Source organism: Homarus americanus, unplaced genomic scaffold, assembly GCF_018991925.1.
Source record: "Homarus americanus isolate GMGI-L3 unplaced genomic scaffold, GMGI_Hamer_2.0 scaffold45562, whole genome shotgun sequence".
In the NCBI taxonomy this organism is placed as follows: Eukaryota; Metazoa; Arthropoda; class Malacostraca; order Decapoda; family Nephropidae; genus Homarus; species Homarus americanus.
In genome coordinates, this window is record NW_024744839.1 from 1410590 (window position 1) to 1554768 (window position 144179).

The 144179-nt window shown below is 37.6% G+C and overlaps 8 protein-coding genes across 16 annotated transcripts in view; 2 read left to right on the plus strand and 6 right to left on the minus strand.

Moving 5' to 3' along the window:
- Positions 1-3534, plus strand: part of LOC121878139 (pigment-dispersing hormone 1 peptides-like) — a 27235-nt gene extending 23701 nt beyond the window's left edge. For 2 of the 3 annotated variants that reach the window (XM_042384153.1, XM_042384155.1), the window contains exons 2-4: positions 2543-2636; positions 3030-3211; positions 3445-3534. In XM_042384153.1, the coding sequence (XP_042240087.1) occupies positions 2543-2636; positions 3030-3176 (241 nt within the window). In that variant the 3' untranslated portion in view covers positions 3177-3211; positions 3445-3534. Of the gene's footprint in view, positions 1-1430; positions 1462-2542; positions 2637-3029; positions 3212-3444 lie in introns of those variants that run through there. The other variant, XM_042384154.1, reaches the window with a different exon arrangement.
- A 4903-nt stretch (positions 3535-8437) lies between these two features.
- LOC121878175 (pigment-dispersing hormone 1 peptides-like) lies at positions 8438-11381 on the minus strand. Its single transcript, XM_042384217.1, has 4 exons — positions 11283-11381; positions 9860-9953; positions 9009-9195; positions 8438-8609 (listed from the first exon to the last, which is right to left on the minus strand). The coding sequence occupies exons 2-3, from the start codon at positions 9950-9952 to the stop codon at positions 9049-9051; spliced, it is 240 nt and encodes a 79-aa protein (XP_042240151.1). The 5' UTR covers position 9953; positions 11283-11381; the 3' UTR covers positions 8438-8609; positions 9009-9048.
- An 8627-nt stretch (positions 11382-20008) lies between these two features.
- Positions 20009-44311, minus strand: LOC121878075 (EIN3-binding F-box protein 1-like). 4 transcript variants are annotated; one of them, XM_042384061.1, is made up of 9 exons: positions 44207-44311; positions 38932-39046; positions 36775-37401; positions 34663-34787; positions 30574-30668; positions 27693-27869; positions 25821-25978; positions 24040-24194; positions 20009-21244 (listed from the first exon to the last, which is right to left on the minus strand). In XM_042384061.1, exons 2-8 carry the CDS (start codon positions 39007-39009, stop codon positions 24042-24044), a joined length of 1413 nt encoding a protein of 470 aa, XP_042239995.1. In that variant the 5' UTR covers positions 39010-39046; positions 44207-44311; the 3' UTR covers positions 20009-21244; positions 24040-24041. The 4 variants fall into 4 exon arrangements, with proteins under 4 accessions (XP_042239995.1, XP_042239993.1, XP_042239994.1 ...); XM_042384059.1 differs by lacking the exon at positions 20009-21244 and adding an exon at positions 21768-23369; XM_042384060.1 differs by lacking the exon at positions 20009-21244 and adding an exon at positions 21768-23369 and having other exon boundaries at positions 44245-44292.
- Positions 44312-45931: 1620 nt separating this feature from the next.
- On the minus strand, positions 45932-59113 carry LOC121878066. Of its 3 annotated transcripts, none has more exons than XM_042384047.1 (8): positions 59007-59113; positions 57172-57330; positions 54057-56677; positions 53621-53778; positions 49402-49549; positions 49046-49234; positions 48606-48666; positions 45932-47077 (listed from the first exon to the last, which is right to left on the minus strand). In XM_042384047.1, exons 3-7 carry the CDS (start codon positions 56573-56575, stop codon positions 48636-48638), a joined length of 3045 nt encoding a protein of 1014 aa, XP_042239981.1. In that variant the 5' UTR covers positions 56576-56677; positions 57172-57330; positions 59007-59113; the 3' UTR covers positions 45932-47077; positions 48606-48635. The 3 variants fall into 3 exon arrangements, with proteins under 3 accessions (XP_042239981.1, XP_042239979.1, XP_042239982.1); XM_042384045.1 differs by lacking the exon at positions 59007-59113 and adding an exon at positions 58753-58996; XM_042384048.1 differs by lacking the exons at positions 45932-47077; positions 48606-48666; positions 59007-59113 and adding an exon at positions 58753-58999 and having other exon boundaries at positions 49134-49234; positions 49397-49549.
- On the plus strand, positions 59040-66397 carry LOC121878068 (chitobiosyldiphosphodolichol beta-mannosyltransferase-like). The gene is made up of 3 exons (XM_042384050.1): positions 59040-59143; positions 62138-62246; positions 64177-66397. Exon 3 carries the CDS (start codon positions 64190-64192, stop codon positions 65558-65560), a length of 1371 nt encoding a protein of 456 aa, XP_042239984.1. The 5' UTR covers positions 59040-59143; positions 62138-62246; positions 64177-64189; the 3' UTR covers positions 65561-66397.
- A 2655-nt stretch (positions 66398-69052) lies between these two features.
- Positions 69053-94539, minus strand: LOC121878067 (mitotic spindle assembly checkpoint protein MAD1-like). Its single transcript, XM_042384049.1, has 15 exons — positions 94402-94539; positions 92280-92375; positions 91947-92119; positions 90272-90439; positions 89390-89455; positions 84839-84979; positions 83660-83790; positions 83060-83183; positions 80800-80945; positions 79401-79545; positions 77618-77815; positions 77067-77236; positions 73616-73794; positions 72806-72996; positions 69053-69539 (listed from the first exon to the last, which is right to left on the minus strand). The coding sequence occupies exons 1-15, from the start codon at positions 94523-94525 to the stop codon at positions 69255-69257; spliced, it is 2337 nt and encodes a 778-aa protein (XP_042239983.1). The 5' UTR covers positions 94526-94539; the 3' UTR covers positions 69053-69254.
- Positions 94540-97556: 3017 nt separating this feature from the next.
- On the minus strand, positions 97557-130910 carry LOC121878065 (contactin-like). Of its 2 annotated transcripts, XM_042384043.1 has the most exons (26): positions 130756-130910; positions 127753-127960; positions 126379-126611; positions 125337-125593; positions 123694-123836; positions 121381-121558; positions 121052-121252; positions 120229-120331; positions 119251-119432; positions 118921-119096; positions 117516-117627; positions 117200-117343; positions 116379-116513; positions 114467-114648; positions 111688-111729; positions 111467-111550; positions 109796-109934; positions 108266-108420; positions 106091-106222; positions 104895-104984; positions 104241-104426; positions 103865-104050; positions 103519-103687; positions 102715-102848; positions 100043-100226; positions 97557-98948 (listed from the first exon to the last, which is right to left on the minus strand). In XM_042384043.1, the coding sequence occupies exons 2-26, from the start codon at positions 127954-127956 to the stop codon at positions 98815-98817; spliced, it is 3885 nt and encodes a 1294-aa protein (XP_042239977.1). In that variant the 5' UTR covers positions 127957-127960; positions 130756-130910; the 3' UTR covers positions 97557-98814. The 2 variants fall into 2 exon arrangements, with proteins under 2 accessions (XP_042239977.1, XP_042239978.1); XM_042384044.1 differs by lacking the exon at positions 111688-111729.
- A 5152-nt stretch (positions 130911-136062) lies between these two features.
- LOC121878086 overlaps positions 136063-144179 on the minus strand; it is a 19492-nt gene continuing 11375 nt past the window's right edge. Inside the window, exon 3 of the mRNA XM_042384078.1 lies at positions 136063-140219. Coding sequence (XP_042240012.1) covers positions 138552-140219 — 1668 coding nt within the window. The 3' untranslated portion in view covers positions 136063-138551. The remainder of the gene's footprint in view (positions 140220-144179) is intronic.

Here is a 144179-nt window from a genome sequence, read left to right on the forward strand (position 1 = left end):
ACTTTGATATGAACTTTATATGTCCAGTGTTAGTATAGGAGGAAATCAGAATCAGTACCCTGAGGAAGCCAATGATGCCTTTTAGTCACATTGCATTAACACCCTTCCCATGCACTTGTGTCCTGGGCAAATAGGACTTGAACCCATAACACAGTGGTGAGAGATACGCACGCTACCGATGTATCACCAACCCTTGCCAGGGTGACGTAGCCTCAGTGGTCCAGCTGCCCGTCATAGGGATCGAATAGCCAACTGGCTGCTGGGTGTTATTAATTAGGTAAGTACCTGCCCGGCCACCTGGCACTATGAATAATTGCGGAATAACGATAACTAGCGTTTTCAACTTCTGACTTTTATCTTTTTTTTTTACGGGGCTTAGCCCACTCGGGCACAGGTCACTGACCCACATCAGGGCCTGGTGGGCGAAAATGTAATAATAATAATAATAATAATAATAATAATAATAATAATAATAATAATAATAATAATAATAATAATAATAATAATAATAATAATAATAATAAAGAACCATAAATAAATACAAAAATTAAAAAAGATCAAAATTGAGAAACAATATATGTATGTTGTGTTGTTAATAGTAAGTGAAACAATTGAGACCCTGCAATTGTGTGTAAATGAGGCAGAAAGTCAGATCAGCAACCTGGGACTTGGTCACAATTTTTGTGATGCCATATAGCAGCAGGGTCTACCATAGACAACACATTATGCTTCCAATATCTTCCCAGGCGGTAGTACCTCCCTGTTTGGTAGCTGCCTAATACCTACTACCTAATAGAGTCGAATAACTTTACATACTGTATAATCTAACCATCCTAACCTAAACTAACAATATACAGTAGGTAATTAGAAAATGTTGCAAATAATAGTCACGGCTCGCTCGTGGAGGTCCAGTACTGTACAGTTCTTGGTACACGGTCTAGTGAAAGATGGATAGTGACGTGTACACAAAAACCAAGATGCAAGAAGTATGAAAACTTTGTGTTTTTCTGTGTATAAGTTTTATGTGTATTTGTGTATATAACTGTACAGGTGTCACGATAGATAGGGATAATCGTCCAATTACTCCTTAACACCTCTGTTTATTTAAGACCTAAATTAGATAAAGTTAGGGTAGGTTAGATTAAGTTAGGCATTTTAGTTATGATTCTCAAAAGGTCTTAATGATGGTAACTACAGTACGTATATGTATTAATTATTTCTATCGCCTGGAATTTATTCGAACGTATCTTGCTGGTTAATTAACTGCTTAAAAAACCAATTGTATAGATAATTGTGGTACAAATGAATGGGAATGATATGGTTGAGTGGGTGTCCATTGGGGTGTGGGGGGATGAGTGCGCTTAAGGGGTGCGCAGAAGGCGAGTCCCCACACATAAATATGGTGGCCCCCAACTGTTGGATACCATCAGGTCTCCATCACTCCACCACTCACACCCTCAAGTATGTCACTTATAGAAAAATATTAGTTAATTTTATTTGTTTAGGAAAATTTGGGGCATGAATAAGGGGTTTCGGTGTTTTAAAGACACTTGTTACTCGTAAAAAAAAGTTCGCTTATGCAATTTTGGGGGGATCAATAATGTGTAAATCATCCGTTAAATCATAGACAAATCTAATTATTTTAAAAGACACGGTAAAACTTTGCATACATATTAACAAGTTCACAACAGAGCTGCTAATGTTAATTTTAAATTAACTTAATATAGAGCTCTTGCTGTGACACACTCCCTCATACTATTTTAATCAGTTTATAATTTATCATAACAATTATGCAAATTTCTCAATGCCATTACAATGACGGGTTAGTAAAGTGTGTTGAAAGAGGCACTACGCATGTTGTTGTGACATAACCCTAGTCAGCACTAGTGGGTCTTGAACACAGTCACATGAGTTGCAAGAGGCGGACGAGTAGATTTTTGCGTCAGTATTTATAACCAACTATTATACTGTACAGTAGATGTATTAGATTAGGTAATGATTTAAGAGTTACTGAAGGTGACACTTTGATGGTTATCACTTACCAATCACAGTCAGTCGGAATACATTTTAAAGCAAACTTTTGCAATCATTTGTACTGTATTAATAATTTGTCGTTGCATTCCCTTCTATCCCAGATTAGGTCACAAACTTTTAACACTTTTTTTACGGGGAATAGCCCACCCGGGCACAAGTCATCGACCCACAACCCGAGGGGGCGAAAAAATAAGATTAAAAATAAATTAAAGATATTAACGAATAAATTTATAACAGGCGGGAAAACGCACATGTAGCCAGAAATACTCTTCGAAATTTAATCTGAACATACAGCTTGACACCCATCACCACTATGGACAGTTATTGTATATACCTTGTTACGTCAGCGGTACAACGACGGGATAATGTAATATTACTTATAACATGAAGAATTATATACCTTACTTAATTGTTGGTAGCTGCTGCCTGCTGTATAGATCTACTCCTGTACTAAGTTAACATCACATCAGAAGCGAGGGAAAGTTAGTGAACCATGATCGTGTTACAGAATGCGTACCGCCGTGGCTGTAGCGATACTGGTGCTCGTGGCTATGACCGCCGTCCTCATTCAGGCACAGGAACTCAAGTATCCTGAGCGTGAGGTAAGTCCTACTACTCTGTGTGATAAGATGTTCCCACTGTCCACCATCCTTTCCTATCCTGCCATGTTTGTCTTTCCTCCTGCTGCCCCATTCACCTCTCCCTCCTCTCCAAATCCCTCCCCTTCCCCTCCTTCCCTATCTCCCTCTCCACCTCCCCTTCCCTTTCAGCTTTTTTGTTAATTCCATCTCATGGTGCATTATGACTAAGATTGGTAGAATTCTAGGAGCAGTGGTAAGAGAATACATCAAGTTATGGTTGAGTTTAAGTGGAATTCCAACACCATTTCAGTCTTAATTTAATCAGTAAGATGTGTTCTTAAACTTCCAGGTACGAGGACAATAATAGCATCAGCATGTTTAAGAGAACAAGTCCTGACTGTTTATTTTGGGCAGGTGGTGGCTGACATGGCTGCTCAGATCCTGCGCGTGGCGCTAGGTCCCTGGGGCTCTGTAGCCGCTGTACCCCGCAAACGCAACTCCGAACTGATCAACTCCCTCCTTGGCATCCCTAAAGTGATGAACGACGCCGGTAGAAGATAAATGACCCCCCCTCATTCCTCTTCCAAATCATATATGTGAGGATATAAGATCAATTTATCTCGAGGTTTAATAATTTTAATATTTGTTTTGATTTCTTGAGTTAGTTGGGCAAGGGTTGTGTATATTCCACCTTCTGTTAATATTGCTAGTTTATTGTACATTTTCCTTGTCACTATAAACATTGCATTTTGTCACTTCCGCCTACAGGAAAAGACCCGAATATTTTGTCCTCAATAGCGTATGTGAAGTTTCTTGGTCTCTCCAACAGAACGAGATCAGCGGGTGTGTACAGCCTTTCAATCTCACGCTGAGGACAGAACATCAAAAACTTTCTTTGAAATAAATGTTTGCAGCACAACATCTTTCTCACTCATACCTTTCTTGTTTTATCAATTCAAAGTCGAACAATGAATATATATATATATATATATATATATATATATATATATATATATATATATATATATATATATACATCATGTAAGGTGCTCCATTATTTCCCTTTTTCGTGTGATTTTATCAATGTGTATATGTATATATATATATATATATATATATATATATATATATATCAGCATATACACTACCTACAAACGCAATTAATGAAAAAAATGAAGGTATATTGTGGAACAAACTCGCAATAAGTAACCGTGTGAAATTAATTCCTAGAAACATCTACAGGTATATGCAATAACTATATCATCAACATTTAAACTTACCTATTATGTATTTATGAAAACACTTCTTAATACAACGCCATAATATATAACAATGGATCGAACAGAAATGCACAACAAAATAAAATAAAAATAGACCAAGATCCTGAGATAGCTCCTCGGCAGTAAACACTGACTGGCGACTTTATTGACAACGTCCAATGTCAATTATGAAGAAAAGAAGTTAATGAATAACGAATAATTTGTCTCACGAAGAGTTTATCAATATCGGACAAATAACTACATAACCTTACGGCTCTACTGTGTTGAGACATATGGTTCATCTGTGAACACTTTTATCAACAAATCAACAAGATTACACAATCAACTCTACCGTTAAACTACTCGTCGACACTTCGCAATTATTACCAAAGTTCTCAAGTCTAGACCAACATCCCCCGTATATATATATATATATATTTCAATTCAATTGTTTATTCCTTGACAGAGGAAGCGGGATCCTAGTGCTGTCACTAGGTACCCCTGTACAATAACACCAGAAGCATCTGGCAAGTGTGACAAGTATATACAGTATAAATATTATGAAGGGGTTTACTAAAGCCTAAGGACTATATATATATATATATATATATATATATATATATATATATATATATATATATATATATATATATATATATATATATATATATATATATATATAATAAAGAAGTCTGTCTGTTTATTTGTCTGTGTGTCCGCACGAGAATTTCGGAAACTACTTTACCGATCTGTAGTGATGATGGATGGTGTTATATATTACCTTTTTCTGTCTTTGGGGAAAACGTGAAACACAAGCTCTGTGTGATGTGTTGTACCGTGTGACGACGCCTACTCATGGTTAAATGTCCATGTAAACAGACGACCCGCGCTTTGCACTCTAACGCTACGCTTACGCGGTTTTCGCCTTGCTTTCCCGTCTTTATTATTAGAATCTTTGATTATAAGTCTCCTAACGCTATAGCCAATAAGAAACTCCCTCCCCGAACATGCTCTGTAGACGCTTAAGAAACCAAGACGGAGGTAAGGAGCACTGCGTGATGGGTGGTCAAGCCTTCTCTGTGAGACGTAAACAACAAATGGCGACACTTGTGGCTGACCAAATCTAATAATATTGAAAATTAATATCTTGGTTATCCTTAATTTCCGGAGGGAATATCACAGAATAGGGTCTTAGAATTGTCTAGACATTACGAAAAACATATTAATAACAGAGAAAGACCGGTGCATGATTGAAATGTCGCCGACAATTATCTTAAAATTAGACGTCTTATTCGAATATAATAGATTTGGGGTAGGAAAATTGTGTGAACTAATGCAAAAACGAATTTAATTTCATTTCTACCGCTAATCACACCTAACCTAACCTAATCTAGCCTAGGTAAAATTATCGTTTCGGTTATCCAACGAGTTTTAGGATTCTAAGTTTTGGAATAAGTAGTGCTTACCTTAATTAAACTCAGAAGACTCAGAGTTGGGGTCATCCACGGGTCGTACTGGCCACTGTTTGTAAGCTTTATTGCTACAGGGCTGGTTACAATTCGTGCAAGTAACCTCAGTTGGCGAAACACCATGTTCGTGGAGAAATATCAACGCCTCACCGTCCTTACCGTAATATTCAACGTAAAAACTTGCGGTGGCTTGGAAGTAATCAACATCACTGCCATTACACAAGGGAGACATCTTGAAAATAAATTCAAATTCAAAGAAGTCGCGGTGAGGGCCCTATACCGAGCTGTGATTGGTTGATCCAAAACCATACCTCCAATTAACGTGTGATTCATCTAAGGAACAACTGCGCATGTGTCAGGCTCTAGCGCATGCAGCAAACTAACCAACACACAGGAGCAGTGCTGCCAAACCCGCGGTTTATCCGCCCAATTGGGCTACTTTTAAACTGCTTGCCGCGGGCAATAAAATGGTGCCGCTACTTGCCTAAAATTGGGCTACTTTTGACAATGTAGTCTTATGAATGAATAATGATTTTTTTAGGATTGGTAATAAGGGAAAGCACATAACTCTGCTCATTTTTCTCTTCATGTATTGCCTTACAGTCATAGAGTAATTTAAAATTTTGAATGAAATAAGATCTATAGTAATTTCCTTTCCCACTTTCTCACTGGAGGGCTTAGTATAGCGGCTGGTGAGACAGATAGGTACCAGGCAGAGCCGCAGTTGTCGGTCAGGCAACAACAAATAATCTTCTCATTTATCAATAGTAAATTCATAGCGCAAGAATATGAAATACAGTAATATTAATTAAGCATTCATTTACGGCCTATTGAATCATGTTCATTACTGCATTTGTCAATTGTCTCGTAGAATCGTTTGACACACACACACACACACACACACACACATCAGTCCATCTGTGCATTTATTATTTGCATTATCTCCATCCTGCAGGTAAACCTGGTAGACAGGGGGAAGCAGTTCATAAGGATCCTGTCGAATTCTGGGCGACTTGGCGACAACACAGACGCCGGTGGGGAGAAAGAGTCGAGACTCTTTCTAAATTTATTCTTAAAATTTTGTGCTTACCCATTAGCAATGCTGACGTCGAACGAGTCAGCCAGGTAAACTTGATCAAAACCGACCTACGCAACAGAATGGGGCAAGAACTTTTATAGGCAATATTATACATAAGAAATACCGTGTTATGGAGATGAAGGCAAAAAATGGAGGTGTCCTAACTTTCATCCTAGTGACTGTGGTGAAGGCAAGTACAGGACAGTTCATTTTATGATCATTGTTAGGCACTTTGTGTACAATGCATCAGTTTGTGTATTTCCCCAGGTGTTATAAAATGCTTAAGAGTGGACATGTTTCCATTCTTCTTTTTGTCATTAAGTGACTATTTAGTGCTTAAGTGTCCAATAAAAAAATATTTACTAATTTCAACAAACTAGTAAAAAAGAAGCAATTTTGTGTCATTTTATGCGGTGTTTTCATCCGGCAAACTGATAAACAAAAATTAATTTCCTTCAATAATTTTATAAGCAAAAAAGTTTTCACTATCATTTGGGAAGAGAATTCAGTGCTCAATGTTTATATTACGCCCTATTTTAATAAATCGTGTCACTAATCCACAGAATTAAATTTATATTCCTAATAGTGAGGATAATATTATGTATTAATTGTTATAGGAGTGTGAAACGGCAAGCTATGCTGTAAGTCTTGTAAGTCATAATAAATGGGCTAGATTTAAGGTCTTTGCCGTACCTTTTGGGGGCTATCCGCAGTTTGGTAACAATTACTTTTCTACTTTTTGCCGCCGCTGCTGCCGGTATTGCTCTTGCTCTCTGTAGTTTACACTAGACGGTTAATTTGTAAACTTTGTTCTAGTTTCTCTTAAGTGATAAGTCTTGAGCACCAGCACCAATTGTTCAGTGTGTAAACTACTGAAACTTGGTGAGCGTGCTTAGGACCTAAGAGAATGGTTTGCACAAATACAGCAACATTAAGGTATATTTATTCACCGTGGCGTATGGTAAACTATTCATATTTAAGCCTATAATTAAGAAATATTACCGTACCGAACAAACACTTCATCTATCTTAGTATGTTGCTGTTTCGTTAGAACAACTGATGGTTCAGTCCTCTCGGTGCTATTACTAAGTTTATCGATAGGAATATATGGTAGTACAGTACATTAAATAACAACAGATTGGAGTAGAGTGAAGTATATGTCAGTGTTTGTTTTCCATTATATACAGTATGTCCAAAATTTGTATGAAGAGGTAGGGTGCATACTGACCTGCATCTGTCCTTCGTACCGTACGTCTTTCCTTTCCAACCAATAATTTCACTATGATTGCAAAAGTTATCCTACGTATGGCAATGGACTCATGTAGGAGTCTTCATATTAATATTAAGATACCTAATAAGATTTTCAAGCTGTTTTTTGCACCAGTGTGGAGTTAGAAATTTCACAAACATCTCATTCTCAAGACAAGTTTCAAAAGGTAAGTAATAAATCAGTACGCATCTATTTGAGTACTTTACTAGTCCAGCCTTACTTAAAATTAACATCAAACTAAAGTTAATACAGTTGGTGTTTTAGAAAGAGCTCCTGTTTGATGGTATAAACAGTTGCACACATCTGGTGATTTTTAGTATTTCTACTATACTTAACCTTTGGTTGTTAACTTTAATTCTGTTGGTGATTCAGTAATTCTTGTTTTTACTTAATAGTTATCTCTATTTTAGCTCGCTCGTCATTTTCAGACACTTTCTCTTCAGTACTTACCGCAAACAAAATACTAATACATAAACAAGCTTCATCTGCTTGTCCGGAAAATATCGTATTAAGATTCCTTCTTCCGTTACACAGATTATTCATATATTCACTATAATAGTTAAACAGTAAAATATACGAATTACGTTCAGATAGACGTTCTAGCATAGAGATCTATTAATCGTATATGATAATGGTACTCGAAGGGTAAGACTAATTTTATGTCTGTCCAGTTTACTCAATGGTGGGTGTTGGTGTTTTAATATACGTATAAATATACTGTATATATACATAATCAAACAAAAGCGTTCCTACTCTATATGGTCTTTAATATAAGCACAAGTGTTACAGGAGTGAGGTGCTGGAGTAATAAGACACACGCTTGGTGCTGTTACATTGTCTCAAAAGTTAGATATTGATGGTCCGCCCTTAGGGTAAGATGGTGAAAGGCTCTACACATATACACCCGCTGGTCTCGTCCTGTGGGGAAAAGACCGATATAGTTTACAATTCTGTTGGCTTTACACAGACAAAAAACAAAGAAATACACACGTACAGTACATCCAAACAAACATCCACCCACTGACAACGTACATACATCCACACTCACATACAACATATACAGTAACATGGAGCCTTCAACACCATGCTTAATAAGCCCCTTCACAATTTTAATCCTCAATTTCATCATTTCAGAGCAAAACAGGGAAAACCTGAAGAGTCGCCCTCCAGCTTATTTCATCTGAATATTAACCACCCTATCGCAATCTGGGTTGGATGGGTAAGGGTAGGTTAGGTTAATGTTCAGGTGAAATAAGCTTGGGGATGGCAAATCTTAAGGGGATCCCAAAAGATAACTTTGACCTACGACATAACTACCTTAGAGTTAGCAGAGGAAGGGGGAAGAGGAGGAAGTCGCTTATCTCCTACCGGCGTCGTTCATCACCTTGGGCAGTCCCAGGATGGAGTTGATGAGCTCAGAGTTGCGCTTGTGGGGTCCTGCGGCCATGGGTCCCCATGGTCCCTGAATCACACGCAGGATCTGCGCTGCCAGCTCTGCCACGACCTGTCCTCGTCAATAAAGTCCCATGTTATAGATGACCCCTTAAACTACATTAATATCACCATCTGATCAGGTAAAGTTTGTGTGTGTGTGTGATGAAAGTATTAATTGCAATAATCCAGCAATGAAAAGCTGACTGGAATATCAATCAAACAGGTTTTATTTGAATTCACACATTCGATCACCTTCTGTTGACATAGAGACTAATTAGCTCATTCTGTTAGAGTATGAAGAGACTAACGAATAAATTCGAACTTCTTGTGAGCCTAACTGCTACTGTCGTCATAATTGATTTTGAGCTGTCACCATTGTTTAAGTTTTTTTTTTACGGGGAAGCATCACATTATTTTGTTAACTATCTCACGACGGAGACTCGGGAGTTGAATAAAAAGGACAAGACTTGTTACCCACTCGAATACTGTATATCCACTACCACCTTCAAGCTCTGACAGCTAAAGGAGCTTAGAAATGATAGCTTATTTATTAAGGTACTGTGAACGTCTTAATAGGGAAGTACTGCACTCCTTTACCTCCAATTTCTGTTTACCTATTACATTACAGTTAGGATTTATTACATTGCCTGACTTATTAGAAGCTTGTAAGAATCTACAGGTTTAGTCGTGTGTGTGTGTCAGTGGGACCCACACAACAGACCGGTAGGACTCACCTCACGCTCAGGATACTTGAGTTCCTGCGCCTGGGTGAGGACGGTGGTCATCACCACCAACATCAACATCGCTACGGCCACGGTATTACGCATTCTGAAACAAACATCCGTCAATAACTATATCTCCTCAATAACTTTATGTTGGTGTTCTTCTAAAACAATTACATCAAAATACTTAATAAACAGTGTTATACTGTAACCACCACCTTAAAATTTAATGTTGGTAATATTAGAATACATTACTGTGATAATGCAACAAACTTCTATAAGCTCGCGTTTTGAGTTAGTAAATACATTAGTTATCAAGTACACATTACACCTGTATATTAAATTAGGTTGTCTTCAATGGAGTTTAATGCACTGCTGACTTCAATGTTTTTTATCATTCACTGTTTAACAAATTTAAGGCAACATGTTACTTCAATGTTTTAAAGTTTGCTTCATTATCTTAATGAATTAAAGCTTGCTTCAATAGCTAAGGTCGATAAGTGCAGATTATTAAGTCATCTTTTACTCACAATTTTAAGTGAAAACAAATGCGAAAATATGGTAGAGGTATTCAAAATTTAAACGTGGAAAAAAGTAAAATAACTTGCGTCTGATTTAAAAAAATATATACAGCATATTCTTATCTTTCACAATCTTAATATTCATTCTATAGTGTGACGGTCTAACTAAAACAGAGCTTTCTTTACCTTTACTTTTATTTACTTATGATGATTATCTTATTTAACTTGGAAATATAGACCGATATTTTCTCACAGGGGCTAACATTAATTCTAAATTTCGTGCAATGTTATAAACTTTGTCAACCTTAAAGACTTGAGATTATTGCAGTGGACAGCAATAATTGTAACGTCACCTTGTAAATTTATACTTGTACTTAAGAATGCTTCCTAAAATTGTTAAAACATTCAGAGTTTACATTCTGGTAAAGTACGTTAGATTATTGAGAAACTTAGGCAAAATTAAGTTTTAGGAATAATTGCAGTAACCTAATAATGTATGATTAGCCGAAAAAGAATTAATAAAAAATATATGTCCAACGAATAAACCGACTTAGTGTACGTGCTTAAGAACCTTACTTATGGAAGTACAGTATAGAAATACATAGCAACAATAATAAACATATTTTTTTTATGTTTTTATGAAAGATGTCGGCCAGGTTTTCTATAATACTTCTTCGCTGATGCTCAGGCTGTTTGTTAGAAAATAACTTATTCCCTCTAGAAAGTATAGAGCTACTCTCTCAGTGCCTCACTTAACAAAATTTGTAGTTACGATGAAAGGAATATTACAAACTTCTGCTCAGTAAAGTACCTACAAGGAGCTAACTCCAGCCTAGCACCTTCTTGGTAGGTGTGTTAAGATATTAATCCAAGCCTACACGATGAATAACCAGTAGCTTCAGTCCAGCACTTACTTGCTTGAGGGTGATGTTTGAGATAGACGGCAGAAGAGGCCTGATGGTGGACGAGGCTGCCAGTCCGTCGCCTTTTATACTGCTTCTCAGCTCTTCTGCGTCGGCCCCCCATTTCCGCGCACTACCCCCCGCCTACCACACAGCCTCCCCACCTGCTATCCTTTTTATTTCTTCTGCCCAGCCAGTTCCTTTATGTTTTATACTTTTACTTTGCATTCTTTGTCCTGTTTTACCTCGTTTTTTGTTTTCCAATCTGTTCGTCCTTCATTTTTAATCCTTTCAATATACCATCGTCATCATCATTCTGTGCCTTCTTATCATTCTCTCACATTTCTGCCACCCTAACCTGTTTCTCCACCTTTCCACCTATCCATCATCCTGCTTCTTTCCAGTTTTCCACATGTCATCCTGCTTCTCTCTCCACCTTTCCGCCTATCATCCAGCTTCTTTCGACTTATCACCTTGCTTCTCTCCACTTAACACCTATCCTTCTTGTCTCCAACTTTCCACCTATCTTTCATCCATCTCATCTTCTTCCTTCACCTATTTGCCAACTCTCGTTCTTCAACTTTCCACCTATTGTCCTGTCTCTGTTGTCTCCCCCTCCCCTCTCATATAGCAGCGTGACGTAACACCCGATCTTTCTTTGTTATAGGTCGGTAGCAACCTTGACACTGACTCACTGAGGACTTGTTTTATGTATTGACAATCCCGACGATGAGATTTAAAACCTTGAATACGATGCAAGAGTACGATGATTTAACCCCTTGAGTCCAATGCAGCATCTCAAGTATGATGATTTAACCCCTTGAGTACTGTGCAACACTAAGTACTGTAGGTTGATTTAACCTCTTGAGAACGATGATTTTACATCATAAGTACAGTGATTTATCCCCTTGAATTTGAAGATTTAACCCACCTTGAGTACGATGATTTGATGCCTCAAGAGGTTGTCATCATACTCAAGGGATTAAATCATCTTACTTGAGGGGTGGTCATCGTACTTAGTTTGGTGTTCGGTATCTTAGGCACGGCATCATACACCACTGAGTAAGTGAGTTTGCTGTTACATAAATTTAATCTCATATTTTTTTGACTAATAATGACGCGAAATTATAACGATGTCACAATGTAAAAGGAGCATTATACTTGATCATATAAAATGGTTCTGATGGGTGTGTGGGAACAACCCAGTCTTGTGTGGCAGCAAGCCAGTCTTGTTTGTGGGAACAAGCTAGTCTGGTGTGTGGGAACAAGCCAGTCTGGTGTGTGGGAACAAGCTAGTCTGATGTGTGGGAACAAGCCAGTCTGGTGTGTGGAAACAAGACAGTCTAGTGAGTGGGACGGTAGGGGAGCCAGTTCATTGCATTAGTAGGAGGAAGGGAAGCAGACATGGAGTGCATCATTTTAGTATCATTTGGGAACCCATTTCCTTAATACCCTTTTTCATAACAATATGGGATTACCTGACAATTATCCCCTTCCCCAGTTAATTTTGAGGTGATAAAATCTTCAGGTGATTCACAACATGATACTGAAAATGTTGGCTGGAGGAATAATCATGGTGGAGGTCCTAAGTACGTAAGCTGTATCAGTTCACACAATAATCCACATGTATCAGAAAATCTAGAGACATTAAAGTAATGTGATAATGCTGACGTGAAGTGTTAATTTATACGATAAACATTATTGAGAGTTTGAGCACTGTTTATTTGGATAGATTCACAAGAAGGTGAATGTCAACATGGAAATCACTCATACGAAATTACAGTACAGTATTTGTTTTGAATTACCTTTCCCTCCCTGAATACAAAATCAACCAACAATATAATTCTCATTAATTCCACTTCTAAAGGAAAACCCTAACTGAGCGCTAACTCGTTACCAAGCACCAATTGTTGTTTAAAAGTTTACCCATCTAAACTAATTGGTCAGGTACGTAAACAACCCGCATACACTAGTGACAAAAGTTTCTTTATATATATTCATATATTTTTTTTTATGGGGATTAGCCCACTCGAGCACAGGTCACTGACCCACATCGGGACCTGGGGGCCAAAATTTAATAATAATCATAATAATAATAATAATAATGATAATAATAATAAAATTTATAATACAAAATACAAAATTGAAAATAAAATAAAATAATAATGATAATAATAATAAATAATAACAACACTAATAATAATAATAATAAGGAACCATAAGAAATACAAAAATGGGAAAAAATCATAAGTGAGAAACAATATATATACTGTATGTTGTGTTGTCAATAGCTTGAATTAACATCCAAACATATCATCACATGAACTGACTATGTTCTATCTGGTAAAGTATTATTTTGAGGGCTTTAAGGACCTGTCAACAGGTTAAAGCTACACTGTATTTAGGTTTTTGATAAAACACGCTGACAAGTAGAAATTTGTTGATATCAACATTAACGACATATCCCTTACAGAACCGTTGGACCTCTTTGCACACTCAATGACACTGCAATTAAGCTGGAATCCTTTGTAAATGTTATCACCAGTATTTACGCTATCGAGTTGCATTGGATTATACTTCTTTGACATACAAAAATAATAATTTTTCTTTTTAATCTTTTCATGGTCGTCATAAGTTCTATACATAGCCACTGTGGACCAGTCATTGTAATGCTGTTGATGCACGGTGAAGGGAGCATGTTATTAGAGTGGCCGGTGTAGTGACGGAAATGCACACAAACGATATTTTTTTTATTATCGACACAATTTCAGCTAAACTAAAGCCATTAAATACTGTATTATCTTCATCTGAAGTTTGTTGTTTATTTGAAAATACATGCAGGTAATATACATAGCAGTGTATAAACCTTGTTAATAAATAATTTACCTTGTTTAAATAATTACAACCCAAACTAGAAGTGGCCATGCCAAGGGAAGGAGGCCAAGTGGCCTGTGTAGGATCCCCCCAGTGTTCTTGATAGTCATGTCTGTTCCCTTTCAGAAATTCAATGCCCTTCCAGTTTAATTTCCCATTTCACCACTTATCAGTTAACTAACCATTCAAGCTGAAGTAAACGTGGATAACACCACTCCCACCTCTCAAAGTAGTGAGAGATACGTGCATTACCCATGTACCACCACCAATTTATTTCAGCTTTTTGTGAGGTACGCTACCAAATGCCCTGGCAAAATCAAAGTACAGTCAACCCTCACTTTACGCGGTTAATGTAACCCGCAGGGTCCCGCGGAAAGTGAGGAACGCGTAAAGTGAATAACATAACATATGGGATTAATTGAAATAGAGTCCGGGCCGACCCCCAAACTCCACTTTTTGACGACACACAACTTTGTTGTAGTAAAAATTTTATCTTAACTTTATGATGGTATGAAAAAACAAGTAATATAGAAGAGGTTAGGTTAGGAAAAATAAAGGTTAACATAGGAAAAATAAAGGTTAGGTTAGGAAAACTAAAAGTTATGTGGAACACTTACGTTAGTAGAAGAGATGGGTCGGCATACGGGGATGGAGGCTGGTTCCGAGGCAGAGGGCAGATTACTGGCCCTCAGGTGAATCACCATTACTAGGTGAATCACCATCACTGTCACTTACAGTTGTCAGGGCTTCCCTGACAAATCCCTCAAAGTCATCTTCACTGTCACTATCACTGGCTTGGGCTGGCTGTGGTGGGTTGCGGGCGAAGAAATCTGTTATGCTTTGCTGACGGCTGGTGTTGATGTTGTCGTGATACACCTTGATGTAGGGCTCTATAGTCTGCAACAGCTGGGTAGTGAAGATTTCATACCTGTTTGCGTCAGGGTCGTCGGAAAGGAGGAGCTTGGCTTTCTCGATACACTCGATGGCACCCCTAACATTACTATGGGATAAGTGTTGTTCTTCTTGGGATGACGCACCACCTGCCTCTTCACTGACGTCGTCATCATCATCATCTACCATCTCGTCGGTAGTCACATCAGGATCCCTTATCACCTCCAGGATGTCGTCGTTGGTGGTCTCGGAGAAGCCTGGAACTGTAACAGTCTGCGCAGCTTCTCTGGCAAGGTCCACTGCTACTGCAACATTCTGAACCTCACCAGTCACAGATTGACTCCTCCTCTCACCTGGTATTCCATGCAACACATGTCTCCATGCGTGACGAATTGTAGCAATAGACAGCTGATCCCATGACTCCACCAAGAAGTCCACAGCTTTCTTGATGTTAAATACTCTCCAGAATTGTTTGAACAGTATTTTTTGCTGTGCCAACTGTTGATCCTCATCTTCTTCGCTCTTGCTATCGGTGGTGGTGTCACTCAGGTTGCGCAACTCTTCCCTGGTGTTGGTGTAGTCGTTCAGGAGTTTGAATTTTTTTGTAGAGAATGCAGCTTTTACATTACAGATTAACTCTTGGTCCATGGGCTGTAATATAGACGTAGTGTTGGGAGGAAGGAAGACCACTTTTACGTTGGGGTGACGATCTAACAGTAGGGGCGAGTGTCCTGGTGCGTTGTCCAGCAGCAACAAAATCTTGAATGGCACATTCTGTTGCTCACAGAATTTCTTTACATCGGGAACAAAACAGTCATCAAACCAGGAGAGGGACAGTGTAGAGAACATCCACGCCTTACGTGCGGTCAGCCAGTGGACATTTAGCTTGGTCATGTCCATGGTTTTGTAGGCGTGCGGCTTGCGTGCTGTGTGGATCACCGATAACTTGAGCTTACTGGTACCGGAGGCATTGGTGGTAAACAGGACGGTGATGCGTTCCTTCTGCATCTTCCGGCCCCGAATCTTGCTGGCATTCTTTACAACGAAGGACTTGGAAGGTAGCTTTTTCCAGAAAAGACCAGATTCGTCCATGTTAAACACCTGGTCGTCGGTGTACTGTCCTTCCTCCATAATCTCACGTAAAAATGGAGGAAATTCCCTAGCCGCAGCACGGTCAGCACTCGCTTCTTCACCACTAATGTTTATATTGGTGATCTTGTTCCGGATCTTAAACCTCTGTAACCACCCAGAGGAAGCATTAAAGGGTTTGGGCTCTGTAGTTCCTATCTTTCGTGCCACTGCAATGTACTGTACAGTTCACGTGCATAGTCCTTAACAGAGCGTGTGTCGACCGCCATGTTCCGTCGCGCCTGACGCACCAAGTACCTCACAAGTAATTTTTCTGTCTTGAGAAGCACCTGGTTGTGAAAATACTTGATCATAGAAGCACCTGTAGACTTTGTGATCTTCATGTGCTCCTTTATCTTGGCTGCATCCTTCTTTATTGTTCGAATCGTAGATTCATTCACACCATGCTGGCGCGCCAAATCAACCTGCCTTGTTCCTTTCTCCAACTCTTGGATGATGGTATACTTCACCTCGTAGCTTAAGGAACGTCGTGTCTTCTTTGGCTTAGTGCCGCTGGGTCCAGGTAAGGAAAGGTTTCTCTCTGGGGGTGGTGGTCCGGCGGAAGCCATTTTAGAGAACAATGGATGCATGTTTACACGGTCTGGCGTGGAGGGATGAAACTGGCGCGGCTAGGTCAAGGATCATCTTTCCTCCCTCCCTCCCTCCCCCGGGTGGACACGTCACAATACTTTAAGCCAATTACAGCTAGCAGCAGAGGGGGGTAGGGATGCATGGCCAATCACAGTCCGATACGTCATATGACGTCAGTGATAACGTAACAAGGACACACACTGCGCAACCTTACCGCGCGGCTTGCCCAAGCGGAGGGAGGAGGAGGGAGAGGCGAGGAGCACAGGCAGGCAGGCGGGTGGGGCGAATCTAAAATAGCGTCGCGCCGGACACTCTCTGCGTAATGGGGTTCACGCACCGCGTAATGTGAGCACGTTAGGTTCTGGCAAGGCACCGCGTTAACGTGGAAACGCAGAATGTGGGACCGCGTAAAGTGAGGGTTGACTGTACAGTAGTTTATATATATTGTCAACACTGCCACCACACAGAATCTATGTCCACACATTGAACACCTTAGCATTTTGGTGGGCCGATGGCGAATACACTATTTCATTATCCAAAAAACTGTTAGCGTTCCGATGACAAAAATATCATCATCGACTTCAAAAGCTCACTAAAAATCTATTTACTGCTTGATTTTCATGGTTCAAGTCTCAAAATGTGCGCTGTCTTCCCATTCTTGCCACACAACTGTGGTGGACGTGAGGTATCGGGATAACTGCCCTGTGGGTCTGCAAGCATCAGTGTGCCTTAAGGATTTACAGCTAACATATGTGATAATCACTTTTATTTTCATATGTTGGTGTTAGATTCAACTTCGTTTGTATAATAGTATTGTAGAGCAATCATTTGTGAAGAAATACACATTTAAAAATTAAATACGATGGAAAATAATGTCGGAAACAAAAAAGAAATACATTTATGCTGTGATTTTTGTCAGCAGAGCACGCCCTGCCCATCTTGGGTGGTGGCAGCATGCACCCCGTGGGGCCCCAAAAATGTAAAGCAACTGCGTCAAGCAGGTGCATCGAGGCATAAAACTGTGCTGGTATTCATTAACAAAGTTGTTTTGTTGGAGATGTCATATCATGGCATCACATACAGTAAATACTCTCAAGCACTTTACACACTACGCTGATCAAACTCGCCAGCCTGTAATTGTTCATGCTTTGGTGATCGCCTATTTTGAATATACCTCACATAAGCCCTTTTCTAGTACAGGTAATTGGGAATTTTTTCCAACTAAGCATCTGCAGAACAGGATTCTCAGGGCTCTGTAAGCTCATTACACAACTCTCATAAAAATTTTTATGTAAAAATCATGATGGTAAATGGCAAATTTGTGTCGGGGAATAGAATAAACTGATTACTTGAAAATAAAAGCAGTCCTGTATATTGTTGAAATGCATGAGTAAAATTAAAGTTAATGATTGACTAAAATATTTGCAAAATTAGATTTAATCAACCACATCTCTGGTTGCCTTTCAGTAAGAGTGGAGCCTATAGGCCTAAAGGTCTGTAAGTGATAGTGCAGGAGGAGCACACTGTAAACTAATTTTTTTCTTCGGTTCATAAAGAGACACCTAATCACCTTCACTTCCCCAACCATAGTTAGATACCCAGGTCACAAACCTGTGGGTAGGAGGCAGGTGCTCTTTCTACTCAGCTGCTACACTTATCATCATAGTAAGAAGTCTAAAATATTGTATGATAAATACGTACCGGGTAATAGAATGGCTGACAATCGAAATGAATTTGAAAAAAAATAAAACTACAGAAAATAAGAGAAAAACAACTTTATTAAATGGGCAACATTTATCTGTTAGCATTCATTTGTACTTAGTTATGAAATTAACTGACACATCAGCACTATACAAAAAATTGTTATTTCTCTGTAAATTTTTATATCATGGGATAAAAATAAAATGTACAGTATACAGTATTTACAAAAGCAGAGTTTTCAAGTAGGGAATGAATGTACAATTACAGTACACTGTATTTAACCCTTTGAAGAGCGAGCTTCAAATCTCCTGCTGAATTCAGGAAAAAACTTTATGGCATTATTAACATGCAAATGAACACCTGTAAGAAATAAAAAGAATAATAATTGACGTACAGCACTGTATAAGATAAAATGCAATGCATACTAAAAGCATCAGGTACAAGGCGGGACTTTCAAATACATGTACAGTACAGTTGAGTCTGGATTTACGCGGTTTTGGTTTACGCGTTTTGTCATTTACGCGGTGCCTTGCCAGAATTGAAATGCTTGATTTACGCGGCAAATTTGGTCAATTATGCAGGAAGTGGCGCGGGCAGGGTCCGCACAAGGTCGCCCAGTCATCAAAACATTACCAAGTTCTTCACCCGCCACCCACCACAGCCGGCCCAAGTCAGTGATAGTGAGGATATGGACACTTATATGGACTTTGAGGGGTTTGACAAAGAGGCCCTGCATGCCTTTGTGGTGGATAGTGATACAATTAATACAAGTGATACAGGTGAGGGCCAATAATCTGCCCTCTGCCTCGGAACCAACCCCCCATCCCCGTGTACCCAGCCATCTTTTCTACTAATGTAAGTGTTAAAAAACCTATAATTATTATTGATATTTCTCTTAATTATTAATTGTGTGTGCATACCATCATAAAATTAAGATGTTATTTTGACTACAAGGTACGTATTGTGTCGGAAAAAGTGGAGTTTGGGGGTTGGCCCAGTCTCTATTTCAATTAATCCCATATGTTCTGTCATTTCATTTACGCGTTTCTCGTTTTACGAGGTACTCCGCGGGTTCAATTGACCGCGTAAATGAAGACCCAACTGTACTGTAATAGTAACCTCCCATGTATAATGTTTTGTGAATACTGTATTAAAAATAAAATATCCATTTTAAAGTTATAGAACACCACTTAATATTTTTAAACAAATAAAATATACAGTTCTAAGATTAAAAAATGCCGAGGCCTGGGATGACAAGGGATGATTTTTTCAAGGCTGACATATTGTAAATGGGTCATATCCAAAATAGTCATAAATCTATTAATTCCTTTCAAGTGAGGCAGGAACAAGTGAAACCTAATACATTACCTGTATTATATAGTACTAACCATTTTTTGCCTATGAGAAAAAAAAGATACATTTTCTTATGAAGCTACTGTTCAAAGGGTTGAATATTGTACAGTACGTACAGGGCTTGCATGATAAATAGTAACAACTTCAAAAAAATCAATAAATCTAATGTAATTGAGAAACACAAACAGGCCCAAGTTTTGTCATGGCTAACCCAATACGTTCACAACCTCCTAGCTCAAAATTGTCTGAGCCAACTTTTTAAGTACTGTACTAAACACTGCTAGAAGTAGAATTTCATGAACTTTCCAACGCAGTGATCAGATTTCTGATCTGAACAACAGTTTTTGAGGAAACAGCAGAAAACTGATTCTCAAATGGTAAGTTTTTATTTATATACAGGTATATATATATTTTTTATTATTTTTGTGCCTATGTTTTATAGCGATATAAATTATATTGCATCTTGTAGCCAACATTATAACGAAGAGAATGGTACTGATAAAATTCATGTAAGTCTTGAGGGTTTTTTAATGGCGATTATTTTTTTTTTATACACGCTGGTGGGCATTCGACCGCATCGCATGACTTATGGTACGGGTACAGTATATAGTAAAATATATGAGAATAACACAAATTATAAGAACATATGCCATAATAACATACTGTATTATAGTATAATATAAAATAAGATCATATATATATATATATATATAGGTGGATGGGCATTCAACCGCATCACATGATTGTCATATAGTAAATGAAATTAACACAATATCTAATAATAAAATGCAATATAAAATGACAGAAAATATATTATAAAACAAATTCATTCTGTCCTGATATAAAATAAGATCATTCTGTACCCATATCCTTCAGCGAGGTGGAAGACTTCCAGAACTTGTAGATGCACTTTGGGGGAGGAAGTGAGTGAATGAGCCCGAGTAAAATGTAAGAGTGAGAGCGAATGATTTTGTGTGTGTGTGTTGTGATTTATGACAGGAGAGTGCACTTAGTGTGGTACTGACTGAAGCAATCTCCAAGACACAGAGGCAATTCACACACAGGGCACATGTGACTTGTGTCCCTCCTACGGCCGTGCCTCAGGTAACACAGGTGGCACTGCACCCACCTCCTCTCCGGGATTCTCTCTCGGCTGTGGCCACGTGTTGCATCAAGGCGTTGGTCTGTACCCAAAACTTTATGTTGCTTGGCCTGTGGACCCTGTCCACATCCTTGCCTCTGTACTCTTGCCTGAGATGCAGGTGTGGCAGAGGGGTCAGGAGCCACCAATGGAGCAGCAGTGGTGGCAGGTGTTGAACCAGTTGTGGCAGGAGCAGCGGTGGTGGCAGGTGTTGCAACAGTGGTGGCAGGTGCTGCAGCGGTGGTGTCAGGAACTTCTCTAAGATGTGCCCCCTAAAATCCAGCATCACCATCATCTGGGTGTCAGGGCAATATATTTTGTATAATGCAAACACATTGAAGAGGGCCATCTGAATAAGGTGAACTTCCTGGTCCACTTGAAAGTTCACCTTTGGATGGGATAGTATTGAGCCATCTGGTCATAATTATTTTTTTTTTTAGTTTATTGGGCACTACCCTACATCCTGTGCAAGGTGAAGCGCAGAAGTGCTTACAGCGCCCATCTGGGAAGCATGCTAAGTTCATGCTTGCTTTTATGTCTCATGTGTTAAGGGTGTAGAAGCCTGAAGGGCCATAAGTTTTTTGTCAGCAAGTTATTGGAAGCTCCAAAAATTTTCCCTGAATACGAATTCGCAACTTTTCGATTTACAACAGGTACCTACTTTACTGCTAGGTGAACAGGAACCAAGGAGGGCTAGGAAGTGTGTCCAAACAACTTTCCACCGGCCCAGGAATCGAATTTGCATCACCGTGAAGTTGGTCTTATCATGAATATGACGCGAATTGCGTCACGATGCGTGAGAGGGTTAATGATGTCTGTTACTTGGGAAATTTTTTTTTTTCACATACCGCAGGAAAAAATATCCAGTGGTGCTGATATGAACCAGACAAGAAACCCACAGAATATGGTCAACTCCCCAACTAATCCTTCACCCCCAAAAAAAATTTCCAAATATTTTAAGATCAGTGGAAAAACCCGAGACATTTTGATTTAATATGATAAACATTTCGTGTTTTTTAAGTACCGTACTGTACTGCCCATCGTAATTTATTAAGGTATGAAGTTGTTACCATTCATCATGGGTCTCTCATACTTCAGTGAACATGACTTACAAATACTGAGTGAGCATTATATTCTGTTTGTTTGGGTATCTACAATACTTACAAAAATACAACCAATATATTTAAATCTATGGTGGGTAACTACTGGCATGGTTTCCATTTTTATTTTATTTTTATTTTTTTACCATTTTGTTTGAAAGTGAAGCCAATAAGCAATATACAGTACGAGCAACAGTCTTTTAAAAGCATTCCCTTGTGTCTTTGGATGATACCTAGTACACTGACCCTTGCTAGTTCCATATTTATTATAAAAAATTTGGGGAAAACTTGATATTTTTGTTGTGATGGATTTTGTGACATTTCATGGTTTGGAAAAAATTTGAATTTGTCTGACTTTCTTTATATAATGAGAATGTGTTCCTATGAAATAAAAACTTTTAAAAATGCCATTAGTTTAAGGTCTCACAATTGAAATACACTACCTGTACTTTATACAGCCCCCTCCCCCCCCAAAAAAAAATCACTGGCGTAGTAAAAATGAAAAAACAAAAAATAATATTAAAACCAGAAACATATGCCCCCCAAACCTTAAATTTGGTTGAAGTTATTCCAATATCTATAATGTTATAAATAATATTAATTATAAAATAAACTGCACAGTGTGTACAATATTACTGTTTTATAATACAGTACATGCATTACACAAACATTTAACCCTTAAGCCCCGGGTTAGGGGTGCTGCTGGCAGAACACCCCCAGATAAATCGAGAAAAAATCAACTTTTCCAAAAATAATAAAACAGTGGCGGGAATAGGCGAACGTTCTGGAACGTTACCCAGGGCCTAAGGGTTAATATATACTGTTCTGTACATTTATTCAAGTTAATTTAAAAATGTCTACTGATTACAGAATACAGTACAGTACTGTAAAGTATATTATTATTAAGACAGTGTTAGGGTTTTTCTCATGCTAGGTTTCCCAGTATCAAACGTCAGAACACATATCCTGTGCAAATCACTAATTTCTTTTGAATTGTCGGCAAGTTTGTAAAAAATCCAGAATTGTGTTGTAATTTGGGTAATTTGATATTTTGTGATAATTCAATCAACCCGGAGCCTCGACTACTTTGAATTAACAAGGTTTGAGTGTACAACCATCTTTAACATTAAATATAAAACCACAGTTATCAAGTTTTAGAAGCAGATCACCTGAAGATAATATAAAGGAACCATAAATACAGATATGTAGTGTTTAAGCCAACACCAAAAGTCTTCACCGGTATAATTTTTTTCACTTTCCAGCACTTGATCATTTAACTGATCAGTGATGATGGAGATTGCTAGGTGAAGCAGGAGAGCCCTGAAAAAGTCCAAAAAGTTTTCACTATTATTAAAGCAGCACATATACTGTACTGTGTTACTGATTACTTTATCATTTAAAGATATCATTCAGGCCAGTAGTTTCTTTACTGCTCTCAAGTCCTTCCATTCTTTAAATTTTATAAAGAACTAATATAAAACCAATAAAAACTGTCAGTATTCCACTTCTACAGCAACAGAAGTCTTATTTAACATTCTCAAGCTTAGATTTTCATATTAACCATGGCCTGGTCTTCCTGGCTGAGAAACACCTCTTACAATCGCCTTCTTCATGGTCACTTGGCCTGTGTCCCACTTCTCTTCTTCACTGTCTCACTCTTTTATTGAATTTTAATATTTTTTTTTACTCGTAAAGTCTTTTGCATAAAATACACTCTAATACAACTGTAGCCACAAGATTCTTTTTTTATTATTGAAAAAAGGTCACCTTGGATTGACCTGGATAACTTGTTAACTAAATCTTTTGTTGGTTTTTTACCCTATAAGCCTGAAATGATCTGACCAGACTATTCTAGAGATAGCTGGATAGAGATAGCATCAACCAACAATATGTAGTTTTAATTGCTTACATGTTCACTTTTCTTCACTGAATAATTCCTTCATAATTGTTTGTAAATCTTCAACTACATAAAACTGATTTATAGAAATACCTTTAGGAAATCATAAAATTGTAATTGTTCTTCCTGACATCATCACGGATCTTGAAGAATTCTTCCTCGGTGATATCCCAGGATGAGATTCCAAGATTTTCAAGAGATGGACAGGAAGCCATCAGTCTGTATACACTCTCCAATGTAAGTGGTACCTGAAAATTAATTCCAATTTTTTGATGCATTATTCAATTTCTCCTGTAAAAAAAAAAAAAAAATAAATGCAGTACAGTACAGTAAGTATTCACTGCTGAAGCTTTTCATTTAATAACCATAATTCCCATGCAGTAAATCATTAAATCTATATATTGTACTGTACAGTAGAGAAACTCCTCTTGTTAACAGACCCTCTATTTGCCTTCACTAACAGTTGGGCTTTTATTCAATTATTGTTGTCTGGTACTAGGAACTATCAAGGATAAAATCCACTTCAGTGAGAAGTCTTTCCCATGATCAAAAAAATTAATTTTCCATAGATCTAGCACATGAGTAAATTGATGGGTGAGTAACTTGTGTTAATTGAGAATGTTTAGTTATGTAGCACTTCCAGTGACTGGCTTCCATGGAACAAGGCCTTTTGATTGATTGAGTTGGGAAGCCCCAGGCCCTGGTAACGGGACAATTAGCATCCAAACCACGAGTTCGTTGTACAGCCCCATGCTAACAAGTGTTTTGTAAGGAAGAGATTTTACTGCAGTTAAAACAGTTTCGCTCGGATATACACTAACTTGCAAATTCATTATGATATCCACAATCATACTTGACTCAGTACGTACTTCTAAAAGATAACTTTGAGTCAGCCAAGCCCTGCATTTGATGCCTGGCACACCCAAGGCAGTGAATGTGCTGGGCCCAATGATAGCTACCCATACCACCTGATAACTATGACCTACAAATATGATAATGTACAAATTGTGTAGTCTGTGCATGTGTCCTTTGTGGAAACAATTACCCCAATACTGTACTGTATCATATTTGTTCATGAAGTTTAGGCAAATTGTGACTACAGAAATAAGTATCTGTGAGGCTTTAATGTATTAATACCTGCATTCTAAATTACATATTCTTTCATTTTTTAATGCCTCCATTGCACCAAAGATATAATCTCTACTTGACAGAACCTCCCATTAGTGACAACTTGGTGTACCAGTCAGTCCACTGTTGACAGGTTCTTGTCTTCTTCCTAGTATGGCTGCTGAAAAAATTCCCTTGCCCCAATACTAATAATTTTTTCTCATTAACTACGGTAAATATTTTAATTTTAACATGAGAGGTTTTCTGTATCCCAAATTCTTTGACTTGGCTGCCTTCAAATTTTCACATTAGAATTGAAAATATTATCCATCAATTATGGTGTGTCACCAAGTGCTCACCAGTGCATGGTCATTAATTTTTAAGTACAGGTAATATATTTAATTTCAACTTAAAATAATACAAGACACCAGCACAAGCGATTTGCCCATTATCCATTTATGCTTCATGATGTGAATGAGAAACTGATATAAATTCAAGCAAGTACTGTATCTTGGCTATATAGAGCATTCAAGCCAAAATACTGTATCTATGGTGGTTACAATCTACTGATAAGACAGCCAGAGACATAAAGATACGACAAGACAGTCTTGTCCTGTGGTCTTGTTTCATGTTATGACAAAAAGGTGTTGGGTTATTCTATACAGTATTCAATGTGATTTTAACAATATTTTCATTTGATAAGAAATTACCATTATTAATCAATTTCATGTAAAAGGATCAAAGTTACTGCCATTGACATGACTTACGTGTTTCTCAGATGCAATGATGATGCGTTTGGCTTCTGTGAGAGGGTTAGCTGCAAGGATCCGTTTCAAGTACTGGTCAGTGAGGAATTCCAGCTCAGCTTTAAGGACCACAGACTCCAGCTTATGACACCACATGAGGAAAAATTCAACACATTCATCTGTAAATGACCACAACAAATCAATAACACATAGGTATTTATAATTCCTGCAATAATACAACACTTGGCTCTGCTACACTTATACTTTATACTGTACAGTATATATATATATATATATATATATATATATATATATATATATATATATATATATATATATATATATATATATATATATATATATATATATATATATATATATATATTTATTTATTTATTTATATTGCTGATATTTAACATGCCAAGGTACCCAAATGCAAAGCATGATGATGCACATAAAATCTTGAAGGACCAGAAGTACAGTAGTGTACAGTATAGGTAAACCTCGAGATACTATATCTCTATATGTGATATTCTGCTTTAACGATGGTTATAAATTAAGACCATCTTGCCATATACAATAAAAACAATTTGCTTTAATGATATCCATCGAATAGCCATTGATATCCATTGGTTGATTATTTTTTTTTTATCTCTAGTGCAAACTATGTTATGTATATACAGTACTCATATTAATTACTGTCTTGCAAGGATACCAACAATGCAAATTATATTTTTCTACATCAAGTCTTTGACACTAGCAAGCCTACCCACACGCCGCCATACAGCCATGTTTGGTTCTTTATCTAACGTACAGAACACCCGCTACTGCATGGCTCCATGATTATTGGCCAGCATCGTACAGTTTACTTATCATCAGATAGCACAAATATTTAGACTGAACTGTGTTATGGTGATTGTGAAGAAATGATATTTTCTGTTTTTGTGACTGAAGTGAGCAGTGTAACTTTGAAGAGGTCTGGGAAGGCCAAGACAACAGTGTCTCTGAGGTGAAGTTTGACATTGTTAAACAGCATGAAACTTCCCAGAGGCTGTGTGGGAGTCAGAGTGACGTCTCCATTCCACCTACAAGAGTCCTCTTAGCCTCAAAGGGGACATGTGCTGATGACCAGGCTTATTCTTCAGGATGTGGTGAGTGTTGTTTAATTGTTTTGTACTGATAGTAGTATTGTAGGAATTGTTTTGTACTGATAGTAGTATTGTAGGAATTGTTTTGTACTGATAGTAGTATTGTAGGAATTGTTTTGTACTGATAGTAGTATTGTAGGAATTGTTTTGTACTGATAGTAGTATTGTAGGAATTGTTTTGTACTGATAGTAGTATTGTAGGAATTGTTTTGTACTGATAGTAGTATTGTAGGAATTGTTTTGGCAGTGATACTGTGTGTTTGGGGAATGTATCCCATTGAACCCCATGTTATAATACTCCCCATTTACAATAATTTACCTAGCGATGGGTTTTTCAGAAACCTAACCCCATTATATAGCGAGGTTTACCTGTATGTATATTGCCAACCTTTGATATCATTCTGCAATAAATCCATTATTATTTTTACTGTGAATATAAGAATTATTAATTCAGTTCATCGTGATGTAACTACTAGAGTAATGAGAAAAACATATTTTATTTAATCTTTTGCCTTAATTTGTTATATTGCAGAGTAGCCAGAATCAAAGGCAATACCTGCACAGTATTTACTTGAGCCATGTTTCTACTTCCTGTAACTATTGTGCTAAGGGAAGAGTGTGTCTGTAGCTGCCCCACCTCAAGTGTTGGGGCATACAATAAAACAAAGAGAACCTGCCCATGCATCATCCACCTAAGACATGGTTGTTGATACATGGCAATACAGTACAGAGTGGTTACACTAACTACTTATGACAGTTTCTTTCCAAACTTGTAGGTGCAATGCAGTGAGAGACGAGAACAGCTGGCCTGGATTAATGAGCAGCTCATCTCCCTCTACTGTTGCTGTGGTGAGGTGCAGGGTTGTCAGGCAGGGACAGCATTTACCAAGCAGAACAATTTTTTCTTGGTTAACTTCATCACCTATAATGATAAATAATCATAAAACTTGCTCAAAATAAACTAAACATAATTTACTTGATCCAAAAAAATCCTGTCATACAGGTTGACTGTCTTTTATCAGTGTTTCCATCAGTCCGGCAACTCCCAGTTAACGACAATTGGCCCCAGACCCAATTCTACCAATACTGTATTTGATGACTTCAAAAAATAATTACCCCATAAAAGAAAATAATAATAAAATAAAACAATTTCAAACAAGACTTCAGTTCAGTAGCAGCTTGTCTATTTTGGCAGAACCAGAAGAACTTATACTGTAGTACTGTACTGGCAGACAGAATATTCTGATCCCAAAGCTGTGACAAATTTGTATACAGGTACAAAGAAATAACATTACAGAGCATTAGGCTATGTGTAGCTTAGGCTAAAATACCATTAATTATCAACCTATTTAAAAGGAATTTCTATCATTCAGCCCACCCCTGGTCTCAAGGTTGCTGGGTAAGAGAGGATCAACCAGTATAATACAGTAAACACCTCGCAGCACTTATTGCTTGTCTTGTACTCGCCTGAAATGCTTCATATACAGTAATGATATGTACGATTTCTTTATATGGTACATGCATGAAGGCAAGGAACCTTGTGTTGTCAGTACTTAGAGTTAAGGTCTTTTGGCAAGTGTTTAATTCTAATATTTAGTGTTTACAGTATAAGGGAGGGGAGGAGCTAGCATTGTTTTGCATTTTTTATTGTTTTCCTAATTTGACTACCACATTATGGCAAAGTTCCAAAGTCTTAGTTTACTCTATTGTACTATATACATTGAAACCTGCATATATCAGAATTATATCTCCATATACAGTAGTACCGTAACCTATTAGATGAGAGGTTCCCATATAACGGACCCTAGATATAACAGACTTTCATATCTACTAAATAGTTCGTTACATGGAAGTCTCACATATAACGGACCCTCGATATACTGCAATGGATTTTCCATTCAAAATACGTACAGTAACACTTTTAATAAGAGGTTTCAATGTACAGTATATGCTACATTGCAAATGATCCAAAAAAGGACAAGTCATTACGAAAAGTTTGACAAAACAGGAGTTGTTAAAAGCCTCTAGTTTACCATTGTTGGGCAGTGGTGTTTTCTCCTTCCTCACCACCTCCATCTGATGGTAAACTAGTGGTGGGGGCTCTACTCACAAATGACTGATAGTTTGATTTTAATTACAGGTACTGTATGTTTACAACTGTCAATAAATGGAAAAAAAACACATGAGAATCATTAGCAAGCTGTAAAGAGTCACATAAGGAAAATACATAATGTATTTTACAAAAAAAAAAATTCTTGATTGGATAACTTTTTTAGTTTAGTTGACAATTGATGGTTGATTTATTTATTTACCAATAAAATTTGAAAACCTATCCTGGTTCATTACGAGATAAAAAAATGTGTACCAGATGTACGCACAGTAGTACTAAAAGCTTATATGATAGCAAGTCTGTGTAAGCCGAGTGCAGCTAATTACTGTTCAAAATGAATAAAACACTCCAATTACCATTATATAGTGTAAAGATTTACTGTGCAGTACAGGACACCCAAAAACCCATCACATGCAACTGGAGTGCAATGGTGGACCTGATCTCTTACAATAATTTTCTCAGACTTAATAGCACAATATAAACCAGGTTTTCATAATGGGTTTTGTGATCATTTATGATAACTGTCATTACATATTTCACATTAGGTACAGCGGGTATTGCAATATATCACATAACTTGTAAACCAAATACAATTTAATCAAACTACCCGGTATACTTGTTCACAGTCTTCTGCAGTAGTAGTAATCCCATAAAGCAATTCATTCATCACATCACAAATCTAGAATTAACATTCCAAACCACTGTACTGTACTGTACATGGATCATTCAGAAGACATGCCAAGAAAATCAGCACTATTTTAGGAATCTTTATTCGAATTTACCCCAGAACTGTACATCAACTTCTAACCTTATCGTACTGTTCTCTGACCTTCATGTCAGGTTCACTAGGGCCTCCTATCACCACAGGCAAGGTCGTGAGGTTCAGAAGGGATGTGTCACACAGAGGCACTTCTAAATCTAACATAACTGCATCTGTGGCACTCCAAGGCCTTTCTGAACCCTAAGTTCAAATAAGTGAAGGACAAATTAGTGGGGTTTTAGTGCACAGGTATTCGGTCACAAAACCAAATTCTTTGGGACCACAATATTTTTGGTTTTCAAGATTTTTGGGTTTTCAGAATGATAGACCAAATACCCTACAGTTTCTCTTTGATTAACATTGCGACTTTGTTTTTACAAGATTCACCAATTACATCACACCGTTCACTTAAACTTGATTGATAGACGAACACATACTGTGGCTAACTTGACATGCCTAGGATGAAGTCTGTGAATGCAATACTGGATGTGTGAATGCAATACTGGATGTAGTCAGATTTATCAACTGTTACTTTTCATTACTATACCAAATTTAGATACATTTTCAATAAAACATTTGTTTGGTAATGAAAAAAATAATTTGGTACTGTACTGAAGGTTTTTGTTAATATTTTTAAATTTGTGATTGAAAAAGTCTGGTGGCAAAATATTCTATTTTCACTCCATTAAACAGGTCAATGAATATATTCCCTTTAACTTATAAAATTAATGTACAACTGTATCGTACTGTACTTACAGTTTAGCTGTAGAGTTAGAAGTGATACCCCAAGATTTGTTATGGCCTTAACAAACCCATTTCCCAAAATAGCTGATGTCTCTATTTCAAGAACTCTGAAAGAAATTGAAATGTAATAACAATACTGTATATAAATTCAACATACAGTATCATAAATTACAATTTGCATATTTACATACAGGAAGTCCCTGGGTCACAAACAGGTTGTGTTCCAAAATTTCTTTTGTTGGTTGTTCACTGCCAATTTGGTACAGTTTTCCCTACAGCATGACCCAGCAGAAATGTATTCAAAAGAAAGTAGAGTGCAAAAAAACTATATAATTATTACATCAAAAAGTGATGGTAACAAAAAGTAAAGGTGAATGATAACGTTTTTACTCTAAGACGAGACTAACAAGAGATCTCGTCCAAACACAAAGGTTGGCTTCCCATGCTACTATAAATGCAGTTTAGGAAATTGCGAACAGGAAAAAATTATTTATGATCAATAAATATCAGAGGTAAACTTCCAGCATGTGAATGTTCTTCATACCGTAGTATAATAGGTTGTCTGAATTATACTGTAACTATTTGGATAGCAGAGGAAGTACACGAGTGCAAATTAAATTACAGAATACCTACACAGTGGAGTCTCAATAATTTGAGTTACAAAAATTATCAAATTGCAAAATAGAGTTTAATTGATTTCAATGGAATAAGTAGAAAGATTTCATTTGCAGTGGAAGTGGGGGATTAGTGGTCTCATATTATTGACCTTCTGATGCACTTCATTTTCAGTGCACTATAAGGTAAAGAAACAACACCAATAATGACCGATAAATATTGAGCTCCATTTTTTACGCACATATAACCAAGAAAAAATGCCTGGACTATACCGTAGTTCACCAGATGGCCATGAGGCAGTGTTAGGGTAGATGATGCCTCAGCTGACAAATGAAGTGAGTGATGTGTTCCATATGCCGACTTGGCGGGATGACGAATATCGTTAATGCGAGTTTGTGTACATCGCAAATAGGGAAGTGGTCTTAATATATCAGCATCGTTAATGCAAATTATCATAGATTGGGATACAGTATTGTAAATAGAGATTTATCTGTACTGTACCCTCTAATAATAATAATAATAATAATAATAATAAACGGGTTTGTTATAAATAGTTTTGAATTTAAACGAATGATTTACTAACACAAACTTCAATATAAATGATGTGGTTCAGATCTAAATGATTTAGTGACCACTCGGTGAGCCTAATTCGAACAAATTTCAAGTTGCATAATCGAATATGAAAAAAAATTTGCTATGATAAAACACTAAAATTGATACCTAATATATCATAAAACACAATAGCACATTTTATGTAAAAAAAGAAAAAAGAAGCTCCTTCCAAACTAAAACCATTCTTTGGGCAACACAACACAGTTCAACTGGGCAGTCACCCCATTTGACTCCAAGACATGTGTGACTGCTGCCACGCTGTGTGTATGACAGTTACAGCCTCCACACACATTCACTTCCCAAATATATACACCCATGCTCTTCATTTTTCTTATTTTACAGTTATATATTATATTTTCTTTATTTTTAAGCACATTAGAGTTTTGTAATCATTTTTCCATAACTTCATAGTTTCATTACATGCAGCATATTACAGGCCACCTCACCCCCATATTTTCCCCTTCCCAGTGAGTCAAACTATCACTGAACCAAATTTTGACCTACCCGGTAATGTTAAGTGAGAAAGGATGTCAAAAAAATTTTATCGCTAAATCTAATTAATGTTAAGTGAATTACAGCTAAACGGGGGATACATATACAACTTTTCAAAATTAATACAGTACTGTACAGTAACTTCTCTGTTAGCCTGAATTTTTATCCCCTGATTCACCATTACCTGAAATGAAAATCTGAGCATTCCGAGAAATTCCGGGAAAAATCTGTTCCAGGTACTCGAATATATTTCTGTGAGATTACATCATGCACACTTCCAGAAAACCTTTCAGTTCAGGGCATTCAAATTTATTTCCGAGATTGCGTCATGCTTCTACGTATAAAATCGTTCCGTGAATGTGGCTGGGCTAGCTTCTTGGGTAACTTAGGCCATAGGCTTATGTGCTGCGATTGGCTAATACTGTCATGCGATTGTGTGGGATGACTATGATTGGTTGATGCATCTCTCAGCCTATCTCCTCAAACCCTAGCATCACGAAGTTCCCTCCCTTGTTGCTAGTTTTGTATATGATCTGTATTGTGCAGTACAATACCAGGACACAATCAGCCAAGAATACAGCATTAAAGCAGTGTTAAGACATCAAGAGTGATTACAGTTATGTATACGTACTGGAAATTTACATTGAGTGAGTGTGAGCACCATACATACATTACTGTACATAGCAGAGTAGGCTGAAAGATGCAGAAAAGACCCAGGCACCAAGGGGTTGAGGAAAGGTACAGCAAAAAAAACTGTCCATGAAAGAAAAATTAGACATACTGAGCAAAATTGAAAAGAATGCGCCGGTGAAAGTTTTAACGGAAGAGTAAGGAGTGGACATGTCGACCATCTACAATATGCCAAGGGAAAGCTGAAGAGACAAGAACAGAAAGCAGGTGAGGAAGGTAGCCTCGCCCATATGGCTGACACCAGGGTCATTCTTTTTTGTATTCCTATACATACTGATAACACTGTTGTTGCTTCAAGAAACACTGATGTGCTCATGCTCTTGGTCACACAATTCAGCAAGATCCCTAGTACAAACTTATGGATGAAAGCTGGCACATGGACAGTGACATAATCAATTGTTTCAAGCTCTCACTGGATGTGATAGTTTACTGGTCACCCCAAGAAGTCTGCATGGAAAGTATTATCTTCTCATCATGCCCTGATGAAAAACTTCAGCAATGTTGAATTATCTGCATCTTCTACAGAGTTCCATGATTTAAGGTATAAATGGAATTACAGTATACAGTACTATATACTGTAGATACACTAATTTTGTATTTGTATACTTATCTTTCTTTCATATGCTTCTATTGATACATTTTAATTAATAAAGTATTTTATGATGAAGGTACAGTATAGTAAATGTACACAGTACAATGATTAACTATGGAAGGGTCACTTCTGTTTTATAGACAGCCTCCAGGAATGGAACCCATCCTTAACCCAGGGAGTGTGTGTAATATAGAACCTCTCCCTTACATACAGTATTATTCTGTAATCATGCATGATCACATTACAGTAGACCCTTGCCATTCGCGGGTTTGCAATTCGCGATTTCGACGATTTGCTGTAAGCAGATGGTGGCTAGCTTGCAAGCCATTTCCTGAAGCACAACGAGTCACCCCACACAGTATCTCATGTTGTACTCTCAAAACTTTAGTGTTTCTGTGTGAAATGGCCCCTAAAAGATGGCCTAGTGTCAGTGCTAGTGATGCTAGTGGAGTGAAATGTAAAAGGCAGAAGTCAGCGATGACCCTGACAAAGAAAGTTTTAATATTAGATAAGTTAAAAGAGGGGACGAGTGTTGCTGCGGCTGGTCAGTTGTTTGGTATAGGTATACAGTAGTGCACTAAGGTAGCATAAGTTGCTATTCGCGGTTTTGCCAATTAGTGTGATTTCTTGGAACCTACCTCTCGTGAATGGCAAGGGTCTACTGTACTAAGTGAGTAACAATCTGAACATCGATAAATAGTACAGGAATGCACGCCACCTGTTGGTAAACAGACTTATTTTAATGGTTCACACTCAAACCTTCAAGCTTCATTGGCATTGACGGGGGAGCTTTACCAAAATTCATCATTGTTTGTTTCAGAACATAAAGCACAGTGAGTGTAACATAACTTTATTCTTGGACTGTACTATGCAGTACTGTATGAACTGAAATGAATAATAAGGCAATAATGAAGATGTGGCAAATATATAAGAGATAGAGAAATGCAGGGAAAGCATACTGTACTGTCTACTGGATATAAAAGCTTAGTAAGATGATACAGTATGGCCTGGCAAATTACTGCACCTGTACTTTATAAATAAGTCTATTAGTGCTTGTACTTTGCATACAATTTTTGAATCAATAAAAATTAACAGCTTACCTAATATCACCCAACTGTGGGACCAGCGCTAAACTTTCATCATCCACGAACAAGCTGGCAGACTCTAGACATGGACAGGCACCCCCAACCCAGGCAATTTCTTCCTCTTGTGGTTCAAATAAAGTCTGTAAAATAAATGTATACATCATATGTAAACAAAATGTCAATTTAGTATTGTAATATTTGAGAAAAGACTGGAAAGCACTGGGCAGATCAACACGTCAGGTCTGATAAGAGAACTCTTAAAATACAGCATCTATTGTAAATTTACTGTACAGTATATACAGGTAAACCTTGATAAACGATGGGGTTTGGTTCCTGAAAACCCATTGCAGTGAAATATTGTAGATAGAGAGCATTTTAACATAGGGTTCAATCTTCAATGGGATACGTTCCCAGGCAGTCCCCAAACACACATGTATCACCGACAAAAAATTCCTACATGTATAAAACCTACAGAAAACAATTAAACAACACTCACCATACCATGAAGAATAAGCCTAGTCATCATCACATGTCCCCTTCGAGGCTAAGAGGTCTCTTGTAGGTGGAATGGAGACGTCACTGACTCCCACATAGCCTCTGGGGAGTCTCATGCTGCTTAACAATGTCACGCTTCATCTCAGAAACATGATTGTCTTGGATGCTTTGGCCTTTCCAGACGATTTCAAAGTTACACTGCTCACTAAACAGTCACAATAACAGAGCAAAAGCACTTGTCACAAAAACAATGATAGCAGCCAACACTGCTCACATCATTTTCACAACAACAGTCATAAAATGACAGAAAATATCACTTCAGTCACCATAACACAGTTCAATCTAAAAACAACACCAATGATAAGTACAATGTACAGTCCCCTTCACTAGTTCATTTACAGGGGCTTATCATTTAAACATTCCACAAATCATTATCTTTGGGATATTTGTTTTAATATTGATTGAATTTGATTCCATATTATGTTTACTATTGCTAGTTTCCTGTAAACACACAAGTGAAGGGGACTGCACATACAGCCAAAGATGCCGAGTGATAACTGTGGAGCTACACGATGGCAGGGAGTTACGATCGACAAAGCACTAAGCGCAGGACTGTAGTGCGCAGGTTGGTCGTGTGGTGGTGCGCTGGACGATAAGACGGCAGCTAACAAGTGCAACCAGAGATACATTACCTTTGGTGGTGCAGAGGGTTACATATTTGCATTGCTGGAATCCTTGCAAGACAACGATTAATTTGAGTACAATATATACAACCCATACTTTGCAGTAGAGATAAAAATAAAAAATAAAAATAAAAAAAATAAAAAAAATAAAAAAATAAATGGATATCAATGGATATTGTCAAAGCTATTTTTTTTTTACCGTATGTAGCAAGATGGTCTTAATTCATGATCATCGTTAAAGTGGAATATCGATGAATGAGACATTGTTTATCGAGGTTTACCTGTACAGTAAAGTAAAACCTCCCCACAACTCGGCATAGCACTGCATGACTGTTACATTTTTGAGTAGTTGGCAAATTGGTGCTAAGTTGGTATTAGTCGAATCATTTACGGGAACTTGGCAAGCTGACACATGGTTGGCAGCTTGTGTCGGCCCTGTGAGCATCAGTTTACATGTGCTTCTCGTTACAGGTAGACCTTCTGACAGTGATTAAGTGGCTTTAGTGTTATTTTAGAGATAGTGTTATGTATTAAGTGTACAATAGTCAAAGTTTGTCAGAAGAATTATTTACAGTGCCTATGAAGTGTTACTGTTATGTATAAGATGTCAGAACAATTTACTGTACTGTACAGTGCCTGTGAAGTGTTGCACATAATACAGTATACAGTACAGTTTGTCTACCTTTTGCAAGCTCATCACGAAATTGCCCCTTGCTGTTGGTAAGCACTTAATACAACTGTCTGTATTTAATTATATATACAGTACAGTACAGTATTGGCTTATTACCAATTAGCCGGCAAATTTAATTACTCGGTGGCAAGACCTCAGTTCCATATGTGCCGAGTTATATGGGTTTTACTGTGTAAGTTGAGAATCTTCACATACTGTACTATGTTTCTAGTGTGTGTGATAGTTGAATAATGAGAAGTACTGAACTATTGTACTCACCTGAGTTTGCTCAAAATGTGTCAACTTAAATGTGGTATTGGATTTTTTAAACCTGTTGATCATGACAGCACCCAGCTGATCACACTGTAACTTTTGTAAGTTCTTGCCATACTGCAGAGCATAGGCAATACCATCTGTTGTTACCTCCCAGCATTTAGAGATACCCAGTTTTTCAAGTTTGGGACACCCTAGAGCTAGAGCTTTAAGTCCTTCATCAGTAACAAGATCAGAGATAGATACAATCACCTCAGTAATATTTGGACATTTTTGGCTGACAATGCACAGAATTTCATCACTGCATTTGCTGACCATATTGAGAATCATAAGATTTTTCATGCTTCCCACTTGTTCACGTACAACGTTTCTTATGGTCATATTAATAGCCACGGGAAGTCGCATTTTGAAGAAGAGCCCACTCAAGTCTAGTCTCTGTACATGTGGTTGAAGCAACACCTCAAGACACGTTCGCATTCCAATAGTCCTTCGAGTCCTACTCACAGTTTGATGAATTGTTTCAATGACTTTGGTTATCATATTTTCATTTATGACAGCAGGAAGTGATGCTACTGTGGAGGATAATTCTTCTGCAGAAACTTGGCAACTTTCTGGTTCTTCTTCTAATTCAACCTGTGAAAAGTAAATTTGAAACAGTTACAGGGGTATGTAATATTCAACTCAAATGAATAAATAAATGGAGAATCTCTGTTATTACAAACCAACAGAGAGAGAAAATAGTCAGGAGAGAGATTAAAAGAGTAGAAAGTGGCAGGAATGGGACAAAGCAACAACCATTGTCTGCTAGCATCCAAAAAATTCACAAAAATAAAGACTGAAAATTGAAATCCCATTTTACTGTTAAAGGGCAAAACAAGTTACTGTACCTGCAAGATCACTAATCAGGACACCTTGGGACAGAATTTACCTTGTTCGGGAGTCTACCTGTATTCTTGAGCCAAGTATACACTGTCCATCTTGATAAATGCAAATGCAGCATAAACAACTACTCAGATGATTAAGTTTATGAAGCATGCTTCAAGCTTGATCCAGTGGTGCCTTATAAAGCTATCAATCAACTGGTGTACTGTACATCAGGATGAACCTGAGTTTACCTAACTGAATCTCCTAGTTATAATTTTTAGACTCATACATTAAACTTCAAATATTTTTTTGCCAGATAAGGAAACCCACCAAGGGAGGAGAGAAGAATTCCATCTCATTTGCCTTTTTGCTTGACCATTAAATGGGATTTCATACTTTGATCCTTTGGTTTATAGGTTTCGAGTCATTCGACATGTGACCTTTAAAATTTCTCACTGGCGAGGAAAGGGATGGGGACAGGGCAGCTCTCCATGTTTTGTAATCTCCTGCAGCCTCTCCCATCAGGTTCCTATCTTTGAGATAATTTCTTACAACCTCTCTTGATGTCACTCTTGGTCTACTCTCACACTCAAACACCAGCTTCTCTTGGACCAACTGATCTCCTCCATTCTTCCATATGCTTGAATCATCTCAACCTACACACAAAACCTTGCTAATACTCTGAACACCCAGCTGCCCTCTTAAAGGGTTTCCATCTCTAAATATCACATCACACATCCATCACATCATTTTCATCTCAGCTCACTCAAGACTACATACTGCATGTCATTCTCTTTAACTGGCCATGTTTTACTGCCCTACCACTCAATGGGTTAAAACCAATCTTGAATAACCCTTTAAGGAGTAGTGTCACATTTAGGTATTTCATTTTGGTTAACCTTCAAGATGATTTCCTTCAGTTGAGAGAAACCCCTTTATCAATTTCTCGGTCACCAATAATCTGACAGATTCAGGTCCCGAGAAGTTTCCATGCTCAAGTGCATCACCTTTTCCCTTGTAAATTATCAATATCATGCACTTCATCCTAATTATATTCTTCAATTTTCATGCCCAGCACTGTCCGTGTCCGATGCCTTCAACATTTATGCAATTATTCCAGAGACACCAGCATTGTTTTCATTCTTTATTTTGTTAATTGCTCTCTTCACTCATTCTCTTTCAATCCTTTGTGTATGGTCCCTGTACACTACTGGCTCTGCTGCTTTTAGGCTGCCCCACAATTGATGCATGCAGATAATTGTAGTGTTTGAAGGTGTACAATTCTTTGTGTATACTTACAGCAAGTCGATGAAGAGTTCCAGCCATCACCATGAAGCACATATGCTCCAGGCTCTCAACCTGTTTCCTGGGAGGCATACTTCACCTCAAAACTAGTTCCACAAATTCCAATTTCCTGAAAAAGAATGAAACAATTAATGGGGTGTCCTTTGTCTTGCCTTATACAGTCTCTCCTCGACTTATGACGGGGTTCCAACCAGACGACCAAGTCATAAGTCGAAAAGGCGAAAAATATTACATAGAAATTCTAAAATGGGTGTCTCTTTTTCTTTTCAGCACCACGAGAACTCTCACTTTTACGCTTGCCAGCCATTTTAAAGGGAATTACAAAAACAATTTTTGTCAGTACACAGCACGATCACTAACATCGGGACTCGAAAATAGGTAATGTGAAAAATATTTTATACGACCACTGTGGTCATATATCCGGGTTGTCCTAAATTGAGTATGTTGTAAGTCGAGGAGAGACTGTATCTACTGTTTGTCAGAAACACCCAATGCAGTAAAAATCTTATGTCTCTGGAGGTACAGTCACAGGCAGTAATTAAAGACCCCTCCCCCCAATAGCTGGAGCCATGACAAGTGAAGGGGCTGGTGATTGGACAAACCCATCTCCCTCCCCATTCCCTGTCTAAAAGTTACTGGGTAGTTTTGAAACTATTGTGGCTGGCGATGTTGCACTATGTCAATATCAGCCTTCACTGGCTGTGGCTCCAACTACCAGGGGGTGGGATGATAGCAATTACTGCTTCTGATTGTACATGGTAGTACTGTAATCAGAAGGTATACATGTACTACTTTTCAAAAATGACTTGGGGATCTGGAAGCCACCATGTCCCCAAAATAAATGTAAGCATGATGGAATGGCAACATTCAACTTGATCAGCAAGGAGTGAGCAAGTGTTAATTTGGTGCTTCCAGGGTCAGCTTCCTTCCTAACCACCCATCCTTCTCTCTCCACCAAGATATACCAGCAAACCCTCTTCAAGAGTACAGTACAAAATTTGTTAGGTAGGTTTAGTTACCATAGGTAAGATATGGAAAGGACACTTGGAAGCATGTGGTTGTTTAGCATTCAGTTGGTCACTGGGAGGCATTTGTCAACAAGTGAAGTGCCACACCGGGCATTGAGTGGACAGAACATGCTTACAACAGGAAGTAAACATTTTAAAAAACAGCAAATCTTCTACATGTTTTGGAATACTCGTGAGGTAAGAAAAGTCCTCTTATATAGAAACATTTCCTGAATTTCTGGCTAACTTGTAAATGTGCATAGAAAGAAGATACAGAATGTTAAAAAGATAAATTTCAAAATTAATTAACATCATTTTAATTGCTAGACTCAAAATTCTTAATTTATGTAAAAAAATAGTTCTCACCAATTTCTACTGTACTTTATTTTTAATAAATTAATAAGGTTTCAAACTCAGCTCTGAGCATTGACAATTTTGGCATACAGTATTTATTGTATATAATGGACAAGTGTCTCCTAAAGTCTCCTAAAGAGGACATAATTATAAAACTATCTGAGCTTTTTTATTTGGATGAATTGATATAATTTATAAGTTTCTAATATGCAAATAGTTCACTGTTTTCACCTACGCAGCTCCCTGGAGCAAAGGAAAACAGACTAGTACAGTATTACAGTACAGTACAGTACAGTACAGTACAGTACAGTACTCAACTACTGTACAGTATTTCTCATTCAGCAGAAGCAAACCATATTCAATGTTTCCAAATTTTGGTCTAGTCCAACTAAATCCAGACATTGATGAGTGGCAGTTTGTTTTCATTAGCTGGAGCTGCATGGTGGTTTGACAGATACTTGCTGCTTTGTAAGGCATTTAAGAAATTCATCAATAAAAAAAATCTTAATGCAATCCATTCTCATTAATGCTGCACATAATCACAAGTGCCTTTAGTGATATTTGGGGAGTTTAGGAACTTCTTGAAGTCCTGTATCAGACATTGTTACATTAAGTAATTTATCATTCATAAAATGAAGCAAATTACAGTATTTTCTTGATTTAATGAACTAATTCGAGCCCCCTTTTCAGTTAAATCAAAATTTCCGCTATATCGAACTCTCCGCTATTTTTGCTCGATTTAGCGAACTAGTTCACTAAATCGAGTGTGACTCCATTAAATTCCACGCCAAATGCGCCGCATGGCGTGTAGGGTGTTTACATCTGCTAAGTCTGTGTCCTGCCACCACCGAGTGTGTTGTTCACTGCTACCTCTCAGTCAACTAACTACTGTGCTAAGACATCATGCTGAAAGTCTCTCAGAAGTCTCCAAAAAGGAAGTGGTGTGGGGGACAAAGTAAAAAGAGTGCGGATATCAATTGGAAAAAAGTTTGGAGGCGTCTCTGTAGGTGTGAGCATATAAACGGAATTAATCTCGATTTAGCGAGCTAGTTCACTAAATAGAGCAAAAAATAATGGAAAAAATTCCATCCGCTAAATAGAGAGTATACTGTACTGCACCTGTTGTAATTATATATCTTCTATTATGTACAGAAAGACAGGATAAAAGTTGCATCATCCAGATGATCTTTGAATTCTGGGAAGGAAGATTATATGGAAATCATATACAGTTATAATGTTTAGGTAAAGCTCAAATTCCAGTAGATTGGGTTAAGCTATAGGTAATAAAACATGTTTTATGTAAGGTTTGGTAAGGATGTTTCTTTTTTTTTATGATAAATCATATGTTGTAAAAGTATCTGGTACCAAAATTTGTATTTAACTGATAGTTTGCCAAACTTCAGGAAACTTATCAGGTTCTGACTGTTCTAGGAATCTGTTCCATGTGTTTGAAATTGTGTCCAATGAGAAAAACTAGAATTTTTCTTTTTTGTCCATGGTATCCTACAGTGAGATAAAAACAACAGGGCATCTGATGGTGGCTGGAGGAACTCTGTTACTTAAACCAAGAAGAAATAGCAAAATTTATGTTACACAAAGTGTATCCTTTCTTTGTTGTTGTTGTGTAGTAAGAAAGGAAATATGTACTTTGGTGAAACCTTATAGAATAGGAAAAGATGCACAACTCATCTGGACATTTACCAAATAAAAGATAGTGGATATAAATTTTGTCAGGTTGTTAGTCAGGTAGTTTTTTTTTTTTGACTACAGTACCACCAGAAGGAGTTGATAGAATTGGACAAAAAATTGTGGAAACGTTATTTACAATCTATTATATAGATAAATGGAAACGAGAATGCAGAGAACCTATTAGAACTTGACCTAACTAACCTAATCTAAAGCAACCTACTTAATTTACTAGAAAAACCTTTTAAAACATACCTAATAACACTAAATGAATTTTTTTTTCCATTTTGATATTTAAGTTGTACAGGTAATTAACATTTCCACAAAGATTTGTCCAATCCTATCTACTCCTTCTGGTTTTAGTCTAAAAAATAAAACTACCTAACCAACAACCTGACAAATGTCCACAGAATATCAAGAAACACACATACAATAAACGGTTAATATTCGTCCATTAACTGTTCGCAGGTTTCCAATTTTCAATATTACAGACACAAAGACTATAAAAACAAACATACGACTAAATATAATTTCTGAGGCAAATCAATATTAACGGAGTATCTCGCAAATTTCTAGGCATAAATTTCTGTACCCGCCATGTTGCCAGAGTCACTTTTCTCGTCCTCTCCTCTTCCTCTTTGCGACATGACAACCAATGATCTTCATGTATCATGTCCTGTGACTTGGCTGGCCAATCATTTTGAAGGCTCGTGATTGCGTGCAAAAAATGCTCTTTCCCTTATCTAGCTGTTATTCAGCGAGTTTATCAGAACAGTGAAGCAATCCAAATATTACAAGAGCACAGTGTTCTACCAACATCAAGACTGTGTCCTACATGTGGAATTTTTTTACTTTTAAGAAAAGACAGAAATTCTTTTGTCTGTAGTAACCATAAGCGTACCAGATTGCCCAGCTGTATCCTCCACCACAGTAGCAGGTAAGGTCCAAAAAATGGGTAGGTTAGTTTAGTTTTTTTAGTGCACCGGTCCTTCTCTTGCTGTTATTAATATGTACTTCGTAATGTTTAGACAACTCTAAGACCCTTTTCTTCTATGATATTTCAGCCGGAAATTAAGGATAACCGAGATATAAAATTTTCAATATTATTAAATTCGCTCAGTCACAAGTGTTGCCATGTCTTATTTTCCTTGAGATGTTATCTGCGCATCACGCATGTGTAATATTGACTGACGTCATCCAGTCGTGACCAATGATGTATTGATATAATCACGCAAATTTTTTTGACTAATCACTTTTGATTTTTTTTTTCAAAGGAAGCAGCCTGGGTAATTTCATTGACCAGTCTCAATGGCCGTGGTGGAGGTTGGTTGTCATTTGTGCTCCTACGATTATTTTAAGTTTATTGCCAAGTTTTACGAGAAAGACGATTATTCTATCCAATTCTTACATATCCCTGGTCCTTCCACTTCGAACTAAAGTACTGTACTTTCGGACATGGCGCACCCCAAAGTTTTTAACTACTGAAACATTTAGGTGAGTTTAAGCTAGGCCTACCGGGGGTCCAGGGGCTCGGCTAGGTTAGGTTTTGTTAGGTTAGATGACTCGTTTTCGTATTCTCCCCCACCCAAAAACCCCGATTTCCCAGGCTCTCCCCCAATTATTGTTGGGGGAGGGGGGGCAAAAACTAGTGATTTCCGGCTGAAATGACTATCAAATTCGTTCAAAACTCGTCAAATATCACCGGAAAAACATATTTTTAATATCCAAACAAAGACCGGTGCACAAGTAAAAAATGACCTCAGTTTCTGTTACAAATGAAAATTTAATTTTTTTCAAAATCCACTAATTTGTACCAGAAATGAGGCCAGATTTGAGTAACACCATAATACACCAAAAATACCTATTTTTGTATCTCAGTGTGAGGACAGTCAATGGACGAATAGTGTCCCAATAAACTTAAACTAATTCTAAACATACTGTATTTACTGTCACAACTTTAACTTCATTCAATGACACCTTTAAATCTGTCATTCACTCTGAGTGATGTAAGGGTATACTATTTGTTGTTATAAATGACCAATATATTTAATTTTAGATATCAAGTTATACTAAAAAACTCGATGACTGATGACTGATCCAAATCCTGTTAAAGCCTATTGTTGACGAGCCATTTAAACAAACTGTAGTATTATCCTCCAATCAGACCATTTAATTACAGCTCAAAGACTACCACACTCAATAATAGAGATGAAAAGCCTTACAAGATTATTTAGTTCCTGGTATATGGGAGAGTAATCACCTGGGTAGTTCAACTGAGGAGCGTTTGTTTACACTCACTAACACTGGAGGTCGCTGGCACAAACAAAACCGCCGGGCTAAAACAATTATCCTTAACTAAACTTTATTTTAATTAATTATAAGGTTTTATTCCATACTCTCGTTTTTTTTAAAGTCAGAAAATTTAATCAAATATAACTAAACAGGATCTATTCTTAAGTTAATTTCTTAAATAATTAGTTTTCATAGAAGACTACTGCAGGGGGGAATGAATGGTAGAAACTTACACTGTATTATTGTTCACAGTAAATCGTATATTTAGATTTTATCTTTGCAACACACGAAATCTCTGGGAAAACATCAAACAAATTTTGATACAACTAATGAGGAAGATAGGGCCACAGTACCTGTGTAAGATTAATAGTTCGTTGCTTCCCCTGTAACTACGATTTCTGGGACTTGAAGGTAACAGATTAGAAGTTGTTACAGGTTTTAGCTGGTCAAGTGTGAAGCCATTTATGTTATCCTCTTCGCCACTGATCGGCCAGTTAGCCACTTGGGCAGTCGAATAACTGTCAAATACATCTCTATTGCACACTGTCAGCATGATGTACTGGCTCTATGTTACATACTGTCGGCAGGTACTGGGCATGTACTAACTATAACACATAGGTACTGGGCATTTACTGATTCTGTTACTCACTGTTGGTAATTACAGGGCATGTACTGGCTCTGTTATGCACTGTGGCTGAGGGGGGCCTAGTGTGTGTGTGTGTGTGTAGGGTGAGTGTGTGTGTGTGTGGGGTGAGTGTGTGTGTGTGGGGTGGGGTGTGTGTGTGTGTATGTGGGGTGTGTGTGTGTGTGTGTGTGTGTGTGGGGTGGGGGTGTGTGTGTGTGGGGGGGTGGGTGTGTGTGTGTGTGTGTGAGGGGGGAGGCTAGTTGTGTGTGCAGTGGGGGCCTAGTTGTGCGTGTGGAGCCTAGTGGTATGTGTGGGCCCCTCGTCTGTAGAGCAGCCAGATGAAAATGATGGAAATTTTGGAGCAGCTTTGAGGCATAGACTCCATGATGTAGATTAGGTGCTTAAACATCACGTTGACCTAATTGAGGTGTATAAGCATCTCAGGGGGCACTACTCAGTTGAGTGTCCTTACTTGGAGCTGGCGGACGCTCGCCCCACAAGGGGTCACAGCTCAAGACTGAAGAAGCCGCAAGTCCAGAAAACTGCGAGGGCAAACTTTTTCGGAGTGAGAGTCGTGAACTCTTGGAACAATCTGTCAGAAAGTGTTGTAACGGCACCGAGTGTGAGCTCTTTCAAGACCAGACTTGACCAACACTGGAGCAGGTTCAGGTACATTCAGGAGCCAGTGCATGCCTAGTACTTGCCAACAGTGCATAACAAAGACGTGACCGATCGCCCATGCGGCTAACGAGCCGATCAGTGGTGAAGAGAATAAAAGTAAAAGTAAGATCAGTGTATTGACTGGTCCCAGCCTCAAGTTGTCTGTTTCCTTGATTTTCAGTGATGCAGATGTGATGCCATAATGCTGCATGTTTTATTTGGTGATTGTAGTTTTTAGAAAAATGGTGCAGGTCTATTTTAGTTATTCATGCAAATTTACAAAGTCAAATGTATACTGAATCACTTGGTATTTCAGGGAGTATTGTGTCACATAAAATTTCAATGTTAATGTCGTGATTGAATACAAGTGTTTATTTTCCCACTTTATTAAAGATTTAATATTAAAATTCAAGGCAGTAGAGTATACAAAGAAGACACAAACAGAATAATAACCCCAAACAATGGTTTCCTCCCTTTAACACTTCCCTTCACGGGTAACCATGTCCAGAGTTGATGCAACCCCCCTTGTGCTCCCGGCTTGAGACACCACAATGAGAGCGCTGATGGAGGGCGTTACCTGACTTTGTTTTCATTAAATTTAGTTTTGAAAATAACCATTGTGTAGCAGCATTTGATGTTGATAGGGACAATACTATATATTGTACCAGTCAGGGAAAATGAAAATACCTGGAATTTCCTTGAATCCTAATAATCTTCAACTTTCATAAATTTTCTATAACATTATTAATCCACAATTAGTGTCTTTGACCTCTTGTAGCATTCTGATAGTCTAAATTTCTCCACTTGTCATCCAGTTGTTGTTGATCTTAATAAAAGCAGGTACTGTAATTATGAGTGTTTAATATCCATAAAAGTAGCATTTGTCACTTTTGTTTACTTCTGCTATATTCATGAAGTTTACTCAAGTGGTTTCAAGTTGATGTAAATCACTGTATTCAAGTACAGTACTGTACAGTATATCACATTATTCTTCTGCTGAAATTATTCCAAAATTTATGTAATGAAATTTTTTTCGTGCACAAGTATGTAACGCTTGAGATTGCCCTTAAGGGAAAAATGTTTCCCACTTCCATCACATTTAAAGTTTTCAATACCACAGTAAACAGGAGAATATATCTCTTGAGAGTACTCTTTTCTGAGAAATTTTTCCCACATTCATCACATTTAGAATTTTTAATACCACTGTGCACATGCAAATGTCTCTTGAGATCACTTTCTCTAGAAAATTGTTTCTCACATTAATCACATTTAAAGTTTTTAACACAACTATGCACAAGAATAAGTTGCTTGAGGTGATCCTTTACTGAGAACTGTTTCCCACATTCATCACATTTAAAGTTTTTAATTCCATTGTGTACAAGCAGATGTTTCTTGAGAGAACTCTTCCAGCAAAATGACTTGTCACATTTCTCACAAAAGAACGTGGTTTTTCTACTGGACATTCTGTACTTCAAGCTGGTGTCACATATGGTCTTGAGATGTGACATCACAGTGTCTGAAACATAAAGTTTAGCCTCAGATAATATTCCCACCACAAGTACTATATTTTTTCTTGTATTTAGCACACAAAAAGTACACATTCACATCTGAATCTCTTGGTAATGGTCGCTCATTTCAACTTCTTGGAGCCCCACACTTCCATTTTAATATTCCTGGATCCATAACCTGTATTAGTACCTTCGTTTAGTGGAAAGTTACTTTTTGATTGACTGTAGTTACCATGTACGACATTTGAAAAATATGTGGGGAAGCAAGACTCCCCACGAAACTCCAAATAATTAAATCATAGCTGATATTGTTTCTAACTTGATGAGAAGCTTTATAACAATAATAAGGAGCACGACATAAACAGTCATATTAAACTGAATACAGTAAAGCCTCAAATAATGACGGTAATGTGTCCTCCAATATTGCAGTGCGAGGTGAATCATCATATTGTGAATCATTAATTACTGTTAAAATAAAGCAATAATAATGAGATGCATTCCCTAGTGTGACCTTTTCATATCTTTTGTGTGGCCTTTCATCCTCTTTTCCCCCCAAACAATAAAATTAATGGAAAATATAAACTATATTCTTTAAATAATGATTATGAATGCACATTATACAATACTATAAATCAATAATAATGTCACCCAAGAGGAGATGTGGCACCATTGTTGTTGTCAGTGTTTACACCCATAATGTCAATTATCCACCTGAAACTGAAGAAAATAAGACCCTGGCAGATTGTTCCAAGAGTTCACAACTCTCACTCGAAAAAGTTACCCCTCACAGTTATCCGGACTTGCGGCTTCTTTAACCTTGAGCTGTGTCCCCTTGTGGGGTGAGCATCCGCCAGCTCCAGGAAAGGACACTTGACTGAGTAGTGCCCTCTGAGATGCTTCTACACCTCAATCAGATTTCCCCTTGCCCGTCTGTAGTACAAGCTAGACAAGTTCAGGGTCTCTAATCTCTATGGGTAGCTGAGGTGCCACAGTGCAGGCACCAATCTGGTGGCCCTCCTTTGAACATTTTCAATCAGCTGACAGTCCCTAGCATATCTTGGGGACCAGACGGGATGACAGTACTCCAAGCGGGGAAGCATTTCACTCTTGAAGAGTGTTACGAGGGACGGACCATCTAGATATCTGAACGACCTTCTTATAAGACCTAATAACTTAGTTGCCTGGTTTGCCTTCTTCTCGCAATGGCCCGAGAACTTCAGTTCATTGTCAGCGTACACACTCAGGTCCCTTTCACATTCCGTCTCATTTAATGCAGTCTCTTCGTCCTGTTGGGACTGATTACTTATATAACCCCTCAGATTAAAACCAGTGAAATGTTAGGGAGCACATTTCCTGTGAATTCCTCCAAAAACAAAAGAACCAAGAATATCACTTAATGCACTCTAAAGCAAACACCACTGTTTGTACTTCATTTATACTGACATGATCATATCATTAAGGGGAGAAATATGTGTAAAATAGAAGCAATATTTATACAGGGTTATATGTGCTAGCCATCATGTCAGTGGGACGTACCTTTGTGTCAACTGGCAGCAAGTGTTAGACTCACAACTCCCAAACCTCTACCTCGCTGTTTCTGTCAATACAAATAATAAACAAATTATTATACAACCCATGGACAAATTTTAGAAGCAGGGTGAAATTCTTTTTAAAACTTTACACTCCTGTACTGTACTAGACATACTGGTACACTGATCATAAGTTTCTTCTGGGGGTCCCATTTTATATTACAGTACTGTACTTCCATCTCTAATACAGTACCATTTTCTCTACAGGAAATGAGGAAAAAGTCTTTCTCATAAATTCTCAATGATGAAGCTTCTCCCAGGTTCATTTCATACTACACAGGGCCTACTTGAAAAAGATTACCTCACCTGGAAATTACAGATGTTGTATTAGAATCTTTACGATTTAAAATGCTATAAAAGAAACAAACTACTGTACTGTATACTTACCGACTGAATGACTTTTTCAGCTCTATTAAAAAAAATTCTTTTAGACTCTCAACTTCCTCAGTGTTTATTCTGGAAGAGCAGACTTTCACCCCAGTCTTGCCCAGACGTACGTCCTTCAGGTGAGCAGCCAATGATATACATCCATCTTTTGTCAATTGACTTCTTGGGCATCTGATACTCCTCAGGGTTCTATTGTGTGTACAAAAAATAGTTTTATTTAAATTGTGATTTTCCAATACAGTTCAGTCAAACCTCCACAATCAACAATTTAAAAAAATAAGTTACTGAGAGAGATAGAGAGAGAGATGTTTAGTTTGCTTAAATTGTACACATAATTTAAAAAAATTATACCTTACATTTTCCCACCCTGTAGCTTGAGAGCAGCATTTCCAACCCACTCCACATCAGTGTCACCTACATCTGAAAACCACAGGTCCACCTTCATTTTCTTGTTGGGTAACTGTGGAAGAGCCTCTAAAGGTAACCCAGCTTGCACGTGCAAATCTGTGTAGAAGAATAAATATTAAGTATCCCATTCCTTCACAAACATTTCAAATTGTCCTACTTTGGAAAGGTAAAACATAATGATTATAAAGCATGTCCTACATAAAAATTACATGTATTTTGTATAATTCCATATACTGTACATGTAATAATATTGTATGAAATTATAAATAAAACCGTAAAAACTTGCCAAGCAGAACCCTAAAGCACCTAATGGGATTTGGATGGTGGGTTTCCGTGTGAATTAAAGTGTACAGTAATAGGTTTCTTGTCAGGGGTAAAATATGGATTTCTCACAATAATTTATATGATTCATGATTCAAATAATTGTATAAAAACATAAATAATGGTGTTAGTATTTATTCCTATTATAAATAATGTAGTCTGATGAACGTAGGTAGCCATCAGATGTTTCACCGGGTTGAGATGAGTTAACTATTTCTTGTTAATTACTTTAATTATGGTAAATTATATTACTGTATATAAATGAACTAATAATAAATCACCATCAAGTTTTAACCCAGTAGCACCCTAATAGCAATAATGGCCATGGTTTCTGACCCAGTGGCATCAATGGTCATTGTTTCTGACCCAGTGGCATCAATGGTCATTGTTTCTGACCCAGTGGCAATAATGGCCATGGTTTCTGACCCAGTGGCATCAATGGTCATTGTTTCTGACCCAGTGGCATCAATGGTCATTGTTTCTGACCCAGTGGCATCAATGGTCATTGTTTCTGACCCAGTGGCAATAATGGCCATGGTTTCTGACCCAGTGGCATCAATGGTCATTGTTTCTGACCCAGTGGCAATAATGGCCAATGGTTGGTTTCTGACCCAGTGGCAATAATGGCCATGGTTTCTGACCCAGTGGCATCAATGGCCATGGTTTCTGACCCAGTAGCACCCTAATAGCAATAATGGCCATGGTTTCTGACCCAGTGGCAATAATGGCCATGGTTTCTGACCCAGTGGCATCAATGGTCATTGTTTCTGACCCAGTGGCAATAATGGCCATGGTTTCTGACCCAGTGGCAATAATGGCCATGGTTTCTGACCCAGTAGCACCTTAGTAGCAATAATGGCTATGGTTTCAGAACCAGTGGCACCAATGAACAGCAATCAATTAGTAACTTGCCCCCATTACTACATCACATAGTAGGTAATAAGCAGCTATCAAACAGGGAGATACTACTGTACCGCCCAAGGACTATATACTGTACAGTAAAAACACACTGCTGTAACATTATAAACTTTAGCTCTGCCCCATTCAATGAAGTCAAACTACCTCTGGTGACCAGATGGTGCCCAAGGACTACGGGCTTATCTTGTTTTTTTGTTTTGTTTTTAGAATACTCGTAAGGCTAAGGCTTTTCTGCGACCAGGTATAACAAAATGAATGCCTTATATTCTCACAGTCCTCCAAAAAATAAGTGATACAGAAAAAATAAAAATAAAATATGACCTGTACAAGGAGACACCCGGGGGTGCTGGGCATTTTGCTGATGGCATGGATGAAGCAACTCAATTTTGTAGCTTATTAGCAATGCAAAAATTTTCCTTTTGCCAGACATAGCAAGGTGACTGTCTAAGGGTACTCTAAACAACTGCATATTGCCTTACAATGTATACTTAAGAAAATATAGCAAGTTTTCAAGGAGTTAAGCATCACACCTGTTGTCGGTGAATTAACTGATGCAACTAGTTTTTCTTATATTTTGAGCAATATTATTCTGGATTTTTTTGTCAGACAAGGGCAAGAACAATGTCTCACAGTCTTCTGGATGACCTGATATTGACTGACATTACAGAATTAAGAAATTACAAGAAATTTTCCCTCGTGTCTAAAACAAGCATAGCTTGCCCGAAACCTATGTACTGATGTACTTTAAGTTTCGTTTTTTCAAGATTATTAAATATGCTCAAAGTTCTTTTTGGCCACATATAACAAGATGAATATCTCACCTTCCTGTAGATACCTGGATATCAACGAACATTCCAGATTTAAGGAGATACAAAATAAAAGTAAATTTATAGTATCTAACCGGTCTATTTCAATATTAAAAATATTTTTTCCTATGTATTTTGATGAGTTTCAAACGAATTTGACATTAATTTCCACAGTAAATAATTAATTTTTTAGACCCCCACAATCATAATGGAAAAAGTTGGACTTCTTTTTTAGAATAAATAACATAAATTATATTACCAACCAACCAAGAAAACCTAACCTAACCCATTGTTCATGCCCCAGACACTTAAAGAGTGAAGACAGAGGCCTGGAGCAATGCTTGAGCAGGGGGTCAGACTGAGCGAAAGTAATAATCTTGAAAAATTAATATCTCGGTTATCCTTAATTTCCGGTGGAAATATCACAGAAGAAATATGTCTTAGACTTGTGTAAACATTAAGAGATACATATTTTTAATATGGAAATAGAGACCGGTGTGATACTATAAATTCACCAAATGAAATTTGAACTCTCTTCAAACAAATTCTCAGCTAGCCTAATGTGGTATTTATTTTATCAGAGCACTTGCAGGCATTTATCCATTTATCACAAGTTTTCTTATCTCTGGGATATCTGTAAAACTTGGTGTGCTCTCTGCTTGGGATATGAGCTTTGCTGGTACATGTATATACTGTATGGCACAAATAACCATAATTGTTGATACACTGGTCCCAAGAGCAGACATGGGTACACACAGAGGTTACCTGATGATGTGTGTTTACAACAGAGATGTCACCGAGCTGTGCATTGTGGGTAAACCAAGTGCTTGGTGAACTATCTTTACTAGTATTTTATCGTTGCTACTGCCTGTGAAGATATTGGAAGCATAATGTGTTGTCTAATGTTAGACCCTGCTGCCACATGGCATCACAAAAATTGTGACCAAGTCGCAGGTTGCTGATCTGACTTTCTGCCTCATTTACACATAATTTACTTCATCTTCTTCACCACCGATTGGCTCGTTAGCTGCTTGGGCGGTCAGTCACGTCTCTGTTATGCACTATTGGCAAGTACTGGGGATGAACTGTCTCCTGAATATATTGGAACCTGCTCCAGTGTTGTCCTTGAATGAGCTCACACTCAGTGCCATCACAACACTCTCTGGCAGATTGTTTAAAAAATTCAAAATTCTCACTCCGAAAAAGTTTGCCCTCGCAGTTTTCTGGACTTGTGGCTTCTTCAACCCTGAGCTGTGACCCCTTGTAGGGCGGGCATCTGCCAGCTCCAGGTATGTACATTCGACTGAGTAGTGCCCTCTGAGATGTTTATACACTTCGATCAGGTTGCCCCTTGCCCGTCTGTAGTATAAGCTAGGCAGTTGCAGGCGTTCTAATCTCTCCAAGTAGCTGAGGTTCCGTAGAGCAGGCATCAGTCTGGTGGCCCTCCTTTGGACTTTTCAATCAATTAACAATCTCGAGCATACTTCAGGGACCAGAAGGGGTGACAGTACTCTCGACGGGAAGGCACCTCACCCTTGAAGATCATTACGTGTGAAGGAACATCTCAATTGTTTCTCTTACTTTAGCAACACAACATACATACACCATTTGTCACTATTGATCTTTTTTTCTTTTTTAATGGTTCTTTATTATTACCTGTATTATTATTATTTACATTATTATTTACATTATTATTATCATCATCATCATCATCACCATTATTATTATTATTATTATTATTATTATTATTACTGTATTATTATTATATTTTCGCCCCCTAGGCCCTGATGTGGCTCATTGACCTGTGCCCGGATGGACAAACACACACAATGACTGAAGTATGATACAAATACAATGTGAGAAGTGTCTGAGTCTACAGTATACAGCACAACACTTACCTCCAGGATATCTTATGAAAAATCACCAGATACACACTCCAGCCTGATACGTATAGGTCTGATGTGACTATTAATGCTTAAGAAAATGTTATATTTTAGATTTTTCATATTCTGTAATTCTCTATGTGAGTTAATACAGTATTCTAAAGGACACCAGTAGTGGGAGTAATCTACATTATCAAACACAAATACATTTACCAGCTTCACAAACTACCTGAACTTACACAGGAATTTTAATTTGGTCATTGTGTTCCTCAGATAATCCAGAGAATCAATTGAGTTTTGTGCATAGTCTTTACCAAGACCTAGGTAAAGAATTTCTACTGCAGGGAAGAGACCAGAAATGTTGCTAACAGATCCCATAATCTGTTTCACTTGCAATCTGAAATGGAACATCTGCATTACCTTATTAAATTCACAGCTCTGCTCCGCTACTATAAATCAAACTAATGTCTCACATTAATGTGATGTTGTGTTCATTAAAATAAAATTCTTATTTACTAGAACAGGTTCTCAATGTTCTTCCATAATATATGTTAAGAAGGGTTTTAGTACAACTGTACTGCACTCTTATGATACAATATGAACAATAAACATAAAAGCTTAATACAGTACAGTACAGTACTGTATATACAAGAAAAGCAACAAAGGGTTACTTACTGAGTTTGATGTTGGTGTGTTATGATGTGATTCAAAAAATCATCAGAACAACCCAGTTGAGGATGATGCCAGTGATAATGGAAATTAAGCTGAATGTTACATTTAGACTGAGACAATTGTTGCAGAAGCTCCATTAAATTTGGCAAATTTTGAGGGTCATTATCAATGTCTAACAGTATAGAATCTACTGAAGCATCTTTCAAGAGCACTGAAGCAGCTTGGATATTCTTATCTTTTACCCTCCATAAGTCTTGGGTGATGACCTTGCCCACATGCTTACCAAGTACAGGGTCATACTCAACCTCAGCCAACACGGTAAACCACTGCTCTGGTTCAACAACTCCTGCCTTTACTAACAGGTTTACCAATTCTTCTGCATATTTTTCCATCATGTTACCTTTCTTCCCTAAAAGGCCTCCCAGATGTACTAGAACATTACAATATTTGTTGAGTTTTATTGATTCCTTATCTTCCACGTGCAGGTCCTGAATAACTTTATAAATGGTCTTGTGTTCACATAGTTTTCTGGTAATTCGATTTTCAGCAAATTGGAGAATATCTGTGCTGACTTCAGTGGGCAAATTCTCTGTTTCCAAGATTCTTTTTATGTCTTTCATTATATTTTCAATAAGTTCCTCTTCATCATTGTTGGTTATACTTTTCATAATATATCGCGCTGCATAGAAATCTTGCAATCCCTTGTGAGGGAAATAAAATGTTTCTTCAAAACTAGCAAATGTCTGAATTCTACAGTGAGCCACTGTTGCAGAAAATAATTCATTTGGTGGCATGTTAGAATCTCTACATACTTCTACTAAATGATCTGTGCTCTCTTTCCCCAGCATGATGCTTTCTCTTTTTACAGCTAAAATACTCTCTCTACATAAAGCCTCTAAAAATTTGGTATAACACTCCTTCACTGACAAATTTTGTGTATCTTTCTTGTGCTTAAGTCTTTCTACCAGTTTTTTCTGTGTGAAATCTAAGAGAGATAAATACAAACTGGTTTCAGATGTTAAGCAATTCACTGTATCTGAATGTACAGTCCAAAGATAGGTCAGGAAATCCATGTTAAGTGTAAACTCAGAATGTTCTAAGAGTCCAGTTGACCTCTGTAACCAATTGACAAGACTTCCAGTATTTACTTTTATTAATTTAGTTCTTTTCATTTCTTGATCCAACTTTGTGATGAACTGTACCAACCTGTCACTTGGAATGTCAGCAATCTTCATGTGACAAATTTCAACACCTGAGGGAACCATCTTGTACATTAGCCCAACACTTCCTGGTCGTGTTGTGCACAGAATGCGTAGGTTCTGCATATTTCCTATAAAATACTTATTAAGCAATTCATCCAACACATTACGTGAGGAGTTGTTGATCTCATCTAAACCATCAACCACAAACAAGACCTTGCAGCTTAGCACTGATCTTATTAAGTCCTCTTTCTTAAGACAAAGTGAAGTCTTTGGTAACAGAGATAACAAAAGGTCTGAGAAGCTGCTGATGGTAGAATTATGGCATTCAATTTGAAACACCAAGTCAAACAGATCTAATCCATGAACTAAATCACTGCTCTTACACCATGAAGAGATAATCAGTTTACACAGAGTAGTTTTACCTACACCAGATCCTCCTTCCACTAAGACAAAGGGTGGTTTATTTCCATTACTGTTTGTGATTTCAAGAATATTTTCATGATTGGGTTCCTCGGTGAAAGCCTGCTTTGAAACATAAATCATCTCCATTCTTGTAAAAACTGATGATAACTCCAAACTCAGATTTCCAGAAAGGAATGATACTGTGTCTACCTTTGAATCATTAACATAAAAACGTTTAAGTTCATCTTTACCAGTAACATTTACTATACTTTCCAAACAGTTTCTTTTTGTGATGATCTCCTCCATATAATGTTCACAATCTGCTGAAGAGAGAGAAGTGTCACGAATCCCGTTGATCATCCTACTGATATCTTTAACATGAATATCAATCTCATTCTGTGGTCTATTATACAATGACCCTGCCAGAACCAAAGCCTGTGTAAACACATTCCTCATTTCTTCCACTTTCTGGAACATGAGTTTTTGAGTTATGGTCTGTGGGTCAAAATGAGCATATTCATTTCTGAAATTTTTTATTGTATTGATGAGATATTCCAATCTATTTTTACTAGGAGTAACCCACACAAGATCCTCTCGAGGTAGCAAGTTTGAACATCCCAACTGAATACAATTATAAAGTAAGGGAATGTCAAATGTTTCACCACTGGGATCTATCTCAATCTTGTCTCTCTGTAACTTAGTGAAGCTCTTTTTAATTGTAATATTTTGCATGCTTTTATCTGTCAGAAGGAATTCTTTGAAAGACATTGTTTCAGGTTTTGAACATCCCCACTTGAATATGAGAAGCATGACATTCCTCCCAACACTAGAAGACACTAATATAAGGCGGTAGGAGTCAAAAGTTTCCACTCTCTTCTTTTCCTTGGGTAGGTTCACCTTCTGTATTTGATGTTGCATGGCACTTAAAATATAAGATGAAAAATGTTTCTGTCATTTAAGTTCTATAATTCCAGCTTCAGATTTTTTTGAGTTTCTTGTAAATGTATCTTCCAGGATTTCCTGGAAAAGAGGTAATATAATGTTAAACTCTGTGAGCCAAGCAAATAGATGAACAGTATTCAAGATCACACACTAGAGTTTCCTCTTAACTCTGAGGCTGACCCTTGGTAGGCCAGAAAAACAATACTGTGCTGTCAATTTTAGTTTAACAAATTTATTGACAAAGCTTGGAGTACAGTTTGCCTATTCTGAGTAATTCAGTCAGGTCTTCACACTGAGGGTGGTATCACTTCTCACTGCCATGCAGGACAAAGGTTCATGCACAAAGGAATAGATCATATTCATTAACAGTATATAGAGGTCAGATTCATGTGGGTAATGTCACTGTTCACTGCCATGCAGGACAGAGGTTCGTACACAAAGAAATACATCATATTCATTAACAGTATATACAGTAAACCTGTATGTCAGAGTCGTGTGGGTGATATCAATGAATATGATGTATTTCTTTGTGTATGTGTGCTGTCAAATGACAAGTAGTTTAAGATCCTTACCAGCTCAATCCAGGTTAGATAATTAAGCCGTAAACCCTGGATGAAAATCGTCATTACCTCAGGGCCACCAGTGTAGGGGTGGTGGTGGGGGGAGTGGGGGCTCAAACACTCACCTCGCCTTGCTGCTTAACATCACCAGACAATGAGACATCATAACATCTGAAAATATGAAAGATTCAAGCTATACAATTTTAACCTGATCATTGTTAGGTTAACCTCTCATAGTTATGTTTTGTTTCATCTGTAAAGTGTTCAAGATGTAATTCAGCGTGTCAGTACCGTGTAGATCACCATGCATGGTACTGTGGGAAGTGACAGACACTGACGGACACTTCCTCATTCAAGTTGCATCACTTTATCTTCCTATATCTCTTACTGTAGGTAAGTTTTTCGTGCACTAGGGGTTAGGTGAGGTTAAGTTAGATTTTTTAGCTTTTTGAGGTTTTTACATTGTTTGACCTTCCATTTTTTTTTCAATATCTCAACTACAGTATTGTTCATTTCCTACAGCAATGAAGGTCACATTTATATTTAACACGATGATTTACACTATAAATACCTATTTTCAATATTAAGTTGCCTGGTGTCATTTTCTAAATATTAACCGTCGACAAGTTACCGAACATCATCATTAACTTGATTAAACTGGATAGCTTCAAACAGGTTGGATGGATATATGAGTGATAGGGATTGGGTGTAAATGGGACTGCCCAGTATGGGCCAATAGGCCTGCTGCAGTGTCCTCCATTCTTATGTATATGGGAATATACCAAACATGGGTACTTTTATAGTAGTTCACACAACATTCCTACCCCAAATCTATTATCATAGTCGAAAAGGACGTCTAATTTTAAAAGAATTTTCTTCTATTACATTACCGTCGGAAACGTATAATAATGGAGGGTAATTATATAGAACTAACCCGCCGGCGAAATTGATTGAAAACAATATAAAAACGCTTGATTTTCATTGTTATATTATAGTGGACACTGTTGTAGTTTGTGGAAATATGTTAAAAGACGGATATTTTTCAAATAAACGCTACTTATCATTTGTGGTTATGAAGAACAGAACTAACCAACCAAACCAAACAAACCTACCTAACCTTACCTTACTTCCCCAGTATATAAAACGGGAAAAACTTTCTATGATATGGTGAAAGTTGAGGCATTACTGGATGTGAGATGATATGGCCGGTGCTATGCAGCCCGGCGTCTTATATACTGCATTAACCTAATGGAGATGGCGCATGCCAAATCTTTCTCCATTTAATTCCATTAATCTTCCCTTCATAAATCATCACGCGCATACTTTCCCGTACGTCATGCTGCACTATCTTGTTGGGGGTAGAAGGGGGGGGGGACTGAAGACAGGCAATACCGAAGGAAATCAAGGTCAGAACTAATCAAACCACACACACACACACACACACACACACAAAATATACTAGAAAAACATAGTTCTGACTTTCTAACAGAGTTGTGTGAACTATAAATATACCCAAACGTTATATTTTCCATAACACCAAGTTGTTACATTGTGAAGACAAAATAAGGAAATTATAAACTGGTCAATACTTACTTCAGCCCTCAAGACTGCAGCTATAGGAAAACTCTGTGTTAATGACCTAACACTACAGTATGTGGTGACAATAATACTGTACTGTATTGTTTGTGTTCTCATAACTTCTCTTTCATCATCCACAAATACGAAAATTAAATTAATGAATCCATGCCAGTAAACTAAGTGACAAAAAAATGATAAAATATATGTATTATTTCTGCACCAACATACTGATATTAAATCACACTGAGTGAGATTTACCAAGAACATACAGTAATAGTTGTAAGTAAAGGCTAACAGGACGACAGGTGGCCATGAAGGTGTTTAAGTCCTAATCAGCTGTTAGTGTCCTGACTGACGGCTGGTTTCAGTAGTATCAGTGACAGGGAAGTGTTACATTTAGTCTCAGGTATTAAGCACATTTACTTTTAACTTGACTCTGATGTACACATATGTATTATAGTAATTTAATTTCTCAGATGCAACCTACCAGACTATTGTATTGGTGAACGGAAATAAACTCACAGAAACAGTCACATGACTTGTACACATTGACAACACAATATATATTTATATATGATGACATTGCACATAGGTTAGGTTAGGTTTTTTTCCATGCCCTGGATTCTTGTATTGTACAGTGATTTCCCCAACTGCAATGAGTACAGTGAGTCGCATGAGTATGTTCTTTGAATCCTATGATTACAATGATGTATTCTATTATTACAGAATACTGTACCGATTCTGTAAAATGGACAGGGAAGCTCCCTAGGAATATTTTATTTCATCAGCATTGAATGTCATATTTTTTTTTCAATAATTGGCATTAGGTGCCAAAAGGTTAAGGTGTCTTACTTTTACTTTACTATTATCCGACCAAGTAGTGCCCCTGAGTTATAGTATAAGCTCAGAAGTTGCCGGCGCTCCAATCTCACAGATGATCTTCTGGAAGAGGCTCACACCTGTGACTCCAGCACAATAACCTTGTCTCTACTCAGACTGTGGCTGTGTGTGGCAGATATTTGTGCCCTATAATTATATACTTGTTCTTGATTTTTCCAGTATTTATCTAATTTTGCTTCAAATTTTTCCACAGTCTCCACATTCAATACCCACTCAGGTAACCCATTCCAGTTGTTGACAACCCTACTCGGGAACGAATGTCTTCTGAGATTTAGCCTCGCTCTTGTTTTGTAAATCTTCTTTGTGTTCCCCGGGTAGTGTCATCCTCCCTCATCTGGAACATTCCTGCTGTACATGCCTGGTCATATATGCCACACACTATCTTGTATGTTTCCACTTGGTCCCCACGAGAACTTCTGTATGCCAGTGTCGGTAACTGTAATTTCCTTAATAACTGAGGGTCAGTAGAGCAGGCATCAGTCTGGTGGCCCTCCTTTGAACATTTTCAATCAATTGACAGTCTCTAGCATACCTTAGGGACCAGACGGGGTGACAGTACTTATAAGACCTTCTTATAAGACCTACTAGTTTCATTGCCTGATTCACCTTCCTCTCACAATGACCAGAGAATTTCAGTTCTTTGTCGACATACTGTACACACCCAGGTCCTTTTCACATTCGGTCTCAATCAATGCAGTCTTTTCATTCTGTTGAGACATGTGATATGCCTCTTGCACTTCGTGACATTGAAGTTTTAGCAGCAATTTCCTCGACCATTCCTGAAGCTCATAGAGATCTTTCTGCAGCTCTTCACAGTCTGTTTGGTTCTTAATTTCCCTAAATAACTTGGCATTGTCTGCAAACATTTGTATGGAGGAGTGTATAGCTTCTGGCATGTCATTAATGAACATATTTATTGTAGGCTAGAAGATGTTTGCATGTCACAGATTCACTCAGCCATAAAAGTTGGTCTTAATAGCTTTCATGATATACTTATCGGCAAATATATTATTTGGTAATGTGTGAGAACACCACTACTCCCAGAAGGAGTTGTTCTATTTTGTTAATTTTTTCCACACAAGTTCATATCAATATACTGTAGTATGCTAAGTACATGTATTTTGAACCAGGCAATATGTACTAAAATCTAAAAGAACCTGACCTAACCAACCAAAGAGACCTACCTAACTTTACTTAACTTCCCAGCCAGGGGGCGAACACATCGCCATATTAAAACAGAAAGTACTTGTTTTGATACCAGCTATCAATAAAAACAACTATGTTAAAGCATCATGGTATAATTTTACATTTTGTGTGGATGTGAGAGTACACTCGGACCAAGTACAGTAGGTTGGATGTAAATAAACAGGGCAGACGACAACTTACTCTGATAATGTCAGATTTTTCAGAGTACTGTACTGTATTTATGTCAATTCAATTCTTTACTTACAAAGCACATAACAACATATCAGTGTTGTCACACTGAGGCTGGAATTGGACATATCTGACACAAATTGTCTGGCTACAGATGTTATGCAATGCCGCAGTGGGTATTATTTTTTTCTCAGCTTAGCTAATACAGTACCTGTTAAACAACTCACTGTCGTTCTATGGAGAGGAAAACAATTTTGAACTTGTATAAAATTTAAAAGATTTGAATTGGATGATTTGAATATAGTGCGAGATATGTGTTGTTAACTTGACTTACTCGGTTGAACAATTTGCATCAGAATATGTCCATTCCAGCCTCTATGTGACAGCTCCCCAAGAGAAATCCGACTCAGATAGGTCTTACTATATCTAGTACCGCTCATGACATCACTGAAGCACACAGCCTCTCCTCCCCTTGTAAAAGTTACTGTCCATAGGGAAGAAACTATAGATAGCAACTTTGTACACAGTATATTCTTTATTGTATTTTTCATTAATCACTCTATAATTCTCATGAAATAGGCTTGATCATAGGTGTTGTTAATTAAAATTATTATTTGCTGCTCATCTTGTAGTGCATTTATTATTGATGAAGATAGACACTGGTGGATGTATCAGGAAACAATACAGTGCATGTATATCATGCACCGATGCTCAGCATTAAGATTTTAAACATTATTTTTGTTAGTTCACACTTTTGTTAACTTAATCCTTGATCAGATTTACATTCTATGTTTTGAATCAAAATACCTGTATAAGTAAAGATGCCTTTGAAAGTAAAAGGAGTAAGATAGCAACACTTTCCTTAATCTTTAGTATTTTTTACTATTTACACTGTCCCCTAACCCCCAACTTGTCTCCAGCTGTTCTGAGAAGCTCAAGGGGTTACTCTGTGGTTACTCTGTTTGTTGTTTGGTCGGTCCAAGTAATATCTCGGGCCTTTTTTGAGCTAGGAAGTCGATTTTTTCTCATTGTATCTTTAGTTTTATTGTGTTAGGTATAAAGTTTCTCAATTGAAATGCATTTGATGTGATTATATCTGGTCTTGAGTCTCCTTTTTTCTTTACAGAGTTAATTTCCAGCAGCCTTGCTGGCAGACAATGAGACATTGTACAAGAACACAGGAATGGGACCTATACATTAGCTACATGATCCTTCAAGAACTGGCATTATATACGGTACAAATTTTGCCTAAATGGCAAATACAGTAGTTACTTTCCCTGTACATTTTTATTGTATTACTCAGTCTGAGAGGTTGCATGAGTAGAGAAGTTGGTGTTAATTATCTACAGTAAGCACAGCAGTATGTATATTGGTAGCATTACTGGAGAACAGAGAGAGAAACAGTACTGTACTTGGCCTATATATTCCCAATGACAGCTACTTAATGTTTGGATTCAAAAGGTCAGAAATGAAAGTTACAGCTAAAGTCCTGTTTATTAGATTCCCATTTTGAGAAGACAGACATGACATAGATCTGTGATTGATCATCTAGCTGGTTTATATAAACTTTTCTTGATCATAAATTATGCCAATACGTACTGTACTGATGGTTTGATGAAAATTAACATGAATTTGGTATGTACTATCACAAAATGAAGTGGAGATCAATGTACCAGATTTAAGTCTTTGTATCAAATGTCAAAGGCAAAGCCAAATGTTCATATTGTTACTTGGCTTTATTATGTAACATATTAATCTTGTCCAGGATATTACTGTAGTGACAATTCAAAGTGTGTGTGTGTGTCTGTCATTTAAGAAATAGTGTTAGTGTATAAAATGGCCATGTGGCAGTCACGGACATATAACCATACATATTCACAAACAAAATATACAGTACAGTACAGGATACAGGAATTTAGATATGAATCTCACATGAAACAGATTTTAGAAAGTACAGTAACTGTTTAATTTGTTAAGCCTATTGTCACTCAGTATAATTATTTTTCTATACAATATTCTTGTAAGTTTATTGCATTGGGATGTAGGGGCATCTTGATATCAGACTGAATCACCCATAGATAAAGGTGAAGCTGTCAAGATTAGATAAGATAACTTTATAGGTCACCCTCTACAGTGCATCTCATGGGAGTTGAAATATTTATTCATAAGCAAGACTTCCTGTTTGAATACCAGTTTCTTTATTATTATTAATTAGAAAAGATAATGGACTGGTCAAGTGTATTTTATGTTTTATAATAATAATAATATTTAAATTAAATAATTTGTGTTCCTATATTTCAAAATTTGATATACCTGTAGAGGAACACACTGGTTCATGGTGGGGTTAGGGACCAAAGGACCACTTTGTAAGGCAGTTGTTCATAGCTTGAAAGATAATACTGTACAGTATTACATAGGAACAATGTAATTATGAGGAGTTAGTTTCTGAACCACCTCACTAAACCCCAATTTTGCTACGATTTCTCCTACAATAAAGATATGCATGAGATCATTACAGTGATGTCATTATTACTTTATGTATATACCACCAGTTAGGTTTTGGGAGCCTTTATGCATACAACTATATATACTATTTTATAATTATAGTGATATGTATTTCCATTAACTGGAACAATTGGTCTAGAGCACTTCTGGGAATGAGAGATTTCCGGGTAATGAGACGACTCTCTCAAAGCTGGGAAAAATCCCTCTTCCCCGGAATTTTCCGAGTAACGTAAAAGTGATCAGTGATTGGTTACTTATGGGAGTTAATAGGGGAAAAAATGGCTTCAGTTTACATAAAATTGATTTACATATGGTTATGCAGGAATATCCTTTTTGTAAATTGAAGTATTGCTGTACTGTACAGTACTGTACTTTACAATAATAAATTACATGCCAAATATTGTACATTATAGTGAAGCCTCATCTTTTTTTTAGAATAATAAGGTTGAGGCCCGAATTATATGAATGTCTGAATGATAACTGCTACATTTTAATACTTGTCTGAACAATTGAAATGCAAGGCTACAGTATATTGATTTTGCTTTGGCTAGATATGGTATTACTGTACCGCAATAAAATCCCAATTTATGGAAAATTTATGAACAAACAAATTTGTGATACAGATGAGGATATTTCTCTAAAATCATTATTTTTCAACAGAACAGCAACAAAAATGACTGGCGAGTGTGAGATGGACAAGGAACAAGAGCAGGAACGGGAGCAGGTGACCGTGGTGGTGTTGGGTGATCTAGGTCACTCTCCCCGCATGAATTATCATGCTCTTTCCCTCTCGGAAGAAGGATTTGAGGTCAATCTTGTGGGATTTGCTGGCTCAAAACCACAAGTAGAAGTACTAAAAGATGAACATATCACTCTTACATATATGAGACCTTCTCCTAATGTGTTCAACAAGTTACCTAAATTGTTAGCATTTGTTGCCAAAGTTCTCTGGCAAGCATTTATTTTATTTTTTACTTTGCTCACGAGACCAAAAAGTAAGAAACTACTTCTGCAAAATCCTCCAGGAGTTCCTGCCATGCCTGTGTGTTGGCTGTATTGTTTACTCACAAGAACCAAGTTTCTTGTAGACTGGCACAACTATGGCTATTCAATTCTTGCTCTCTCTCTCAGGAAGAACCATCCTTTGGTACACATTTACCGAATTACAGAAAAGATATTTGGTAAGCTTGCTCATGGTGGGCTGTGTGTTACCAAAGCTATGAAGATTGATTTAGAAAAAAATTGGGGCATTCGGAAAGTAACAGTAATGTATGACCGTCCAGCTGCAAGATTCCATCCAATATCAGTAGAAGAAAAACATAATTTCCTTATGAAGTTCTCTTCTGCTTACTCATGTTTTTCAAGCTCCTCCCCAGATAAAACTGTTTTTACTGAGAGATATGCAGATGGTAGGGTTTCTGAATGTGAAGACCGACCAGCTCTTGTAGTGTCATCCACAAGCTGGACAGAAGATGAAGATTTTTCAATCCTCTTTTATGCCCTGCAAGATTATGAGCGGGTACGGCAGGAGTTCCCCGATCACTACCCCCCTCTTATAGTTGTGGTAACAGGCAAGGGTCCCACGAAATCTTATTATGCCACACTTATATCTGAGCGGCAGTGGTCGCATGTCGTGGTCATCACCCCGTGGATGTCTGCTGAGGACTATCCCACATTACTTGCTTCAGCTGATTTTGGAGTGTGTCTGCACTACTCCTCCTCAGGACTAGATCTACCCATGAAAGTGGTGGACATGTTTGGTAGTGGCATTCCTGTTGCTGCCATTGATTACCCTGCTCTCCCTGAATTGGTACACCACAATGAAAATGGGCTAGTATTTAAAAATAAGGAGGAACTTGCCAACCTTCTGCAAGATTGGTTTCGTGGATTTCCTAAGGAAACTGCAGTAAAAGAAACATATTATGACTTCTACAAGAATATTGAGGAGTTTCGAAAATTAAAGTGGCACCCATGTTGGATGTGTAATGCTCTTCCACTATTAAGAGATGGGAAACAGAAGAAGAGTAATGTCAAAGAATATTGATATAATAACTTTTTATTTAATGTGGAATTGTTTCAGTTAACACAGTGTGTCTGAAATCATGATATTGCAAGACTGATTGCTTCTTTGTATGGCAAGAGTACAAGATCATTATATACTAGTTAAATACGACTATTGTGAACGTTAAGAAAATATGTTGAATATTTTTATACTTACAAAAAATATCCTGTTGATTCCAGTAGTGGTACCAGGAAATAATGATAGAGGTATAGTATATTGTTGTAATATTAGATTTATGGGGTTGGGGAGTATAGCCACCAGCATTTACTGTAGATATTTCAAACCCAGACTAGTGAAATGTAAAAAGAAGGTTTTGAATTACAAAATATTTTCCTTTCCATAATTTTTACATGAAATATTGATATTTTGATACTGCTGTTCATTATCTTATCAGCCTTGATATTCTTGTAAATGGAACACTGGGTATTGAGAGTATTGGTGGGCTTTTGTGCAGGATTAGGTCAAGATGGTTTGGGTATGTGGTTAGAATGGAGGAGACTAATAGGGTCAAGAGTTGGATCATTCTTAAATGTAGAGGAGAGGAGAGCTGGGGTAGGCTAAGAATGACGTCAGAGTTATGAACCCAACAAGAAGGGCTACAAGAGACCTTGCAGAATGGAGACCTGCCACCAAGTAATCACGTCTAACCCACAAAAGCGTGTTAAATGGCCATAAAATGCTATTGATGATGTGCTTCTGTTTTATATCATAATAAGCAGAACATGATCTTTAATAATACTGTATATGTATAAATCATGTAGATTAAGTCACCTAAAAGTGTAATTTCTTTGTTCCAAATTAAATATTTTGTTTTTCTAAGCCAGTAGTTAAATGTCATACCTATTAAGAGCGGTTGGTAGTTTTGGTGAGGATTGTATCCAGATGAACTCAACCAGCAGATCCCACACTCCTTTAACAACACTAGGTGATATACAATTGATTGGATAAGGCAAATGGAGAAATTCTAGAAGTCCTGAAACAAATAACAAAGAGCATCTATTATTGACTGAAGAACTGTGAAGATGTTGATTATGAGGTATCAGTCAGCTAACAACCAGAATGAACCACCACAATAATGAAATACTGTATAGTACAGTATACCAATTACTTATTATATTTTGTAGAGAAATGTTTAATGAGGATTAAAATCCTTACCGGACCGATAAAAAAATCGGCAACCCTTAGGAGAGTAAGCAGCTGCTGGCCACTGTAAATGGCTTGTTAACAATCTCCTCAAATTTATTGAATTCTATGGAATTACAACTACATATGTGTAGGTTATTTAATGAAATGCAGCAATATTTCAGTTAGCCAGAATCCCCATTAGCCGGAACTCTCCAATTCTCTCAATTCCTAAAAACAAAATTCTGGGTCTGGGAGCAAATACAGTAATGAGACTGAAAATCGGGCATTTTATAGAAAATTCTGAGAAAACTTCTGGAAACTCAATTTTTTTCTCAGGTCTGGGAGCAAAGTCCAAGGATGAAATAATTCATAATTCTAATTTCTAATAAATTCAAAGAAAATTCCAGAAACTTACTCCATTTTTTCCAGATCTGGGAGGAAATTCCAAGGATGAAATAACGCTTAATTCTGGAAAATTATGGATAATCTCCAGTTTTTTTTCTGGGTCCGAGAGCAAATACTGAGGATGAAATAATGTTTACTCTCTCGGAAACAACTTTGTATGGATTGTTCTATGAAAGATTAAAGTAAGCTGTATAAATAGATCATACACTTCTGATTGTGAAGCACTAGACTGTGAATTGTGTTGTGATGCTTGTTGAGACTGAATTGTGTGCCCTGTGAATAATTCTTCTATTATGAAGTAATTAAGTTCTTTGGTATAATGAAACAGTTCACAAATTAAAGTAACAGTTTCTCCCTGATAACATATGTTAGTGTTGTGTAGAATGTAGCACAGTAACATGGGGTCAATAATTATACTGTACAGGTGGCGAGGGTGGATGATATTAAAGCGCTGTGGTGATGCCTTTAGTCCACAATACTGTGTGAACTTCACTGGTAGAAAATATGAAACCACCAAGTGATCTCAATTAAAACCTTACTGGACTGGACTACTGTAGTCAGTCAGAAAATGGTTTTATTAGTGTTTCAGTCTTTTTCCTTTGGGATTATTGCCCATTTTCATATCCTGTCCTGGTCTTACACAAGAAACACGCCTTAAGCTCTCATGTCCTCGAAATATAGGTAATGAGACCAAATATTGTACAGTATATACAAAATACACTGTACTGTACAGTATATGTATATTGTTAAATAATTACATATAAATATCCAATATTATTAAAAGAAAGGATGCAGCAGCAAGATGGTGGTAATGATGAGTTGGTAATTTTCTCGGAAGTTCCAGAAATTGCGCATTACATCATCTTTCGAACCCAGAAAGACACCTGCATCCCCGGAATTCTTCCGAGTACCAGAATTTTCCAGAATGATGCATTATGTCATATCTCAAAGCAGGAAAAATTCCCCCATCCCCAAAATTTTCTGTGTACTGTACCAGAAAATGTTTCTCAAAATTTCCAGAAAATATGCCTGATTTTCATCTCTGATACCAGAAAAAAATTCCCCATCCCCAGAATTTTCTCAAAATTCTCCAGAAAATGTGCCCCTTGGAAAATCGTTCCCAAAGCTATGGGAACGATTTTCCTGAGAAAATTTAAATTCCGGCTATTGGAGAGTTCCAGTTAAGAGGGATTCCGGCTAATGGAAATAATACTGTACTGTATTATATAAATAAATTCCTTCAAAATGGTTTATGTTATTCAACCTTATTTTTATATGATGTCAATAACATCTTTATTTCCTCTGCATACAAGTGTAAGACAAGAATTTAAGCAAATTTTAAACATTTACAATTTTACATAGACAAAACTGTGTGACGAGCAAAGCTTACCTCATATGGTGATGCGATCAGCCAGGCAAAATAATTGCCCACCTCTGCCATAAGGAAACCACACAAGACACTTTAAAAAGTAAAACAACTTGCTGGAAAACTTTCTTTGGAAGTAAGAGGAAAGAACATATCAAGACTCGCATGTTTACAAGTTTTACCAACAGGCAGACACTACATTACTAGCCACCAAATACTCCTTCATCTCATCATAACTAAATTCATTGTAGGTAATATCTGGCATAAGTATTGCAATAAGAGAAAATATGAAGCAAACTGAATCATCACCAAAAATGAGATTTACTACTGTGTTGGCAGCTTTGTGGTGATTCTTCACTCTGGGAATTTTGGGGGGTTTACCTTATTTAACTAATAGCCTTCCACGAGAGGTGTTCATGCTGAATAAATGAGGCTGGTAGACTGTTCCATAGGTTTATCACCCTCTGTGTGAAGAAGTATTTTCTTGTGTTCATTCTGCATGATAACTTGGCGAGCTTGTAGTTATGTCCCCTTTCTTTAAATGCTCCCAAAAGATGAGAGAGAAATAAAAGATTCTGTATTACAAAACTTTAATACATACTGATGATGCTACATAACCATAAGATATAAAAGACTTTCTAAGCTCAGCACTTACAAGTCGAATCCTTCGTCTTTTAACTCGCATTTTTGGGGAGTGAACAATTGTAAAAACATTTACAATTCATAATGTGATTGGATGACAATCTCCTATGAGCATATTTACACTTAATCCATTGTAAACTAATCTAAGATTACCAACTCATCATGACCATCATCTTGGTGCTGCATCCTATGGGCGTCCTCAGGTTCCACTTCGGCATCTTCATCATCATCTTCCTGATCCTCCTCCTCTGCATCACTAGATGATGCAGGTTGTTCTACAGTCTGCCTATTGAAAAGGTCAAGCGTGACTGCTGACAAAAAAGCTGGGTAGGAGTTCTCATGGCGAAGATAAGCATCAATGAGATCTTCCAGTGTGTTTGAGAAGTCCGTCTCCAGAAACTGTAATTCTTTTGATGGTGTTTGCTAGAGAAAAAGAGGTTAGCAAATGTCATAATACTTGTGAAGGAAGAGTTATTCCGGCACACTTATCTTATTGAAGGACAATGATCTACTGGCTAAAAAATTTTGTTTCTCACTTTTGCAAGTCTTCTTCACTATAGCACAGAACAACACACTCTCTCCAATCACTCAGTCACTCTCTCTATCTGCTGTGATAGATGTATTCTACTATAGTGTTTCCCTTCCTCAACAATGGTCCACTAAAGCCATCTGTTTTACATAACCTCAGTCCCTTCTCACAACTTCGAGCCAGAACAAGACAAATGAACAAATCAAATAGAGATGTAGTTATTAACCAGCACCATTTATACAGAAACTTCTCAATATTTGTGGTTTCTAGATTTGTGAGTGTAGCACATTCATGAGTTAGTAAATGCGCACTAACATATTTTAAAATATTATGTAATGTAATGTTGAAGGGATACAACTTTGCTCATTCATACTTATATTTATCACAATCTCCCTTAAAATACTTTAGCTTTTGTGTTTATTCAAGGCATCTTCAGGTCATGAGACCCACTAATCCCCCACCCAAGAAAGGGTTACCTGACATTCCATGAGAAGTTCAATGATATGAGACCATGAATTCCCCACCCTACCTCTACCTGACATTGAGTCAGGTCAGGTCCCCTCCCCCCCCAAAAAAAATACTTTAACATTTGTCTTTAATCAAGACATTTTCAGAAAATTCTCTCAATTTTCAGCCTCGAAAATTTTTTTCGTACACCCAGAAATTTTTGGAAAATTCCGGCTTTGGGAATGATTTTCCGAGCAAATTTAAATGGGCAAGTCAACAGTTTTGGGTAAACACAAGTAATACAGTCTGCCATGTTCGTAGAGTGATATGGCATAAATAATTTGTAACAAAAGTTTAAAGTCCTGCTATAATAGTAGAGATAAGTTTACTTCTTTAGAAACAGGGCCGCCATAAGGAATGATGTCACCACCTACCCTGCAGACGACACACGGATGGAGATACAGGTACAGTTGACCCTCGTTAATTCGGACCCCTTTAATCCGGATTTCGGATAAATCGGACGAAATCTGAACTGTCCATATCAAATTTCTGGTTCTGGGATTGTCCCAGTTGCAATTGGGATTGCAATTTCAAATTCTGTGTCACTACTAAGAAATAACAAAATCCCTGGTGCACTCTAAGATTAAGAGAAAATGTACGACTCAGGAGTGCTGAAGTGAGAGAAAATGGACTCCTATGACGGGGCACTCAAATAAACATACACATAGCTGTATAAAGCAATATTAACCCCTAAATCGGTTAATTCGGACAATCGGCTAAAACGGACACCCTTCCCCCCCATTAGTCCGTTTTAACGAGGGTCGACTGTACAGTGGGGTATGCTATAATGAACGGATCCTACTACGAATATTCCTATAACGAACGGTTTTACCTATAAAATTGAGAATGCTATAACGAACGAAACTCCTACAACGAACATTATTTAAAATTTTTTTTTTTTTTTTTACTAATTTATTGTTTTCTTATTACAAATATTAATGATATTCTTTATTTCAGGGGTTTAGATGCATAATTATGCACTTTTTTACAATTTTTACAATTTTATATTATATTTTTCAGTGTTAAGTGGTTGTATTTGGGGGCCTGGAACGGATTAATCCTATAACGAAAGAATGCTATAACGAACAAGGTTCTAGAACCAATTAGATTCGTTATAGCAATACCTGATGCTAGGTAAACATGACAACAAAGTGCTGTTATTGTTTTATTGATTCACTAATGAACCACTGGGATATATCATCATGTATATTAATTAATGGGTAAAATTTTACTTTAACTACCATAAGTATTTGGAAGCTTAGATTCGAGATAGGTTATATCGGGTAAATGTTAAGTTTGGGTCGTTCCTGTACTTTGACATGCAGACTATGTTTCTTGCTGATGGTTTGTTATGGGATATGAACGATTTTGACCTTCATTTCTAGTTTTGAGTTACTACCCACTCCTTACCGATGTATGTTAAGCTAACCTTGTAACTCGTCATACCCTAGCCTAACCTAACATATGACCTGTATTTTCTTGTGTGATCGAAAAATGTTAAACCTACAAATACCTGATACAAATGAAGATTTACATATAACCTTCTTTTCACATTTGCATCTATTAACATTGCTGGAGGCATTGTAGCCAGATTAGACTCGTCACTGTAACCACCAGGCTACTGGGTCAAGCTGAGAGATGTTATGGTTTTTTCAACTCGTATTTTCGGGTAGATATACGCAACTTTCATCATTTATTTTTACTCAGTTATATGCACACACCATCCTACATACATATTGAGAAAAAGTAAAAGAAATAATTGTCCTAAGGGCAAATACAAAGGAAATATACATTTCTTTGCACGCGAGATAGCTGGTTCAGTGGGAGGGAGCAGAAGGCGACGAGGCATGTGGGAGGGGGGGAGGGAGCGTTGCTAGGGAATTGGCAAAGGTAGTGTCTCCGTTGCTATGGTGAACCAGGGAGTACTGTATATGCAAATGGCGACTGTGTTAAACTTTCATTTAGCTTTTATTTGCTGGTTTGGCAATACAGTAAACTCTCGACAACTCGACACATTTGGAGCCCTGGTCTTGCCGAGTTATCCCAAATTCTGACTTATCGAGGCACTTCCCCCCCTCCTACAAAAATAAAAAATTATCGACCCATATAAATTATGTGTACATGTAATTACTAAATGTAAAAAAGGTAACACTTACCAGCACTGCAGGTGAAGAAAGAAGCACCATTGTAGGTGACACAGAGGCATGGAAGGCGATGCAGGTGGCCAGATAAGCCGAGAATTTCCCAGATAATTTTGCATATCTCGGTATTTCCCGAGTTATACTAATACATTCCGAGGCTTTATCCATGCCGAGTTATATGAAATCCTGAGTTATCAATGCCGAGTTATCGAGGGTTTACTTTACAGTATTTTTTGTTGTGACTAATTTACTGGTATTATTTTTATGTATTCCTCACATTTACTGGTACTATATATATTATTTTAAGAAAACTATGGCTACAGGAGGAAAATACACACAAAAGTTTTTTCCTAAATACTCCCTGCTAAAATGGGGGGTGCATCTTATATGACGTGTGTCTTATATGCCGTAAAATACGGTAATAGTCATTCAAAGCTGTATATTGTGTATCAATTTTCACTCCTGTCTTCATAAATTCCTAATAACTTATTGGAACATAACATCCAACATACCTCAAAAATTAAATAATCATCAGGAGACTCAGCGTACATGTTGATCAGCTTGTACTGGTTGTCCCCTGATGCATCCACACGGTAACCAGTCAGTTGATACACAACCTCACGCATGTCCAGTGACTTGCGCTTAAATACTTCCAACAGGCGCTTGTTGCGTGTTTCCAGGAACTTAGATTTTTCCTGGAGTTCTGTAATGATAATCTCATCTGTGATGCCTCTGAAGGGTGATCCCTGTCAGTTTAATATTTTTTCCCTTCTATTCCTCTAATCCTTGCCCCTACTGTCTCTTGATAATAGTGTTACAGGATTTATGTCTTATGTTGCTTCACCTCCTATGACCAATGGCAAAGCCCATAAACCATTAATTATCATGACAATTGGTAGGTCTAAAAACCATTAATTATCTTGACAATTGGTAGGTGTATAAACCATTAATTATCATGACAATTGGTAGGTCTATAAACCATTTATTATCATGACAATTGGTAGGTCTATAAACCATTTATTATCATGACAATTGGTAGGTGTATAAACCATTAATTATCATGACAATTGGTAGGCCTATAGACCATTAATTATCGTGACATATGGTAACCCTACAAACAATTATCATGAAAAATGGAAGGCCAATAGACCATTAATTAGCATGCCAGTGGTAAGCCTATATACCATTAATTACCATGAAAACTAGTAGGCTTATAAACCATTAAGTATTATGATAAATGGTAGGCCTATAAACTATTAATTATCACAACAACAGCAATTTTATTAATCTTCATTGAAAGTGTCAAGTGACAAATAACTTGCCTGTTAATTCTTTGCTGGAGTGAGCTTCATTGCTCACTTTTATTCCAACTTTCGGTGTAATGATGTGTGACGTTCCCTGCTCCAGTTGCAGCACATGCTCCCTCAATGCCTTGTTCTCTGTCTGGAGTTTATGGATTTCTGTCCCACGACTTTCAATTGCCTTTGAGAGGGGGTTATTCCTACAGAGAAAGTTAATGCAGAACTTTACCAGGTTAATAAAATATATATGACTAGGTGAAAGAACATTAGAAGACAGAAATATGACAAACTGTACATGAAATCATTATGTTGGGTAAATATATCTACAGAATATTAAAATAAAAAAAGATGGACACACAGAAGTGTTGGAGAGAAAGCACATCAAGGCCTGCTCACATGAGATGAAAGATTGGTAAAAAGTGAAAACTGTAAGAAGGGATGGAAAGTTATGGTGAAGGATGTTCTAAAGGTGAGAGAAAAGTACAGTAATAATGGACATCCAGGGACCAGCTGTGTGGGGGAACATGGTGTCCTGATATTTAAGGAACGATGTGCTGATGATAAATGATGCTGGTTTGTGTGAATCGACAGAATTAAACCAGATGAATGTTTGGGCTTTGTTGCGGAAGGGAGTATCATGGCAAACTACATCTTTACACCAATAAAAATTAATGAATAACATTGAAGGGATAATAAGTACAGTATGTATCTGTTCAAGAATGTGGCAACTGCATGAAGTGGAAAAGTATGTGAGTGAGTTAAAAAATAAATTAAAAAATTATAATATTCGTACTGTAGGGTATATACTCGTGAATAAACCTATCTCGTTTATAATTCGACTCCTAATTTGGGGGCAATTATTATTATTTTTTTTTATCTAGTTACCTTATATATAATTTTGAGAAATACTCAGTATAATCCTAGACATATTTTATCGCAAGACACCAGATTCGCACCAACCTTGATCACCACAACAGTTGACACTATGAACAGTGTCATCAATTCTGAAACTGAATTCCCTCCAGTTACCAACTCTTATTTAAAATTTTGCTTGATTCACCCCTAAAAATTAGCTTAACTGTACACATAAATATCAAAACTTAAATTGTAGGTACAGTATTTAATAAGCATATAGCTCTGTAACAATAATGAAAGAAAAAAAATACAAATTAGTGCACACACTACATTGCAGTCTCAGGAACACTGGCTTGGTTACTTGAACTCAATGTTTGCCATAGCAATGCATCTCAGCTGGGACACTGCCTCTGCTGACCCCACATTTTTCTCAGTGTATTAATTCTCACACACAAAGAAATGTTTATTCTCTTTATGTTTTTGACCTTATGATAATTATTCATTTAATGTAGGATTGTGTGTGCATGTAACTGGAAAAAACAAAAAAACAATGAAAATTATGTACAGTATACCTACCTGAAATTACAAGCTGAAAAATAACCATAATAGCTCACAGCACAGCCTGGTAGTGCAAAGGCTAGGGGGATGTGGCTACAGTGATGAGTCTAAGTTGGCAACAATGCCACCACCAACATTAACAGATGCAAATGAAAGAAAATTATCTGTAAATCTTCATCTGCATTAGGTACAGTGGTCCCTCGGTTAACGAAAGCCTCGGTTAACGAAATTTCGGTTAACGAACTGCCTCCCATAAGATTCTTAAATTCGGTTAACGAACAAAAATTCGTTTAACGAATTTCTTACGAACCAACCTCAACATGTTTTTGCTTGCACTGGCCGGTCAACCAGCTTTAGTATTAGTCCGCCAATACATTAATCGGTTCTAGGGCTTAAATTCCTTACTATTTTAGTCAATATCAAGAAGTTTATACTATTCAATAATTTTAAAAGTTTAATATTCAATTTTTTAGTCATTTTAACAATTATTGAACATAATTGAAGGTAAAGTGACTAGTTTAATGCGCGGCATCCAGCCTCTTAACACAGCAAACAGGCGTTAGTCTCTCTCTGTTTTCACTGGAGGTAACATCTTGCTTGAGACTCTCTTCAACTAAACGCTTTTTTTCTGTGTTTCCAAGCAAATTATTGGTCATTTTGAAATATATTTTACATATTGACAATACATAATGCAGTGCAGTGTTGATTTAAAGAAAATAATCTTGAAATACACCAAGAGAACTAAAATTTTATGGGTGAAATGGTGCCATGGGGTGACTTCTCTTCCACCCCAATGCCTTCTCTTCTTCCTTCTCCTCCACCCCCATTCTAATTCCCATCATCATCATCATCATCCAGGAGCCTTCTACATACACACCTCAAAGTAATCAAACTTTTCTACCATTTTTGTTGAATTTAGGTAATTTTTGGTGAGCTGGAACCAATTACCCAAAAACCCATTGAAACAATGGTTTCGGTTAATGAACAACCTGCTGGAATGGATTGTGTTCATTAACCGAGGGACCACTGTATCTGTAAATTCAAAGTGGCATATATCGTGAATGGGGTTCTACTCTTCAAGTAGGAACATAAAGAAAGAATCACGGAGTGTATTAGGCAAGCCCGGGATAAAGGAGGCATGTACCAGTTAACTATTGTTCACTGTAAATGACCCACAGAAATGCATGAATTTTAACCCCTGAAAATATTATGCGTATATAGTTTGACCGACTACTTTTTGCATAAAAATTTGATCAAAAACACTGGAACTATACTTGGGTATATACAGCATAACTTTAATGGACAGATAAGGATTCCAAACAAATATATTTAAATATTTAAGTTAAATTCTTTGGCAAATGTTTATGAAGAAGGGTTTGAGCAAGGTGTCAGTGTCTCACTTAATATAAATCATTAAACAAAGTGAATAGGCTACAGTACTGTACAATGATGACACAAAGACACTTTATAATTAACAATGAACTAGTGTTAACAGTTTCTTAGATATAAAAGATGAACATTTTGTTTTAATAATATCAAATCACTGGCGCATATTTTAGGTTGGGTAACAGTTGAGTCAAGTTGTTGGGTTGAGATATTGTAAGGTTGTCATGTTGGGTTGTCGGGGCAGATTCAGGGGGTCCGGACACCTTTTCATCAGAAAATTTCAAACCTTTTTATTTTAATGCAGTATTGTACTCAGGCATTTTTGTATAGTAAAATGTAACTACTATTAATCTCACAATATCTCCTAATATCAAGTGCACATGGTCACAAAATGTCCTTGATACTGGTCAGATTTGAAGAAAATTCTGGGATGGATATCACCCCCCCCCCAAAAAAAACTTCCAGCTGGGTGGGCTCGCTGTGCTCACCATGTTCCCCATCCACAATTTCTTGGACCCCTCTTTTGATATTTCTGGATCTGCCCCTGGGTTGGGTCATCATAAGGTTATCGGGTTGAGTTGGGTTGGATTGGGTCAGACTGGACTAGGTTATTCTGGGTTGGGATTAATTAGGATATGTGACTATGTTAGGGCAGCACCTTAATACAACTTACTCAAAATGCAGAACCTTGGTCTTCAAGGGATCATAATCACCCTTGAGTGCCCGATTTTCAAGTCTCAAGTCAAGTATTTCCTTGGCTTGTGTCACTTTGGTAACTTCAGCTTGAAGCTCCAAGATATTCTTCTCCAAGGACGAAATCTTCTTGGCATCTTCTTTTCTTTGCTGAGAGAAAACAATGAATTTAAATATGTGAAAATACAACAGAGGTTACTATTTGCATTAAAAGTAGTCAGACAGCGCCTCCTAGTAAATTTTACAACCTGCTGCCAATAAGTCCTTTTTTTACAATAAAATTAGATAAAAGTATAGTATATATACTGTAGATACAGTGTCCTCAATGTACAACAGGAATGCTAGGAGGATTTATGTCGTCGATGTGATACAAAGCAAGACAACTTTTCCCATAAGAAATATTGTAATAAGGTAGGAATAGGGACACACATGTACAGTATATACACATGCAAACACACAGCAGCTCCCCCCACACACACACACAGCAACCACCCACCCAACCCCTTACACACACACACCCTTGGTACTTACAAACTTTTCCTGAACTTGTGTTTCATTAGTTATACTGTTGCAGGAAGCATCTAGTTCTTTTTCCAGACGTTCAAGTTCCTCCTTGTACATCTTCATAAGATCTTCAAGTTTTATAATTCTTTCTTGACTGACAACTGAGTGGTTGATTGTTATCTCCGATTCATATGAGGTAAGGATCTCCTTCAGGCTATCACGTTCCTTTAGTAAAAGACAAAGAAATATTAATTAGTATAAGATAAAAAAGACACTGGAAAAAGATAACCAGGTGGGGGTGAAGGAGATGTGGAAAAATTACACCACTGCTGACTGCATAGCAAATGTTAAACTGAGCCATGATGAAATCACTAGCAAGTATGTGAACTCCTGTTGGAAGGCCCTATGGCCTGAAGCAGTGAATGATTTCACTGGCTTCCCCTCAGTGGAGCCCCAGATCACATGCATGGTGCAAGTGGCAAGAGAGGTTGGTGGGGAGGGATTTGTGGACATGCAACCAGAAAAAATCAGAGAAGAGCTGCTTGGAAACAAATGGAGAAGAGGAAACAAATGAAGAACTGGCTTATTTACAAAAAGATGATGATCAGGAACGAGATCTTGGTCCAGCTGATTTAGAGGAAAACATCCGGATATCAGAGAAAATTAAATATTTTTTGACATTCTTCAAGAAAGGAAAAGAAACACAACTGGAATTAGTATAATCTCTATACCGAGCACTGAAGATAAACAGGGGTGTGAACCAAGTATTAGCACCACTCAGAGAAATCTACAAAGATCTAAAGCACCAGAGATCTCAGCTCCCCATCATGCCATTCTTCTCCAGTTCCCAAAATACCAGCTTCAACTCAATCTTCTGCCACTCCAGCAAACCCTGTATCTTCTGTCACTTCAGCTACCCCTGCCACTCCAGCTAACCCTGCCACTCCAGTTGCCCCTGCCACTCCAGCTACCCCTGCCACTCCAGCTACTCCGGCCACTCCAGTTACTCCTGACACTGCAACTGTATCACGCCAATGCCCTCCATCCTTCAACCTGTCCTCTGAAGATGAGGACGACCCCCAAGCTCTCTCCCTTGCCAACCCTGCCTCCTCTGTTGAGGTAGACGAAGGTGAGGGATAGTGAACCAGACGTGCTAGCCGCAGCTCTCATATTCCAATGTAAGGCCCGCTGCACACGAGTGTTTTTTCCCGCCCATATGGACCCACACAGTTTAGAAATGAATGAAGTTCAATGGGACAGAGAATGCATGTGAAAATTCACAAGCATCATGTGTGTTTCCTTTTACATTTTTTCTTAAATTTGAAGTAAAATTACAAATTATATTTTGTATTTTATCCTATTATTTAATAATGTTTGTTATATTATTTTAAGATGAAACATACACCATAAGAGGCTGATCATATGAGACCACATAATAATGAATAAATAAAAACAAACTGGCTAACGCAACAACCGCCAGTCCCAGCCCCCGTGCACATTTACACATGAAGTCTCATCTATTAGCTCTTGTTAGGCCTATATCATATCTAATTAGACCACTGTACAATGTCCCCGTTGAAGACAATACCGTATGGTATATGCTTTAATACTGTAAATAAAATAACATTTTATAAAAAAAAGATATATATTTTTTAATGAACTGTAGAGGAATATCCTTTCCTCCTTTACACATAACCTCACACCAGAGTGAATATCAAACTAAGTCTAAATATATTCCAAATGATGAGTTCATAAGGACAGCAACTTACATAACAATATACAGAGTAATACAATACAGTGCATGTGTTACCTTAGTGACCAAAAAAAGCTTCCTCTGCAGTCTCTTGATGAGGACAGCATTGTGCTGGGTGTTATGCGCCTGCTTCTCTAACTTGGCCTTCAGCACCTTGATCTCTGCCTCCTCTGACACATATCTATTTTCCAGGGACTTCTGACTGTGGGATCATAAAAGTATGATAACTACACTTTATGTAAAGGTGATGGCTGATCCATCACAAAATCTAAGTCAAACACAGGCCATAACTTTGACATAATGATTTTGGAAAATTCTGTTTCTTGAGCCATTATATACTAACTTTCATCTTGAGCAATGAAGAATTTTTAAGTTACCAAATAAAAAGAACACTCTGTATTGACAAGAAATGCTATACAGTAAACCCTTCATCTTCTATAGCAGCCACATATTTTTTTTTATAACTTTCTTGTTTTTTTTTGTTTTTTTTTACAGTTCTCTTTAATTTGTTCATGCTGTATCAGAATGTTGCATAGTTCTTGCTTATGTTTGGTAAGAAACTAAAACTTTTAAGCACTGCTTGTTGAAGTTTTTGGGCTTTCAGTCCCTTACCCTTTATTTTGTACTGAATTACTGTACTGTACATATAATTTAGTGTCAAAATATTTTACTTTGCAAATGGTATTGGTCCTTTCTTGCAAAGCAGCCCCAAGCTACAGTATGATGTAGAGTATATAATGGCTGCTATCAAAACCAAAAACACTCTTCTTCATCTCTTCACTATAACATTCCCATCCCCAAGCTTTCATGTGCTCTGCTGCATCATAGGATAAAGCTATTGCATTACCTCTGTATTATGTCATGTTCCTAAGATACCCCAAGAAGACACTGACCAACTTTTAAATCTTTACACATCCGACTGTGATGCTTCCCAGTCACACACACAACACATTCTGCTCGTATAAACTGCATTTGTACAGTACCTTCAATTTCCACAAGGCTTATACACTTCATACAAGCTGGCCAAGAACCAATTAACTAGTTACCTCTATAATTACAACAGTACTGCACTGCCACAGTTTGTCCTTCCTTTCTGCCTACTACTGTCCTGCTGTTTTGTGTCCACACATGCACGCAAGCACGCATGCACATTCTCAATCCTCAACCTTCATCGCCCGATATTTGCTATTTCTCTCCCATTGTAAACCATTTATACATTCTTTCTTCATTTCCTGCTTCTAAAATCTCCCAGGCACTCAAGACAAAATGAGAAGAACAAGTCAGGGATCACCTGAAATTTAGCCCTCTAGCTTATTACACTTGAAGATTAACCATTCCATCACAGCCTAGGGAGTTAGGATAGGTGAGGTTAGGTTAGTATCAGGGAGGTTAATATTCAGGTGAAATAAGCTGGAGGGGCAAATCATCATGTGAACCAAACCCAACAAAATCTCACCTGGCCCTCAGTTGAGCTAGGCCATTAGTAAGACTTTGGTCCCCTTTCTTGAGCTTGGTGATGTGGAACTGCAAGTCCTGAGGTGTAACTTTGTGGTCCAACCCAAACTCCTCATATATGATGGTTTCATATTTTCTCAGAGTTTCCTGTAAATTAAATTTAACATTTGAAGGAACTAATATTAATACAGCTATCAAGTTTGCAAGTGAAATCCACATTAAAAATCACATCTTTATGAGGTCAGATCAGGACTTCATTGTCGGTATGATACTGTTTTTGTAGCCTGTGTATATCTGTTTATAAAGATGTGGCTTTTAACCATCATGTGGCACCACTGACATGATCTTTGCTGCCCGCCAGATGCAAGAAAAGTGCAGAGAATAGCGTCGTGACCTGTACATGTTTTCATTGACCTAACCAAGGCCTTTGACTAATTCAACAGGAAAGCCCTAGGGTGGACCCTCAGTCCCTCAGTCATTTTGGCTGCTAACCAAAATTCATTGCTAATGCGAGGCAACAAGATGATGGTATGAATGGCAGTGTCCTGCATAATGGCACCCAGTCTGAGTTCTTCCCCTTCCAAATGAGGGTTAAACAAGGGTGTGTACTGGCACCAACTCTCTTTTCCATTTTCTTGGCTGCCTTCCTTACTTGTGCCGGTGCCAATTTAGCCAGCGGGACAAACATCTAGTACCATATGAAGGGTCTTTTCAACATAAGATGACTCCAGGCAGGAAAAAAGGTGTCGACAGCTTCTATTACTGAACTTCAGTATGCGTATGATCTCACCCTTGTCGCTTACACTGAACGCGACCTACAGGACATCTTGAACACCTACACAGATGTGTATGCACACTTCGGCCTCGAGGTGAATGTACGTAAGACTTGGCCTGCCCCTGCTTCAGCTACACCTCCACCATCCGTCCAGCTTAATGGTACGTATTACCCTTTCAAGCCTTTGGCAGACTCAGAAACCATGTCTTCAGCTGTAGGGAGCTGAAATTATCTACAAAGTTCCGTGTATATTGAGCAGTGGTCCTCCCAACCTGCTATATGGCAGTGAGACATGGGACACATACAGGAGGCACATCAAGACACTTGAAAACTTTCACCAACGTAGTCTATGTTCCATGCTCCGAGTTCGCCGGGAAGACGAGAACAAATGCCAGCATTCTTGCCGACACCAACTGTAGAAGCATCGAGGCTACCATTACCCATGAACAACTACGTTGAACTGGCCATGTTACCCGCATGGATGACAATAGACTGCCAAAGCAGCTACTTTACAGTCTCCTAACGAATAGTAAATGTAATATTGGTTCGCAACTGAAAAGGTACAAGGATAGTCTTAAGACAAACCTGAAAAAGTGCCAAATCGACCACCTCACCTGGGAGACAATTACTCCACACCATAACGCTTGGAGGAGCACCACACAAGAAGGTGTCAATACTTTTGAGTTAGTCTGACTGCATAATGAGGCAGACAAGCGCCAACGCCGGAAAGATGCTGCCGCCGCCCCTCATGCACTAGATGTAGCCCCCCACATGTGCAACCTCTGTGAACGACTCTGCCAGTCCTATATCGGCCTGTTTAGTCACCTCAGAACTAACCAACGTAGGTGACACCCTCAATAACTCATATCATTGTATCATAGCTGGATGATCGTCATTCTCGATTCCGAGTGACAGCAAAGTAGTAAACGTAGTAGTGCAATTGTACGTATGTATGTAGGTATGTATGTACGTATGTATGTATGTTCATATATATGCATGTATGTATGTGTATGTGTGTGTGTGTGTGTGTGTGTGTGTGTGTGTGTGTGTGTGTAAAGATTCTGTAATTTGTTTATGGCCCCAACAATGAGTGTTGTGTCATTTTTGCACTCCTGAGCTTAACCATGCATAAATATTCAGGTACAGTATTGTATTTTGGAGAGATGTATATTTTCCCAAAACACCTGAATTATTTTAGCTTATACAGTATATCTAATTTAGAAGCTATTTACATTGCTACTTCATTACTTTGTTTGTTGTATTGTCTAGTAATTTATAGGAATTAATGTAAAAACATACTATACAGTACATGTTCCCACCTCAGCATCTAAATGCTGGAACTTCATATGCCTAGAAATTTCTGTCTAAATTACTAAAAACAAATTATGTCTTATATGACATAAAAGTGAATCATTTAAAACTAATTCGGGTTTTCGCACAATATGACCCTTCACCTCTAGACAACATTACGTGACCAGCTGAGTACCTTGAACATGTCATTCTCAGCCTCAAAGTGTGCATTCTCTTTACAACGTTTCTCCAAGAGCGTCACCTGCAGCTGAGCACCAGACAGTTTCTCCTCTATGAGTTTAGTGTTCCTCTCAGTTTGTCTGTAATAGTACACAAGAATAAAAATATTAAACAAAAGATCATGGACATAACTCAGTACAGTGCACTATAACCTCAAACAACAAAACTGGTGCCTACACAGTAGAGAATTAATGAATGCTTCATAACTGGAAATATCAAAAATAAATACCGTCAAGTGTTATTAATTTCTGAAGCTGTCCATCATTTACATAAGCCGGACAAAGTTAGGATGGATTAGGTCAACTTAAGCCAGACTAAGTTAGGATGGATTAGGTCAACTTAAGCCAGACTAAGTTAGGATGGATTAGGTCAACTTAAGCCAGACTAAGTTAGGATGGATTAGGTCAACTTAAGCCAGACTAAGTTAGGATGGATTAGATCAACTTAAGTCACACTAAGTTAGGATGGACTAGGTCAACTTAAACCATATAAAGCTTGGTATAAGTTACATTAAATTTGGCAAAAATCAACAATGTACAGAACGTATAAAACTAACTTGAAAAACTCATTCTCTTCTTTTAAGTTCGACATTTCCTTCTCCATGACTGACATCTTACGTACTGCAGCCTCAAAAACCTCAGCTTTATCCTCCAGTGCCTCGGAATCTCTGTGGAGCTGCTGAAGTTCCTGTTGATTATTTACATGTCACAGTTTACTAAACACATGAGTACAATCCTGGTAAATTCTTAATATAACAAAATAGTCAGCAGATTATAAATCAATGTGGAAAAGAACTGGTGATGCCAGTGCGAAGCTACGTATACTGAATTGTTATCTCTTAACAGTTATTAAACTTCAAATGATGAAACTAAATTGTTTTTATATTCTAATCCTAATCTCACATTCTAAATATAGGTCTAAAACAGAATGTTTTCAACTCTCATAAGCACTAGCTCTTCCCACTACAGTACGGTACGGTACAGTACAGTAAGGTACAGTCAAGTACGTTACAGTACAGGTGGAATTAACAGCAGCATATTAACCCTTCATTAATTACATAGTATATCATTTTATGCTGCTTTACCAAATGTATTAATCTACAGTGATTGTATCCACCTATTTTATCCCCACTGCTTCATAAAACACCCCATCACACACACACTGCTTCATACAACACCCCCAGTATCACATACTACTTTGCTGTCTCTTGGAATCGAGTATGACGATCATCCAGCTATGAGACAATGGACAATGATATGAGTTAGTAAGGAAGTCACCTTCGTTGGTGAGTTTTAAGGTGACTAAAGAGGTCGATACAGGATGGGCAGTGCCGTTCACAGATGCTGCACATGTGGATGACTACAACTAGTGTGGGAGGGGCGGCGGCAGCGTCTTTCCGGTGATGCCGCTTGTCTGCCTCGGTTTGCAGTCTAACTAAATCGAAAGTATCTCAACCTCTCAGCATCATATACAATCTCTCAACATCACATACAACCTCTTAGCATTACATACAACACCTCAACATCACATACAACACCTCAACATCACATACAACACCTCAACATCACATACAACACCTCAGCATTACATACAACACCTCAGCATCATATACAACACCTCAGCATCATATACAACACCTCAGCATCATATACAAAACCTCAGCATCACATTAACTAGCAGCATGTGCACCTTATAGTCACCCACTACCACACCTGCTGAAATAAAAAATATTTACCTTAATTTTGACCTTGGCTTGATTAAGCTCCAACTTCTGAGTCTCAAAATGCATTTGAGAGGATACTGACTCTTTTAACTTGTTCTGCACCTCAGTCAGTGTCATCTCCAGTTGGTCAGCATGAGACTTGGCTAGATGTAGCTTCAAATAAGAATAATTTGATGACAAACTAAGACAATTGCACAATGAAAAGAGGCATAAACTGAACCTTCTCTAACTTGATACTAAAACTTTCATATTTTGGGTTACTTAGATCAACCGAGAGCCCAAACAACATAGAATTATTGAAGCTTTAGTGTACACATGTCTCTAAGACTAATGACCCTTACTCCCACAACACCACCAAATGTTAAGTCAAAATGACAGCAAGTTTTGTTTTCCCCATATGAAAACACATGTACTGTATGGTGATATTCCTACTAGCCAGATTAACTGATACAGAGCTCGTCCATGAATGAGAGATTTTCGGATATGAAAACGAATTTTCTCTTCCCAGAAAAAATAGCATTTCCCCATTTTTTTTTTTTTAGGTACAAGCTATTGGGGAAAGATTTCCAAGAGTCTAAACAATGCATCTTGCACAAACAGACACATAACTGTATTTACTTATGCAAACACCACTGTACATGTACAATATATTGTAAATAAACAAAATATACTAAAGTATACAGCAGACCCTTGCCAACCACAGAATCCTCATCCACAAATTCTGGGTATCCATGGTTTTTACTCTGTAAACCATTTCACCAACCACAGCATTTAATTTCGAGAATCTGCGAATTAATATGGAATCTTTATCCCTCCACGGTCTAATGTATTCCTCTGTAAATGTGAGGAATTAATAAAAATAATACTAAAAAAAAAAAAATACTGCATTGCCATTTAGATAAGAGCACCCCCCCCCCTCCCAAGATCGTGGGCTAACTCCTGCGGACATAAGAAATGTTTATTCTCTTTATGTTTTCGACCTTATGAAAATCATTTTTTTTTTTTGCACATTCTTTATGAACAATTGCGAGTGCATGTAACCGTAAATAAATACCTGTAAATAAAATTACGTAAATCTACTCGAAACTACGAATTGAAAATGAGCAGTAATGCAGCTCACAGCTTGGCCTGGTAACAACAACTAGTAGTGATGAACACTAACTATTATCATGGTAACGAGTAGTGATGAACACTAACTATTATCAAGGTAACAACTAGTAGTGATGATCACCAACTAATAATGGTTGCCCCTCATGTAACGAGGATGGCCGGCCCAAGGGTCACCTTGGTGTGAATTTTTTTAAGGTGTAGAAGCAGTCGCCAACACAACAACCAGACCCTGAGTTAACGAGCTGCAGGACCCAGTGTCAAGGAATACTCCGAGAAGACCGGATAACTCGCCAACTGCACTGGCTAACCATTACCCCGGAATACGATCCGCAAATCGATTAACATCCAGGTCCCAATTACTGCTGGGTAGATAGAGGCAAATGGCATTAAGAAACTTGCCCATATTTTCACCCTGCCCGGGGATCAAACCTGTGTCCACTCGCTTGCGAGGCGAGCATCCTGACTATTACACCACAGGTCGCCACTAACTATTATCATGGTAACAATATCTAGAGTGATGAACACTAATTATACTGTTCAACAATTATGAACTTTTTTGTATTCTTTAGGTAAAACAAAGTGATTCTAGTATTGTACTTTTAACACAGATTATGAATACAGTACTATATAAATTGTAAATGTTCCCATCACCCACAGTTTATTTCCAAAATCAGGTATGATACCTATTACCAGTACATTAGTGGAGATCTGAAAGTAATAGCATTCTTTATCTGTATGCAGCTGGGATATACAGTACTAAATATTGTTATTCCCTTTGTGAATGGGATACCTGGGTAAGGAATTCTCATTTCGTTGTTTAGGACAGACCATGGTATACACTGTAGATCTATCCGCTGCATAACAAATTGTTAGGAACTAAAATATAGTTGATCCCAAAACATCCAACTACCTTCTCTTCATATCAAACTCTAGGTTTAACGAAGAATTTTGTAAAATTCATGGACAATGAAGGACCTGGCTTCTTGTAGGTGAAAGGCAAATTCCCACATACTGTACCACTGAGGCAATGGAAGGAATACTTGTTGGTCCTCAAATTAATGTGCTGATGAAGGATGATGACTTTGATGAAGCTTTATGAAGGATGATGACTTTAACAAAGTATTATGAAGGATGATGACTTTAATAAAGAATTATGAAGGATGGTGACTTTAACAAAGTATTATGAAGGATGATGACTTTAATAAAGAATTATGAAGGATGATGACTTTAATAAAGAATTATGAAGGATGGTGACTTTAATAATGCATTATGAAGGATGATGACTTTAATAATGCATTATGAAGGATGATGACTTTAATAAAGCATTATGAAGGATGATGACTTTAACAAAGCATTATGAAGGATGATGACTTTGATACAATACTGAATGAATCTTAAAAAAAAACCTTGATTGCCTTTAATGCATTAACTGGAAGTTTCCTAAGAAACCATTGATTGGTCAACTATGCTACAGCTTCAAAGTGCTAGAGAGCATTATAAGAGATGCCATGATGGATCATCTACTACAAAACAATTTGTAAAGGCCTTCCAACATGGTTTCATGCCAGGATGCTCCTGCTTAACACAATTACTCAAGATATAGCACTGGATGTTTGAACTCAAATTCTGGAACAGGGCAGCAATATCGACAATATATACCTAGATTTTGCCAAGGCTTTTGACAGTGTACCCCATGAAAGGCTGAGAATTAAAATGGGAGGGTACAGGGTTCGGGGAAGTGTCTTAGCGTGGATATCAAACAGTGTGTAGTGATAAATGGTATGAAATCGTCATGTGTATCCATGACAAGCGGGGTACCACAGGGCAGTGTATTGGGCCCATTGTTGTTTGTTTCATAAATGACATGCCTGATGCTGTACATTCCTCCATACAAATGTTTCCAGACAATGCCAAGCTATTCAGGGAAATTAAGAACCAAACAGACTGTGAAGAGCTGCAGAAAGATCTTTGCGAGTTTCAAAAGTGATCAAAGAAATAGCTGCCAAGATTCAATGTCACGAAGTGTAAGAGCATGCACTTGGGTCGTACCAACAGTAAGGAGGCGTATCACATGTCCCAATGGGATGAAGAAACTGCATTAATTGAGACCATATCGAAAAGAACCTACAGTAGATGTGTATGTTGACAATGAATTGAGGTTTTCAGGCCATTGTAAGAAGAAAGTGAATCAAGCAACTAAACTAGTAGGTCCTATAAGAAGATCATTCAGATATCTAGATGTACCTCGTAACAATCTTCAAGAGCGAGGTGCTTTCCCATTTGGAGTACAGTACTGTTACCCCGTCTGGTCCCTGAGATATGCCAGAGACTGTCAGTTGATTGAAAATGTCCAAAGAAAGGCCACCAAACTGGTGCCAGCACCTCAGTTATTCAGAGATATTAGAGTGCCTGCAACTGCCTAACTTATACTACAGACAGGCAAGGGGTGACACTCATTCGAGTGTCCATACCTGGAGCTGGCAGATGCCTGCCACACAAGGGGTCACAGCTCAAGGTTGAAGAAGCCACTAGTCCAGAAAACTGTGAGGGCAAACATTTTCGGAGTGAGAGTTGTGAACTCTTGGAACAATCTGCCAAAGAATGTTGTGATGGCACCAAGTGTGAGCTGTTTCAAGACCAGACTTGACCAACACTGGAGCAGGTTCAGGTACATTCAGGAGCCGGTGCATGCCCAGTACTTGCCAACAGTGCGTAACAGAGATGTGACCGACCGCCCAAGTGGCTAACAAGCCGATCAGTGGTGAAGAGGATAAAATTAAAGAAAGTAAAAGTAATGATCTGCTTTTGGATTATAAATTATATGGATGCACCATGTCCCTTAGAAGTAATTTTTTATTTTGCATTCCCATTTTGACTCTTTCCACCAAACCTTGTGATTCCACTAAGGTATCTCAGAGATGGATATATGATACCAAGGAAAGTGGAGGCCCAGTATGACTAGCAGATTACTGTTGGAAGTTGATGATGTAAGAAAGAGATTCCTACATACAAACGTAAATCATGGAGAAAAACATTTTGAGTCTCATAGTTTGTGGTGATATTTTTGTTGGTTTTGCCTCACAGTACTGTACAGGGGTGTACAGTATTTTCACGAGTCTTGGGAAATAAAACGTAAATTTTCTCTAAAACCTAAACCGTGGGTGACAGAAACTTTTCCTTGTCATTTTTTCAGTCAGTGCTAAATAGAGTTTCAGAAACACTAACATACAGTCAATGAACAAAACCCTGACAAAGGCTCATATGATTAATGTTCCTCATAATTGAAGATTTAAAAATACACCTAACTGCAGAGCAGACCTTGAACCAATACTGTACACTGTCTAAAACAATATCATGCACAAATCTTATTAAACAGTTGATAAGTGTCACTGTCAAATATATATATGAAACTGTTCCTTTCCCAAAACGTAGACCAAGGCCATAAAAACTTACCTCTGTAGTCTTCTCGTCAACATCTTTGCTCATCTCCAACAATTTCTTATTGAGAACTGAAATTTCCTGTTGAACATCAAATGAAAAATTAATATATTTCACGTAAATCAATCATAACTGATAAAATGTAATTCTTTAACAGGTTTATAAGTCAGTCTCACTTCATATAATGAGGATCTCAGTGTATCTATAAGTGTGTCTGACTTCACATAATGGGGATCTGAGTGTGTTTATAAGTGTGTCTCACCTCACCTAACAACCATCTGAGTGTGTTTATAAGTGTGTCTCACCTCACATAACAACCATCTGAGTGTGTTTATAAGTGTCTCACCTCACTAACAACCATCTAGTGTGTTTATAAGTGTGTCTCACCTCACCCCTAACAACCATCTGAGTGTGTTTATAAGTGTGTCTCACCTCACCTAACAACCATCTGAGTGTGTGTTTATAAGTGTGTCTCACCTCACCTAACAACCATCTAGTGTGTTTATAAGTGTGTCTCACCTCACCTAACAACCATCTGAGTGTGTTTATAAGTGTGTCTCACCTCACCTATACCAACCATCTGAGTGTGTTTATAAGTGTGTCTCACCTCACCTAACAACCATCTGAGGGTTTATAAGTGTGTCCACCTCACATAACAACCATCTGAGTGTGTTTATAAGTGTGCCTCTCCATCTGGGTGTGTTTATAGTCTCACCTCACCCAACCCATCTGAGTGTGTTTATAAGTGTGTCTCACTCACCTAACAACCATCTGTGTTTATAAGTGTGTCTTATATCTGAGTGTGTTTATAAGTGTGTCTCACCTCACCTAACAACCATCTGAGTGTGTTTATAAGTGTGTCTCACCTCACATAACAACCATCTGAGTGTGTCTCACCTCTTGTAAAGTGTGGCACTTTTCCAGGTATTGCTGTTGCTTCTTCATCATCTTCGTTTCAGTTTCCAAGGTAATGGCATCACACTCTTGTCTCACCTTATTTGAGGATTGCTTGACTTCCCATTCCTGTTTCTGGAGCTTCTTTAGTTTATGCTGGAGGTCTTCAATCTGTAAACAGCCATAAGAGACATATGATCAGTGCATGAAGAAGTATCTCTCGCCATACCAACGAATTTCCTAAACTACGACCTCTTTTTTGTGTTGCGAAAGTTTCCCCCCATTTATACTATACGAATTTTGGTCCCGGCAAAAATTCAAATTGTGCGCCCCTGGGAGTCAGCTAGAGAGGCCACACCCCCTAGCGCTCTCCCTACCAAGCTGAGATAGGAGTTATATTATGGTTATTTTTCAACTCGTAATTTTGGGTATACTGTACGTATAAACATAATATTTATTTTTTTCATTCATTTACATGCACATACAATCCTACATACAGAATGTGCAAAAAAAAAAAAATAATAATAATAATCACAAGGTCAAAAACATAAAGGAAATAAACATTTCTTGGTGCACCAGCGAGAGTTTGCAGGATGAGCTGGGGGGAGTAGTGTTTTGAATATTTTTGAACTCATAGTTTTGGATAGATAAACTTAAATTTCTTCAATTTTTTTATTCAGTCACATGAACACACAATCCTAACATATGTCAATGTGCAAAAAAAAAAAATAATAAAATAAATAAATATCATAAGATCAAAAAAATTTCTTTGTGTATGAGACTGGGAGGGGGGGCATTGCTAAGGGTAGGCAGAGGTAGCCAGCTTGTTTTGCTATGGCGAGTCTTGAGGTCAGCCACATGTGAAGCAGCCAGCGTCTAAGCAAATGGCACCGCTGGTGGCTGTGTTAAACTTTGATTTAGCTTTTCCTAACATCAGTTAGAGAGAGCGTCCGGCTGAAGCATGAAATTCGTTAATAATTGAACAATCAATATCAATTTCCTGTCAGCAATTAAGGACACTGTTGCTATACCCCTGAATTGGTTTTGCCTAATCCCTAATACTGTACCTGATTTTTCCCTTATATTCTTATCAATTTTCAAAATCCTACTTCTCCATAACTTCATGTGGAGTACTGTATAGGTAATTTAACCCTCTTGAACATGACATATAGATATTTCTGATCATGGCTTTTGTTTTGGGTGCATTCATTTTTTCCTAACTTATCATGATTTCCTCCAAATATTTATAAAGATAAATCAGCAAATAATAAAACAAACCAAATATTGTACGTATAAAAAAAAATCTATATGTTCAGCCATATATGTTATTATACTCCTGTACTTATGCCCTTTCCACGCTAACCTGGACCGTAAGCCATGCCCCTCGTCTATAGGTACAAATAACCAAAAATAAGAGATGAAAATAAATTACCAAAAAAGCATAAAATGGAGAAAGTAAATGAAAAAAAGGGCGATTCATACTCAAGATGTGACATTCATGACTCAACCCACAGCAAAGCTACACTACCCTGGCACCACAACATAACCTACACTGGCCTGGTGTTATACATTACAGCTGATAGATATAGATACAAATTTTCTCCTATGATGTGTCTCAAACACTTGTGAACCAGATAATTTTTTAACACCATACTGGGAAATGTCAACACCCACTCACCAATTCTTTATCTCGAAGTTCTTTATGCCGCAGAGCCTCCAGTTCTGTGTCCCTCTCTAACCTTGCCTTCTTACTTGATGTGTCCAGCCCCTGCAAGCGCCCCTCCAGCCTCTTGATCATTGTCTTAGCAGTGACTATTTCTACATCCTTTTCTCGAAACTTCTTTGTGATATCTGAAGATAACAATAAATACTAAAGGTATATATGTACTGTATGGTATTGTAAGAAGCAGTTTGGTAAGGATTGTACAATTAAGGATGGTAAGGGGTGTAGCATGCTGCTGGATTTAAAAAAAATCTAAAATTTGTTGCTAAATCTTACATCAACACTTACCAAAACCAGCAAGAGAGTCAAGGTTCCTCTTCCTTGATCCCTGACCACCATTCCTGGAGTCATCATCCAGTGTACTGCTGGTGTCATTCAATGAGTCTGAAAAATTAAAAACAGTTAAGTTTTTATTCAGAGTGTTGAACATCCTGTAGCTATACAATAAGTAAAACTACAGAGAGTAATACAAACTAAGAAGCCAAGTTACATTAGTTTGATGTGTTGTCTTATTAATGTGTGGTTATCCCCTGATGCTGTATTGTATTGAAATATATCTGCTGTAATTTGAAAATAAGCTTAAAAATGTAATTACTGAAGGGGGGAAAACACGAAAGAGTCGTCTAACCTCACAAAACCTAACCTAACCCCTAGCCGGGGGCAGACCCCCAGTAGGCATAGCTTAAACTAACCTAACCTATCCTATTCATTTCCAACTAACATAAATGGGGTTCAAAAAGACTCAAAATAATGAAGTCTAAATGTTTCAGTAGTTAAAAACTTTGGGGCGCGCCATGTCCGAAAGTACATTACCTTAGTTAGAAGTGAAAGGACCAGGGCTAGGTTCAGGGTCAACCTCTGACGCTTGTTCTTTCTAAGCTTACAAGCCAATTTACAGTGCGGGCACTCAACAGACGTAGGGAGAACACCGTGATCACGTAGGAATTGGATAGCTTGATCGTCTTTCTCGTAAAACTCGGCAATAAACTTAAAATAATCGCAGGAGCACGATTCACACCCAACCTCCACCACAGCCATTGTCACACTGGTCATTGAAATTGAAATCCCTCAAATCCGTACCTTAACTCCTCCCTTTGAAAAAATTCAATTTTGATTGGTCGAAAAAAATTTGCATGATGAGATTGAAACATCATTGGTCACAACTGGAAGACGTCACACATGCGTGATGTAAACACGCTCATAATTAGCTCGCTTTCACGACGATAACGTCTCACATAGACGAAGCCTGAAAAGTTCCTAAAATCAATTAAATTAAATTCAATTGTGTCGCTATTTTCCATTTCCACCTGGTATAAATGGGTTCAAAATGCTCAGAATAGGGAGATCTAAATATTTCAGTACTTTATAACTTTGGGGCGTGCTATGTCCAAAAGTAAAATAATATCTTCCGGAATTCTGTGGTTGCCGTTTAGGTATTTTTGCATTAGTTCACACAACTTTCCTACCCCAAATCTATTATCATATTCGAAGAAGACGTAAAATTTTAAGATAATTTTCTTCTATTACATTACCGCCGCAAACGTATATTAATGGAGATAGCGCATGCCAGATATTTCTCTATTTTCTTCCATTAATCTTCCGCCATTATCGCTTACCTCACCTCACCTCCGATAAAGCTATAGAATTTCTACATGATCATGGTGTTCTCCCTAAGTCTGTTGAGTGCCCGCACTGTAAATTACTCTGTAATTGGTCAAGAAGGGTTGTAAAGAAGATAAAAACGAAAATTTGTAAATAATGTACAGTATGTGAACTCGGACTTCTAATTAAGGTACTGTACTTTCGGACAAGGCGTGGCCCAAAGGTTAGGTTAAGTTAAGTTTGGTTTGGTTTGGTTTGGTTAGGTTAGAGGATTCGTTTTCGTGTTCTCCCCCACCCAAAACCCCGATTTCCCATGTTTTCTCCCAAGTATCGTTTGGGGGGGGACCAATTTCAGCCAAAAATGAGGGTCAAGTCCGTTTAAAACACATAATGCACTAAAAAAACGGATTGGTCGAGCCCTACGGAATCATGTCCAAAAGTAAAAATTTACCAACGCCCCGCACAAAACTCACGATAACAAAAACAGACAATTTCCGACGTTAATCAAGGTCAAAACCAACCAAAACACACAAAATTACACGAGAAAAACAGAGTTGTTTGAACTAATGTAAATTTACTGGTTTACTGCAATATTACCGGGTTGGGTTGGTTTTGGGTGATTTTCTATGTTTTATTACACATATTTCTTATCCCCAACGGTACACTGCTATAAATTGACCCAAATCTTTACCAGGTTCTCTCCTACCGTAGATTATTACCCATAGACTTTAAGAAACACTCCCCTGACTGTCTACCCGTACACTGTCTATGTATCTATCTACCCGTACACTGTCTATCCCAAGTTCACCTGAAAAGTTTAGTTGTCTAGCTCGTCCCATAAAGGGTTCCTGAGTGTTGGTGCCGCTACACAGGAACTTATTAAAGTCCTGAAGAGTCCTGGTGACCACAGTTGGTTCAGGTGGAGTGTCCATGTTTACCTCTTGTGGTCGCTTACACTGACGTTACCTGCCAAGGAACATTATAGGCCCTGTAGAGAGAGTAAATACTTTCCTTGATTCTTTATTACCTACCTGCCTTATGGTGGGAGAGAAATAATGAATTGATGGAAAAAAAAAACGAGAAAGAGTGTTGGTCAATTTATAGTAAAAAACATTTTGAAGTATTGGATTTTTTTTTTGTGCTAAGACCTTTGAGTCATACCGTCCATACCTCAGTCACATTGGTAGACGGAAATAAAATCACAGGAAAAGTCACAGTAAAAATCACTTTTATTTTAATACTATTAACAATAAAGTATTAAAATGGGTTGGGTAAGGTTAGTTTAGGTTAAGTAGGGTTAGGTTAGTTTAGTATAGTATAGGTCACATCACTCATACCTCAATAAACCACCCATGTCTCAGCACTGTTATTCAGGGACATTAAGAACAGACTGTGCAAAGCTACAGAAAGATATCTGTAAGCTCCAAAAGTAGTCAAATGAATGACTGTTAAGGAGGTGCCTGCTCTGTGGCACCTCGGGTACCATGACAATGTCTCTCAAGTGCTTATTTAATATCAAATTTCTCACAGGTACTCATAATGATGCCAGGTGACTAAGAGTTACTCATAACAGATTCAATGTACTGTACCAAGAATCTTCCAGGGGAACCTAAAACTTTTAGCTGACCTAAAAGCCTTCATATTGTTGCCGAATGCTTTCAGGATCCACTTTCCATGGAACCTAAAGGCTTTAAAGGTGTTCAGAAAACCTTCAGTAGTCTCTGAAAACCTTCAAGGAGCCTCCTAGGTGCTTTTGAGGCCCTTTTCAGGGAACATCCAAAAACTTACCAGTGCCTCCTCTAGTGTTCATGGGAAAGGGGGGGACCTAAGGACTTCCATGCAGCCCAGAAGCCTTACAGGAGACCCTGAAATCTTCCAGATACCATCTGGATAGTCCAGGAGCCTTCTAGGGAGTTCTGGAGCTGTCCAGGTGTTCCTGGATCATTCCAGGCAATCTTAATTCTAGTAGTCATTCTGTGCAAAGTAGATTCTTTCCGAGAGATCTGGAGCCTTCATGCAAGCTTTTGTAGTGGGTCTCGAGCCTTTAAATTTTATTTCAGTGTGCAATTGGAATGTTTAGAGGTACTTAAAAGCCTTTAGGGGAACCCTGGAGACTTCACGGTAACCCTTGACCTTTCTCATGGCTGTAGAGCCAGTAGCGTACCCAAAAATTTACTGGTGGGGGCAAACTTAGAACGAAACATACCATGGTACAGGATTGTTGTTGAAATACATGATAATTAACATTTTTCTGTACATTCTTGATGAGCATACTATTCAATTAGTGATGCTATTATTTCTATTTATTTTGTTATTATTATTTTTATTGTCTTGTTAAAAATGGTTTACAGTATTTGGAATAATTTATTACTTCAACGACCGCCCCCCCCCCTTTGGTATGCCAATATGTAGAGCCCAAAGGCTCCCCAGGAGAAACTCTTATGAAGTGGCCCAAAGGTGGTCTTCAAGCCTTGCAGGGGTACTAGAATTTTCCAGGAATTACTTGATGGTCTTAATTATCTGCAGAGTAACCTAGAGTCCTACAGCCTTCCAGGGGTTACCCAAAGTATCTTTGATAAACTTAACCTCAATTTTCTCATTTTCTTTTATATTTCACAAAAAGTTTTCTGAGGAAACTTGAACACAACATGGTATTTTATTGTGGGGTTAAGTATATTAACTCGTATTTATAACTTTCTCTTTCCAGTGACTGCACTATCAGCTCAAAACCACAGTATACTACCACACCTGCTGGACTATACAGTACAGTACTATTGGTCGGGAGATCTTGAATTGTTAACTTACAAAAGCAGATTTAACAGGTACGAGTTTGTAATGAACCCTTGAATGCAATAACTGATGTACATCTCTATAAAATAATTGTACTGTATACCTACACTTAAATACAAAACATCCTGTATATCAAGAGGACCTCAGTATATTTGTTGATAAAAATTAATTACAATTTGATTCCATAATTCTTTAATACCTATATACATGGACTTCAAAGGCATTTGGGTAATAACAACAAAATTAAGAGATTAAATATTTTATAAACTCAGTCTCTATAAAACCAGATAAAGATTAAATTGTTTAATTTTGTTTTATGTCTTGTAATACCAAATGTAAAAAACACCCACCTTAAATGATTTTGTGCAAATATGGTAAATAAATGTAATTTACTTATCTGAATCAAACTTCACATAAATTTTGAAAAACAAAACAAAACTTACCTCTTCCTCAACTTCATTCATCATTTACAAATCTACATAAAACCAGTTTACAATCTCCTTGTTTTTTGCTCCCATAAGTGACACAAGCAATAACAGGTATCGTAAGTTTGCATTTGATTTGGAGGTCTTATTACTGTAACCATTGTGTTATATTAAAGACAGTTACAAAGTATTATTTCAAAATATTAAAGTTAAACAAACTACAGTATATTACAGCATAAGTAGAAAAATATACACCATCAACCATAACTCAATACTGTACGCCTGGACGGAATGTCTGTTAAGTATAGATACAGAAAATTCTGTGGAAACTGAAATTTATATCACAGAGTTGCTCAGATATCTGGCTATTTTTGTAACCTTGAGCTACACCAAGGAGCTTATGTACAGACTGCAGCTTGTGGGCAAAACCTAATGTAATATTGACTGATCCAATAAAAAGTTTTGGTTAATACTTGACTCTAGTAATAAAGATCATGTACATAGATCCTTGAGACAAACACAGTAAATGTACAACAGGAAAACAAGAAGTGCATCTGTCACAAGTTACCTTCATCTCTGCCACTACCATCTGTCACAAGTTACCTCCATCTCTGCCACTACCATCTGTCACAAGTTACCTTCATCTCTGCCACTACCATCTGTCACAAGTTACCTTCATCTCTGCCACTACCATCTGTCACAAGTTACCTTCATCTCTGCCACTACCATCTGTCACAAGTTACCTCCAACAAGTCATATTTCATAGTTTCAATAGTCTGTATATAACAACAATAATAATGGGAACAATGTTACTTTTGTACTTATTGCTTCTACAGTTAATTCACGTTTTAATACAATACATAACACTACCATAGAAAGCAGATGTGCAATATACAATCTGGAAGACCATGGAAAACACAATTAAAATAGGTATCCTATACTTAGAATGAACTAAATGCTACATTTAAGAATGGATCAAATGCACACCAATGTTCCTTCAATTTGAATCATTGATGTTTAATTTAAATTAGTACGTATAAAAATTCAAGAAAATAACAAAAGAAATAGGGACAACATTGCTTTGAAAAATCTTAATTGAAATTGTACCGTTGTACAGTACAGTTCAGTATATGCCAAACTCTGTATCTAAAGCTCAGTGCTTTTTAAGTCCTTAACATAAGCTGGAGCTTTCCAGTACGTAGTTCTTCCTCTGCAAAGTAAGAGTATCTTCTGAATGAGAGAAGCGCCTTACTTAGATCTTCAACTGAGAATTTTCCAAAACTATTTATATAACTTTCCTAAATTCATTTAATGATTACTACCATTCCTTAATTCTTCAACAAGGTAACACATTAACTAACTTTCAGAGACCCAAAACTTGACAATGTCCTATTCTTTTTACATTTAATAAACCAATAATGAGCAGAATGTTACTGGAGCTAATCTTCTTTGGCAACTGGGTTACAATTAAGCTAGTGTTAAATCTTTAAGTCATCAACTCCCATTTGAGAGAAGGGAACACTGTTGTTGAATTTACATGAGAGGGTTTACTGCATTGTGGATGTCTGAGAGTGTGTACATGTCATAATCTATACTAAGTTTACTAAATGCAAAATGCATTAGTGAGATAAAGGCAATCTCTGTAATACTTCTGTGATTGGCTAAGGCTATAAGACTAAAATATAATTAAAATATATAATAATTATTGCAAATCAGTCACATGAAAGTTATCTTGTGTAAATTCTAAAAATAAATTATTTACTTGTTATTGATAATAAGTGTCAAAGTAGTACTGTACAGTACTACCATAGCTAAAACATTATGTCACTTGGTATCTTGTGATACAAGACACAATGTGTGGACGACATTAATGGATCGGATTCTTTACTTACCAAATATGTCAACACTATGGACTGGATTTTACTAATCCAAGTAAATAACTAAAAGATGGCATTTAAGTCTTCAGTCACAGTGACCAATAAAAGTTTGGGATGAAAAGTACATCTTCAGTGAGCTGTGAAAATTCTGGATCGCAGAAGAGGAGTTAAAAAAGCAACCACGAAAGTGATGACAATGGTGGTGTTGAGGCAGTGGTTGGGGGCTGGGGTCAGACCATCCCCTCGCAGGACATCAGTATCCCCTAAGGAGTATAAAGAACATATTTGAACTGCTATGTTGTGGACAACTTTAAATAAATCTCTAGCTTACTGCAAGTTATATACTGTATAAATTTTTTTAAATTGGTAAATTTATTGTATAATTCTAATGGAAGATTAACAAAATGCCAAAGTGAACTTTTTTAAATTTTCCCTGCACAAAAGTTGTAATAAATCTGGAATGCATATGGCAAGTTAGTACAGTACAGTAGTTGCTTTATGTCTGTTAGTGAGTCAGAGTGGGTGGAGGCAATATAGAAAAAAAACCAAAAAGGATTGGTTTTATTGATCACATACAGCATTTCCTTCAAATTCACGGGGGTTAGGTGCTCAAAATGGCTGTGAATAGCTAAATCCATGAATAACATTTGCTTACCAGGGGGGGTTACATTTTTATTTGTGTACAAAGAAATGAATATTCCCTTTATGTGTTTGCCTTAGGACAATTATTTCTTTTACCTGTATTGTATATATGTGTGTGCATGTACACACACACACACACACACAAAACACATGCAAATAAATAATAATGGGAAAATCCTCTCACAAATAATCAGAAACAAATGTATATTAATAATGTTGAGTCTACCCTCAAGTCTACTCAGTGCTTTATTAATAACAAAGCACGGAGTGGACTTGAGGGTAGACAGTCACAATGTGTATAAATTTGTTTCTGATTATTTGTAAGAGGATTTTCCCATTATTATTTATTTGCATGTGTTTTGTGTGTGTGTCTACACACACACACAACTTTAAAACTACCCACAGATATTCTTGGGTACATCTAGGGTGTCATCTGCGAATAACAGAGGACCGCGAAATAAAATTCCGTGAATTATCCGGATGTACTGTACAAGCAAAAACATGTACGTACTGTAGCTATGTAAATTTCCAAAATAATAATACTGTATACAGTATGGCTTGCTGAAAGTGTCTTTAATGCAATTATAACTTAATAAATTATGAAAAAAGAGGGGGGGGGAGAGTTAATTATACTATATCCATTACGTGAACTACTGTAGAATCAACGTGTGACACTAATGGCAGTTATTTTTCTTAAATCATCTCATTTTCTCACCCATCTGGAATTTCCATGGAGGTGAAGATTTCTTGCCATCCCCACCCCGAGAGAATGCCAGTACACGCAGTTTGAAGGACTTTCCAGGGGTGAGATCATGAATATATGCCTCGAGTGGAGAGCCAATGTACACAAATGTATCATTTGCCTTTGTAAAATCTTGATCTGCTTCCCAGACTTTGATCTGAAAATACAAATTGATAAATGAAATACAATACACAAGCATAGCATTACAAAGCATAATCTTATCCAAATGGCAGACTTGCATTTCTGTCACTTAAGAGAAAAAATTCACCAAAAATCGAATAATTCCGATTGTAGCGTAAGATTTTGGCGCCTCATTCCTGTAGGTCTCCTCTCTCATGGTAATCTATCTCCAATTAGCTACATGGCAACTGTCCACAGTGTGATGCCATGAAGATGTCAGTTTTTTCCCAGCAGGCAAACTGGAAGGTACATTGTCCTATCCCTAAAACCCTCAAGCACTAGGCTACAGTAGGCATACAATCCACTCCCCCCCTCCCACACGGGTATATTTAGGAAATTAAAAAAACAAAACAAATAAAAACAATTCTAATTCTACAAAGTGGTCATGCATGATATAAACAGTAAAGAAATACATGTCCTTACCACAGGTTGGCCTCACAAGGGCTAGGAAGAGACAAGAATGCATGCAAAGAGTGTGTGTGAGGCAGTGGGGTGAGGTTGGCAGTAAGAGGTAAACAACATTGATTTGTAGGCAATATGAGGTACAGGACACTTGTTTATTATATTACAGTATTACTATTTACAATTATTATTACTGCCTCCAGCAACTGATCACAAATCTGCTGATGGTCAAGACAGGGATGGGCTGAAGCATTATTTAAAATGAGGATGGCTCTGGCAGTCTCAGGCACATTTGTTGTTGGAATGACTGCATCCTTCAGGAAATGTTCATCAAACTGTTTTTTAAATATAGCCAAGATAAACCAGGCAGATTTGTTTCTATAATAATAAACTGGCAGTTCTTGCTTTATGTCTTCTAGGGCTTGGGGTCAGTCGCAGTGCCTACAGCATCAGGTGTGAACTTGTGTCACCAATCTGCATTTACACACACAATGAGTGACAGGTGCTGCTCTATTGTCTTGTGGCCTGGGGTGTCATTATTTTTTTTTTTAGTTCAGTGTGTTAGTAGGAAGTGACCATCAGTACAACCCTGTATCATCTATAATGTAAATTTGAAATGGCTGTCGCCCTTCTTCCTCTGGAAGTTTTTTCAGGAAATCAGTAAACGGTCCTACTGCCTCCGTATTAGCACATAATTTTTCACCTTGTGGTTCACAATTCCATGGCAATTCTTGAACCTGTGCAGCCAACCCTTCACTGGATTTGACTGTTTCATGTCTGAACCGAGTGGCAAATCTCTCGGCTGCGCCTTGAATCTCCACACTCGTAACTGTTTGTATCACTCATACACTACATCATCAACACAGTATTTTGATAGGAATGCTTGGTTTTCTTAAAAATTCCTTCACTGTCCATGGCATTATACTGTAAGTGCTTTAGCACAAAATTTCTCCTTGTCACATGTGCAGTCATAAACAGTGGAGTGTTCCAGGTCATATTTACTTGTTGTGTCTTTCACACACAATCTAATTTGATGGTCACGCAGTATAGCCAGGGGAGTCTTTAAGCTAACAGCTGTCTTTTTTTAATTGACTGAACCACGAGGCTCCACCCCCCCCTCCCATATATTTGCTTTTTTTGGAACTGGGGTCTACCCCAATCAGTCCAATTTATCAGGGTTCTACTGTATGTGCATGGTTCCATTACAGGTTCTCCTCTACTTCCATCTAAACATTCAACTTACCAACCTTCAGAGATATGAACAAACGAATCTGTGCTGTACTGAAAATTGCCAAAAAATTAATATAAGCTATTTATACATTACACTACAATTAAAGGCTGGTAATGAATACTGTACTGTAATGTGCTGCATTTATTATCAGAGTGCAGCTTTAATGTACACAAAAGTTGGCTCCCCGGCCATGGTGAGTGTGTCAATGTTAAGAGTCTCTAAACTTCTCACGTGAACTGTCATCTGGTGCAGTTGTGCTACTTTATCCCATTTTGGGTCAATGCTGCTTCATTTTAGGAGGGTGCAAACTTTTGACCCCAACCGTACTTTATATATATATATATATATATATATATATATATATATATATATATATATATATATATATATATATATATATATATATATATATATATATATATATATATATATAATTATATATTTTTTTTTACAATATGTAAAGTAACTACATGAGTAAAGTTACACTTACAAACAAGCCTCAGGAATGTAACTAATTGGTAGAGGAGCATCTGTACACATCATACTATGAATTGCTTTCAAATTCTGGTTAAAATGTCTAACCTTTTTTACACACAAGTGTGCCAGAAGTAGACCCCCTGTCATGACAATGGGGAATGACTTAAGTACAGGTATTTGTGTTTTATTTGAACATTAATAAAGATAATAATTAATTTATCACTTATATTTACACGCTTCAATCCTTGCCACACCAAATTATTTACTGTAATTGAGAACCTCAATAGTGTTGTCCTGCTAGAAGTATTACAGGATTCAAAGTAGGAGAGGAAAAGAAATACAGGTGAAAACATACCTTGTAGCCAATGAGTGGTTCCTCCGCGGGTGTTGGGGTAACACCTCGCCAGGTAACACGAATGGTACTTGGATTGATAGGGTAAACCTTGACTGCATTTGGAGGCATGAGGGGAGGATGTCTCCATGTTCGTTCTAGGAAATAAGAAAGGATTTGTTTAAGCTGAAAGATGTTTACTATTTTATATTTTTTACTGCATTATAAAAATCTGGAGAAGATACTGCTGCACCATTTTTCATATAGAGAAAAGAACATTTTGGTGAAGTGAAAGATTTTTACAGTTCTACAGTATATACTAGTTGTGACTCGCTATCAGAGACATAAAAAGATGACACAATTTGCTTTTGACAAGAAAGAGTAATTGTATATATTCTTATTTTTACCTTTAACTTTACATGTAGTACGATGTGAAAGACTTACAACGGAGGATATCTGCATTGAGATTTTATCAGTTTGAAATTTATGATAAAACATTTTTAACTAAGAAATGAGAAGATTAATTTAAATAAACTTTAACATAAAAACTTATATAGAATCCAAACAATATATATATATATATATATATATATATATATATATATATATATATATATATATATATATATATATATATATATATATATATATATATATATATATATATATATATATATATATATATACATATATATATACATATATCGGTATATTAGGAAATACAATGTTAGATAATATAAAGAGAAATTATAATAAAGTGAGAAATGAATCCAAAAATATATCACTCAATTATTGTTTCCTCAATAAATTAAGAAAAGCATAACTTACCGAGGAACCTCTCACTCTCTGGTCCTGACCCCGCCTGGTTGTATGCCATCACTCGCACCCAGTAGAATGTGTTAGGGATTAAGCCAACAATAAGACCATGAGGCTTTGTGCCCCTCTGCAGCTTGATGATGTGATCAGTCTCATTATCTTCCCTTCTCCAGTACTTGATCTATATTAAAAATTAGTAACCAAATAACTACAAGTCTATAAGAAGAACTTTTGGAAAAGATATACAGATAGGAACTAGAGTGAAGCATAAAGGTCTAGGTCTATGACATGTTATATACGGTAATTTGTAAAGTTTGGACCCATTTTATCTTACAGAAACCACTCTGATGGTACTAACCCGGTAACCGACAAGTTTTCCACGAATGTTATCCCGAGTGGGATGAATGGGCTGCCAGGTTACATTGAGAGATGTAGCATTATGAGCAAAAGCAGAGACTTCTGTTGGCTGCACCTGAGGCATGTCTTCAGCAGAGAAGATCTCCACTGGGTCACTAACTGGTCCAGGGCCATGGCTGTTCCATACCTAAAATAGTAACCAAAAATGATTTTGGAAACCAATTGGTTTAATAAATTATAAATCATAATTCCATAACTACACACACACACACACCAAGATGACCATTCATAAACTGTATCAATAGACAGATACTATTTCCAAGTCACTCACTTCTATCTCCAGACACAAAGTATAAGAGTAACACTTTTTCACTTACTTGTATTTTCACATTATATTGAGTGTAAAAGTACTTGATGGGATTCACATCAACAACATGCATGCCAACATTGCCTCGGTTCCTTAAAACAATGCTCCGATAGTCTGTCTCAGGATCAATGACAGTGCGCTTCCAGAACAGCTTGTAGTACACACCGGGGGCATTCTGGTACTCTCCAGGGAGCGGCTGGGAGGATTGGATTCATGGAAAATAAAACACTCCAACAGGAAGTCGGACAGTCAACAGTAAGTGTGAGTCAACAGTAGGTGTGGCAGTCAACAGCAGGTGTGACAGTCAAGGTATAACAATCAATAGCAGATGTGACAGTAGGTAGTAGGCAGCTATCAAACAGGGAGGTACTACCGCCTGGTAAAATATTGGAAGCATAATGTATTGTCTAATGGTAGACCCTACTGTTATATGGCATCACAAAATTTGTGACCAAGTCCCAGGTTGCTAATCTGACTTTCTGCCTCATTTACATAAAATTGTAGGGATTCAATTGTTTCTCTTACTTTGACAACACAACATACTGTACATATATCGTTTTTCACAGAGAAATCACATCCCTGATGATAGATAACTGCAAACACCTTAAAGTGTAAATGATAAAAAGTTCTCATATTCCAAGTTATAAATGATAAAGTGACTCACATCCCAGGTGATGGTAAGGTCTCCAGTCTTGCCTCCTCCACCTCCTAAGTTGGTGGGTGTCGTGAAGGGAATGTCCTGTTTGGTGTTGGCCTGTCAACAAATAATGAACACATTCAAGTAACTTATTCTAGTAGTAATAATAATATCCTGTGTGCCTGATACAGCATTTTACCATAATTCCTTCAGCCTAGCTTAGCAGCCAAAGTAATGAAATACAGTAATCCATGATATATAATTTATATGGTTCAGTAATACCGTACATTTGAGTATCAGGTATCCTAAATGCTTGGGACCAAGAGGCTCTTGAATAGTAGATAATTTGGGATATTCACCCATTCACTTATTTAATAAAATTCCTGTAACCAGTCAGGGGTGTGGGATGCACATATGAATAACCATTACATATGACAAAAGATTTACAATAAGATGGAAAAATACATATTTAACAGTAATGGAAAATAAAAAAGTGGAAAAGAGGGAATAATGTATTAATTAAGATGACAAAGTACTGAAAGTTCAATGAGATGATAAACTGGCATCATTTGGTTGAAAAAGCATTGGGACTTCTAGATGCACCATGTCCTTAACCTCATATTTTGTCATTAATTTTGTCATTTCACTAGTTTCTTCTTAGCTAAATTTACTTTTGGTACTGATACTGTATATGTATGGCCACAGGATAAAAGGTTAACTTTTGGCACCTCTCTAAATACTGTACTAACCAAGCACTGTTAATACATTTGCCCAGGAGGCAGAAGTCAACATAAACAATGTCAGTCACTCACTCTATATGCATTGCCAGCCTACCAAACAACCAGACAGCATAACACTGTCTTAACTATTCTAGTGCATGTAGCAGAGGCTTTAATGTTATAACTGCACTTCAACAGCTAAGGTACTTATGCATGTATTGTAATTACTGTACTATACATAACAACCATCTTTATATTTGTTCCATAACTGGTATAATGTACAAATGCAATTGACAGACTTACGCTCAATAAAATCACAACAACGTTATTAAATTTCATGTGCCGCAGTAACAAGCCTTGCAATTTTGGCCACTCCTCACTCTATTCCTTAACATATCCATTTAGCTCTGCCCATAACCCAACACAATAATACAGTATTGTCTTAGGTTACCATGATGAACTTCATGAACATCTCAATATTTTCATGGTAACTGTAAAACTTACCTGTGGTGATGGTGCAGAGAACTGCCCTTTACCAAGGCTGTTTAAACCTTGGACTCTGAATTCATGAGACGCCCAGGGAGAGAGGACGTCAACCAGCTGGCACTCTCTACGTCCATTATTGGGATCAATCGTCTATAAAAAGAAAAAACGAAAAAAACAACTCGTACACTCAATCTGAATTATTAATTACCCTTTGCTTTGAATGTAGTCAATATTTTCTTACCATTGTAGCTAAAATACTGTCTTCTATCTTATTAGTTCTATATCATTAACCAAACTACTGTATGTACAATATAGTACAGTATTATTACACATGTATCCTCGATAATCGCGGGTGTTAGGTTCCAGACAACTACCGTGATAAGCAAAACTGTACACATCAAAACACATTTCAGGATGCAATTATTCTGCCGAATTCTAAAATAGAAAGGCTAGGCCTCACCATTTCCTCAAATATGTTATGGAAGCCACATATCCACAACATTGCTAAAGCCGCCTCCCGAAAGCTGGGAATGCTGTACAGATGCCGTAGCTACTTCACTCCTGAGCAGTTGCTTCAAATTCATAAGGGATTCATTCGTTCTAACATGGAGTACTGCTCTCATATCTGGGGTGGCAATTCTTCTGTCCAACTGTTAGATAGAGTGGAATCAAAGACATTTTGTCTTATTGACTCTTCTCCTTTAGTTGATAATCTTTCTTCCCTTTCTCTTTGCCGCAATGTTGCTTCACTCACTCTCTTTTACAGGTACTTTAACGGGCAACGTTCATCTTGCCTGCGGTGCCCACTGTTTCTCTGTGGATGTCGGTCACACTAAAATAACCCATTATAGTACATCTTTCTTTCCCCACACAGCCAAACTGTGGAATGCTCTGCCTTCTTTTGTGTTTCCATGCTCATACAATCTGTGTCACTTCAAAAAGCTGGTTTTCTGGCATCTTCGTGGTGTAGATTAATATAATATTTTTCTTTTCTATTTTTAATTTCTCTACTCTTATTTTTTCGCCTTCTAGGCCTTGTTGTGGGTCGAAGACCTGTGTCCGGGTGAGCTATTCACCGTAATCGTCTCATGACCCCAAAGATGTATCCCCTAACTGACCAAAATATACCCTCAAAAAATGTGTAGGTACACTTAAAGATATAACACTAGGAGCATATCTTTACTAATTAATGAATAACAAATAAACAATGTACAGTACCGTACAATATTGTATCATGAATGACAGTCATAGTAGAATGAGAGGCAGAGTGTTGGTGAGACACAATGCGTGGGAGGGAGAGAGGAAGGTGGTACAACACAATGGGTGTGCTGCCAAGTGCGTGCTTATCCTTGTCGGGAACATCGGAACATTCAACCAGAGAACACACACGTCTTCGTCGCTTGGCTGGATCAGGAACGTTAACATTCATCTTGTTCACACGTGTCACGGTTGAGTGTAAGTAAAAGTTACAAAATTGCACCAAAAACAAGCACGGAGCAGGAAACTGCCTTCAAACACCAAACAAAACAAAGTGGGGAAACAAATGTTGTCACTGGAAGCTGGCGCCACAAGCCGTGCTGCCACCTCTTGGCAGTCACTGCTACCGCTGGCTCTCACAGACCCGCCGCTGTCCCATGATAACCCAGATCAATCAGTGATAAGCGTACACATGGTTGCATTTGAGGATACCGTGATAAGCCAGATCGGCGATTATCGGGTCCTGTGATTATCGAGGACACCTGTATCTCCATCTGTCTAAGTTGCACTATTCTTTTAATAAATAATTTATGAACCAGCAACCTGTACCTGCATCTTCATACTGAAGTTGTTTGTCATCCACCAATATACTGCATATAGCTGTATCAACCCATCAAGCTCTCTCTATTACTCTACACTTTGTTATTTACATCTTCTCCCCCAAGATGAGCAAAATTGATGCATTAAATACCTTCATCAATTTACACTTAAATAATTACGTTCATAATGACCTATTTTTACTAAAACATGCTAGTACATTCTGTATATTGATTTATACATAGATATCTGTAGCTATCAATCCACTGCATACACAAATCATTATTTCAAGTAGTTTACATGTAACTAAATATGTGATAACATTCTGTTTTATTCTTAACTATTATTACATCTCTTATTTTCAGCAACCAAGTGTAGCCTTAATAATCAGTCTCTTACCTTTGCTGTTATGTGTTCAGCCACAGTTTTCCATTTCCTTGTCCACTGAGTGCGTGTCTGTATGGTATAATTCACTATAGGTTGTCCATTGCTCGCTCCGTCAGTCCACTGCACTCGAGCATTCATGCTTGTAAGATCCACAGCCGCTACTCCACCTGTTACAAATAATCACCTTGAAATAACATGGGGCGATACAATAAAAGCTATCTTTTTTTAAACTATAAAAATATTATTACAATTACAGTAAACCCTCGATAACTCGGCATTTGATAACTCAGAATTTCATATAACTCGGCATGGATAAAGCCTCGGAATGTATTAGTATAACTCGGGAAATGCCGAGATATACAAAATTATCTGGGAAAATCTCGGCATACCTGGCCACCTGCATCACCTACCACACCTCTGTGTCACCTACTATGATGATTCATTCTTCACCTGCAGTGCTGCATTTTTTTTTCTTTCAAAAACATACTTTGCTAATTATATGGTGCAATGTTAATTATATTCTCCCATGTCAGTTCAGTGACATTTTATAAGAGAAAAACTTAGTCACTCTTAAGGACAGATAAATAAATAAGCAGTAGACCTTGGCATTAACTGTCAAACACCATCTTCCCATCAGCTGATCGCTAGTAAACAGACCATTTCAGTCCCATAATTTTAGCTGTGTTGCTTTATGAGTGTTTGTTTTAACATAATACTACAAAAAACAATGTTTTGTTTATTCTAGATGGGCTGAGGTGCATCTGGGTAGACTCTCAGTCTTTTTAGTATTTTGTGTTTCTCTCAAGTACCAAACTAAATTATTCCATTGAAACAACACTTCGATTTAGTGCGAATTCGGTTTAAAGAGACCTCTTTCGGAACGTATCAGTGACATACCCCTGGCATCACTAGCATTCAACAAAGAATTAATATAGAAGCCCACCTTCTGAATACTATATATGAAGGTGCTTTAATTTTCCCGGTGATCAGTTACTGAGGCAATATTTACAAATTACTAATTTTACATGAAAATATACAAAATCATTTTCACACCATCACTATCACTCACAGACCTTTTCCTTGACATGGTGGAGCACGTGGTGAGGAGAACACTACCCGGGTAGCATGTATACGACACACCAAAGACGGTACTGTACGAGAAAATATTTCTCGATGCCGGAAAATGAGATGTATTTCAGGAAAAATACTGGAACACATTCTCAATTCCAGTTATCTGGGATTTCCAGTACCTAGATTTCCATTACTGAGATATTACTGCATTCAACATCTTATGGAAGCCTCCAGAATGACTTGAACACTGAAAATTAATAGGTAGTGAAGGACATAAAGTACAGTGCTTGGCAAACAGTCAAGTCTTCCATGTCCTGTGGTACTCTGATAGCAATAATTGATGGTTTAGAAAATAATATAGTATAGTTTAAGTATAAACTATAGAGAACATCAACCAACTTCCGGTGAGATCATTCAGCAAATACCGTACAGTGAAATAAGGATCAATTTATCCATTACATAACCACTAACCAGGAGGTCCCGGGGGGCCGTGGATAACAAGAGTAGTGGAGATGGCAATCTTCGCGACTGGAGTCTTGGCTACACACTCATAAACGCCTGCATCTGCCAGAGTCAAGTTCACAATCCGGAGGTGGCCAGCGCGATTACCCTGGAATAATTTAAGTGCTGGATTATAAAAGAACACTGTTACAGTAGGCAAAGCTCAATAACAGCATTATGTTATGAGCAGATATCAATAAATTGTAGTAAACACCTTCAATGAACACTAAATGTTCTAAACATTGAAGTATTCAACTGAGGAATGTAAGGAATTTATGAAATGACTGATGATGATGTTCAGTTAAAGATTTTTTTACTTCTTTGCAAAGTTTGGTACAGTATTGGGAAAGCTTTTCTGATTCGATTTTAGTGAAAAAATCCCTATATTGTACTAAACTGGCTGTTAACTAACTATATCAGTATAGAGAGGCAATACAGTATATGTACAGTGAACCCTCAAAGATCTGGATCTGGCAAATCTGTATTTTGGAAGATTTGGACAAAAAATTTGGTGATTCTGGGCTAAGAAGCCTCCCAAAGAAGCATTCCCAAAACAGAGCAAAGAACATTTTAAGCCCGTGGGTGCTGGTTGACCAGTCGGTCGTACTGGACACAGGTGCCCGAGGAGGTGGTAAACATAAACAGTTGTCAATTGTTGTTTGTAGGAATATTTCATTCACTCTAGTAATGATATAATGTTTCTTATTATGTTATTGTAGGTAAATACATGGTTTATGTAACTTGTTTATCACTGTGCCCATCACCATTTTCAAATTAGACTTCAAGATATGTATTTCTCCTATATGTATTTCAATCATATGCCTGGCAATGGGTGCGGGTAAGGGGAGTGAGTCGAGTGACTGCTAGTTGAGTGTCGTATGCACTTAACTCTCCTCCTTCCCTCCCATATTTCATTGGCTTTACTGTTATTAACAGTGTTTACTGATATAATAATGCTTAATAGTGATTAATCATGGCATTGTATATAGTTAGCTCATCATTGTAACCACCAGGCTACTGGGCCAAGCTGTGAGGTGTTATGGTTGTTATTTCAACTCATATTTTTGGGTATATATACATAACTTTCTTCATTTATTTGTACTCATTTACATGCACACACCACCCTGAATAGATATTATGAAAAAGTAAAAGTCATTGTCCTCAGGGAAAACCTGTACTCAAATGTACTAAGTTAATTACTAAAAATTTTTATGTCTAGTGCAAACTATGGGATGTTTGTACTCAAATTAATTGCTATCTTGCAAGAATTAGAGCAATGTAAGTTATATGCTGTAGTCAATTCAGTGACACTTTATAAGCTCCCTGCCTGGTTGTCAACACCTCACCTCCTCACAGTCAGGGTGAAGGTAGTTTTAGGCTTAAAGTTTGTATCTTATAAAATGTCACATACTAGACTTAGCAGAATATAATTTGCATTACTGGAATCCTTGCAAGAAAGAAATTAATTCGAGTATATACATCGCATAGTTTGCACAAGTACTGTATATTCATTGACTAAACATAAACCACCACTTGGAGAAAAATATTAAAGATTAAATTGAACTATTTCCTTATTCATTAAACACTCAATTAAAAAACTTATAAAATCTATAAATTGAATTACAATGCTTTCCAGCTTACCTTTTGATAGGGTGGTTCTCTCTTGCTCATGTATATCTCTTCCTCCCTCTCTTTCAAGTACGTGGAGGCCTCATACGGACTATCCTGAAAAATAAACATTCATAAAGTTAGTCTTACACAACAGTGACCCACAGTGACAAATTTTTTCAATACTGTTCAAAAAAGAGTCAAAAATAATTGGATACATATAAACAGTGTACACAACAAACACAAGTACTTACATAGAGGTTATACAGCCTCCTCTTATAGTCAAATTCATATCCCTGTAAAAGGCAAACAAAACACAAATAAGCTAATAACAAAATGAATGCAAAGAAAAGACAGTTGAAGAAAAACTTTAGCACGAGGTAACAAAATACAACCACATACACAATCCACCTCCATATGCCTTACACATCCACAGTGATGCTTATCCTTGACTTCTTGGCCACTTTCATTTGCAGGCTTTTTCCCATACATTATGAGTTCCAGGTTTTCAGAAAAAAAAGGGAGGGGAGATAAACACAGTGGAATAGGCACATACAGGCATTGAGAAATTTAAACTGGTGTAGGTGGGCGCTGATTGGTGTAACACCCACACAAAACTTTTAAATTTTTCATTTTATTTTATTTTTTTATAAACTATATACAGTACAGGCAGTCCCCCGGCTTAAGAAAGGGAGAGATATGTTTCTGAACCCTCATCGTAAGTCGATTTGTTCATAAGTCAGAACAGTGTTAATTCCATAGTTTAGGTTAGGTTAAAGCACAACCCTGCACACACAAAACAACAGTAACAACCCAAACATAACAAATAATACAAATACTGTAAATAAAATGATGTTAAATAATAGAGAATAACAAAAATCATGTAAAAAATGGAATTCTAATTAAATTTTTTGAGATGAATTATATATTGGGATCCCTTTCGTAAGTGCGGGTGATCGTAAGTCAGACGGTCGTAACTTGGGGACTGCCTGTATAAGTAACACTTCCTGGACGAAGAACACTATAACAAAACAAAACATCATTCTAAGCAAGAATAATTGGTGCAGAGCAATCCTGGGATTGAGAGATTTCCCGGTGTGGAGACAAATTTTCTCATCCCCGGAAAATATCACACATGCCCAGAATTTTCTGGGTACAGGAGAAAGTTTTCCGAGTCTAAACTACACATCTCGCAGGATCAAACACAATCCCATTACATTTAGACTACAGGCACAAGCAAAAATATTTAGATACAGGAACCCCTCCATATTACACCAACACCCAGTATGAGGCAGCCAAGAGCAAGACTTAGAGACTGGATGAACCCTAACCTTTGGCTACTTGGCAAGCATCAGCACCATGTTGGCAGAGTTAGGCCAAGGACACAGGCAACCCCGGCGTGGTATTTACTGTGGGCACAGCCCTGACTGGTGGCCAAACCTCCCCCTCCATGCTCACCCCAGACACACCCCCACCATCATCTCAGCTCCACTCTCCCTCCTACAACACTAACACTGCAACAACAAATGCACACATCAACTAGACTCCCTCACTGGGAAAGCTGCCACATCACAGAGGATGTGATGCCCAGCAACACCCTGCCAGAGTCTCAAAATAAAACATGTGTCTGACACAGCACTGATTTTGTTGAAGTTCCACTTGGTGTTTTAAAGAGGGAAATTCAGACATGCGGCACTGACTCACAACCTCAGATCTACACAGTTGAAGCCCTCACCTGTCTTTTAAAGGGGGGATAGAGGTCAAGAGTTTCTGTGACAGACCACAGGGCAGAGAGCCCAAAGCAGTGGACAATGAGGAAAGCTGTTAGGGGTAAATTGGGTCCAAGACCCAAGAGAAGGCATACTCGAGAATCCCAACAGGCAGTCCTGAACCCCCAACCCCCCCACCCCCCCTCCTCTTGCCCACCCACGTCAAAACATCACTGAACTACAACACCAACTCCCACATCCACCTCTCACTAAAAACTCAATTTGCCACTTTTCCTCTCAATCTCTCCCAATCACATCCAACTATAGCCTCTTCCTTCTAAGCTGCTCGAATACTCTGACCTTTACAATCAGCGATTCAACACCCCTTCCACCTCCACCTACACCACGTCACTCTCTGACAATACCCACATCCTTCCATGCTACGAGTACTTTGATATTTCCAAGATCAAAGACTCAAAACTCTTTCTCTCCAATTTGCTCCATCCATCATTGACGTAAAAGGTCAAAGACTTTACCTATACCGTCCTAAAAAAAAAACTACCACTAACCTACCTTTCATTCCTCATATCTTTATTGTGATGGTTTGGCATACCCCTGGTGGTTTTTTGAGCATGGGCTGTGTTTGCAGCGGTGGCAATCTTCCAAAAGAAACCCAACCCCTCCTCTGTTGTCATGACCGGGCAGAGTGCTGCTGCTGTTGATAATCTTATCACCATTAAGCAAGCTGTGCTAAGCCACAGTACTTTTTCTACTCCTACAACTCACTTCCATCCACCCTTTACCCTTCCACTGAACCTTCTTCACCCGTTACTTGTTTTTTACTACTACTACTACTGTTGTAAATTCAGTTGCCTCTGAAGATCTTGAATAAAGACAAAAGCTAAGGTGCTCCAGAGTGCTTCCATTCTGCCATACATATAATACTTAACACTTGCTCAATGTACAGTACAGTACAGTACATGTAACTGTAATAACTTTTTATGTATTAATACTACTTTAATGGTATTCTTGGCAGATTATATGCTAGTACAGTAATGCAGAACACTGCACAACACAGAGAGTGTGCAAAAACTGCAGTGAGTGAGTGAACAAGCTTGCACAATGGCAGCAGACTAAGATTGTCACGATGCAACAGTTTGAGGAGATGGGCTGCGAGATGCATCAGCCAATCACGGGCATCCCATACAGTCACATGACAGTAGTAACCAATGGTACCAAGAAGATGCTTTTAAAAGCTTTAATTTACCATAAATAAATATACATTTTATGAAAATTAAACATACACAGATAGTACTGTACTTACCTGCTCATATGCGATGTAACGCAAATATTCTGTGTCGTCTAACTCAATTCGTAAGCCGTTGTGTCGCCAGGAGTAAGTTGTATCTAGCAAGGGGTCAGTATAAGCCTCACACTCCAGATTTATGGTCTCCCCTTTAGAGCTGGTTATTAGTTCAGGGGGACTTAGATAGAATTCTGGTTTGTCTGTTGAAAGAAAGCCACCATCTCTGGTCACAATGCATTTTATAAAATGTCTGCAATCAAAATTTTCCAAGATTTTTTTGTCAAACTTGCATGTCTAACCCTGCTATACTATACAGCACTACAAAGTGGCCACAAGTCTCACCTTGCAATACTGTACTACATGGTGGCCACAAGTCTCACCCTGCTATACTGTACTACAAGGTGGCCACAAGTCTCACCCTGCTATACTGTACAAGGTGGCCACAAGTCTCAACCTGCTATACTGTACAAGGTGGCCACAAGTCTCACCCTGCTATACTGTACAGTACTATAAGGTGGCCACAAGTCTCAACCTGCTATACTGTACAAGGTGGCCACAAGTTGCACCCCACAATACTGTACAGTACTCACCCTGCTATACTGTACTACAAGGTGGCCACAAGTTCAATTTTATTTACCGTGATAATGCCTTAAGGGGAGCGTCCGGCTGAAGCATGAAATTCGTTAATAATTGATCAATCAATATCAATTTCCTGTCAGCAATTAAGGACACCAGATACATTGTTGCTATAACCCTGAATTGGTTCTGCCTAACCCATGATACCTGATTTTTCCCTTGTATTCTTATTAATTTTCAAAATCCTACTTTACCATAATTTCTCGCTAGATTACATTGAAATTCATATGGAGTATAGGTAATTTAACCCCCTTGAACATGACATATAGACATTTCTGATTATCGCTTTTGTTTTGGGTGCATTAATTTTTTTCCTAACTTACCATTTTTTCTTCCAAATATTTATAGATATAATCAGCAAATAATAAAAGAAACATATGTAAAGAAAATCTATATGTTCAGCCATGCACAATATGTTATTCTACTACGTACTTAGTTTTTGTTTTATTAGAATCGGCCCATAAATGGACATGCTTTAGGGATTTGAAGGTTAGAAATACTCGTGATGAGATACAGGCCAATAGGGTGGTGCGAGAGCAACAGACGGTTGAACCTCTCCCTCGCTTGCTTTGTGTGTAACTGCGGTGTACAAGACTGGTCTTGCTCTTAGCTAGCTGAGAAATGTGCCAGATACTGATTTTTACCAAGTGATTGGTATTACTTTACATTAAAATATTATTATAAATACTTTTCTACAGGTTTTGCTATGTAAACAGAAGGGCCCTTTAAATGAAGTGGGGGGTAGCACAATAATGCATAGCTACACAAATATTACACAATCAAAATAAGTCACCAGATAGTTGTAGGCAACAGCTTTCCTCAGGAATTTTTCTGAATATCTTTTTGATTTTACGATTTTCATCACATTTTCAGCCAAACGCTCCTCTTAACAACTATTTTAGACTATGGCGTTCCCATTTGTCAATGCCCATGAAAACTTTTCTACTGTATTTAAGTTAAAAAGTTTAGTAAAGTAAAAAAAAAAAAAGGACAAGATAGAAATTCTGTAAAACTATTTGGATGAAAAATTTATGTTATGTTAAGCAAGAAGAGAAGAACCTATGACTGGTATAAACTTAATGCCTTCTTCATATTAACACCTTAAATCACAACAAAGTGAATACACAAAGAAGAAGAAAGAAACAGAGAATTTTTTAGGGGGCTCATATATAAATGTTTATTTCACTGGGAAAAAAAAATATCCAATGAGGGACCGAGAACTGGTCAGAAAGTTCTCTATGAGCGAGTTAGACTGCTATTCATAGGGCTGACTGACACATAAAATAATACATACTTAACACGATGAGACGGCCAGAACTCATATCAGTTCCATAAGTATTCTCAGCAGTACAAGTGTAGTTGCCTCCATCTTCCCGAGACACTGGGTTTATGACCAGGTTGCCGTTACGAAGAATGCGACGACGGCCGCCTGAGGAATACACATAAAAGTTATGATAGTTGTAAAAATAATTATTATGATTTATATGGGTCTATTTATATATACTGTAGTAGGAAGAATAGGTACAGTGAACAGTTAAAAATACAAGAGAATATTAGATAGCAGGTTATGTCATTAGCTTAAAGAAAAAATATTAAAACATGTAAAGGAAGTATAATAAGTCTATCTACAGAAAAAGTGAGTTCAAACTTGTTGTCTAATCACTTGTACAGAAAAAGACAAATGAGATACGTTGGTCATGTAATCAGGGGTGAGGGGATGATGACGGGAATATTAATGGGCAAAGTTGGGGGTACGAGGGTCAGGGGAAGGCAGAGAATGGGAGTGATGAATAGAATTAAAAACTGGGTCCCCAGAGAGATACAAAACCTTGGACAATTGGTCAAAACAGCCTCAGAATGTTTAGTTTGGAGGACTGTGATCGCCAACCCTCAGATATGAAGTCAGTACTCTCAATTAATGATAATGAAATTGCTATGGTATATTACAGGACACCAAATAATCCCCATTGTGTCAAATTTTGGAGGACTTACAGTACTGTAATATAAATAATGATAATAATGAATATAAATTAAACTAAAACTCAGTCCTCCATGTATTGTCCCTTTAGGTCACTTAATTTAACTTGAAGTCAGAAAATATTTCATAGTACATACCACTTCCAATAACTAATCCATTTTGCCGCCACACAAACTTAGGCCTCGGGGCTGCTTCAGGATTGCACACAATAGTGACATTTTTACCCTCAGCAGCATACATCTCAGCTTCAACAGGCTTCTTGCGGAATGTGGGAGCAAGCTCTGGAAAAAGGTACCAGCAATTTGTTGAATTTGAAACTGTTAAGAATATGAAACTGTTACCAAGAAAAGAGAAAAATCTCTCTAATCCTCCTCAAGCTACACAGGTTCTACCAAATCATGTGTATCTACAAACAGAAGCATTCCACAAACACGAGTGTATCAGAGAACTTACTTAAAACTTTCAGTTGAGCAGAAGAGTATGAAGATCCAAGCTGATTGGTTGCTTTACACTGGTAAGTGGCTTCGTCTGACTCTTGGACTCCCTTTATCTTTAAAACACTGTCCTGGAATGAGCATACAAATATATAACAGACTGTCCTTGAAAAATAATGTGCTGTACTATCTTTATGAAACTGCTAAACTAGTTGAAAAACAGGTTGTGCCATTTTAGTAAGCTATTAAAGATTCTTATTCTTATTGTCATTATCATTTCAAATATTATTTTTTAGCATACTTTACTAAGGTAAAAATTTCAACCCTTTCAGTTCTACACATGTACAGCCTCCTTCACTTGTGCATTTACAGGAGCTCGTCATATAAACATTCCACAAATCATTACATTGAGATATTTGTTTTAATATTGTTTTACTATGATTCCATAGTATATATTCACTACTGTATTACGAGTTTCCTCCAGTCGAATGTAAACAAACACGGGGCTGCCAAACAGCACAAAACCTGACGAGCTCCTGTAAATGCACCAATGAAGGGGACTGTACCTTGTACACTTGGGACCTGAGTCCTACAAATGTATCAACATCCCATGCTAAATTCTACCATATCAGGTGACATTAGTGTTTATTTGCATGGATTAATAACAATTTATCTTTTGTCAGGAAACAAATGTTTGTAAGTCTCTTCTTGTCAGGTTTTGAAACAAACTCTGGAAATTACGAAGTTGTGTCACCCAAGTGAAAGTAAACGTTGTTGTTAAGATCAAGAGATCAAGCCTGTCTCAACAAGTGACAACTAGAGGGTAAACCTTTGAGATGACATCCTGTGACTGGCTAAGAAAATACATAAGAGCCATAGTAAACAGCCTTAAATTTTCTGGGGAATTCAGACAATGGTACTGTGAGTTGTGTGCACTCCCAAAAGGACCATTAACCAGAAATGTTGGGCATTATTCGGGTATGGATTACATATATTTTAGGTTCTTTCATTAAAATAAACGTTGTGAGGCATTCCCAAAATACTGTAGTTAGGGATAGGTTAATATCCCTGTCTCTGCCAAAATTACTAAAAGGATACTTTTCAATATATAAGGCTAGAGGTAAGCTGCTTTTCCCACAAACACAACACATCTACAAATACTGTATTACAAAATATGAGTACAGTATGTATTAATTTATTTATTCTTAAAGAGTATTTCTGTGGTTCTTGTAATTTTACTAGTCTCTCTCTCTCTCTCTCAATCTGTTTACAGCAAGTGCTTTCCTCCCTCCACATTCAGTTACTAAGTTTTAAATAAAAATAACACTATTGTTACATGGAGACACACTGGAACACTTATTTGGAGACACACTGGAACACTTATTGCACAAGTTCAACAACAGCACTACACATCAAATACTTACAATGATCTCATAACGAAGCTGTTCCTCTTCAGACAGAGTCTCAAATACCAGTGGTTCTGAGTTCCTCAGCCACTCATAATCTACATCAGGTATACCGAAAGATTCACATTCCCAGATTAGGTCGGATCCTTTAGCAATGAACTGGTCATTCAAACGAATGGTGAAACTTGGCTTAGCTGAAAGATGAAAAAAAATAATAATAAAAGTTCTAAGTCAACTACAGTATAGTAAAAACTAAACAATCATATTATCAATTTTGGCCCTTCAATAAACTAAGGCTCTGTTAGAAGATAATAGAAACTGCCTACATCAACACATCAGAATACCTACCTTGGATGCTTAAGGATATGGTGTTTTCTACTGAAAGCCTTGAGTTCTGAGCACGACATATGTAGTCTCCTACATCAGATGGCTCGACCTTGGGTAACACCAAAACCCTGTTGTAGTTCATCAGCTGGGCACCTCGGGGGAGCTGCCCATTTCTTCGGGTCCAGTTGTAATTCGGAACGGGGCTGATGGAAGAATAAACCAGTTAGGACTTCCTCTTGTTATTGGATTATAGCATAAAATATCTGGAAGCATATAAGCACTAAGATATTACTTGTGTCTGCTGTAGTAATCTTAGATAAACTGAAAGAGGGGTGAAGAATCATGGTAGCTAGGTGAGAATATGGCATGAATGAGTCAACCACTAATACCATACAAAATAAAAAATAATAATAATGAAGAATCAATAAGAGCTGCAAGTAACAAAATAAAAAGTTATTGCTGAACAATATGCACACTTCACCCTCCGACTCCCTACTTCCCAAGGCTTATGTATGTTTACTACCATCCTCGTCATCCTGAATGAGAGGAAGACATACACACTGAAAAAAAAAGTTAAATAGTGCAGAAAAATTAATGTGTAGACTGAAGATCAAAATCAGAAATGGGTGCCATGAGTAGATCCATCTTATAGCATATAAGATCATCTTAACCCAAAATCACACTATTTGTGACCCTCCCTTGCCAGCTAGGAAGGAGCTTGGAAGTTCTACATATAATGCCCAATTCCCACTCTGTACAAGTGGGTTAGTGATAGGAAGGGAACCCAGCCCTTCAAATTTGCCTGATAACAACTAGGACACCAAGTCATCATAATCCACAAGTGTGGAAAAAAGACCATAAAAGATGAAGATGATGATGACAGATGCATGAAGGAAACTATCCTGAATATTGATAATTTCAGTCCAAGTACAAATATAGACACTGTAAAATCCTGATGCCTTAGCCTGTATGTGAATTAAATTATACTGAAAAACTTACTATCCAAAAGCAATGCACTCAAGTCTGACATCTTCCCCTCTCACTGGTGCTTCAGGGAAGGCCTTGGGGAAATTGTTGGCAAACTTCAGTTGCTGGTAATTGGCTGTAGGAAGACATCAACATCTTTAAAACAAACAACTGCTCATTATACAAATTTTACTACAGTACCTATTATGAGCTAGATCAAGGGAAGCAAAAGGGAAATAAACATAATGGTGGTACAGTACTTTCTTTCAGTCTTTCAGGTTTTAACCCAGTACACACTTTATATATTGTAAACCATTTTACCAACTGTATTCAATTTTGAGTATCTGTTGGTCTTCAATGCCAAGGTAGGAGATTTCTTGCCCAGTATGTTGGGAATATTTGCTGGTTTGTCTGGTTCACTTTGTGTATTTGTTCCTTAAATGACAATTTATCATCATCTACCATGGCCAGGTCTCTTCCTTCCCTAACCTTGTTTAATAATTTTTGCCTATTTTCATCCTGTACAATGTGTCTATAGCTTTCTAATGCCTTGGCAATAGTCATTATTTAAACACTTTCAGGATTGGTTGACAAAACCTTAAGTTTCCCCTGCCCTCACTAGATAGTAGCACACGCACGTATGTGTGCGGTGTGTGTGTGTGTGTGTGTAGTCTGTGTGCACTAACCAGCATCTATGTAGTGTGCTCACCTTGTGTTAGAACAACTACAGTCCAACAAACATGTTACCGATTCCAATCTTAATCCTTTATTCCTTAGTAACTTTTGATTCCAATCATAGTAATTTATTCCTTACCAGAAATATACAGGTACAGGGTACAAACAATCAAGAACTTACGATGTGGGTAAACTTCCAGATTGAAGAAAGGGCCATTCTTGCCAATACGCGATACAGTACTTTGAACATTGCAGCTGTAGCGACCATTATCAATAAAGTCCAAGTAGGAGAAGTATAAGTTTCCATCAAATGAGACCATCGTTCTTCTGTCCTCTTCAACAAAATTAGGGAAATAGTCTCTGGCCCAGTAATAGCGTACACCTGAAGCAAGAAATCATTCGGTAATACAGTAGATATAGCGTAAGTTATGAAGTGTTTTTATAACTAGTTTTATTGTAATCAGTAATTACAGTATAGTATATAAGAATTGAAACCAAATGGCACCATACCAGGAAAATGTTGAGGTGGATCACAGAAGATGGCTTTGCCCCAAAATTGATTCCCTTGTTCATTTGACCTTTTCAGGTTAAACTCAGCAACATAGGCAAAGAACAACTGGACGCTCTCCGATATGACAGTACCAAACTCATTGGTGGCTCGACAATGGTATTTGCCTCGGTCCTCAACCTGGGTAAACAGACTAAATCAGTGCACGCACGCATGCACGCACACACACACACACACACAGTGAAACCTCATTAATTTGGCTTATTTGGGGGAAAGCATTATTGCAAATTTCAGAGCACAAAAGCCTACCACATAGAAATAAATGGTAAATTAAAAGATGTAATAAAAAAAGAACTGTAAAACACAAAATAGCTGAATAAGTGTTTACCTTTAATTCGAAAGGGCTCCAGGCTCCTGAAGGTAGTGTTGAGGCAGAAAAGGTACGTAATATGGGGGCAGCTGTTTTAACACTATTATATACTGTACAGTACTGATAAATCACTTGTGTACTGTATACACTACTTTTGAGTCACTATCTCAAAGACCTGGACTTAACACTTATAGTTCTTCATCAGACTGTATCATCTGTTAAAGAGGTTCAGGAGAAGGTGTAGTTATAGCACTGAGATTTGACACACCACTAACACTTTTCCGGCATCTTCGCGGTGTAGATTAACACAGTACAGTGACCCCTCGTTTAACGAACGCCTCGGTTAACGAACTGCCTTCCATAAGGATCTTCAATTCGGTTAACGAACAAAAATTCGGTTAACGAATTTCTTACGAACCGACCTCAACATGTTTTCGCTTGCACTGACCGTGCAACCAGCTTTAGCATCAGTCCGCCAATACATTAATCGGTTCTAGGGCTTAAATTCCTTACTATTTTAGTAAATATCAAGAAGTTTATACTATTCAATAATTGTAAAAGTTTAATATTCAATTTTTTAGTCATTTTAACAATTATTGAACATAATTGAAGGTAAAGTGACTAGTTTAATGCGCGGCATCCAGCCTCTTAACACAGCAAACAGGCGTTAGTCTCTCTGTTTTCACTGGAGGTAGCATCTTGCTTGAGACTCTCTTCAACTAAACGCTTTTTTTCTGTGTTTCCAAGCAAATTATTGGTCATTTTGAAATTTATTTTACATATTGACAATATATAATGCAGTGCAGTGTTGATTTAAAGAAAATAATCTTGAAATACACCAAGAGAACTAAAATTTTATGGGTGAAATGGTGCCTTCTCTTCTTCCTTCTCCTCCACCCCCATTCTGATTCCCGTCATCATCATCATCATCATCATCCAGGAGCCTTCTACATACACACCTCAAAGTAAGTGAACTTTTCTACCATTTTTTTTTAATTTAGGCAATTTTCGGTGAGCTGGAACCAATTACCCAAAAAGCCATTGAAACAATGGTTTCGGTTAACGAACTTTTCGGTTAACGAAAGACCTTCTGGAACGGATTGAGTTCGTTAACCGAGGGGTCACTGTATAACCTTTTTCTTCTCTATTTTCAATTTCTTTCTGTTCTTATTTTTTCGCCCCCCAAGCCCCGTTGTGGGTCGTTTGACCTGTGCCCGGGTGGGCTAATTCCCGTGTAAAAAAAAAAAAAAAAATGGACCAGAACGGAAAGAAGTGGAAGGGCCAGGAATACGACACATTACTCACCACGTGATCAGGACTAAGTGAAATCTGGATCATCTCGGATCCAGATTAACAGAGTTTCAATATACTAATATACAATATATATATATATATATATATATATATATATATATATATATATATATATATATATATATATATATATATATATATATATATATATATATATATATATATATATATATATATTATATATACTGTGTATATATATATATATATATATATATATATATATATATATATATATATATATATATATATATATATATATATATATATATATACTGTATATATATACTGTGTATATATATATATATATATATATATATATATATATATATATATATATATATATATATATATATATATATATATATATATAATTATCTGGTAATACTTTTGTGCAAAGAACTGCAAGAATTTAAAAACTGTAGTATCTAGTAATCCATAAAGAGAATTCTCTCCTCATACCCCTTCTCCAGTTATTACCAATATGGGCAGCAGACATACCAACATGAGGCGATGAAGTGGATAACATTGCAAAGAATTTTGTCCAGTGCTTCAAAAATGTAAAGACGGAAAAGTAAAAATTCTATTTTGGGGTCAGTACACTTACACCATAATATACTGACCAATACTGTACCTGCTTTGGATCATTAATGATGAGCGTTCCTCCAGAAACAGTAAAGCGTTGGTCTTTCAAGGGGTCCATACGCTCTGCCTTGATGGCTTCGTTTTCGTAGGTTTCTTTATACCATTCGTATGTTGGGTGTGGGTAACCTTCAGCTATGGGAAAATAAAAATCATTCAATAGGATTATCAAAGTCTATTGATGTGTGCACGAATAAAGAAACATGTAGACTAGAAAATATTGAAAAAGGCAAAACTGAAATCTTTGACAGATAACAAGAAGTTTGGGAACTTGTATAGCATGAGGTACAAGCTGTGGTAGTGCCCGAGACATCTCAGGGATAGAGGTACTAAGGATTATGAATCTACAAAAAGAAAAAATATATCTGAGAATGTCAATAAGATATGAACTGATGATATGCATGAAAAGGCAAATAAATTTTTTTGGGACATCGAGTTATTTCTTGAAAAATAAATAAATAAAAGATAATTCTCATTTCATGGTTGAGGTGAGTGAACAGTTATTTTCTAGCACATACAATCATGCTAGAGGCAGATGCACCACTGTATAACATGGTAATCAGTGGTAGATAATTTGTTTGTGATCAATATAATTTTGTTAGGACAACTGCTCAGAGCCTCTAATGTTTACTTTGTGTAATGGCTACATGTAGGCAGAACAGTCACTAGGCTTGAAGTTAGCCCTGTAATGTATCTCACATAGCCCTAGCCCACAATTAAGAATATTGTAGAGTTAAATGTTCATTTCTAGCTGCTGTTATTTGTATGATTAACAAAAACCAGTTAATAGAAAAATGGTGGAGAAGTTTCCAAAGGGATCATATGATGCACCACAACTGGGAAGTACAATATTCCTTTAAAGCTTGTGTCCCTCGGAAACTCATGGATTGCCATGGAAAAAAAAACCTGAGGCTGTGTTCCAGGGATCAAGAGGAGTCAACAGAGCACCATATTTCCCAGGTCATAAGATGCACCCTATAATTAACAAGGTATATTTTAGAAAAAGATTTTTTACAGATTTAATAGCCTACTGTACTGGCAGAGCAAAGTCACTGGCTGTATGCCCTCATGTTTCTCACTACCACAGCTCACTATCACTTTATGGACCTATTTTCAAATTTTTTTTGGTATTAATAAAATTTACCTAATTTAATACAAAAGGATATAATTACAGTAGAACCTCGATAAATCGGACTAATTTGGGCATATTAAATATGTGTACAGTATTATTTCATTTACTATCCCAGAAATCCAAGTATAAAATAAGACAAAGTGAAGATGATCTAGTTGGCTACATGCTGGGAGTAGAGATGTTGACTCCACTTAGTATTAAATGGAACCAAGTTATGGGCAAGGGGTATGAGAAATGCAATGTTAGGTGTAGTTCATCTCCTGGCTCATTGACTTACTAGAGGCAGCTTCTGCACCAATGGATATTGTTGGAAGCTCCAGATGTAACTGGAAGAGTACCAGTTGCAGTTATTTAAATCAAATTCACTGTTCAGAAAAACGGTGCTTCCTGCCACTGTTAAGATACACATAGCAACTCTGATTAAGTCATGAGTATTCATTATGCTAGAAAATCACAAGCCACTCACCAATGACAATTGCTTATAAAATCACCACATTACTTACCCAAACACATCATAGAGACATAGTTAATCACTTCCCTACGCACAAGATCAAACATGGTGTTCACAGGCTGCTTCACTATTACAGGAGCTCGAGGTATCTTCTTAGGATCCTTGACGATGATGCCATATTCATGGTCTCGTTCAACTGACTCATCAATTAACAAATTGAGGTTCCTTTGGGGAATTTCACACATGTACAGTAGGGGATCATCTCCATCAACCATCAACAAACCCCATTCTTTGTGTCGAAATGAATAACTGTAAGGGAATTTTTTTTTTAAAGCAATAGATGTTACTCTTGGTAAACATAGTAAAGTACTGTATCATATTTCAATCAGCCCTAAATTCATTATCTATTTTACAACAAGCTGGTCCATATTTGAAACAATATCTGTTAATCATTTCAGTTATACAGGTACAGTATCCCCAATTTACACGAGGATTGCATTCCTGAAAACACTAACGTAAATCAGGACCCTTTTAACGTAGGTTTCAATGAGATACATTTCTGGTGTCAGAACACATGTAACAGAAAAAAATATCCAACTCTAATTAAATAAATCCAAAATATTAAACAGCACTAACCATATTAATAATAATAATAACAACACTTAACAGTGTCTAACTTTGTCTCCAGACACAATCTTCCTTGAAGCCTTGCCTTACCCAACAAATGTTCTCCACAACACTGTTCCCAACAAATGTTCTCCACAACACTGTTCCCAACAAATGTTCTCCACAACACTGAACCCAACAAATGTTCTCCACAACACTGTTCCCAATAAATGTTCTTGATTTTTTTTAATCTTCAAATCTATAGTTTTCCATTATTACATTCAATCTTCACCTTTCTCTTTATACAAGAAAAATATAAGCTTCCCTCTGTCATATGTAGCCTGTACATTATGTTCAGTACGTATCAACTTTTGGGTGATGGGTTAAATATTAACCAGTAAAGATACCTTTAGTACAACTACTTTCTCACAGCATGTTAGACAGTGGTTGTTCAAGCAAAAATAATTTTAATCTTCTGTCACACCTACCTATATGCAAGGTAATTCTTGGTGGGGCTGTTGCCTTGGTTAGGCAGTATAGCTTCCATCATGTCTTGATATGAAGTTCCATCTCCTTCATTTTCCCAGAAGCTGGGGGTCTTCTGGTACCCTGAAGTGTACCATGTCCTCTGTAGGGGGTCATTTTCATGCAGATGTCTCGTGAGGAAACCATGTTCTTCTTTGTCACTCACACTCACTAAGTCTGAACCTTCACCATATGCCTGAAAATATACATTTCATTTTTACATAAATTAATATATGGTTTGGCCAAGTGGAGAGAATGCATGCGGCCAAGTGGGTCAAGAGATGCAGGAATCTAAAAGTGAAGAAAGCCAAGAATGACATGGGGTGAGATTGTAACAATTGACATCAAAGTTAAGATTGTGCAGCATGAAGAGCTGCCATCAGGTAATCATAGCAAACCCACATCAGTGCATAAAATAGCTTTAAAACAATGATGATCCCCTCATGGCTATCCATAAATAAATGGCATCCCTTTGTATCTATCCATGACGAATGGTAATTCCTGGCGTCTATCCATAACTAATGACAACCCCTGGTGTCTATCCATAACTAATGACAACCCCTGGTGTCTATCCATAACTAATGACAACCCCTGGCGTCTATCCATAACTAATGACAACCCCTGGCGTCTATCCATAACTAATGACAACCCCTGGTGTCTATCCATAACTAATGACAACCCCTGGTGTCTATCCATAACTAATGACAACCCCTGGGGTCTATCCATAACTAATGACAACCCCTGGTGTCTATCCATAACTAATGACAACCCCTGGCGTCTATCCATAACTAATGACAACCCCTGGTGTCTATCCATAACTATCCATAACTAATGACAACCCCTGGCGTCTATCCATAACTAATGACAACCCCTGGTGTCTATCCATAACTAATGACAACCCCTGGTGTCTATCCATAACTAATGACAACCCCTGGCGTCTATCCATAACTAATGACAACCCCTGGTGTCTATCCATAACTAATGACAACCCCTGGTGTCTATCCATAACTAATGACAACCCCTGGCGTCTATCCATAACTAATGACAACCCCTGGTGTCTATCCATAACTAATGACAACCCCTGGTGTCTATCCATAACTAATGACAACCCCTGGTGTCTATCTACCTATAAAAGGTATCCCATGTATAGTATATATCTATTTAGGCATTCTATGTTATCACCCATCTATTTAGGCACCTTCTGGAACTAGTATCTACAGTACAATAGGATCACCTCACGATGTCTACCCAAATATAAAAGGAAACACAATAATAGCACTAAATACCAGAAAGGATTAATTTTGCTTTAACTTTTAATGAACTGGTATCTAACTCACCTGACACTGAGCTCTGGCCTGCTGACGGGTCTTCACCGGTGACCGGACAAACTTATAACAGGACAACTTGTTAAAGAACCAATTGGTGGGGCATTTTTTCTCCTCTTCATCCAGAAGAGAATCTTGATGAGTTGGGTTCTGTAGTTGTGCTAGTACCACTGTAGTACCAAGGGCCAGCAGGCAAACAATCACTCTCATCAACATTGTACTGTATGAGAAACAAAGGCCATTAATTTACTTATATAATACTTTATAGGCAGTGGATAATTTGCCGTAACCGGCTAAGTTCCTACTACGTTATTTTACCATGAGTGCGCTCTGACTGACTAATCGTCCATTACCAGCAAACAGTGTGAGAATGATAAGTGACTGTGACTCTGGTGGCATTTGGCATTTATTTTGCCGTGAGTCGATCGTTGTGTAGCTATAAACATACCTAACCAGAAGGAGTTGCTCAATTTTGTTCATTTTTTCCACAGATGTTCTTATCATTATAAAAGAGGCAACATTTACTAGAACCTAATAGAACCTGACCTAACCAACCAATGAAAACAACTTAACTTCCCAGCCAGGGGGCAGATCCCCATCATATTAAACAGAAAGTACTTAAACAATCAGAGCGCACTCACGGTAAAATTGCATTAGTAGGAATTTAGCCGGTCATGACAAAATATCCACTACATGCAATATATTACTAATCTTCTACTGTACAGTAGCTAAGCTAGGATGAAAAAAAATCTACAGTATTTTGGGTAAAATTTTAGTTTCGGTCATCCCTATATTTAGTTATCCAACCTAACCTAACCTAACCTAGGCACAGAACCCAGGAACTACATCTAACCTAACCAACCCAGACCCCCCTTTCTGGTGGGGGTTAAATTCCTAAGATTCCCCGAATGACTGTACCGTATTTTCACAATTAAATGCCTAAAACAGCCTTATCATTTAGTCTCAAACAACTTATAGCCTGTCAGGGTGGGACCAAGGGGTGGAACCACCTGGTTTGGAGGTTAGGTTAGGTTAGGTAATTTGCTAGGAAAACGTCATAGAATAAGTGTCTTAGAAATGTCTAAGCCATTGATTGCAAAGATAAAATTCCTAAGATTTCCATGTTGCAGATCTCAGACATTACCAAAAATTTAACCGTTTTTTCTAATATAAATTGAACCATTACGAAATAAAGACATTACAGTATAATAATTCAAAATACGGTAAAATTAAAGGGTAAAATTATTGTTTCAGCCATCCACCTATTTTCCAAAGGTCACAATTGTTCAAAACACACAAAAAACCATTGGAAAAACATAATTTCCACCTAACCTAACCAGTTAATATTGACGACTGACCTGCTAACGAGTTATTTGTTTTGTTGTTTATTTTCTTTCTTTATTTTCATCAGTGAATTCTAATATGATAAAAATTTATTGTGCAAATACTTTGTTTGGTAGATATTTAAGCACTTAAGGTTAGGTTGGGTTGGGTTTAAAAAAAACTGTGAAATTGCAGCGTTTTTATAACGCAGTGGATATTTTGCCGCAACTGGCAAGTTCCTACTAACACTGTTTTACTGTGAGTGAGATTACTTAAGTATATTTTCTGTTTAATGTGACAAGGGGTCCGCCCACCGGCTAGGAGGTTAGGTAGCTTTCTTTGATTGTTAGGTCAGGTTCTATTAGCTTCTAGTAAATATTGCCTCTTCTAATAAGTTTTGTTACATATGGCTATGTATTTACATACCGTTAATATCCTAAGATGAGTGCCATATGTCCTTTTTTATCGGTCACCATTGTTAGAGCGGTTTGGTGGTCTATGAAAATGTAAAAAGACGTATGTCCTTTGACAGTAGTTTATTTTTTGTATTTAATGTGAATTATATTGGCTCAATATAGTTTCTAATATTTTGTAATCATATAATATTATGTACTTACACAAAGAAGTTTTGAGTTAATGTTCTGATTGTAAAAGATATATTGTCTGTTAACGTTGGAGACGCTCTCTCCTCCACAGGGTGTAGATGTGAGGTCAGGAAAGTGATTGTAATCTCATTTCAACCATTGTATATCCTACATTTTGTTATTAATTTGTTCACCAGCATTTAGGGTGACTACTAAGTGATACTTCTGTGAATGGAGGAAGAGCCTTATTGTGAGATTAATATTGATAATTTACTAAATATTGTTTTCTGAAGACTATGTTGTACAATGTCGTATTTTTTAATGACAGTCCGGGAAAACTAATGCGTCAGCTATTCCGTGCATCTTAAAATGCCTTAAGTCTCCTCTCGCTATAACCAATAAGAAACTCCACCACCACCACCCCCGAACATGCACTGTTGATGCTTAAGAAGCCAACACGGAGGGTAACGAAGCACTGGCCTAGGGGGTCAGAGCTTCTCCGCCAGGTGAACACAACACATGGCAACACTTGTGACTTACTAAATATAATATTATTGGAAAATTAATATCTCAGTTATCCTTAATTTCCGGCGGAAATATCATGAAGAAAAATGTCTTAGAAATGTTTAAATATTACGAAATGCACATTAATAACTGTGAGAGAAAGACCGGTGCTATACTATAAATTCACCATTCTCTTCTATGATGTTCCCTTGCAAATTACTTAAATATACTAAGGGATCCAGGAGGGCAGAGTCCTTCCGGTTAGGTTAGGTATTTTTAGGTCGTTTGCGAGGGAAGCATCACAGAAGAAAATGGTCTTAAAATTGTCTAAAACACCGGGAATACACATTGATTAACAACAAATCCATGGTTGTCCGCTGGTAAAACTTTTCCCCACATTCCCCGGATGACCGAAACTCAAGTAACACCCAAAACACATTGTAAAACGCTGAAGACACTTTCTGTCATCACCCAGTGTAGTCTTGGCTTCAATATTTACTCTTGTTCACACCTCCAGCGTCTTTGGGCTATAACACAACCCTGTTGACTTCTCAGATATCTTTCTTATCAACCTACATCTAAAAACAAATAGCATGAGACTTACAGTCATTAATGAAGCAGGGGCCTTCCTCTGCCACACCTTGTGCCTGTTGTTTGACCACACACCTTGTCCGATTCTCTTGTATTTATAAATTTATTTCAATTAAGTTGTCATTTTCATTGATATCTTATAATATTTTATTTATTGTGAATTAAATAAATATTATAATATATAATTTTTATGCTTCTATAGTGGTATCTTTTACTTTCCAAGGATTTATATCTGGACGAGGCGCTGCCCGGACACAGGAAGGCAGGGTCCAGTGAGTGTGGAGGAGCCAACATCCTCCTTCAATAATAATGTTTATTGTCGCTAGTTTCTGTATGAATTACATCAGAGGTAGACATGTTTGGCTGAAGCTGTGTATTTAGTTCGGTTCAGTAATATTAAAACTTTATGTTGTAGCCTTTTTTATTCCACACACACACATATATATATATATATATATATATATATATATATATATATATATATATATATATATATATATATATATATATATATATATATATATAAAGCTGTAGTGTAGGGCCGCCTCTGTACTGGAAGGGCCCCTGGGGGCGCCACCGCCCTTGCAGGAACCCTGGAGGCCCAACGGCCCATGGCAGGTCCCCTGAGCACGCCGCCACCCCTGGGAGGGCTCCTAGGGGCGCCAAAGGCCCTGGGAGGGCCCATAGGGACCCTGAAACCCATAGGAGGTCCCCAGGAGGCGCCGCCGCCCTTGGAAGAGCCCCTGGGGGCGCCGTTGCCCATAAGAGCCCCTGGGGGCGCCGTTGCCCATAAGAGCCCCTGGGGGCGCCGTTGCCCATAAGAGCCCCTGGGGGCGCCGTTGCCCATAAGAGCCCCTGGGGGCGCCGTTGCCCATAAGAGCCCCTGGGGGCGCCGTTGCCCATAAGAGCCCCTGGGGGCGCCACCGCTCCTGGAAGGGCCCTTGGGGCGCCACCACCTCTGGGATGGCCCCTGCCCCTAAGGAGAGCCCCCGGGGGCGCCACCGCCTCTGGGGGCACCACCGCACCTGGGAAGTCCCCTGGGGTTGCCTCTGCCCCTTGGAGGTTTCCTGGGGGCGCTGCTGCCCCTGGCAGGGCCCTTGGGGTCACTGCCTCCCATAAGGATGGGTCCCTAGGGGCGCCTTTGCCCCTGGGAGGGCCCATGAGGGCGCCACCGTGCCTGGGGAGGGGGGGGTGCTGTCCCTAAGGAGAAACCTGGGGCGCCGTCGCCCTAGGTGGACCCCTGGGAGGCGCCACCGCCCATGGGAGAGCCCCTGGGGGTGCCACTGCTCTTGGGATTGCCCCTGGGGGGCCACCACCAGGTCCCTTGGGGTAGCTGCCTCCCCTAAGGAGGGACCCTAGGGGCGTCCTTGCACCTAGGAGAGCCCACGGGGGCGCCACCGTACATGGGGAGGGGGCACTGTCCCTAAGGAGAAACCCGGGGCGCCGTAGCTCCTAGGTGGACCACTGGGGGCGCCACCACCCCTGGGAGGTCCCCTGGGGGCGCCACCGCCCCTGGTGCTCCCGCCGCTCTTGGGAAGGCCACTGGAGGCGCCACTGTCACCCCTATGGCCCTTAGTGGTGCTGCCACCCTTAAGGAGGGCCCATGTGGGCTCCATCGACCGTGCGAGGGGTCCTGGGAGCGACACTGCGCTTTGGGAAGCCATGTCCCCTGGGCAGACCCCTGGGAGCACCACTGCCCCTGGCAGGGCCACTAGGGTCGCCGCCACCCATAAGGAGGGCCCCTGGGAGCACCGTTGCTCCTGGGCGGGTCCATGAGGGGGGCGCCGTTCCTCCTGGGCAGGGCCCTAGGGGCACCACCGCCCCTGGGGGCGTCGTTGCCCATTGGGTACACCCCTGTAAGTGCCATCACCCTTGAGAGGGCCCCTACTAGTCTATGTGAGCTTCGGGTTCCCAATGGTCAGGTATGTCAACTGTTAGTACAGCCCTATACTATATGGTACAATACAGTATTCTCCATTTACCAATTTTGGCTACTTTCTGGGAATTTTTTACTTCCACAACAAAAGGCATAGTTTGCAAAATATACAACATCCAGATTACTTTTTCTGGTTTTATTGTGATTAATAATTACATGTCATGATACAAACAATGAATCTTTATGAACATGGTCCTAAGCAAATATTTCTGGAATATAGTCTATAAATAATAGCTCACAGCTCTATAAAGAATCTGGAGGCAGACTCAATATAACTTTACCTCATGCCTTTGAACACATTGTCACATACCTGTTTTGCATATACAGTACTGTAATGTTAGAGATTCATGCATGACTGATAATGTGTAATAACTTACAAGAGACAACTTCCCATGGATGATCAAAGAGTACAGTGTTATATTTCCTTACTATGACCTTTCAATAATTATTTCTCAAAACTGTAAACAGTGATACAAATACTGTGGGTTTTTTGTTACATTTAGTTTACATCTATAACCTCAAAAACACACTTCCCTCTACTGTAATATACCTTAAATATGAGACCAAGTTTGAAATTTTCATTATTTAGATACTGTATACAGTAGTCCCTCACCAACAGCAGGGGTTAGGTTTCTGAAAAACCCTGTGGTTGGCAAGACTAAAGGCTTATGGAAAATAGGGGGTTGGATAAAACTCGTCAAACCCTAACTAATTTGCTTGTTCCTTCACTAAACAATACAGTACTGTATCTGTATTGTATATTTAATTAAATTTGAGTCAAATACATATAAAATTGCTTAATATAAATTAAATAGTAAAATAAATTTTACAGTACATCGGTGAGATGGCATGTTGCTGTAAAATACGAAAAAAGTAGAGCATCGGTGGGTGTGTGTGAAGTGAATGTTTGTGTGAACTTGGTTGGTCGCTACATCCCCCTAGCTCTTCCTCTACCAAGCTAAGCTGTGTTATTGTTACTTTTCAACTCGTATTTTTGGATACTGTAGATATACATAATTTTTTAACTTTTTTTTTTTACTGTTACATGCACACACAATCATTCATGGTGAAAAAAATCAAAGAAATGATTAACATAAGGTAAAAAAAACTTAAAAGAGATTAAATATTTTTTATGTCCGCAGGAGTTGATCCCACGATATTGGGAGGGGAAAGAGCACTCGTTTCCCTTGTCTTTAGTGAAATGGTTGCCAAATGGCAATGTAGTACAGTAATTTTCTTTTCTTTTATTTATCAATATTATTTTTATTCATTCCTCACATTCACGGAGGAACACATTAGACTGCGGAGGGATAAAGACTCCACACTAATCCCACAATACTTTAAATTAAATGGCAAGGTTGGTGAAACGGTATAGAGTAAATATCAAAATCTGCAGTTGGCAAGGGTCTACCGTACTACTGTAATCCTCTTTCAGCTATATTAACCCCTTCAGTGGTGACAACATAATCTATCATCCCCTTATGCTGGCTGTCAATGCCTGGATCTTTATGGTCATCTCTTAGTATATGCCAACAGAGCTGTAATTAATTTTTACCTGCCACAACTAAAACTCAGCATGTTAATGACTTATCAGTGCAATTTTAATACACCTCATAACTTAACCTGGAACCAATAATAAAGGTTGCCCCTTGTGTAATGAGGATGGCCAGACCAAGAGCCACCTAGGAGTGAATTTGTTTAAGGTGTAGAAGCTGTCGCCAACACAACAACCACACCCTGAGTTGACGAGCTGCATGACCCAGTGTAAAGGAATAGTCCGAGAAGACCGGACAACTCGCCAACTGCACTGGCTAACCATTACCCTGGAACAAGATCCAGAAATCGATTAACATCCAGGTTCCCAATTACTGCTGGGTAGACAGGTAAATGGCATAAAGAAACTTGCCCATAGTTTCACCCTGCCCAGGGATCGAACCCGGGTCTGCTCGCTCGCAAGGCGAAGATGCTGACCATTACACCACAGGTCGCCAGACCCAACAGACACCAACCCTCACACACACAGTCAGACACCATTGTTATAGTAGTAAAGACAACCCCCTTTTTCTGACCATGAAGTATGAGAATGACTGTAAAAAGGGATACTGCTTTATGTGATATATCTAAGAAAAAAATACTTTACGATATATATATATATATATATATATATATATATATATATATATATATATATATATATATATATATATATATATATATATATATATATATATATATATATATATATATATACACACACACACACTATAAGCATTCATTGTACTGTGTGTGTGTGCACATGCAATGGACTCTGCTCATATTTTTTTCGGTCTATGTTTTACAGTCACCAGATTTTATTTTTGCATATTTGATACAGTACACTATTTAGCTTGCATGGGTACAGACCCTCACATCTCAGAAAACTGGAGACTCCCCAAAAATGGGCTTTCTCATCCCTCTGCTACTTATCAAATCAGACAACAATTATATATCAACTTTCCACTTCTCACGTCTCACATGAACTTGCGGAGATACAACCAAACCGATTTCACTCGCTTTCAAGGAACTCTCAGCTTCTAAAGACTGAATTTAATAATTTTTTTATTTAAAGTATCAGTAAGCAAAAAATAATATTTCTTTATTATGTTATTTAATTAGTAAAACAAATGTTCAACTGTGTTTTTGTGAAAGCAGAGTTTGACTTAAGTCTAATGACAAACCAAGATAACAGATGGGTGACACCAGGAAAGAAAATTTAACCTCACCTACTGTAGGACCCAGAAAACTGGAAAATCCTCAAAACCAATTCAATCCTGGTTCCAAGACATCAGAATTTGAAACTTTATACCTGTAGATCGGGGACGGCAACCCGACGCATACAAAGATAATTTTTTGAGGTACCCGAGATCACTTAAAATATATGGATATTTTTCATGATTCAGGTCTCAGCTATAGGTAAAATTTGCTTGTTGTAATAATGTTTGACCAAGAAAATTATACAGAATAGAGAAGAGGCTTTCTCTCTTTTGTCATCTTTTGGAACCAGCTACTATTGTGAACAAGTTTTTTCCTGTATCAATAACACACAATGTCCAATTTACAGTCAAATGACCATACAAAATTCTAAAACCTGTCTTCCTCTCCAGACCTCCAACTATGAACCAGACCTGACACAACTGGCATCAAGAATGGAAGGGCAATGAAGTCATTAACTGCAAACTTTTGCTTCTTTCTGAACAACAACAAAGTGACTAATACTGATTTATGTTAGTACTTCTAGAAAAAAAGTAAGAAGTTATTGATACTATGATTTAAATTCAACTTGTTCTTTGAAATGTTTCAGAGTAATTATATGGAAATCATTTTGGACACAACTAAAAGAGAAAGTTAAATGATATGAAAAAAATTTATTACAATAGATTTCCATATACAGTATATTTTCTTATTTGTTTTGGTGTGGTAACTATTACTACAGGGTGATTTTTTTTATTCGAGAACCCTCAATACAGTACACTAAAAGGTACAAGTATATCAGCTAGGAACCTTATATTTTGCATAACTGTAGCCTGTTACTGTAACATAATCCTGAGAGTTATCAGGTATCAACTGATTTAACACATGACCCATCAGTGCCATGGCACTCACTGTGGAAAAACACATATTTCTTGTTAAACATTACATCAAGAAGGCATCCTTTAGGCAATGTCAAATTGCCTTTAAAGGTTACCTTAGTGGTCGTGCAAAACCTTCGACATCAGTGATATGGAAACTGGTGAAACAGTTCAGAGAAACATGCCTTCTTCCACAGAGCATCATGGTGTGACCGAGTGAAAACTGTTAAACAGCGCTTAAGGCTCAAGTCAAACCTGATAATTCTCATCATCATGTAACATCTTCCTTTAACATTACACAAAATATTAGTTCGTAACTCATATACTTTTTAGTGTATGGAAATTATTTAGTGTTCTCTAATAAAAAAAAATCACCCTGTAGTATACAGATTGATATGTTATTTAAAACAAAATCAGTTTTCCTTTTTTAAAAATAGTAAATGATTTATGCTTGTAGCAATATACTCTACAAAAGTTGGTATTAATTTTAAAGCTAAATTACTTTTAATTTTTATCACAAATTGATAAATTCTATATTAATTTTATGACATTTTCTTACAACTTTTCTGTAATTACATCAATAGAATGCAAATTTTATGTTTTTGTATAGTTTACATTTTACAATTACTGTACTACTACTTTATATGTGAGTACAATGGATATAATGTACCGATGAACAGTATCTATACAAGGAAAAAATGGTGGCACACACTGAAGGTCTTGAGAATATGGAATGTAATGGTGGCAATCAGATAATAACACATTGCTGATCCCTGCTGTAGATAATAGCCAATACATGTACAGGTAATTGCCAGACTACCTTTACTTTTAAACAGCCAAGTCTCATAAACACTAAAAGATACTGACAAACCGTTTTTATTGGAACACAGAAATATTTTCTGACACCATCAGTAACATATCACTAGTCAGGGGTCAACTGTTTGCTTTTCAGTGAGCATTTTGTGTCTCATCAAACATTCACCCTCTACATCGGTCCATGTGCAAGTGTTTATGCATGTATGTTTGAGTATACAGGTTCTTGTGTACTTATGTTGATTTTAGATATACAGGGTGAGCATAAAGTCTTTACCTGATTATGAAAAATCATATCTCGAAGACCATTCTAGATAGAAACATGAATGTTGTAGCATTGTCTAGACAAATTCATAGATTTTTTCATGCATATTTTAAGCTGCAAAAAACTGTATGTTTGTACCTAGCATATGTTTTGTGTAATAAATGTTTGTAATCAGGGAAAGACTTTATGCTCACCCTGTACAGCATCAGCATTTGAAGTTGTTAACACAGTGTCTATGATAATTAGGGTGCTGATATGTGTCGTGGTTTTCCCCAACATAAAAATGGATCCCAGAATACAGTACTTGGAAACATACTTTAATTCCATATTATAATCAGGCATTACCAACACAGCTTCAGACATACTTGTATCACTAACACCAAAGATGCAAATCATACTCTTTTAAACCTGTTAACAGAAGAACCTCTTGCAAACAGAAGGTTCCTCCAGAATTAATGGAGCTAATATAATCAATACTTTCCATACACAACTCATCATGATACTACCATGATAAGACTTCATACATGTATGTATGTTTACCCTTCTGGCTTATATTAAAAACAGAACATTGTAGTAATGTGTAAAACAAAGGATTCAGCTACATAAAAAGGTCTGAGCACCGAAAGCTGATAAAATGTTCTTAATAAATGTACAGTATATCAGTGCATGCAACTTACAATACACAAAATGTCCATGAAATTCTGATGAAAAATGAATAGCAAAATCTTCTTTAAAATTTTTAAGAGAATAAATCCTGAAAATATATTATGTAGTTATGAAAATTATATGATATGACAAAGTAGCTTAGACTCTAAGAAGATTTAACTCATTTTAAATATTCATTGCATGATGATATTTTGACGGTTTCCCATTGGCACAGGAAATTAACCTCAATGATTACTCAGTATTTCTAAAAATAAAAAAAATAAAATAAAATAAAAAATAAAAAAATTTTAACTGCCAACAGGCACCAAATTAGATGTACAAAACTTTTCAAATAAAATTTGTTTTTAATCATAAGACAATTAAAACTAGATTTTTAATTTTTATCTTGGAAGCAACAATATACTGTAATGGGTTTTTAGATACATCTATTGATGTCTTTTCTCATGAGTCGTGACTACTGCACTAGTCATGAATACTTCTTAACACAAAAGAAGCAGATGTAGTCAGTCACATCTGCTGGTTCACTGATACTGTCGAGGATACCACATCTGTACACCATCACGAGTAATTAACTGATGGGTAACTTGGGGATCATGTGAAACTATCTGAATTGGAACTTCTGAGTGTAATGTAACCAACTGCACACCTCCAACAGCTGCTGCTTCCACAGCCTGCTGCTCAGCTTCTTCTGGAGAAACAATGGTCAATGCTGTGGCATCATCAATGTGAATTTCATGTGTAGTATGATGCATATGTTCATGCTGCAAAGCATGATGGTGGTGTAATTCCTCATGATGTTGCTCTAAATGTTCATGATGAAGCTCAGCATCTTCAGCTGTTAGCTTTTCAATTTTAAGTGGATCTATAGTGGCTTCTGGTATCAACTCCTCTTCATTTTCTTCTTCATCAGCCATAACTTCAGCAGTATTTTCTTCAGCCTCAAGCTCAGGATCAAAATCTTCCTCATCCTCATCATCTTCCTCCTTGATATACTTCCTAGGCCTTCCCCGTTTACCCCAACGACCTCGTTTACGGGGTCTACCACGGGGTCGACCTTTTCTTTTCTGAACATACTTACGACCACTGCCAGGTTTTGGACCTGGCTTTTTGGCATCAGGACGGCGAGGGGCACGAGGCTTCTTGGACACTTCCTTACCACAATATTTCTCTTTGTGCACAGTTAAACTCTCTTTGTATTTGAATGCCTTCTCACAGGAATCACACTTAAATGGGCGTGCTTTGGAATGCACTTTCATATGCTTGTCCAATGCTGAGCTAAAGAAGAAAGCCTTATTACATTTCTCACACTGATAAGGCCTCTGACCAGTGTGCTTTTTCTTGTGCGTTGATAAAGATGATGAATGTGTGAAAGCTGCACTACAGCGATCACATTTCCAGGGTTTCTCTCCTGTGTGAACTCTAAAGTGATTCTTCAGTTGTTGTGCTGTGATAAAGGCATGGTTGCATCGCTGACAAACATAAGGTTTCTCACCAGTATGTGTACGCATGTGTGCTGGTAAATGAGATGAACGGGCAAAGGTTTTACCACATATGCCACACATATATGGGCGTTCACCTGTATGAAGCCGTTTGTGCATGCGCAGGTTGGAACGCTGTGCAAAAGCTAGGCCACATTCACCACATACAAAAGGTTTTTCCCCTGTATGAGTGCGAAGATGGTCTCGAAGTGTTGCATTACAAGAAACAGTTTTTCCACACTCTGGACATGGTACACGTTCTCCTCCACTCTGGCGTACGCGTGGCTTGGATTGTTTAACAATCATGAGTGGGTCTGGAGTAACTGCAGGTTGAGGCTTGGCAATTGGTGCTTGGGTTGCAACAGCTTGAACTTGAACCTGTAGATTACCATACTGAGCCTGAACTTGCTGGTTGAACTGCCGTGCAATATCTGGACTGCCAAGTTCCACTTGAACTGCAGGACCACTTGTAGTTATCAGCTGACCAACTGCATCTGGACTGTAATTGTACCAGGCCACCCCAGTTACACCTGTTACACCCGTCACCGAGCCAACACCACTCACAGTGTTGAGGGTCTGTACTCCAGTCACACCTGTTACTCCAGTTACACCTGTTACTCCAGTTACACCTGTGACTCCTGGTACAGTCCCTACACCTGCTAACTGAGTTGCACCAGTTACACCAGAAGTCACAATGTGTTCCATCTTGTTTTATCAAAACTTCTACCAATGATCAAGTCTCCAGCTGATCTCCAGTTGATATTAGACCATCATCTTCTGAAACAAAAGAAAAATACTATGTATTATCATATCTAATAAGACAATGAAATATTGAACAATATTTTAGGTTTCTAAATACAGTAAAATCTTTTATTAGCCATCACATTCAACAACTGGAATTTTTTTTATATCTGCCAATACAGTTGTCCAATCTCTTAACTGTACTTGTGCACAAAACTGCACAGTTTTATTTTTAAAAGTATTGGTGACAATAAATTTAAATAATGCAATACAGTTTGTGATCACTAAAAAAAAAAAAAACACCAGACATTTTTCGTGTAGTGTAATGTAGGTACAACCAATCCAAGAAGTATTTTTTGAGACTCCAGGCATCTGAAAGTGTATGAAACATCGGACTTAAACCAACCCAACCAATACATGAACGCCTCTGAGATTATCGCTCGTTTTCTATTCCACCTAACCCTGGGGTCATACCTTTTTTTTTACACTGGATCTACATCAATCTCAAAACTTACAAATTTAGTAATGAAAAGAGTAAAAAATCTACCAACTTGCATAAAATTCTCAGACCTAGTTATTGTCTTCTCCAATATATTTAAGCTGATAATGATATACCCTGTACAGACAAAAATTGGTTGATAGAGTAAGTAAATTAGTTGAGAGTTGGATCTTTTGTTCCTTAAAATGTTTTAACTGGGAGCTACATACTTACTGACAAATCAAGCTCACTATAACTGTACAGCCCACAGCTGAGATAACTTGTTATTTAAGGCTATATGGACCATAACTTCGTTAGTGCCAAAAAGAGAAAAACACCAGTAACCTTAGTTAAGTTTTGGAAAATAGAACTCACTATATTTCTTTAACTAAATGTGACAATGCAATCATTCTTATAACAAATTGAAGCTTACATGCTCAGGATCACGTTACAATAATCAGATAATAACAATCTTGTCATTATTATTAATAATCATGAAAATTATAATAACCTTAACACTTTAGAGGTACTGTTAGATTTTGATGAAATTTAAATATTTTAATATAGGATACTCTCATATTTCATAACTAATCATAATCAGTACTGAAAATGTCCAAGAGATTATAGTGATCACTATAATAATCCCCTAAACTGTGTTTTCTGGCAAGAAATTGATGTACGTGTTGGAAACACACACACACACACAGGATCGCACTGTTCCTAAAATGTTATCCATTGCGTGCTATCAATGGAGCATCTCAGCAGGCAAGGGAGAGGAACGATAGTACACCCTACGTCAGCACCCCCAACTTACGGCTTACAATCCCTTTACAAAAATGGCCATAAGATGGTGGTGATGATGAAAATTTGTGTCAGGTAGGTTTAAAGGCCTGTCTATACAGTCAATTCTTCTGTACAGGTTATAATGTGTTCTTATTCTTTAAAGAAAAAAAATGGGGGTAAGGCTTTAAGAGGTTGAGTGCTTGGTGAGGTTGTTCTTGGGTAGCTTAATGAAAGCAATAGAATCCTTGGGCTAGTTTCCCCATAACCTGAGTCATGATCCCACACACACAGTGTGTTCAGTGAAACTTAACATAAACAGTAGATTCTTGCCATACAAATCTTGTTAGCTCCCTGGGAAGAGGGGAGTACAGTATTTTGGACAGTTGACCTAGGCCAGGGGTTCTTAAACCTTTTCTCATCAGGTCCCCCCTTTGTTATCAGACCATCAACCCATACACCCTATTAATGTACTGAGACAGTGAATATAGAATGGTACTGTACTTACATTAACACTAATTCAATATAGAACGACAGTGTCAAAACATATTTGGTGCTTGGCGAGAAGCTACTTTCTATATTTTAAATATAACATTAAATTTATATCACCTCTTAAATTAAATCTGATGAAATTAGTATACTATTCTATACTGATTTTCGCCAGCCCTCAGTGTACCCCTGAGGGTTTGCAAACCCCTAGTTGGAAAACCCCTGGCCTAGGAACTAAACTACTCTCATTTACACAATTATTTATCTATTCCTAATTCTATCTATAATTCTTCCAATATAATGAATATTTTGGAAATATTACATTCTTGGTTAATAATAGTTAGTGTCTTCACATACTGAGGACACAACTGTACTACAGGTACTGTATAGTGTTTACCCTGATGACACATCTCATGTTATTTGTACAGTGCTTGGTGCATCTTAGGTTTTCCTTCTAAATTTTTTTCTTTAAATTAGTCCCCTGCATCAAGAATGGTGGTGACACATAACTGACTGAGAGAGAAGTGATGGCCACTTTTAATATTTTATCTGGCTAATGCCCCAAAAAAAAATTTTCTGCAACCCAAATTATGGGTTTGGCACTAACGCATTGATCCCTGCTTCAGTCAACACAATTTATGCTGATATATATGATGCTAAAATAGATGACCAATGAAAACTGCTATAAAAGGTAAAATTTAATGTACAAGTACTATAAAGTAAATAGTACAGTACAGCAAAAATACAAGACTAACAAAATTCATCAGAAAGCCTTATGTGATATTTTGCACTAGCTTAGAAAGTTCTTCAAATGTTATGCTGTTGAAGATAGACTGCATTGTTAGTCACACTCTGGCTGCAAATTGTTTCGGAGTTTTGTCTTCATGATTGTAAGGGTTGAAAATCACATGAATAGGTTGTAGCAATGGGCAAGAGAAATTTCAGGGTTTCACCTCCCAGAATTGGTTTTTCTTTGTGCACTTTTATCCAGAAGCCACTCAGCGATTCCTTTTGTTTTTTATATCATAGTACAGTATGATGACACACAATAACTCAATGATCTGCTCCTACAGCTTAGTAATGCTTAAAATTTCTTTAGGCAGGTCTTCCATGACAACATCAAATGGGTTCCATGCCCACCTTTATACCCTCCTAAATCAAATTCAGGGTTGGAAAAAAACTGCCCACTCAACTTTAATCACCTGCTGACTTAGGTTATTTAAGGTGTTACAGATACATGTATTAACTGTATCATTTGACAAAGGAATTTCTCCCATCTTCTTGGCAATGTTAACTCCACAGACTGTACACATCATGCTGAGAGCTATAAGTTTTGCCAATTCCTCACCACAATGGTGCGTGGTTTCTTTTGTTTTGCAATCCACCAAGCTACATAAGAGAAGCCAAAGTACCTTGTTGAACAGAATACAGTACAGTATACTGTACTGTACCACCTTGTTGGTTGGAGCATCCAACCACTGACACTTTTATTGTTTTTCTTTCCTTTGAAGAATATTGATCTTCATCTACAAAAGTACTGCCTTCCTTTAAGATGTCACTTGACTTTTTGGGCTCATTACTCGGAACTTCCCCAAAGATGACACATTTTGGCATGGCTTCTCCACACTCAATGATATATATGAATCCTAGTTCAAGGAACCTTTGTACTGTACTGTCTTTTTGCCATACAGATATCCCTAACTATACAAATAGGTTAAGTTCCTGAAAAAAATACTTGTTAAGCAAATTTTTGAATAGCAAATAAAACACCATATGAGAGAAATAAGGTCTGGTTCCCCCAATTACAAGAAAATCCCAATACAGTGGTCCCTCAGTTAACGGACACAATTCGTTCCAGAAGGTCGTTCGTTAACCGAAAATTTCGTTAACCGAATCCATTGTTTCAATGGGATATTGGGTAATTGGTTCCAGCTCACCGAAAAGTACATACAAAGTAAAAAAAAAAATGCAGTAAAGTACACTTACTTTGAGGTGTGTATGTAGAAGGTTCCTGGTTGATGATGATGATAATGGGAATTAGAAGTGGGGTGGAGGAGAAGGGAGAAGAGAAGGAAGTGGGGATGGAGGAGAAATCACCTTTCAGGGACCCATGCTTGATGCAGTCATTTCACCAATAAAATTTTAAGTTCACTAGGTGTAATTCAAGATTATTTTATTTAAAT

What these genes read in the sequence shown, in the direction of transcription:
- LOC121878068 (XM_042384050.1), top strand. Translation starts at nt 64,190, where the DNA reads ATGACTGGCGAGTGTGAGATGGACAAGGAACAAGAGCAGGAACGGGAG.
- LOC121878175 (XM_042384217.1), bottom strand. Translation starts at nt 9,952, where the DNA reads ATGCGTAATACCGTGGCCGTAGCGATGTTGATGTTGGTGGTGATGACC. An exon ending in TCAAGTATCCTGAGCGTGAG is followed by an intron (nt 9,196 to 9,859) that starts GTGAGTCCTACC and finishes TGACGAGGACAG; the next exon opens with GTCGTGGCAGAGCTGGCAGC.
- LOC121878075 (XM_042384061.1), bottom strand. Translation starts at nt 39,009, where the DNA reads ATGCCTCCCAGGAAACAGGTTGAGAGCCTGGAGCATATGTGCTTCATG. An exon ending in GAACTCTTCATCGACTTGCT is followed by an intron (nt 37,402 to 38,931) that starts GTAAGTATACAC and finishes TACTTTTCACAG; the next exon opens with GTTGAATTAGAAGAAGAACC. An exon ending in CCACAGTTGGGTGATATTAG is followed by an intron (nt 30,669 to 34,662) that starts GTAAGCTGTTAA and finishes AATTTCTTTCAG; the next exon opens with AGTTCTTGAAATAGAGACAT.
- LOC121878065 (XM_042384043.1), bottom strand. Translation starts at nt 127,956, where the DNA reads ATGTTGATGAGAGTGATTGTTTGCCTGCTGGCCCTTGGTACTACAGTG. An exon ending in AGGCCAGAGCTCAGTGTCAG is followed by an intron (nt 126,612 to 127,752) that starts GTGAGTTAGATA and finishes GTATATTTTCAG; the next exon opens with GCATATGGTGAAGGTTCAGA. An exon ending in AAGAATTACCTTGCATATAG is followed by an intron (nt 125,594 to 126,378) that starts GTAGGTGTGACA and finishes ATTCCCTTACAG; the next exon opens with TTATTCATTTCGACACAAAG.
- LOC121878067 (XM_042384049.1), bottom strand. Translation starts at nt 94,525, where the DNA reads ATGGACACTCCACCTGAACCAACTGTGGTCACCAGGACTCTTCAGGAC. An exon ending in TTGACGAGAAGACTACAGAG is followed by an intron (nt 84,980 to 89,389) that starts GTAAGTTTTTAT and finishes TCTTATTTGAAG; the next exon opens with CTACATCTAGCCAAGTCTCA. An exon ending in CTAGCTCAACTGAGGGCCAG is followed by an intron (nt 79,546 to 80,799) that starts GTGAGATTTTGT and finishes ATGATCCCACAG; the next exon opens with TCAGAAGTCCCTGGAAAATA.
- LOC121878066 (XM_042384047.1), bottom strand. Translation starts at nt 56,575, where the DNA reads ATGCAACATCAAATACAGAAGGTGAACCTACCCAAGGAAAAGAAGAGA. An exon ending in AAGCTACAGGGTGGGAAAAT is followed by an intron (nt 49,235 to 49,401) that starts GTAAGGTATAAT and finishes TACACACAATAG; the next exon opens with AACCCTGAGGAGTATCAGAT. An exon ending in CTGAAAAAGTCATTCAGTCG is followed by an intron (nt 48,667 to 49,045) that starts GTAAGTATACAG and finishes TTGTATTGACAG; the next exon opens with AAACAGCGAGGTAGAGGTTT.